Here is a 144,179-nt window from a genome sequence, read left to right on the forward strand (position 1 = left end):
GACGCTGGTGCATCGCTGACCGTTGTCGTTCGTCACGGTGTGCAGGCTCTGCGAGCCGATCACCGACTTGTGTATGTCTTCCTTACCGATCTGAGCGTTCGATCTTGACGATCTTGATGTCTCTACGCAAGCAGCTATCGTAGAGTTTCTCCAGCTGTGCGTAGAATGCTTCTTTCTCTACATCGCGTCTTCGTGAGGGCAGTGCACATTGAGGATGTAGTAGTTGTAGAACCGGACTTTTATCCACAACAAACACAACCTGACGCTAATCGCCTGTCACTTTATCACACGACTCTGCATTCTTTCCAGCACTTCAAAACCGGTACCCAGCTCATTGGTTATTCTTCCGCTCTGATAGTACTGTGCCCTGTGGCCACAAATCCTCCCTACCTTCTCTTCTTTTCTTCAGTTCCATGTACCGAGCTTCCAATCGTCGTCCTTATTTCGTCGCCTTGATCTATCTTTCTATCTTTATTTCGTCAATCAATGTAGACTACAATTCTAATGTATACGTTAATCTTAAGCTATTGAGTTCTAGCACGTAATGCGCTTTTTAATGCGTTTCGGGGCATGGTAACGTCTATAATCTCGCAGTGTTCGTTGTAGGCGTTCATGATGCTGTTAATTGGTCCATGTTTGATGTACAGTGACCGGTAATTATTAATAGTAAAAATATTGCGCGTTCTTAAAGGACGAGAAGGAGCATAAAAGTTAAGAGTTTCCAGCAGATTTGGTGAATTGACACGTTGTGAGATTATATCGTTTACAAAGGTATTCATGGTTGTTTCTCGTCGTTTCTTCAAAGTTTCGATATTAATAAGCATGCAGCGAGATTCGTAAGTAGGGAGAGGAAATAATGCCCAATTGAGTTTTCTTAATGCAAAAACAAGAAATTGTTTTGGAACTGATTCAATACGATTGATATGAACTTCTTGATATGGAGACCAAACTATACTGCAATACTCTAGTATTGATCGAAGAGAGTTTTTATTGTGTAAGGGTCCTTGAAATGATAACTGAAACGTTTAATAAAACCAAGCATGCTGTTGGCTTTGTTGATCATTGTGTTATAATGATTCACGAAAGTGAGTTTCGAATCGAGAATGGACTGGTTTTCAATCTCCATATACAATTTCATATCGTCGGCATAGATTAAAATTTTGATCTGGTTAAGTAAAAAGGTTACATCATTAACGAACAAAATAAATAGTAAGGGTCCTAAATGTGACCCTTGCGGAACTCCAGATATTACCTTCACTGGATCAGAGAGATGGCCTTTGAAACGGACGAATTTTGTTCTGTTCGTCAATTAAGATTCAATCCATTTCACGAGTTGGTTGTCTAGTCCAATGCGTTTTAGTTTGAAAATCAGTAATGTTATATCGACTCTATCGAAAGTTTTACTATAATCGGTATATAATGTTTCAACGTAGTTACCTCTATCCATTCCAGCAAGTGTGAAATTAAAGAATTCTTATAGATTAGTAGCTGTGGACCTTTCTTTGAAAAACCATGTTGGTTGATTGTAATACTATTTTTCACCTGTTCGAAAATTCGTTTATTAACGATTGATTCAAATAGTTTAGGAATACAAGAGATGCTTGCTGTGCCGCGATAATCGTTACCGATTGTTCCGGTCCGTATTCAAATCTTGATTGTTCGTAGTATTTAAATTTTTCGGCAGGGCTGCAGATGCCTAGTCTCGCGACGGGGATTCCGTCTTGGGTGTAGCTGGCGAGACACCGCATATCATAATTCAGCTGTCCGCTCCAGATCACATTCTGTTTGAGCCGCCATTAACATAGAGCACAGATGCTTAAGCAAGCTGCCCTTCTAGGAGAAAACAAGATTTTCTGCATTTAAATCGACATACTCAACTTTGAACAGCTATAGCTCTTCTCATGGACATCCTAGCTCTTTAGTGTCTTCGGCAAAGTTGTCAGGCATCTTCGTAGTATTTGGCATTGCATATAGAGAAGCATCTTCGTTATAGCAAGGTTTGGAGAGATAAACTGTTTAGCTTGTCTGCAACCCTGTGTATCGTTGCATCGGTTAGCTATTTCTAGCGTTTCCAATGATTCAAGTTCGCGCTTGATGGCTGATTTGGAGGTGCCCAGAAATGGCTCAGATCCAATGAATTGCTGTACTGATCTTTGCGAGGCAGTCAGCGTTTTCATTGCCCTGAATGCCACAGTGCCCAGGTACTCAGTACAGTAGAGCTTGATTCTGCCGGGATAGCTCTCGTAGTGCTGCGCTGCACTTCCAAACTTATGTGGACGCGCATTTGGCGGTCCTTAGTGCCAATAGTGCAGCTTGGCTTTCCGAGAATACGCCGATTTCCGCGTGCCTGTAATTACGTTTAAGACATAGTATGCATGTAAATGAAGATGATAAACTTTTAGCTCAAAACAAGAAAATATACTATATAGTCAATTTGAGCCGCCCAATTCAGATTACTATCCAGAATAAACCACGAGTGTTTCACTTCTTTACAGAGGTTCAGTAAGAACCCATTCAGTGAGGAAGGAGACAGGGCGTGTTTCCGCCGTTTGGTGAAGGGAACAATAACTGTTTTAGCGGGATTATTGTTCAGCCCCTCCTGAGTGCACCAACTCAGTGTGGTGTCTAGTGCCGTCTGAAGGCGGCTCGACTATGTTGCGTCACATTTTCCGCGAATTATAAGGATAATATCATCGGCATAGCCAACGATCTCATGGCCAAGCTGGGTTAGCTTGTTCAATAGCGCATCAACCACCAGGGACCAAAGTAAATGGCAGAGGACTCTTCTTTGTGGGCAGCCTTTCGCGCTGTGACCGTGATCGAAGCATCTCCCAATGTTGCTGTGATTTCTCTGTTCGAGAGCATATTTTGAATCCAGCTCATTGTAGTGTCGCAACTCTTTTATTTAGAAGAGCTGTATTGATTGAAGCATAGGATGTATTTTTGAAAGCGCTTTCAATATCAAGAAATGCGCATAGCGTCGTCTCTTGATACTTCAGCGACTTTTCGATAAGAGTAACTATGCCATGAAGAGCAGTTTCCGTCGATTTACCAGATTGCGTTGAGTAGGTGGTGATGCCTGAACTGACCGTTCTTCGCAGCAGAAGCTTTCTTTATTGCGTTTGTTGTAGACCTGCCCACCTGGCGCATGCGAGCTGTACCAAACATATAGTTTAATAAAAAGCGTTGCTCGGTGATACGGGTGGTAGATTGTTCGTCGATCTCCAGAAACAGTTGGACGAGTTTCCCTGCTGCCTTGTGGTTCCTTACGTGCCACTCCAGTGCCGAGATGCCGTCGTTCTGATTTGGATCGTTGTATCTTCTCGTTTTAAGTGTACACGGTGTTAGAAAGATAACCTGGATAGCTTTCGGCAGGTTGGTGCTCCATCCCAGGGAGTTAGGTTAGTTCTGGGATGGTTTTCTCCTGCCGCACAACTGTTTCGTTAACAGCGGAGGCCAAGTAAAGGTAACCGTGTTTGAAGTGGCATCTCCTGAGTTTGGGCCTGAGTAGGAGAGGATCTAGTGCCGCAATTTGATCCAGGATCAAATCGTGCACTGTTCTAAGTTGCTCCTTGGATAGAAGTCCCACCGCGAGTCTCGGAGCCGAGGGACCATTCCCATTGCGGACCCGAGACTTTTTGTTCGCCGGACGATCGGCGCTGGTATTAGGTGACAGAGCGTCATCCGATCGTTGCCGCTTAACAACAGCTTGACCTGGTAGGTCAGGCCGGCCGGAGGGTCGAAGGGCGAACGTTCTGGCTTCATCCCTAGAGTGGGAAGCAAACAGTCAAGAAGGTGCGCCTGTCTCCTTTGAGGAATCGAGGATCATAGAAAGGGCTGATGGGCAATCTTGAAGCGACTCGCTGTCAAGGTTAAACCCTGCCTCCATGTCCAGATTTAAAAGTGTTCGTTCGACCACTTTATCCGTCTACTTCTGACTATTGTTATTTTCGAAATGTTTTGTTTTGTTTAAGGTTTGCGGTAATAAAAAATGAACAAAAATTGCCGATTTTCCATGGTTTTACTTTTAATCTCACTGGCGAAACTACTCATGCATATCAATCATAGTAACCCATGAGTTAGCAAAAAAATTTGACATATCTATCAGTCAAACTCTAACTGAGATGAGCATGAGCATGAGCATGATTGACCGCCCGCGGTTGCTACTCCGTTATTGCCAGATCAGCAGTAATTACACAGAGAACCAATAGATGATGCTTGGGACCAACATGCATCCTCAATGTGTAAAAACTGGTGACCTCAATATGTTTATCAGGCAATACCAGCGCCGGCCGCATCCGAATGCAGGTCAAAGAAGGAGTTTGTATAGGAAAATGTTGACGTGATACTCGCTTTATGGAAGCCGAGAACACCTCTGCACTTCCACGAGAAATCACTGGGATGTTGGAGAAAGGGCAAGGTATACAGCAGGGTTCGTTTTGGTGAACGATGCGCTGATTTCGAGCGTCGGGTTCTTTACAACAAGTGTCGCGCCATTGAGTTCATTACATCCGCCACGATATTCATAATGCGATTCGAACTTATTCAGTTTGAAAATGTAACACAGCAACAATAAATCGTACGCAAGGATACTGGATCTTTGACCGAATCGAGACAACTTCAAATGATCGGATATCTCCTCGTAAGGTGATCCTCTTTATACCGAAAGCTATTGCGCGTTGTTGATCTATCTGAAGATAGGCCTCTTGAAATGTATAAACGCGGAGTCTCTCTAGGTTCGGTCAACCGGATATTTTCTATATAACAGATCGACTAACGACGTCTCTCGTATTCACTTCGTCTGCTCTAAAAAAAAAAAAAACGATCCCGCGAAAAACACACCTGAAAAACGGAATATAAAAATGATGCGCGCTTATTACGGAAACGAACCATGAGTATCTTTCTTGCCAAACACCGCGATCCTCTGCGTACGACGCGCGTGAAGTAGCTTTTACCACTTGTAGCAACCAACTATTTGTCAATCTCGAGTACACGTTGGCCGCGTTTTTTTGGAAGGTATACATCGCGTTTTCGTTAGTCACGATATTTATCGACCGAACGAAATCTTCGGTGAGACATGAACAAGCATCTGGGTAAACTCCGCGAAATCACTTAATTTCGAAAACGTTCATATGAGCAAAACTCTCCCGAACCGGAAACGCGGTTTACACCGAAGCATTACGCACGACCGCTATTTTCCTTCTACCGACGCAGACGCTCGGGGATACGACATTTCGATGTGAATGTTACCTATTTAATAGAAAAATTGGCAAAGTTTCATGCATACAAAGCCTTAATAATTTAAAAACGAAGTTATCCATATTGACCAATATATAGTCTCAAGTTTATTAACAAAATGCCGAACCAGTCATAATTGGAACGTATTATATAAAACATCTGCCCAAAAGCTATAAAAATCGAAAAAGTGAAGCATAAGATTTTGGCTATCATTACTGCACCATAGTCCGACAATGACATTGGTAAATAGTGTGCAGTTTATAGAAAACCCTGCTTTTTAAATTTCAGTTCCAGGTCTATTTTCGTACAAGAATAAAGATCTTTCGTGATCTTTCCCATATTTTCCATTACATTATAGAAAAGTTATTGGTACCCATCTTTAACATCGACAACCGCCTCCCATCGATAACACCGCTAAAGTTCTAGTGTCAACGACAACCATTGATATGTCGCAGGTGACACAAAGCATGTGAACCACCTCCCGCACCTGAAAATCATCATATAGGAAAATTATCAACTGCTTCACCAACATACTATTCTCATAGGTGATTTTAAGGAAACGAAGCAAAAATACTATTTGAATTGTATATATAAAAACCCATACGAAGCGGTATAATGTAGAATTAAAACGATGAATCCGCGCGCAGTTATTTTTCCATAAAAAAGGTTACTTATCTTGCGTAGCATACGAGCTATTTTCTCCATTCCTTCCACTCAAATCCTGAAGCCCTACTAGTTTTTTTTTTATTGTCAACGTTTTTGTTGATATACGGCGTACAAAATGCGGGCACCGAGTCACAAAATGTGCTAGGCCGACCAAGAATTCCAATATTTGTCTATTACTAATCCAGAATATCCTCGAGAAAGCAAACGCGGTTCTTTGAAAGGCATATATCGCGTAGTCATTCGATTAAACACGATATTTATCGACTGAACGAAATCTACTTCGATTCGCGATGTATTAATATAGTTTGCGCGAGCTGATTCCGGCTAAACGGTGATGATGAGACAGATATTATCAAATATCTGGGTTCATTTTGCGAAATCTTATAAGTATAAGTAACAATACAACATTTTTAGTCTATTTAAAACATGCCGAAATAAACATTAGTAATTCAAAGTGACTGAGCTTTGAAAATTTAGAATAATTATGTAAAATTTGTTTAGGAGCTAAAAATTTATTCAAAATCTAGAGAAGTCATAAAAATTGAATGCATATCAGAATTATGTTATCAGATTATTATTCCACTTGCGTGCTACACTTTCTCAAGCGATTCAAGTTATGTTCTGGTGCAGTTCGAAATCAGAGACGTATGATTCCAGTAGGAAAATGTTACACCGGAGTAACGTATTCGACATTAAATGTCGCACGAACCCACCAGCAAAGGAATCGTGAGGCATACCCTGTATTAGGCAGCCTATACACCAGAGAGACGCAGAGACACCCACCGTTAAGGCAACTGTCAACATCAAAACGGATAACGGCAATGCAAAATTATACAACTCGCTTGTTTTGATGTTGACAGCCTCCCCAACGGTGAGTGCCCCGTCATCTCTCTAATATACAGGTTCACTACCCTGTATAACACACGCTCACGAACACGAACAATCTAGTTGCAGTACAAGTGAGTTATAAAAAATACCATTGAGAATAGACGTATTTGCGCTAAAGCGACCCACTATCGCAGCTGACCCATAATTGTGGAGGCACTGTAATTCGAATACTTATCTTGACGAAATCCTAAGATTTTTCGTATGTGCAGGTCACCATTCTAGTCGCAACGAACTGTTTCATTGCGCACCATCAAATCCAACAACGTATGCGCAGACTTTTTCCGCTGCCTTTACAGAACCAAACATAAGCAGACCCCTTCCATGGTTCTCTCCGCGTTCTGCCTCTTAGCAGATGGTGCTGTCTGTCGGATTATACAATGCACTAGAGAGGAAGAAAAAAAATCTCCCTTAAAAATCACGAACACAACACTGAACTTCAAGGCAGCCATTTTCGAAGCAGAAAAGAATTATAAACCGCTAAACACTTGTGAATTGCACATTTACTTTAAATACACTGGGCATAAATTCTCAGCCACAATTACAACTGGATTTCACATTTTTTTAGGTAATATATACTCCGAAAAGCGCGACATTTCCGGACGTAACATGTAAACCACCGACACCCGACGAGCGTCCGACCGGCTCTTCCAAAAAAACACTCATAAATTTCGAAACTAAACTCACTTTTACTTTTCTTACTACTTTACTCACTAACATTTATAGGTACAACAATGTTAAACAAATTTTTACTCGAAATATAATGCGAGTCTATCAGTCAAACTCTAACTGAGATGGTGAAAAAAGTTAAGCTACTCCATTCAGAAGTGTGTGCGTTCAAAGAACGGTACCCCACCGCGTCAAAAACGGACATCGTGCAGCACTCTGTGGACGCCGGGTATGCCCGTTCTGGCATCTACAACATCTTGACACTATTGAACAATGATCAGAGCATCGAAAAAAAGCCCGGTTCCGGATGGCCAACGACCCTAAGCGACAAGAAGCTTCAAAGGATGTTGAAGAGGAAGACCGAGGAAAAAGTGGCTAAATCGCTGCGTGCACTTGGCCAGGAAGTTGGAGCATGCGATGAAACATTGAAAAACAATCTGGAGAACATGAACATACATGCCAGGAAGCGGCAGTCCCGTCCACTGGTCTCGGAGCTGCAGGCAATGACGCAGCGACAGCGGTTGAGTAAGATGGTCAAGTCGATTTCCCCGGCGAATCGTGACGTGGCAGTGGTGATGGACGACGAGACCTATCTCACCCTGAATGGCAACGACTGGCAGGGTACATCATATTTCACTTCTCCCACGAATGAAGTGAGCTCCGAGGTGAAATTTATTTCACACACCAAGTTCCCCAAAAAGGTGCTGCTATGGCTGACAATCAGCGCGAAGGGGATGTCAAAGCCGCTTTTCTTTTGTTCCGGGCTGGCCGTGAACGGGGAACTTTCTAGTACGAAGTGCCTGCCAGAAGTGGCGTCGTTCATCAAGAAATACCATAAGGGCGAAGACACGGAGTTCTAGCCAGATTTGGCGTCGGCCCACTACTCGAAGCGATCGTTGGAGGAGATTGAGTGGCTGAATATCGATATGGTACCGAGGTCGGCGAATCCGCTCAACGTCCCCCAGCTGCGTCCCATCGACAATTTCTGGGCAAACTTGAAGCGCAAGATTTATTCCAACAATTTTGTCGCGAAAACGGAGGAGGAATTAATAAAAAAACGAAGAAAGAACTTAAAAACATGCCTACAAGCGTGTTTTCGTCCGCCATGGCGAATGTTCCGGTTAACTGCTGGAAGGCCGCTCGCAAGGGCGTAGAATTTTTTTTGCAAATAAGATAATAGGGGAACTGCTCCATTATTCATCTCAGCCCGTATATTTATCTCATTCAACATGTAAACACAATTGAAAACAGGAAAAAAACGCATATGTTTTTAAAACCAATCTGCTAATCCAGGGAATGGATTGTTCTTAGTTCACTTTAGATTCCTCATAAAGTAGAATCCTCAAAAACTCACTGAAAAGCATTAAATTTGATATTATAGTCGGGCATCTGCACTCGAAAACTCATTTAATTCAATCACCTACCTTACAAAACATAATCCGCGCATCGTTCTATACTACTACAACGGGACTCTTTCTGCAGCCAACAAAAGTTTTTCATTACTAGCGGACCACTTTTCATTTTAATCATTGAACAAAATCACTCACTACACTAAGAACACTTCAATCTTTGAAATGTTCACCTCAAATTTCCTAAAACAAGCTTAAATTAGCAGAAATATATGAAATGAATTTCTACAATGCCTAAATTTCAACTGTATGTATTCTCATCTGTTTTCACTGCGTTGAAGAATATCAAGAGTTGCCAAATCAGTTTCTGTCAATATAGAAAAATCATCCTGAAAATGTTGAATTATTCCGACATAATTGACATAAATCTACACCACTGTAGTGGTTACCTAAGTTACCTATTTTGAACGTAAACAACTGCAGCGGATATCTAGGTAACTACTACGATGGGCTGCGGCTACATCCATTCATGATAATGTGATTCATTAATTATTAACAGTGTGATGAATATGGGGGCATCGTGAGATGAATAATTGAGCAGTGATTGGAGTTTTGAGATGGGTATGGAAGCGTTGTGAAAAATGGCTTGTTTTACAAAATTCAGGATAAATCTAGCTAATTTTACTAAATATACAATGCTAAACGATTCCATAAGAGTACGTAAGCATATTTAGCTTATTTGTTAAATGATTTCGTGAAAATTGGGTGTTTAATCCGTGCGTTCTTCGTGAATATCGGCTTAATGAGATGAATAATGGAGCAGTTCCCATATTAATACCATTAATGGGAAATTCATCCAACTCAATTATCTGTCTTAGTTTTTTTTTTTTCATCACCATTTGACAAAAGTCCATTTTTTTACCGCAAACGTTATATTGTCCATGTGAATCCTACGAGAAGCAAGGGAATATAGGTCCGAGCTTGACGCAGTAAGGGCAGAAGTACACTGGAGGGGGTGCTCCACTGGCTCCATTCAGAGCTAGGACATTTATTATACCTCCCCTGCCATTCATCCGTCGGCACGGGTCGCGTGACACCTTGGATTAGGTGTTTTCGTGCGTCCTTTTCACGTAATAGCTATAGATAATAGCTATTACAACCATACTCCTTTACAGGGGATTTGGACCATCTGCTTTGGTTTTCAATAGTTCATGTTCATTCGTACGAGCACTAAATCGATTCATCACAGACGGAGTTTACTCGCTGCTGATACTTATGAAGCATTATATTCTCCCGTTTCTACCGTTTCTCCCTTCAATTAAAGATTATTTATAATGCTCGTACAGCTCGTGATCTGTACAGACCAAGTTAACATGACGATTTGATCATATTCATCTCATTTTCAACTTTGATTAAAATACAGTTTTCTCGCCTTTGTTATTTATGTTGGGTGAAAAATGATGATATCTTGTATGATTCTTTGGATATTATTCTTCTGTAAATTATTCAAACAATACACAAGAGGATAACAGATTTTTGTAAGACAATCTTTAATTCGCTTGTTAGCCTAGTCATTTATTGTTTATTACTCGAGATCAAAGGTTCATGCCGTCATGCCAGGTTTAATGTGGTTTCCATCCATTCCAATATGCTACCAACATGACCCTTTACCCTGTATTGTTGTAAAGACACATCATTCTGCATTAATGATATATTTCGATTTGAATTAACATTAACGAACAATTATTCCTTCAACTTTCATATTGAGATCCAACAGGGTTAAACTTCCTTTGATGTACTTGTGTTGCTTCAGAAGCTCAAACGGTGATAATTTGGAAATGATACAATACACATCTACGATATTATTCTCACGATTCTTTTGTCTGATAAATAAAACACTAACAATGTGAAAGATGTATATTTATTTCTGTATTCTTTTCCTTTCCCTTTTCATTCGATGCATTTATCAATGCGATGCTCGATAGCTTTGATAGTGAGCAGCGTCAAGCACCTAGAAAAGCAATCAATCTGCATCATTTTTTCAAGTGTAGAGACAAAAAATAACAAGTCAGGGGTTCTGTATTTGGTGAAAAGAATGCGTAAAGAAGCAATTCGAGCTTTTAATTTTGTCGTCTTTTTTTAGGATAATCAAAAAAGGTTATCACACGAGCATTCCTAAAAACCGACGTCAAATTCAAATGTTTTTTTTTTTTGTCTCGAGTGCGAAAAGTTTGACCTCTCTTGACTCCCCTTCTTTCGTTCCTTGGTGATTCTTCGGATTAGAGCAATCTCAAATTTTTATAACTTTATAATTTGTGATAAAGCTAAAATTTCACGTAACACCAGTTTTCATCAGTTTTCACATTCCAGTCAATAGCAAACCAATTGTTATGCTGCGATTGACAACCTATTCAAAGTAAACAAAAAGCTTACCACATCCAACTAGAACGAATATATCTATCATCGCCAGTATCGATCAGATAAGGATAACACTGGTGAAACTTTATTTTCTACATTCCTCTCACGAGAGGAATGGTTCCCCATCGATATGCTCGAGAGACAGGCAAAAACGCAGTCCAGTAGTACGAGTTCTGTGCTCGCATTCCGTGCCATGATTATGCAACCCAGCCAGCAGAAGTCCCATTCCAGCAGAGCAAACTAGATCTCCAACAAAGAATGAAGGCGAAATGATTCGTTCTGTTTGTCATTTTTTGTTACCATTCCCTTCACTATTGCATGGCGGTGTAGAGAGTGCCGATGTAATAAATTGAAGCGTTTGCCAGCACATGTAACGGCGAATGGTTTTTATGTTCCGTGTGCCGATGTAGATTCCCGCATAACTACGTGGTGTACAAATCATGATGCGTACTTTCGGATTATCACTTCAATTCGCATCAATGTGGGCTTGGGTTATCGATGTGGCTTTCTTGATTTCCGAAGATTGATTATCGCTCAACAATGGATGACATTCTAGATAAGCTCTTATTATCGAACGCTAATGCTACTTTTGATGAAGAAATTCGAACTGCTCATAGAATATTATATAACTTCTGATTAGTTTGGAAGAAGTTTAATTGACAGTTTTAAATTGGTTACAAAAACTGCTGAAAAAGTATAGGACACAACCGTTACTCAGGCACGCAAAAACCTACGTTGAAAGCAGAAGTGCTTACAGGATAAATTTCAAGCTTCAGCATCATAAAACCTCCTTCAGGCATTGCATTGTTTCTGCATCGGAACGGACCAAAGGTGTCATGAAAGATAATTTCACTTGAGAAAGTACCACACAAGTTTCAATTTGTCAGCACACTTATTGGGCAAAGAGGATGGCACTAAATTGCTCCCACTGGACGGGTGACAAGTTTTAATAGCATATGAATTTCGGTCCTGAAACAACACACCCGAAAGATCTTCAGCATTCAACATCACTTACAGCTGGAAGAAAATCTGCGCTCTCCCGAGCTCGAGTTCACTTTGTCAGCAGCCTCCGCTTCAGTGAGTTTGCTTGGGTTACTATTTCAAGCGTCTTCGTTGCAGAACTAAGGGAAACCGGATTGTATAGCTGCAAGACGTCTCTCAGCTCCTTTCGCCCTGCTGAATAAACTATGCTCCGAAATTAAGTCAGGAACACACAAGTTTCTTTACCTCTTTCTTCGGTCTACTACAAGGATCGGTATGTAATAACAATGTGAGGAAAGTTTGCTTTCTCACCCGCCTCACCCACCTTCCACCTTCAGCAATATACTGCAGCAACAGGTAAACTTTCAAAAACTCTATCGCAATGTAAGGCAGCAGCAGTTCGCTTAAAAGAAAGTGGTTTTCGACTGCTGCTGCAGCAGTGGTTCTGCACGAAACAAGCCAAGCAAACTTAATTACGAACTTTAAAAATGTTTCGCCCCCTAACCCCACTTGTCACCCTCCATCCTAACTTTTGCAACCGATTGGCCCCCCACAGAACTGACATTTATTATTCATTTTCACTCGAATTGCAAATTCATCGTCAGTTTAAAATGAAAAGCTCGGTGCGATTAAATGAGCAAACAATTTACCGTACGCATGTTGGAAAATTGATATCGCTGATGATTATTCCACATTGCGTCCGCTTGTTTGACCCGGCCAATAAACGGCTGGATCGGCAAATGTGCCACAAATTATTGTGATTACCTCCTCGTGTCATCCTACGTTCTGCCTGCTTCGCTTCGCAACAAGACGGTCAGAAAACATATATTTCATTCCTAGTGAGTAGCGGTTTAGGGGTCGCTCCTAAATCACGTGGTCAGTAAAAAAGGGACAGTTTGTCCCTACAGAGGGGATTAGTGGGTGCTTAAAGGTTGAATAACGTGGTTTTGTTATTTTTAAGCTCTTATGGTATGTTTTCGATTAGCTAATAAAATCTAATTTATGAAGCGATATTAGGTTTGTCAATCGGTAAGATTTATCAATCTTCGAAATGTTTTGATGGTTTAACATACCGTGGATTATTAAAAAAAATTGACAATTAAAATCTGGGTACTTCTGAAATACAAATTTTGTTAGGTGCGTAACTAAGTTCTCGCTGATTTGTTTTATAAATGAATATGTAATTTTATTTTAGAAAATTGTTATTTTCAAATTATTCAAAGTATTGCTACAGCTTTGTTCCATCGTTCTTGCTCCAATACCGTTACGATAAAAGTGTTCTACTTTTGGGACTATCGTAAAATCAAGCCATTCTTCAATGTCTTCATAAGAGCTAATACGCACGACTTTGTGCAACCGAGGTTGGCAAATGGCTGGACACGTGCAACATGAGACCCTAATGTGGTCACCTCTGTCCAGCAACTACTATCCTAACCTCCACGTGGTGCCGACCGGAATACGAGTAACCTTAGCGGAGATCGGGTAACCAACCCCGGTGGAAACAATGGTCATATGCTGACTGGGAAGGGGGTCGTACGAGGCTGTATCCCCATAGGGGCGGCGTACAACAGCGTCTGACCCGGAGCGGGCGGCTGAATTATGGAATGCTGTATTCCGCCAGCTACACCTAACATGGCAGCCCCATCAGCAGGATGTAGGTATCGCGACCCTGGTGAGGTAGCATACCGAAACCTTTCATCAACCACGAACAATGAATTTAGAAATACGGAACGAATCAATCAGCAAACACCTAGGCTACGAACACGGAAAAAGATTAAGGTAAACGATTGGATATTGGGTACTTGGAACGTCCGATCTCTCAATGAACCAGTGCGGGCTGGCTTGCTTGCTCGAGAACTACAGCGGCAGGGAGTCGAAATCGCAGCGATTCAGGAGGTTCGGTGGCCAAACTCCGGAGAAAGGGAATTCCGCGCAGGAGACCCTATTGCACGCACTTCTTTCAAGTACCACATCTACTACAGTGGCGGCAAAGCAGCGGAACGGGGCGTCGGTTTCATAGTGCTGGGAAATCAGAAAACAAGAGTCATCCGGTGGAGGCCCGTAGATGACCGTATATGCGTGTTGAGGATTAAGGGCAAATTCTTCAACTACAGTTTAATCAACACCTACGCACCGACAAACGACAAATCCGATGAAGTCAAAGATGAGTTCTATGACAAGCTTGAGGGAATCTATGACGTGTGCCCAAAACACGACGAAAAAGTCGTCATCGGAGACGCAAACGCACAGGTTGGGAGGGAGGAATTCTTCCGTCCGGTCATTGGAAGGCATCCCTAGTAACAATTGTAGTTTTATCAAAGTTTTATAGCGCATAATACAGCCGAAATAGCGCTATAAAACTTTGATAAAACCAGTTTTGTTACTTGGGATAGCCTCCACTCGTCAACCAATGAAAACGGCCTGAGGCTGATAAACTTTGCCGCGGCCAGAGGAATGGCCATATGTAGCTCCTATTTTCCACGTTTGAATATTCGAAAACACACCTGGAAGCATCCAAATGAAGAAGCTTGCTCCCAGATCGATCACGTACTGATTGACGGTCGGCACTTTTCGGATGTTACTGATGTTAGGTCTTTTCGGGGACCAAACATTGACTCTGACCATTATCTCGTCGTTTGTAAGATCCGCGCACGGTTGTCGAACGTGCTGAAATCTCGTACAGAGAGGACGACGCGTTTCAACATTCAGCGGTTGAAAGCTGATGGCGTGGCAGCAGAATACGACAGAGAGCTGGATCAACGGATCGCAGAACAGCAGGAGGAAGGAGTCGAAGACATAAATGGGCTGTGGAGCAGTATTCACGGCGCCATCGAAACGACTACGAGAGAGGTGGTAGGTACGACGCGTGGAAGACAGCGTAACGGCTGGTTCGATGCTGAGTGCCAGAGAGCGACAGATGGGAAGAACCGTGCCAGGAGCCGCATGCTCACTGCGGCTACGCGTCAGAACAGAGAGAGGTACAGGGTGGCAAGAGCTGCCGAAAATAGAACTCATCGTCGGAAGAAGCGCGAGTACGAGGAGCAGGTGCTCGCCAGCGCAGAGGACAGCTATGCTGAAAACGACGTGCGGAGATTCTATAGAACTGTCAACGGAGTCAGAAGCAGGAATTTCCCTTTGCCGGTCATGTGTAATAAAAAAGGACGGCAACCTGCTTACTGATAAACCGACGGTTGCAGCCAGGTGGAAGGAGCATTTTCAGGCGCTATTGAACGGTGAGGAGCCGGATCAGCAGAGCAGGAACAGGATAACGATTATGAGTGACGAACAAGCTGTGGAGCCACCAACACTGGAGGAGGTGAAAAAGGCGATTAGTGAGCTGAAAAACGGCAAGGCCGCTGGGAAGGACGGTATCCCGGCCGAACTTCTAAAAGCGGGATGCGAGCGGCTGTACTATGCGATCCACCAGATAATACTAAGAATCTGGGCGGACGAACAAATGCCGACCGACTGGTTGGAAGGTCTCTTATGCCCTATCTATAAGAAGGGCCATCGATTGGATTGTGGCAACTATCGAGGGTTAACGTTGCTCAACTTCGCATATAAAGTGCTCTCCCGTATCCTGTTCTTCAGATTGAGACCTCTAACGGAATCCTTTGTTGTCGAATACCAGGCTGGTTTTCGACAAGGGCGTTCCACGACGGATCAAATTTTCACCCTGCGACAGATCCTCGATAAGTTCCGGGAGTACAACTTATCGACTCACCATCTGTTTGTGGACTTCAGGGCGGCCTACGACTCATTGAAAAGAAATGAGCTGTGGCAGATCATGCTGGAACACGGTTTCCCTACGAAACTAATAAAGCTGAGTCGTATGACACTGGAGGGATCCAAATCGTGCGTGCGGATAGCTGGCGAGACATCAGCCGCGTTCGTAACGTTGGATGGACTGAAGCAGGGGGATGCGCTCTCCAACCTACTGTTTAACATCGCTCTTGAGGGTGCAGTACGAAAAGCAAACGTCGAAAGAAACGGTACGATCATCACGAAATCTCACATGCTTCTTGGTTTTGCGGACGACGTCGATATCATCGGTATCAACCGTAAGGCCGTGGAGGAGGCATTCGTACCTTTTTAGAGATAGGCAGCGAGATTGGGACTTGTCATTAACTCTGCCAAAACGAAGTACATGGTAGCTGGCAGAGAGCGTGAGAGTCCCCGTGGTGTTGGTGCTGAGGTGGAGATAGATGGGGAACGATTTGAAGTGGTTGACGAAATCGTTTATCTTGGTACGCTTGTGACATGTGACAACGATATGAGCCGTGAAGTGAAACGACGAGTTGCAGCTGCGAACAGGGCTTTCTACGGACTGCGTAACCAGCTAAGGTCTCGTAGATTGCAAACTCGCACAAAACTAGCGCTGTATAGGACGCTGATACTCCCGGTGGCACTTTACGGACATGAAGCATGGACACTGAAGGAAGCTGATCGACGAGTGTTCAGAGTCGTTTGATTGTAAAGTTCTGCGGTCGATACTTGGCGGTAAATTGGAAGATGGAGTGCGGCGCAGGCGCATGAATCACGAGTTGTACCAGGTATACAAACATGCTGATATAGTGAAGGTAATACAGCGGGACAGGCTTCAGTGGGCTGGACACGTAGCCAGGATGCCTGACGAGAGAGCCGCCAAAACTATCTTCAGCAGAGAACCAGGAAGAGGCAGTCGACTCCGTGGTAGGCCTCGCACGCGGTGGATGTGCGCGGTGGAAGAAGATGCACGATCTGTTGGTGTACGGGGAGACTAGAGAACGGCTGCCCAAGACAGAAGAAGCTGGACATCTCTAATTCGCTCGGCCCTAGACCGGTGAATGGTCCTTTAGCCAAAAAAGTAAAGTAAAGTATGTGCAACCGAACGGAACGAGTAATAATCGTACGGCGTAATATCTCAAGAATGTGGCTGCGGAGGTAGGACATTCTAAAGGGTGATTTTTTTGCTATTTGGTTTTTCGTGTATTCAGATTTGACAGTTCACGCGGGAATTCTGACAGCTGTCGAAGTCTAATGTACTCCAGAGATACCAAATGTGCAGATTTGTCTGCAAAACGCAGATTTTTGGAGTCCGTGTGCAGATTTTTAGTGATTTGCAGATATTTGCAGTTTTTCCACGGTTCCTGCAGATTTTTGTCACAGTCTCCTTATATTTGCGCAGATTTTCTTAAAATGTGAGCAGATTTTTACAGACTTTTGCCTGCGCGAGCGAAATTTTTTCGGATCACGGGTAGATTTTTTTCAGATTTCGAGCACTTTTTCCGGTTTTTCGAGCAGTTGCAGACATTTTTCAAAAACATCTGGCATCTCTGATGTACTCAGTTTGGTTTGCCATTTCACCATGAACAGACTTACGCCTGAACAACGCTTACAAATAATCGAACTTTCATAGGCAAAAAATGAGACGCTGCTGTTTTCTCCGAATGACATGAGAAAAATAACACTCCCCGCTAATAACGATTATTTGACACAAAATCAGACATTTTCTACACAACTAAAAGTGTATGGTACCACAACAACATGATTAATGAGTCAAAGTGGCCAAGTTCCGCATTGTTTAGAGACGACTTCAACAACAGCAGGGGACACTTCGGCCTGGAGTTGACTGGTGAGTAAAATTCAAAACTGGTTATTTAACCCTAGAAAGATAGTCTGCATCAGTTTGACTACTCGTTTTTAGTGACATTGCCCTTTTTTCAAATGCTGCGAACCCGTTCTCGTGAATTCTGCTATTTGTTATGTATCGACTTGTTGATCATTTATTATTAAATTTTAAACAAAAATTTGCAATTTAAATGGTTTAAAATTCATGCATCAACTTAAGGTGGAAGTGTGTTGAAGCCACAAATGATAATAGTTAACGCGTAACATGTGAAAACATATCTTCATGTTTGTCATGGTGATAATAACATAAGACAGTGTTTTCATAAGTAACGCATTAACTATTTCCGAATCATGTGCCAATGAAAATTCGCAGTCAACCACGTGGTGGCTTCCGTGGGGCTTCTACACACTACAACCTTAACGCTAGAATAAGACTATTTTTCCAGGGTTAAAGTATGTCTCAAATTGGTTCATTACGGTTTAGATATGTCAAAATCGACCAGCACTTACTGATGGCCTCAACTATTGACGAATAGCGAGAACTTTGCTGCGCAGCTAATAATAATAAAATACAATAGGAAGTCTTTACGAATTAATTAGTAGAGTTGCTAATGTATGTAATTTTACGAAAATGCGAGAAATGAATGACATTTCCTCACCTAAAAGGAAGATTTTTTTTCTAAATATAAGTCTCACTTTCTCTCTTTGTTCATTTCTCGCATCATCGTAAAATTACATGCATTGCCCTTCTTACTAAGTCTCCCAGATGGTCGATGGGAGGTACGATGCTGGCCTAACAAGCCAGTCGTCGTAGGTTCGAGTCTCGGCTCGGGGGAGACTGTTAGTGTCAGTAGGATCGTAGCGCTGGCCCCGCAATTGTCATGTACACTTAAACAGTTGGCTGCGAAGTCTGTGTATAACAAACAGAAGGTCAAGTTCCGAATCGGAATGTAGCACCAAGACTTTGTTTTTTTTGCTCTTCTTACTAAACTTAAAATAAGAAGTATTAAGACAAGTAGAGATCTTAGTTGACTACCTTCCACGGCTGAAATTACCAAATTTTTAATGTAGGATATGCAAAAATAATAAGAAAAGTGTCAAAAAAATGTCTGTCTGTCCTGTCTGTCTGTCCTGTCTGTCTGTCCTGTCTGTCTGTCCTGTCTGTCTGTCCTGTCTGTCTGTCCTGTCTGTCTGTCCTGTCTGTCTGTCCTGTCTGTCTGTCCTATCTGTCTGTCCTGTCTGTCTGTCCTGTCTGTCTGTCTCCTATGGAAGTGAGGACATCCATACAAATAAAACATAAATTTCTACGCTTGCTAGCATGTGGTAGACTGGAACTTGTTGTGCAAATTTTTTGCCGAGGCTTAGAAGTGCCAAGGTTTCAGGTGGTATCGTGGCAGTTGTAGTTTCTACATGACTACAGAACTAAAAAAAATTGAATTAACTTTTGCACGTGGTTATTTTTAAAAGCAATAAACATGGTAGTTTGAGACCTCTCCTAGCCCTAAAAGGGAGGGTTCCCACAAAACGAAACATAAATATCTGCATAACTCGAGAACTAATTGGGCAAATGAAACCAAATTTGACACGTGGGAAAATGGGTGCAAAATGTATTTTTGTGGTTGTTATATACTCCTCCCTCTTTCACAAGAGAGGGCTCTCATACACACAAAACACAGTTATCTGCATAACTCGAGAACTAATCAAGCAAATGAAACCAAGTTTTGCGTGTGACAGGCTAACGCGAGCAACAAATATTTTTCTGGTTGATTGATACTATTCCTTTCCTAGAAGGGAGAGCTCCCACACTAATGCTACACAAAGTTTTGCATAACTCTGGAACAAATCAATCAAATGGTACCAAATTTAGCACGTTGTGGTGTTTGTAATCTAAAAACGTTTTTTTGACGTGGGACTACGTCTTCGTTTTCTATACTGGGATGCATTCTGTAAAATAGCAAACGCAGCTGGCAAATGTTACGTCAGATTTCAAACGATAATAACAGCATAACCACATGATGGATAACAATAACCAATATATTGTTGGATAGATAAAATGTGTAACAATTTTATAATACGCTAGTCATCATTATTATTTCACTGATCAACGGTGAAAATTGATAAAAAGTTACTAGGAAATTTACGCAAACAATTGACCAATCACACGCGAGCATTCCTAGCACAGACGATGTGAATGGACACAAACCATTCCTTGTGATATTCTCTGTATCAATATCAAAAAAAAAATTTACAGAGTTTCCCCGTCCCAACAGGTCAATTTATGTTTGCTTCCATGAACTTTGACTAATTTGAAGTCTCGAAGGTGAAGATCTTTCGAAAAGTTTTGAAACAAACCTTTTACTTGAACAGTTCCTAAACCTGCTGTCAGAGCATAATAAAAACTGATGTCTTGAAAGAAAACATGCTGGTAAAAGCAACAATACCTTACAGTATAATATACATATTATGTGGAGCAGAGTGCCGCTGGTCTCTCGTCGTCTATCATTGCAGTGGTACACGTCTTCTATTTCCGTGAAATCAAGGAAAAACTGCAAAGCTGCTGCATTGATTCTGATTGAAAGTTTATATCATGAATATGGTTACCTTAAAAAACATAAACTACTCAACAAGGATTGAGCATTTTCACAACGGTCATAAGATTTTTTCTGCATTTTATCTTCGATATTCACTAAATGATCGAGATCGAAAGAGTATATTTCTGAAAATACAAATTAATATAAGCTAAAGAGCCAGCGAATGCTTCTGAATATTTTATCGATGCACTAGGATCTATTCAGAATCTTTTTCCACATTTCAACATTGTTAGATGATCTATTTTTGTTTTCAACTTAACAAATAATATTCTTACGTATATTAGCTGTTTTCGTAATACAGTGAATGTAATTGTTGGCAAATGACAAAAACTTGTCAAACAAAAAACAGAAATTAATCATTTCGAACTTTAACTTCCTTGTAATTGTTGATTGATATGATTTTTCGCTGGAACTTGTTGATAATTTTGTTCAACTTATCTTCTTATGTTTCCCTATCAGTGAAACTATGTAACGGCTTCGAAATTATTTTCATAATAAGATTTATATAATAAATTAAATTTGATGAGAGTTTAATAAGATAAAATCATGTATTATGATAACGTAAATATTGTTGGATTTGGTTTATGAGGAAATAGAGTTAATTCTGATTCATACGCATTGCGAGAAATTGTTGGTGCTTCTTCAATAACAACGACACGCTTGGGCCTTGTTAAAGAAATGTTGTTCGCACAAAGAAACACTACACAATATCGTTAAGTGTAATCGAAGTTCTTTCGAGTATTGTTCAATATATTTCTAAAAAAAAAAATTATGGGGAGTCTGCATATGAAAAAATACTAAGTCACAGAACAAACGAACTGTCGCTGTCTGCAGATTCTGTAACATTTGTAACTAAAAATCCTTCTAATTACAGTGTTTAGTTCCACGTCACCAGTCCATACAACCCTAGGGCTGTATACCTCGTAGTATTATGATATGAAACCCCTCCCTGCTCTGGAAGACATGAGGGGGATTAAAAATTTCTGCATAACTCGAAGACTAATCAAAAAAATGGAACCAAATTCAACATGTAAAGGTTTTTGTGAGCAATATTTTTTTTATGGTCATTTAACACCCCTCCCTCCTCTGGAGGAGAGGGTTCTCATAAAAATAAAACACAAATTTTTGCATAACTCGAGAACTAATCGAGTAAGTAGAACAACATTGGACATGTGGAGGCTTAGAAGGGGGAAAGGTTGATACCACACGAATGAAACACATATTTCATCCATTTTTTTCGGAAAACAACCGAAAATGACCGACCAGATACCCACAGGTCATAATTGATGCCACATGCCATTTTGGAATTCAAGATATAAACTTCTGGTTTTGGAAAAGTGACCCGGAACTGAATTTGCCGGGTCAGTTAGTGTAGTATAAATGAAATAAATCTTTAAATAGAAACATCTAGGTAGTTCCACAGCGGAAACTTTTACTTTTTAACGTGATACTACGTCTTTCTTCAGTAGCGTGGCATGTTGTGCAAAGTGTGCCGAAAATGTGCCTCCTTAAAATGTATATTATGTTACTACCCCTGAGAGGATTTTGAACGCCAATGTCTTGGTCGAAAGGTGAAGGTTGCCTCAAACTTGTTGTATAATAATTGGCACATCTTTTCAAAAGTTGAGATGAAAACAATCATTTGGTTTATTTTGGCAGCATTAACTTTCGGTTTCATAACTGGCATATCTTTTCAACTGCAAACCAGTGTGGTGTTGCGACTTGGAAGCAAGACAATTAAGTTGTTCTCATGTCGGATGGAAGAGTGCAACAGTCGCGTGTTGCATATTGCCGATGTGCGACAGGAGGAAAATCTTTTTCGTGCTCACGTTAACTGTGGTAAATATTTATAAAATAAGACTTTTCTTAAAATTATCCCCCAAATGTTAAAAAAAAAATAATATGGAAAAGAAATTTGTAATCGAGTAATTATTACATTTTACACGAAAAATTAGAAATAGTGACCCAGTTAGTCAATGTAACTTTCGTAAGAAAATAAATGTCAAAAGATTTGTTTAAAAAATGTGTGACTTTTAAAAAAACTTATATGTTATTATAGTCATTAGTCGCTATAGTCTGCATTCTTTCATACGCGACCGATTTTGAAACAGTTTCATCATCGAAAGAGATGGCTCTCACAGTTGGGTTGGAAACCATTAGACTCAAATAAATACCCAATGCAATTTTAATTTAGTATTCATTTTGCAAGTTTGATGTTCAAAATCAAATTCTTCAAATGTAATTCAAAGGATATAATATTTATACACTGAAACTGCTTAGGGTGAGAATTTCGTTATTAAGGATCAGACTTTTAATATCCGTTTTTGATTAGGACAAGCTTATTTTTCTTGATTTTTGGAGGCCCTCAAAATGTGGAAACTCGGGGCTGGGATGGATCTGCTGTCTTCGTTTCATATTTAGCATCGACTCACGTTATTGCGGGTCCTTAACTGCAGCACCAAAGCCCGAGCTGCATTCTTCTCGTTTAAAATTTAACAATTCTCGTCAAAACAGCCGCTACGTCGATATTTCTCCACCAACCCAATAGCTCTTTCCGCCGAGATGTTAACGGTTTCTTGAAATTTACGCCAAGAGTGAGGTGAAAGGGCTTCGATGAGATCTCCCTCATCCGGCAACACTCCCTCAAGACTTTGAACGTACTCAGTGATGACTTCGGGGAGTTTGAGTTAACTTTTAAAGTATTAAATTAATACTGCGATGATCGCGTCGCACCCTATCACGGATTGACAACATTGTCCAGGCTACGTCAGCCAGCTGTGTCTATGTTCCAGCCGGTAGTCTAATGTAATAATTAAATCTCGTGAAGGAGTGACTACGGAATTTGTGATAACCGAGTGGGTCGCTGCTTCCAGGTTATCAACTCACCATATAATAAATGAATTGCCGATTGAGAGTAAAAATTAACTGTACGAGTCCTGATGTTTAAATACAAAATTGGCTCAGATTGCGACACACAAGTCCAGAAACTTCTGCGTTTAGAAGTTATTATTTCGAACTAAATTTCTATTTTTAACAATGGCTTTTTCCCGTTAACACGCAAGTTCATTAAGCAGACAGTATATGAAGTAGAGAGAACGAAAATTAAGCGAGCTGGAAATATGATACAGATTTGAAAAAATATACCGCATCCCGACGAGACTTGAACACACAATCTCCCTGTCTCCGGCATGGTGTTTTGACCAATTAAACTACGGGGGACTGTGGTACCAGGGTTGATATTTGTTGACACTCTTGAGTGAAAGTGAAAAAAAGCATCCATAAACGTTATTTTTTTACAATCCTTTCAGAGTTCTCCCTTCCCGCTTTTTGCATGGAAGTGAACTGTCAAAACACCTCATTATATTTCATGCGATGAAAGCAAGACAACAAAATCAGTTTATCAGTTAACGAAGATTGTCAAGGCATCGGTCAGTGTCAGTGAAAAAGTGTTTCGGTAAGGTTCATTTTGGTTAAGTGGACTGTTTGTTTTTCTTTTTCGCTTTGAAGTGAAGATCATTTGGTTGGATTTGTCGTCAAATTTTATTCCGTAACCGTGAACGATGAGCGCGATCTATTTCATCTGAGTATAACAGCACGTTACTAGGACGAAAATCTAGTGTATCTGAAAGAGTGCTGCGATCATTGGAAGTGAAAATTGAAAATGATTGGCTGTAATTTTCAAAGAATTTTGCTGGGGAAAATGACTTTTATCAGTACTGGGTGGTACTGTTCCACAATCTATATCGTATCACATTCCGCTGCCGACTTATTCTATTGCTCATCCCTAACTACACACACTGCTGTGCAAACGTTATTTATAGACTGAAAGGAATGTCTCATCACACACAGAAGAGTCAGCTGAAGCTGATAACTCTTATAGACCTGTGTGATCGAGACCAAAGTCAGTCTGCGTCGTGCTTGCAAGTGCGACACAACTATAAATAACGTTTGCACAGCAGTGTGTGTAGTTAGGGATGAGCAATAGAATAAATCGGCAGCGGAATGTGATACGATATAGATTGTGGAACAGTACCACCGTCCCCCGTAGATTAATTGGTCAAAACTAGTGTTCGACATCGGAACGAAAATGTTGGGTCCGCGTTCCGGTCCGGTCCGGTCCGGTAAAAAATCGGAACTAGCTCGTTCCGGTCCGATTTGGGTCCGGTCCGATTGGCTTCGTTCCGGTTCCGGTCCGGAGTCCGGTCCGAAGTCAGGGAACAAAAGTTGCTAGTTTTTTCGAGAGCGTTACTTTAGTGAAAAAATTATTAAAAAGATTTTTATGCATGTTGAAAAATGTTTGACTAAATCAATACAATACAAACTAAGTTTTGCGATTTGTTTTTCTATTTTTTTATTATATTTTTTTTCTATTTGAAAAATTTGGAGTGTAGTAACAAAAAAGCTGGTTCTACAATTTTCCTAGTTTTAGAACATTTATTTAAGCCAATATTTTCGTAAAAGTAGCAGCCGGATTCTTTTCCTACTTAGTCTGTTTCTGCTGGATGTGACGAGGACCCGCCCCGAAGAAAATTTGTTTTCGAGTGGAACACTCGATGCAGAAACACACGGGACGTCTCTTGCCATTAACGACAGGTTCGGAAATCTTTCAGAATTGTCCTGAATGATGAAAAGAAAATAAACAACACCATAAATGGAACAAAAATTATGTATATTGTAACTCACTTTCCACCAATCTAGCCGATGACATTCAATTAATATGGTGGCCAGGAGATTTCCAATTTCAAATTCCCGGTTTTTTCCAGGTTTTTCCGGATAGAAAGTTCAACCATGTTTATATATTGACAAAATAATTTTGAGAAAGAATCTTGTTTTCATTGTCATTATTTCATTTCAAAACTTGGAAAAGGGTTACCTTCGTCGGCCCACATGTATTTGCTGTTGATTTTTAAACTTTTCATGGCTGAGATTTTCATTATTTCACTCAGCTAAAATCAGGATATAATTTAGAATCAATTTGTGCTTCATGTTTCAGAATATTTTCACATAAATTTTTATTTTTTTGAACCGTTCTTTGGAACAATTTTCTGTCATTTTAGACTTACGTAAATTAATTACTGGTTTAATTAAACTGTTTAACTAAAGCAATATTTGTAACTTTCTGCACTCTCTGGTGGAGGTTTTCTGCGTTTTGTAGAACTTTCTGCTTTTTCAAACCTTTAATATATATTTTTTCAAATTTGGAATTCAATTCAAAGTTGTTTTGGCTGCTGTTGAGCTTCGGAAACGACAAATCTTTGAAATCATTTTCTATCATTTCAAGCCTTGTGAAATTTCATTAATTGTTTTTGAGCTTTGTAACGGATTTGGCCTTATTCAAAGTGTTTATTTAAAATAAAATATAAAGATTCATTTTCCACTAATTCTAAATTGAATTTCAAATAAGATTGTGGATTTTTTTGAATTCAATTTGGAATCTTTTCTTGGGTTTCTTTTTCTGATTTCTCGTCAGACTAAAATTTAGCAATTTTTTTAGCTAAATTCCCAATTCTGAGTTCATTTTCTCTTTTAAAACCTCCCATCAACTAAAAATGACTATGAACAAGTTATCAGGATCATTCTGTGCCGAACACGCATCAGTATCGGACGTGTTTGGTGATCGCTCCGATAGAATATAAAACAAAAGACGTGTGAACAAGTGTTGGCATTGTATGCCTGGTCGAGTGAAATAAATCCGGGTTCAAGGTCGCGCCTTTGTGCAACTGTTTCGCATCGTGACTGCCAGCTGGTGCGTAAGCCGATTTGGCTGCTGGCTGAATTGTGCTACAGCAGTGGACGAGACACAAAAGAGGAAAAAGAAGAAGCCATCAGTTGACAGTTGAGTTGTATCGTTGTGTGGAGTGATCTCACACCTGGCTCGCTGCTGGTGGCTGTTTGGTGCTGCTGTATTGGTGCTGCTGGCTGTAACGGCTGCAACTTCGAACGATTGGACAACCAACCTTACTGGAAGGGAGAAGTAAAAAGGTACGTGCTCTTGTCGGCACTAGTGCGCTAGACTTAGCGGGATGGATGTAGATCCCTCGCCTCCCGCGCCACCATCCCCGAACCCCTCTGACCCTGACCCTTCTGTTACCCCCTCCCATGTTCATTCTTCAGTCCCCCCTCGCCCCAGGCTTTACCCAGACGGAGCCCAGGGCAGCTATGCTGTCTATTTTCGGCCAAAGGCGGGACCGAAATCGAAACAGTTGAACCTCTTGCAGATTTCTAAAGACCTGACGAAGGAGTACAAGGGCGTGACCGAAATTTCCAAGGTCCGGCCTAACAAGCTCCGTGTCGTGGTCAGTAACCCGAAAGAGGCCAACGATATAGCCTGCTCTGAGCTCTCCACACGCGAGTATCGCGTTTACATACCCGCACGAGACGTGGAGATCGACGGTTTCATAACCGATTCGAGTCTCACCGTCGAGTGTATATTGAAAAGTGCCAAAGGGTGCTTTAAGAACAAAACCTGTCCCGATGTAAAGGTGCTCGACTGCCAGCAATTGCGGTCAGCATCGATCATCGGTGGCAAAACAGTATACACTCCGTCAGACTCGTTTCGAGTTACGTTCGCCGGGTCAGCGCTACAAAGCCACGTCTCGATCCACCGGGTTCGTCTCCCTGTGCGATTATATGTGCCTCGCGTCATGAACTGCCTGAATTGTACGCAGTTAGGCCACACCGCTGCCTACTGCTGCAATAAGGCACGTTGTGGCAAGTGTGAGGAGAATCATGCGGATGATTCCTGCAGTAAAAATGCTGAAAAATGCATTCACTGTGGGGAGAGTCAGCATGAGCTCTCGACATGTGCGGTGTACATGCAGCGCAGGGATAAAATAAAGAGGTCTCTCAAAGAGCGTTCGAAGCGTTCTTACGCTGAGATGCTGAAGAAGACCGTTACCTTTTCTCCCATTACATCAAACCCTTTTGACCTGTTGTCGTCTCATGAAACCGATTCTGACCATTCACCAGCGGGAACATCTTACGCCAATCCTGGGGAGTCTAGAAAGAGGAAAAATATTTCCTCTCCTAAACTTCCCAGAAAAGGTCCTAAGATTTCTCAAAGTGAAATGAAAGTTACAAACAAACCAAACAGTGCTGCGGAAAAACCGAAGCAAACTCCTCCTGGGCTTGCAAATTTAAAGTCCCAGAAGGAGTTCCCAGCACTGCCAGGAACATCTAAAACCCCAGTTGTTCCTTTTGCCCAGTTCCTTTTATCCAGTTGATGAAACAAACTCTGGATTAGTGAAATTTTCTGACATTGTGGACTGGATTTTTGAAACTTTCAATGTACCCGATCCAATTAAAATTTTTCTTACAGCATTTCTCCCAACAGTTAGATCATTTTTGAAGCAGTTGATTGCCCAATGGCCCCTCCTTGCAGCGATTGTATCCTTCGATGCCTAATTCAACTGCGTATATGAAGGATTCTATCTCTGTCTTACAGTGGAATTGTAGAAGTATTTTACCTAAAATTGATTCGTTTAAAGTTTTGATAAATAAAAACAAATGCGATGCATTTTCCCTTTGTGAAACTTGGCTCACTTCAAATATTGATCTCAACTTCCATGATTTTAATATTATTCGCCTTGATCGAGACACCCCATATGGAGGAGTACTTTTAGGGATTATAAAGTGCTATTCTTTCTATCGTATTAACCTCCCCTCGATTCCAGGCATCGAAGTTGTCGCATGTCAAATGACAATACAAGGTAAAGAGCTTTGTATTGCCTCAATATAGATTCCTCCCAGAGCACAGGTTGGGCAACGGCTGCTTTTTGATTTAATAGAACTTCTTCCCTCGCCACGTTTGATTTTGGAAGACTTCAACTCTCATGGCGTGGCTTGGGGTTCCCCTTACAATGATAACCGCTCCTCTTTAATCTATAACCCTTGCGATGACTTCGACATGACTATTTTAAACAACGGCGAAATGACACGTATCCCGAAACCTCCAGCGCGCCCAAGCCCATTGGATCTATCCTTATGTTCGACGTCGCTACGGTTGGATTGCACATGGAAGGTAATCCTTGATCCTCACGGTAGCGACCATTTGCCCATTCTTATTTCAATTAATAACGGGTCAACTCGCATGCGACCAGTTGACATTCCGTATGACCTCACACGGAATGTCGATTGGAAGTTATACGAGGAAATGATTTCAAAAGCGGTCGATTCGATTCAACATCACCCAACACTTGAAGAATACTACCTCCTCGCGGGCTTGATTCTCGACGCCGCGTTGCAAGCCCAAACAAGGAAATATCCCGGCGTAACGATCAAAGAACGGCCTCCCACTCCGTGGTGGGACCAAGAGTGCTCCGATGTCTACACGCAAAGATCCGACGCGTTTTTGGCCTACCAGAAGAGAGGTATACCTGGCGACTATTTACGGTATTCGGAGCTTGATACCAAGCTTAAAAGCTTGGCTAAAGCAAAGAAACGCGGATATTGGCGTCGGTTCGTGAACGAGACGTCGAGGGAGACATCGATGAGCACTCTTTGGAACACAGCCCGAAGAATGCGGAATCGCGTAACGGTCAACGAAAGCGAGGAGTCTTCAAGTCGGTGAATATTTGATTTTGCCAGGAAAGTATGTCCGGACTCTGTTCCTGAGCAAAACATTGTTCGCGATGCGTCTCCGGGCCACGACGCGATAGAATCACATTTTACGATGGCAGAATTTTCAGTTGCCCTCATGTCCTGTAACAATAACGCGCCTGGGTTAGATAGAATCAAGTTCAACTTGTTGAAGAATCTACCCGGCAATGCCAAGAGGCGCTTGTTGAACTTGTTCAATAAGTTCCTGGAGCAAAACATTGTACCGCAGGATTGGAGGCAAGTGAAGGTGATCGCCATCCAAAAACCAGGGAAACCAGCTTCTGATCACAACTCTTATAGGCCGATTGCAATGCTATCCTGTATCCGGAAATTGATGGAAAAAATGATACTCCGTTGTTTAGACCATTGGGTCGAATCAAATGGCCTACTATCGGATACTCAATTTGGCTTCCGCCGTGCCAAAGGGACGAATGATTGTCTTGCGTTGCTTTCTACAGATATTCAGCTGGCGTATGCTTGCAAAGAACAAATGGCGTCTGCGTTCTTGGACATTAAGGGGGCTTTTGATTCCGTTTCTATTGACATTCTTTCGGGTAAACTTCACCGACAAGGATTTTCTCCAATTTTGAACAATTTTTGCACAATTTGTTGTCCGAAAAGCACATGCATTTTACGCACGGCGATTTGGCAACTTTTCGCATTAGCTACATGGGTCTTCCCCAGGGCTCATGTTTAAGCCCCCTTCTTTACAACTTTTATGTAAATGACATCGACGAATGTCTGGCAAATTCATGCACGATAAGACAACTTGCAGACGACAGTGTAATCTCTGTTACAGGAGCCAAAGCTGCCGATTTGCAAGGACCATTGCAAGATACCTTGGATAATTTGTCTGCTTGGGCTTTACAGCTAGGTATCGAATTCTCTCCGGAGAAGACTGAGATAGTAGTTTTTTCTAGGAAGCATGAACCTGCTCAGCTTCAAACACAATTAATGGGTAAAACGATTTCTCAGGTTTTGGTACACAAATATCTTGGTGTCTGGTTCGACTCTAAAGGCACCTGGGGTTGTCACGTGAGGTATCTGATGAAAAAAATGTCAACAAAGAGTGAATTTTCTTCGTACAATAACCGGACAATGGTGGGGAGCCCATCCAGGAGACCTCATAAGGCTTTACCAAACAACGATATTGTCTGTTATTGAATACGGGTGTTTCTGCTTCCGCTCCGCAGCAAACACACATTTGATCAAACTGGAGCGAATACAATATCGTTGTTTGCGTATCGCCTTAGGTTGCATGCAGTCGACCCATACGATGAGTTTGGAGGTCTTAGCTGGAGTACTACCATTGAAAAACCGCTTCTGGAGCCTGTCTTCTCGTATTCTTATCAAATGTGAGGTCTTGAACCGTCCCGTGATTGAAAATTTTGAAAAGTTGATCGAACTTAATTCTCAAACCCGTTTTATGACATTGTATTTCCATCACATGTCCCAAAATATTAACCCTTCTTTGAATATTCCAAATCGTGTCGACTTATCAAATACTTCTGATTCTACTGTGTTTTTCGATACATCCATGATAGAAGAAACTCGTGGAATCCCGGATCATTTACGCGTGTAGCAGATCCCCAAAATTTTTTCCAATAAATATCGGAACATCTACTGCAACAATATGTTCTACACTGACGGATCACTTCTTGATGGGTCCACTGGCTTCGGTATTTTCAATAACAATTTAACCGTCTCCCATAAGCTCGATAATCCTGCTTCTGTTTACGTCGCAGAATTGGCTGCAATTAAGTACACCCTAGGGATTATCGAAAAAATGCCCAAGGACCATTATTTCATCTTTACGGACAGTCTCAGTTCCATTGAGGCTCTCAGATCGATCAAAGATGTTAAGCACTCTCCGTATTTCCTGGGGAAAATACGGGAACATCTGAGTGCTTTATCCGAAAAATCGTTTCAGATTACCTTAGCGTGGGTCCCTTCTCACTACTCGATACCGGGCAATGAGAAAGCGGACTCTTTGGCTAAGGTGGGCGCAACAAACGGTGATATTTATAAAAGACCAATTGCCTTTAATGAATTTTTCGCATTTGTACGTCAGAATACGATCATCAGTTGGCAAAATTCTTGGACCAGAGGGGAATTTTTTTATTATTTTTTTCTTGTTTCCTGATAACTTGTTCATAGTCATTTTTAGTTGACGAGAGGAAACATTCTAGTTATTTTTCAGTGTTTTTAAAATAATTGGAACATTTTTTTTTTGACCCCGAATCGAGATAGTTTTTCGCCTTGCCTAAATCTGCAATTATAGCCGTTTCTGGCAATTTTAAATTTGTTCAAGAATAAATATAAATATAAAGAATAAATTTTTGCATTTTCAACCTAATTATTACCCATTTTCTAGTGTTCACACACTTTTCTAGATTCAGTTTTGAAATTGATTTTAAATTGACATTATTAGTTTCATTTCTATTTTAAGCAGTAAATGTGGAGCTGACGATTGAAAAATGTGCTAACTGGGGTCCCACCTGCTGGACTATATTTTTCGTAAATTTCTAAATAACTATTTCCCCTGTTAGTACATTTTTCATTCGTCAGCTCCACATTTACTGCCTAAAATAGAAATGAACCTAATAATGTCAATTTAAAATCAATTTTAAAACTGAATCTAGAAAAGTGTGTGAACACTAGAAAATGGGTAATAATTAGGTTGAAAATGCAAAAATTTATTCTTTATATTTATATTTATTCTTGAACAAATTTAAAATTGCCAGAAACGGCTATCATTGCAGATTCAAGCAAGGCGAATGATTTCCGCAATGGCCCTTGTAGTTTTGCCTTTTTTATTTGAAAAATATGTCTTTCTGATATTAGAGGAGTATGCAAGCAGTTTGAGAAAAAACAAAGACTGGCTCTATATTTTATGCCACTAGAATACTATTTAATAAATTTTTAATTGAATTTTAAATTATTTCCGTTGCATCTGGTTTTTGAAACGTTGAAATTCTTTAAAATCAATTTCTGAAATTTCTGGCCTCAAGACATTTTCTCAAGCGGACTTAAGCTTTACCGATTACCGGTGGAGAAAAATCAGTTTTTACCTCAAACAATGAACTTTGAACTCTTATCACTAATCAACTATACGCATAATTAACATAAACTGTATTGCATATTAAGCATCAATCTATTCTCTAACGATGCTGAATAGTTTCGTCGTGTAAATTTTGAAGTATAATTGTTGAACACAAATCATGCGATAGAAGAACCCAGAGATTTTTTGGTTGATTGTGAGTGAATAACGTCACCACACAATCATCAACACCTATGGCGTTGGGATTCGACCCCAGATCCAGCGTGGTTGGTGGAGGCATTACTTGTTTCAGATTTAAAATTTTTTTATCATAGTTTAGTTTTTGCCTATTTAAAGTTAACATATAAAATTTTATTGGAATCATTCTTGACTTTTCTGGCCTTCAAAATATTTTTAAGTAATTTGAAGTTTTTACCTTCCCTGGGCTTTGCAGGTTCTTGTTGACGATTTGTAAGCTAAGATTCAAATCTTGTTTCTTTTTAAAGAATATTTTTACATCAATTGTGAAGAATTCGGTACATAACTTTGAAACAAACTCAGCCATAAATGACATTAGACGTTGATCCTGTAAAGTGGTGGTTGTCTTGATGTTTGATCGCCACTTACTGTTGAAGCCCTAATCAGTGCGAATGAGTATGGAGACAAATTAGAGAAAAACAATCGCAGCCAACTGTTAGTGTACAGAACAATTGCGGGGCTAGCGCTAGGATCCTATTGACTCTAACGGCCGTCTCTCTTAGCCGAGATTCTAACGTATGACGACTGGCTTGTTACTCCAGCACCTTACCCCGAGACCAACTAAATGGTTCCTTGAGCCTTCCAGTGTTTGTGAGATGGCAGAAAATGTATAGTGCGTTGAACTAATACAACAGATCCCAAGCATGTGTAAATGAAAAATAATGTTAAAAATGGACATGATAAATTTCCCGGTTCATTTTCGAACTCCCGGTTTTTTCCCGGTTTTCAAGGTTTTCCCGGTTCGCTGACCACCCTGAATTAAGCACAAACTGAGAACAAGTAGTGTGAGTCTATCAGTTGTTCACCAGTTTCGAAGTGATAGCAGGAGCAAAATTGAAATAGCAAAAAATTTAACAATCAATGTCTTTCTAATTTTATAAGAACCATGTGATCAGTTAAAGTATATATTACAGGTTAAAAAGGCGAGCAAGGCCATATGGGTTGACTTTTTATAAAAGCAGCGAAGAAAATCAAAAAGGATGAAAAACTTGCTGCGTTCTATGACCTAAATTGAATAATTTTTTTTTCACCGAAAATGTCCGGGGTCCGGAAAGCATTACCCGGTCCGTTCCGAAGTCCGGATGGCTTCGTTCCGGTCCGGTCCGGGAAAAAATTGGACTTTGAAGGTTCCGGTCCGATCGGACTTCGGACCGGACCGGACCGGACTTTTACCGGACCCTACCCGGTCCGATGTCGAACACTAGTCAAAACACCATGCCGGAGACAGGAAGATTGCGGGTTCAAGTCCCGTCGGGTGCGGTATATTTTTCCAAATCTGTATCATATTTCCAGTTCGCTTAATTTTTGTTCTCTCTACTTCATATACTGTCTGCTTAATGAACTAGAAGTTATTATTATCTGAATATGCTTTCCGATATTATTCTGTTTTACAATTTACATTGAAGCGTTGGAACCTAACCAAAAAGTGACCACGTGGTTTAGGAACGACCCCTTTGCTAGTATGTAATGCGAACGCCCCGATTTAAACCCATCACATTGAGTTATAGGTAATCTGCCTATATCTCGATTCCATCAATCCGAAATATTGTTGATATTTTGTTTTTACGGAAACTAATCGATTCGGGTAAATATTTGATGACGGCAACATTTTTTGAGCGGTTTCGGTTTGCATAAAACATGGTTGTATATTCACTGGGACACTCCGGAATGCGTCCTATTCTGGTACGCAAAATTCAAATATCATTCCGCGGCCGTTGTGTATTTCGGCTCAAACATGTGTTTTTCAACGTTCAATTCTAAAACAATTGTGGTTGATTTTTTAGCGTGAATTTTATGGAACTAGGCTTACGGTAATACCTTAAACGGTAAGTTTTCGCTCTTCCCGTGGAACAGAGACCATTCACCGGGAGGCTATTCGACACGGGATGGACGTTGGCTTCTCTGATAAATTGCGTCCGGATGGTACAGGGAGTAGTTAATTAAATTTTCACGCCCCCTCGTTTGCGCTCAGTGGAAACAGAGTTACTGAATGCTGTCACAGCCGGACAACCTCTGAAACAGCTCTGGTCCCAAGCAAACGGTCGGTGGATTAAAAAATAATAAACCATCGTGTTTCGCTTCCAAGAAATAACACCGTCAACCGGCGTTGGATTTGCAGGAAACGCCTGCATCGGAGCCACCGGGCAGCTCAAGTAGCCGCTATCTGACGGTACTGCCGAGCGCGCATTATGACGATTTTGGAGTCTTGGAAAAGAAAAACGTCTTGTCTTCTGTGTCTTCGCGTGGCATCCGCTATTAGACTAACAGCAGCATACAAATATTGACCGAGCGAGAGAGATAGATAGGACGAGCGTCTCGGGTCGCTTTTATCATTTTCCAGTAGACTGTTCCTCGGTTGGTGTTCTAGAAGCGGAAATTGCAAACATACAATGAGTCTATAGACCGTTTGAAGAAATACTAACAAACTCCCAGAAGAGCTTCATAATTTAAACAATTGTTGCTTTATCATCAACCCGCTTGCAATTGTAATTATTCATCGTGATAATTTTTATTGTGTCTGCTTATGTTCTGTATCAACATGAGGAAAAAAAGTTTAGGGAGGGCAAGACCGTCCTTGCTCATGCACGAAATGTTGTGATTAGGAATATATAACAAAAAGTTCCGAAAAATACGAATCTTCGAAGATACCTGCACCAACAAGTCTATTGAGTGACAGATAGGTAAAGCTTTTTATTTAAAAAAAAAAACATTGGTTTTGTAACATATAGTTTTAACTTGAAAGACGCGGAAAAACTACAATTTCACAAAAAATGCTGTAGAAAATAAAAGTTTTAACATCAAAATTATTCATGGTCAACCTATTTGTGAATTTTCGAAAATTGTTGTTGTTTTCACCAATTATAGAAAGTTCCCAGAGTTGATGGAATTGGTTACTAACTGTCTTCAGTACACAAACGAAGACCTCAAAATGAAGATCCGATGGAGCGTATAGCAAGGGTTTGTTTATGAAAATTGGACAATTTCATTCGTTTGAATTTTCCATTCTAAAGAGTTCTGCTCAGAATGGGAATCCAAGTCTGATACCTGGACAGCGGTGTTCGGTTTGCTTACTCCGGCACTTTTTTGGGCTACCATGGGTTAGGAGAATGCCGTATGCAAATCAGTAGCCTCTTTCTCGCTGCGATAAACGGAAGGAAAACATCCGAAGCTATGCTGCAGTTCACCAAGCCTTGCATTGTGTCTGTGTTCTCTCTCTATGCCACCGGGTAGCCCATCGTGAAACAACACACCGCTTCTTCTGGGCGGAGCAGAATTTTGCAATCTTGCTGAAAGATCCTGGTTCCGGTGTCTGATAAATTTAATAAAGATATTAGAAATAAATTGAATTCAACGCCGGTAGACTCCAAAGCGGAGCACAGTCTTAAATGGTCAGACAAATTAGATCCGACTGCATGAGAGTTACATTTTTCGGCTACATGAAAACGTACACGTCTGCTCACTCTGTATGGAGAGATTCATCCAATCAGTAAAAGTAGCTATTTCGAGTCACTGCAAAGCCATAACATTTTAGAATGGCTCTGGCAGCAACAGCGAGAGACGAGAGACGAGGAGAAATTCGATGCTCGTTAATGTGATTGGCTTATTGCTGCTTACAAGCGGATGCGAGTGGCACAAATGTGAAAAGAGTGCATTTTCCAATAACTGGGGCGAATGAAAGCCGATGGGATGACACTTTGCTGCGAGTGATTAAAGATAAAATCTTTCGCTTGACAAATGAAACACCAAAAGTGTAGAATGATATACATTTATTGCTAAACATAGCCTCATAGTCTCTCCCAGTGATGATCGATGGCTTCGATACCATGATTATAGTGAGTAGCGTTGAGCTTCTCGAAAAAGCCATCAACTGCAGACTCCACTTCATCATTGTTGGCCAATCTTTCACCACCCAACGATTCGTTCAAGTTTGGAAGGAGAAAATAATTCTAGGGGGTTAAATCTGGTGAATAGGGTGTTAGAATGCAGCTCGAACTGTAATGCATTGGTTTGAAAAAGCAGTGTTACGAAACGATAGAAAAGTAAAACCATTTCACCTCCTTTCTGCTTGAGAATGAGTACAAGATAATTGCTACGCTTCACCAATCTTTTGAACACACACTTTCGAGATAGGGTTGGGTAGATAGGGTATGTGATGTCGTGGGTTTAAAAGAAACACGATGTTTACTCTTACGTAGTATAACAAGTAATGACAATCTTTATTCATGACAGGAACCCTTACCCTTGTTCATACGTATCTTCTCCCTGAAGCTGAGTTCATGTAACCCTGTTTCTACTAGTACTCTACAACTCCTCCCTTTCTTCAGAGCTATTGATTCTGTTAACAAAGTCATTTAGACGAATCGGTTTTTTTGATTTCACGACGAGGTCGAACTTCTCTTGATGCTTTTTCTGCACTGTCTTGTGGTGCGGTTCTGAATAGAGCTTCGATGTCACTAACTACTGTATCACCTGTCTCTAATAACTTCAAATGTGCCACATTTCTATGGATAATTCAATCTGACTCCTTAGACAATATCTTCACATCTGAACCTTTTTGTTCCAACACTGTGAATTCTTCTGGATTGAAATTCGACGCAAGTTTGTTATCCTTGATCGTTCGTTTTACTACAACCGTATCCCCAACCGCAAGTTGCCTGAATTTCACATGGCGACGCCGATCGGAGTATTCAGCACTTTTGAGTTTTTGTTGCTTGTCTCTATCCCTCACTTCCTCCGAAATTCTGTTGTAGTTACCTAAGAATTATAAAACAAAGCGTAATGGGTTTTCTTTTTTTTTAACTAAAACAACAATTTGTGCATATACATAGAATCTGGGTTACCTGAGAATGTAGGAAGCTAATCTTTCATGACTCTACCAAACATGAGGACAGACGGGGCCACCCCGGTTGTACTGTGCGGCGTTGAATTGTACATCAACACGCACATCTGCAGATCCCAAATCCAATCCGTATCTTCCGCTTGACTAATCTTCAGATATTTACCGATCATCCCAATTACTCTCTCGACCTCCCCGTTTGCCTGCGGCCAGTTCGGCGTCGTCTTTCTCATCTCAATATCACATAACTCACAATAGTTTAGGAATTCCTCGCTTAAGAACTGCGGTCCGTTATCGGTCTTCAGAGTTTCAGCCAAACCGACAGAAGGTCTCGTGAAAAGCTTTTACGGTCAAGATTGCGGTAATCTGCTTCATGATGATGACTTCAACGAACCGGCTAAAGTAGTCCACAATTACCAACAAATTATGTCCGGAAGGCAAAGGTCCAATGAAATCTGCAGCTAAGTCAGCCCAAGGTTTCTCAGGCATTTTTGTCGATCTGATTGGGTCTGGAAGTTCCAGAGCTGACACTATTGTACATGATTTACAGAGTTTTATCTTCCTCTCAGCCTGTTTGTCGATTCCTGGCCACCGAACCTTCTGACGCAATCTTCTTTTCATTGTTACGATTCCGGGATGTGACTCATGAGCGAGTTCTAGAATCTTATATCGAAGGGTGGTCGGAATAACTAAACGGTCTCCGCGCATAATCACGTTTCCTTTGCGATACAATTCTGATTCGAATGCTTTAAAAGGTTTAACGCTTTCTGACCAGTTTTCTTCATCTAATGCTACCAACAGATCTTGCAGGATGCCATCCTTTGCTGTTTCTTCCTCAACTTCGTGAACTGTGATCGCCCTCGGGACTGTTGACGACATCAAACTTCTTAAAAACACTTCGCTATCTTCATCAAAAGGTTCCGGCCTTGTAATCGATAAGCGTGACAGCACATCTGCTATGTTTGTTGCTCCTGGCTGATAGATTATGTCGAATTGATAAGCTTGAACGCGTAAAACCCACCTTTCAATCCTGGGGCACGGCTTGGAGCGATGGCTGAAAAGGACATCCAAGGGCTTGCAATCCGTTATAAGTTTGAATTTCGTTCCCAACAAGTAAAGACGAAACTTTTCGACGGCCCACACTAAAGCGAGGCTTCCCTTTCGGTCTGGAAATATTTCTTTTCCAAATCTGTGAGGGACTGACTTGCGAAAGCAATGATTCTATTTTCTTTCCTTTGGTTTTCCTGAAGTAAAACGGCTCCTAGTCCGGTTGGACTTGCATCCGTAACCAAAAACTCGTACCTTTTGGATCAAAATATCCAAGATATCCTATCGTAGACATTTCTGACTTAATAGCTTCAAAGCGGCTTGTTGTTCCTCTTTCCAAGTCAAAGAAACCCCATCTCTTAAAAGACTTCTCATCGGATCCGTATGTTATCAACCCTAAAAAACTCCGTAATTCAACGACATTCGAAGGAGAGCGAAATTGTTAAATTGCTTGGATTCTATTGTCAGTTGGCCGGATACCGTTGCTTGAAAGCTCATGCCCCAGAAATTCTAATTTCCTGATGCTAAATTGGCATTTTTGTGAGTTAAGCAGTATTTCATAACTTTTGCACCTTTCCAGTAGTGCATGAAGACGTCTGTCATGCTCTTCTTGTGACCTCCCAGAAACAACCACATCATCAAGGTATACTACAACTCCATCTAAACCAGCCACAACAGTCTCCATCACTTTTTGGACCTTTTCTGGAGCAGAGCTGATACCGAACAGCAGTCTTTTATATCTATCAAAAAAATTATGATAATAAGCAAATTGTTAGGTTTCCAACCTTTATATGTTTATTTTTTTACTTATTTATTTATTTATTTATTTTTAAATGGAACAAAACAAAAACTTCTTATAATTAGATTACCTTAAAAGACCGAATTTCGTAACGAAAGTCGTTATCTCACGTGATTTCTCAGAAAGCTCAATCTGGTGGTAGGCTTCTTTTTATCAAGAAAAGAATTGCTCCACGGATACTTCCCAAAAGTTCGTCGATGACAGGTAATGGACGTTTCTCTCGCAGAACCGCACAGTTTGCTCTACGCATATCCACACAGAGCCGGATTTCTCCCGAGTCTTTCAGGATTGGTACCAACGGTGATACCCACGGGGATGGGTGTGATACTTTCTCGATGACATCCTGCGCGAGCAGAAACTCTAACTTTTCCTCGATCAAACTCTCAAGGGCGATTGGTGGACGACGATAGGGCTGCTGAACTGGTTGAATTATAGAATCGATGGGGATTTTTAGCAAAACTCCTTTCATTTTTGGAAACTGTCGCGATGCTTCTACTGACGCCACCTTATCGAACCCAACTCTCAAAGCTCGCAGTTCCGAAGCTGTTTCTTCGCCGAGCAAACACTGTCTGTCACCTTCAACGATGTAGAATTTAGCCATAATTTTGTTCTGTGCTGCCTGAATCTCAGCCGTGAACATTCCGATGACTTTCAAGGCATCTTTGCTGGCGTACGCCCTTAAGACTTTATCCCCTTGATTCGAAAAACGCTGTACTTGAACTTGAGCTTGTTGCATTCATTCCCAAACCGGTGAGGAAATGACATTCGCGTCTGCACCGGAATCAATGGTCATGGGTACCTCGACTCCTCCGACCAGAAAGTGGAAAACGTTTCGACCCATTGCGAAACATATATTCGCATCATCTTGGTAATCAACCGACTCTCTAGACACTGCTTTTATACGTTTTGATGTTCTTTCATACCAATCAGATCTCTCTGGCGGTAGTCTTTTACGGTTTGATGGCAAGATTGGATTCTTGCTTCCACTGAATCTGGAACAGCATTTCGAAAAATGCCCCACAGCCTGACATATATGATAGCAACTCATGATGACACCGCGATTCATGGCTAGAGTTCGATTCGTAAAATTTGGTTTGGGTTTGTTAAATTTACGTTTAATAGTATTTACGGTGATATCGCCTCTGTTACCTAGAGTACTTTTGGCCATTGCCATGGATTTTTCCTTCGAATCAGCCATCGTTGTTCCCAGAGAAATAATCTCTTTCAAAGATCGTGTATCTCGCTTAAGAATCTCCAATCGTAACGTATCAGAATGATATTTCTCCGTAATTTGGTCTACGATCGTTTCATCGAAATTTTCCGGGTTAAAATGGCAGCGTTTGGCTTGTGCACGCAATCTCAACGCAAAATCAGTGATTCTTTCTGCAACATTCTGTGTCATTTGTCTAAATATATACCGTTCATAAGCAATAAGACGTTTCGGCTCGAAGTGCGCATCGAAAACAGCAACCGCCACATCGTAATAGGGAGGCTTTTTTAGAATAAGAGGTACGCGTTTTGCTTCTGGCAAATTTTCGTAAAGGTCCTGAATATCTGGGCCACCAAGATACAATAGCTTTGCACACATCTCTGATTGGTTAGTAATGCCACTTGCTCCAAAATAGCATTCGAGCTCTCTTTTCCATCTGGTCCGTTCCGGCCTTACCGGTCGAAACGACTCCATCAAACTAATAAAATGAAGGAGAAAGAAAACTTGATAGAGCAAAAGGTCGACCACTTTTGCTCTTCCAGAAATGCCATGGAGTATGTGGATAGTCGGTAACCCAGAAATCAATCATAAAAACTTTTTCGTCAGTTTAAATTCGGAGATTTAGAGAAACTGTGCCAAACTTGATCCAAATCGCAAGACTTTGAATTAAAATCCCCAAAAAAAGCCAAATAAATTACATTTAAATTCGCTGTATATGCAATCGGGACAACTAAAGTTGCTTTCATACTAGTTTTTCATCTGCTATACGGTTTGTCTTCAAAGAAACTAAACTAGCGAATGGCCTACTCTAGGCACCTCCAACTTTGATAAGTTTCAGCATCTAGTCCGGAATTAAAAAAACCCATTTCAGCATTTACTTTTGTTTGTATTCAGTATTTGACAGTATAAATACTCATCAGTTCCATCATTTCGAGCACAAATTTGTTTGGAAAAAACAGTCTATATCCACCAACCTTCCCAAAGACTAGTCCAGCATCGTCAATTCTGAAAACAGACACTATGGCTATGGTCTATTATTTAACTATAGAATTTAATTTGATCACAGCGCTCATAAATGAAATCACTGTTCCCTTAAGTACATCACAAACTTCTTGTTTCTTGGCACCTTGGCTAAATTCACAGGTGAACAAAAGGAAAACAGAATGAAAATAGAATATTCAAGTGGACAAATGTAATAAAAAAAACTAATGCATCGTGCTCAATTTTTCGAGGTTATACCCTCTTACTTTTCATCCACATACTGGCTTTATATTTACTCGCCGGTGGCGCAGCCTCTGATTCCTAAGAACCAACACTAACCTGCTTTTTTCACTTCGTACTTAAACAAAAATCTTCCGCTGCTGACTAGATTTTTTTTATACCTCCACTACCTGGAGCAAAAACTGGTGTGTACTATGCCACCGGCCGGGGCACTGAGGACTCCGCCACCCGAAAAACAATCCTACCTAGTCGCCAATTGTGATGTCGTGGGTTGAAAAGCAACACGATGTTTACTCTTACGTAGTATAACCATTAATAACAATCTTTATTCATGACAGGAACCCTTACAGCTGATCATGTTCATACGTATCTTCTCCCTGAACCTCAGCTCATGTAACCCTGTATCTACTAGTACTCTACAGGGTACTTGGCCGTTCTCGCCAATTCCGGTCACATCAAAGAAAAACCCAAATTAGTCCACCTGGCGGTGAGACCCAGCCTTTCTCATTCAAACTGTTCATTTGCTAAAATAGATTCACACGAACAATTTCAATTTTCAGAAAAAATACACCTTGATAACATTTGCAGGATTTATTTTTCATCCTGAATAACAAGCTTTTGATAACCAACAGTGAAACCATACCTAACATTTAAAACATAACATTCACACACATATGAACATACATTAACACATACAAAAAACATGAAATAAATAACTTTTGAACCACATGTCTAATATCTATGAAATTCAAAAGTTAAGAGTTTTTTTGGTAGCCCGTTCATTTGATACCAATTTTGTTGAAATCGGTTGTGTAGTTTTTGAGATAATGATGTTTAGTGATTTTCACATTTTTAAACATAACCTCTAAACTAAAAATCCGATTACAATAAAATTTAATAGGGTCTCATGGGGCATCTAGACCTTTCATTTGCAATTTATTTCATGAAAATCAGTCCAGCCATCTCTGAGAAAATCGAGTGAGTTTGGGAGAGCGTTACACACACACACACATACAGACACACACATACACACACACATATACACACACATACACACACATACATACACACATGCACACACATGCACACACATGCACACATATGCACACACACACACATACACACATACACACACACATACATACACACATGCACACATGCACACACATGCACGCACACACACACACACACACACACACACACACACACACACACACACACATACACACATACAGAAAATGCTCAGCTCGTCGAACTGAATCGAGTGATATACCACATTCGGCCCTTTTGAGCACTTTTATACCTTTAGTTTTTTCAGTGATTGCAATACCTTTCTAGGAATTGAATAGATCTCTGATTTCATTTCTCACAACCACATAATGTGTTTATTTGGTACGTTGTTCATAAGCAACTCAACGTATTGAGTTCACCCAGGCAAAGATCTTACATAAGTCATGTTTTTCAATCAGATTGTCTAAACATCGATCAAAATTTTCACTTTTTCTATTTGTAGCAGTCCGGTGAATAAAAGACTTGGTCTTACCTCACTAAAATTTCCAACCCGGAGACTAACAGTTATCACCAGGTTTTGATGGTTATGCTGTATACCTGTTTTGTAGCTCCATCATCAAGTCACCACCTTTATATAAGTCGACAGTCCGGTTCGTTTTCTAGCTCGGTTCACAGTTGTAGACGATACTCCCAGCTTGCTTGCGTCATCTCGAACGGAAAGGTTGAGATTCCGCTTGAAACTTCTGGCCACTCTTTTCGTAGTTTTTACGGTCTTTTGATACCGATTTTCCCCAGATCTAGCCTTCCAGACAGTCGACAAACGTTCTCCAAACACTTTCATTACGTTGGTGATGGTTGATTTGGCCAACTTTAAACCAATTTGTCAACTTGGCTTACGAGTAGTTCGGATTATCGCGAAGCGCGAGCAAAATTTCGATGCGTTGCTTCACATGCTTTTACACAATTTTCACAATTGAAGAACGAATGTCAAAATCAGACATAAGGCAAGATACTATACACACACATCTTTAAAATTAGGGGTGCTCAGGGTTTTTTTTTTGAACCACGATAAAAATAATACACTGGGTTTTTTTACGCGGTTGATTGTACCACGTTTGAAGGGTTAGATTAGATTTACTTACAATAAACTTTTTTGATACCGCGCACAAATAATCTTCCAAGTCGCATAAAAATAATTCGCGTTATTGTAAAAAAATTGTGGTTAAACAACGCATAAAAATAACCCGCGTAAAAAAAACACAAATGGCAAATGGAATTTGATAAATTTTTGACCGTCGCATCCTTAACCTTCGTTTGCCGATACTCGAATTTTGATTTCAAGAAACATTGATAGATTTGCTCCTAATGGTTTCACGAAGTGCTTATAGGCCAAGTTTACTTTTGAATAATTTCTTAACAAAACATTTCATGATGGGATCCAAAGCAAAATCTTCAAACCAAACATTTGAGCAGGATGAATCCAAGGACATCTTTCTGGTTGAAACTTACTAAATAAGGATCATGTACATCCTTATTTTGTTTCATTTAGTTGAGGTTTCGCTCTTATAAGGTTGAATGAATGAACTGCTACAGATCTCATTTCCATGAGCACTGTTTTGAGAAACCTAAGTAATAAAAATGACTGAAATTAGAATATTGTAAAGCTTAGTATGGTTTATACTACTTACATTTTACAAAGTATTTGCGATATTTTGACGATTTGAGCGGTTCATCTCCATCAAACAATTCTTCAAGTATAGATCTATTCAGACTGTAACCCATTTGCATGCCTGCCTCCGATTTTTCGCTGAAGCTTAGGTTTTCCAACATGTCTGTTTCCGTTTTATCTGCTATTTTACCTTATTTATGCTTCAATGTTTCAGTTGTATGCAGGTCAATTTGTTACAAAAATACTTAACATACGCATGCTTACTTCTACAAATGGTAAAGTACGTTTTCTTTTGTTGGGTTCATAAAGACATTCAAATGTCCACTGATAAAATGATTTCTTCGTTCGTATCTTGATCAAATGCGGTTCTGAAGATGGAGAAGATGCCTGTAAACAAATCGAGAAGATTCTCATTTGCTTCCTGAAATCATCAAATTAATCCACCTAGCGGTCGAACTCAGCCTTTCTCATTCAAACTTGTTATTTGTAAAAATAGATTTACCTGAATGCCAAAATCTAATGAAGGTATATTCACTCTTTGGGTTCTTAAATATTGATGTCGTAATTGGAGTATAAAATATGAAATTTGACGTAATGTTAGTGCTTAAGAAATAGCGAAACAATAGAAATGACTCTTAATTTCGAACAATTAACAATTAATCATGAGCGATACCGGGGACGTTCAAATAGTACGATACCACATTTAAATGATGCTGAGGCCATAAATATTGAATCAGGTATAGTTTTAAATAGTCTTTGAATTTCTTTTCTTTCCAAAACTTTTGAACCACATATCAAATTGATATGAAGTTTGTTATTTGTAAATTTGAGAGCTGACTCGTTTGTATGACACTAGTTATGTTCAAATAAGTCGTGTAATACTTGAGATAATATACTTTCGTTGTTTTATTAAACAATCTAATACATAACGGTTGTTTAAGTTCGATTATAATCAAATAAATGAGAACGTATAGGGCAGTCAAACTTTGAAATCACGTGTTCAATCATAATTCATCAGTTAATTCCTCACTAGCCCGTTCATCTGATATCAATATTATTCAGATCGGTTGTGTAATTTCTAAGATAATGAAGTTTCGTGATTTTCACATTTTAATACATTACAGACGAAGTTACAGTCGGATTACAGCAAAATTCAATAGGGTGTTATGAGGCAGCAAATATCATAAAATAACAATATAGTTCACTCTCGAATTTCCCATATATTCCCGTGAAGACAGACAGGGAACACCCCCTCTTGTGGTGAAAAAGGTGACTAAACTCAATGCACAGTGGTACAGTAAGGCAATTTAGGCGGACATAAGCTTTTCGTTGCGATTTTGGTTTGCGGTTTAAAGCCATAGTTTTTGTAATAAGTTGTTTCTTATACATAGTCCTCTATTTATGTGCGAATGAAAATTAGGGTGGTCCTAAAATCAACGAAATAAAAACAAACTAACTTGTTTTCATTTGCATAAATAATTTTAAACATTCTTTGGCAAACTTGTAGACCAACTTATTCTTAGTAACTTTGTAAAAAAACTTTTTTGTAGACATGAAATTTGGTTTCCAAAAACAGTCTTTTCGCTTTATTTATTCAATTCAAATTTAAAAACAAAGTTTTCTTCGATAACTTAAATCAAAAGTACGCCAATTTTGACGAAAAAACATTGTCGATATATTGTACAGATGAAGAGTTTTCACTATTTCTATTTTAAAAATAGGCCCTTTTGATATATTGATGTCTTCGTTTAGGGCAAACATAAATAATATTTTTTGGTATCATTTGAAAGAACAAATATTGTATAAATATTGTGAAGGAATACCAAAAGTTGCTTAAAATTAGTTGATTTACAACTGTGCCGATGAATGTATACATTTATTTATGCAAATAAAAAGTTAGTGTTTTTCATTTAGTCGATTTCAGGACCACCCTAATTTTCATTTGCACACAAAAGATAGACTAAATGAGAAACAAGTTCTTAGAAAAAAAAATTTACTCTAAAACCACAAAATCGCATCGAAAAACTCATGTCCGCCTACATTGCCTTACTGTACCACTGTGCATTGTTGTTGTATTTCTGTGAGCGTGTGACATTCTCACACACGAAACTGAATTCACTCAATTTTAGATTTAGTGGACTCAATTTCATACCTTCACAGAAAAAAATATGTTGCAGATTTCGTGCGTATATTGTTTGTATGAAATACTAACGCCATTCTGGGAGTTAATTATTGATAATATAATAGATGTAGCTTATCGAGGCACGAAGAAGAAATATTCAAATAATCAGGCCACGACGTGTAAATGGTAAACTTATCCCAAGTTGCTATATACGTGGTTCCCTGTGTAACTTCACTAGCTCAGATCCATCACGGGAAGCAACTACGAAATGTGCGGCCGTCAAGCTCAAGCTCAATAATCAAGCCACGAAGTGTACAATTAAATGAATATCTCAATTACTCAATCTGGAAAAGATAGAAGGAGAAACCGCACAATGGTTGTCAATAGTCGTATATGGTTGTTGTGCAACTTTTAGCTTAGATAACACTTGAATGTTCTATCAATTTAACAATTTAAGTTTTTATACATATAATGTTGTAATTGGTTTAAAAGCTTTATTATATTAAATATAAAAGATATTCAACAAAACAAACGTAATTAGTGATAACAACTGTTATGCAAAAACTATTATTCAATGTTAAGTTTTCTTCGTTTTGAAAGTATTTTTTTGTTTTTTTATCCCTCCGAATTTTTTGCTCTCGAGTTCTAATCTGCACTTGCAGCTTTGCTTTAACCAGCATATTTATGTATTTACTATCTGACCCGGCAAACTTCGTCCCGCCTATTTTTGTGTTTAATTTAATAATTTGCAACATTCCAAATTCATTGATTTCTTGCGATTTGTTTATATCGTTTGAAATCATTGGTTTTATCGGAATGACAACATCCTCGACTTTTGCCTTTAGTACATCACCTCTATTCCGAAAACACTCATATTGGGTGGTATTCAGTTATTTTCGTTGTTTTCCAGAAACTGAAAGTGGTCATCTTCGAATTAAAGATGGTGTCCAGGGTCAATGCTTGGCTTCTATACATTATTTCGATTACGGAAATATTCATATGCAGTTGTATTCGGCTGTTTCTCAGAAGTTGCCATCTTACAATTCAAAATGGTGTCTTAGGCCAATTTTTAGCTCCATGCATCATTCTGGTTAAAGAAACACTCATATTGGGTGGTATTTGGTCCCTTTCGGCTATTTTACAGAAACCGGAAGTCACCACCCTGGGTTTTAAAATGGCATTTGGAGACAATTTCTGGCCCTTGGGCGTCATTCTGGTTCAAGAAACACCAATAATAGGTGTTATTTAGTCATTTTCGGCTGTTTTACAGAAACCGGAAGCCACCAGCTTAGAATTCAAAATGGTGTCTGTGGTCGATTCTAGCTCCTGTGTATCATTCTGGTATCGGAGCATCTCATATTGGATGGAAATCGGCCGGTTGAAGAAATACCCATACAACAATATCGCACGCTTAGCCTTGGGGCTAATAGCGGTCTCGATCAACTAAATTATAGTTGAGAGAATTCGTTATCGATATTGTTTTTGGCACATTTTGCATGTGTAGGATAAGTACAAAGATACACCGTGCCCCAGTGCTGAGTCGAGAAAATTTCCAGCTCGAAAAGATCCTCGACTCGATCGGGAATCGAACCCGTTATCACAACCGTTTGGGAGAGCTAGCCGACCGATATCGCTAACCACAGAGCCACGGGACCACAGAAAATACCAAGAAATACCCATATTGGGTGGTATTTGGTCATTTTCGGCAGTTTCCCATTCACCGGAAGTCGCATTTTACAATTGGGTTGTTTAGCTATATCAGTTTTTTATATCATCTGGAAGATTTGCATTTTCTTAGTAAAACGTGATTTAAAAAATTTTTCTATCGTTGTCCTTCGCTTTTTGAATCAAGATTTAAAACTACTCGAAATCTGCTCGAAATCGCTACAATGACAGTTCGCCCATATACCAACTGTCATTGTAGCGATTTGGAGCGAATTTTAATTCTTCATTTAAAAATCGAAAGACAATGATAGAAGGTTTTAAAAAAACACGTTTTGCTCAGAAAATTACACTCTTCCATATGATATATAAAAATCGGAAATCCGTGAATAGCTAAACAACCCAATTCATGATGTTACCTGAGGTCAATTTGTAGCTTCAGTGCATCATAACAATCCCGGAAATACCCATAATGAGTGTTCTTTGGTCTTCTGCCACTGTTGTTTAGGAACCGGAAGTCGCCATATTGGATTTCAAAATGGCATTTGGAAACAATTTCTGGTCTCTGAGCATCATTCTGGTTAAAGAGACACCCATATTTGATTGTTTTTGGGTCATATTCGGCAGTTTTCCAGTCACCAAAAGTCGCCATTTTACTAATCAAAATGTTGTCTGAGGTCGATTTGTGGTTTCAGTGCATAATCACGATTTCGGAAATCCCCATATTGGGTGGTATTTGGTCATATCTCGCTGTTTCTCAGAAACCGGAAGTCGCCATCTTGGATTTAAAAATGGTATTCAGAGACAATTTCAGGCCTCTGAGCGTCATTCTGGTTAACAAAACACCCATATTAGGTGGTATTTGGTCATTTTCGGCAGTTTTCCAGTCACCGGAAGTCGCCATTTTACAACTCAAAATATTGTCGGAGGTCGACAAACGTACAAACCGTGGAACACCACCCATGGATTGCCTCATACATAGGCGAACTTTATTATTATAAAATGGCCGAGTCCACTTCACAATAAAATGTGCATTTTTTTCAGTGTACCCATTAGGGTAATATTACTGTCAAAAGTTACTCTTTTTCGCATGTCGTGTAGAACAAAATCGGAAGTGGCGCACCTAGCGGTCGCAAAGGTGACTAACGCTTCTGTCATCTCAATTTGTCTTCATAATTTCACGTAAGTGAACTATATTGGTATTACATATATTTGGAGCTAGACCTTTCATTTCACACTAATTTTGTAGAAATCGGATCAACCATCTCTGAGAAAAGTGAGTGAGTTTATGTAGTCTCTGAATATGTTTCTTTTCATAGCTGGATTTCAAATTTTTAAACATAACAGGCAAAGTAATAATCCGTTTGCAAAAAAATATCAATAGGGTCTTACGAGGCAACAAGACCTTCCATATGACACTGATTTTATGAAAATCGGTCCAGCCATCTCTGAGAAACATAAGTGAGATAAAATAGTCTCCAGAACACGTTTCTTTCTATTACTTCTGAACAACAAGTTCAGTTTAACATTGTATTATTATAACTGTAGTCTACATTTGCTTGACGAAAATCTACTATATAAAAATGGAATTCCGTAACGCCTGATCTTATTGATATTATTCCCTTCGTCTTTGAGGTGTACAGGAACTACGTAAAACATGCACAATTATGACTTTTCAAGCTGGATTTGCCTCTAAATCAAAATTTAAAGCGATCACATATGATTCTTTTTTGATTAAAATGTTTGTCAATCTTCAAAAAAGACTTTTGAGGAAAATTTATTATTATCTGATCACTAAAGCTTGAGATATTATTCACGAAACTACGTAAAACATGAAAAAACTATGACTTTTTGTGCTAAATTTGCCTCTAAAACAAAATTTAAAGCGATGACATGTGATTCTTTGTCTATTTAAATGTTTGTCAATGTTCAGAAAAGACATTTGAACAAAAATTATTAGTATCTGATCACTAAAACTTGAGATATTATTCACAAAACTATGTAAATTTGAAGCGATGACATATGATTCTTTTTTAATTAAAATTTTTGTTTATGTTCATTAGAGACATTTGAGGAAAAACTATTAGTATCTGATTATTAAAACATGAGATATTCATTCACAAAACTACGTAAAACATGCAAAACTATGACTTTTTGTGCTAAATTTGCCTCTTAATCAAAATTCAAAGCGATGACATATGATTCTTTTTACATTAGAATGTTTGTTAATGTTCAGGAAAGACATTTAAGGAAAAATATTTAGTATCCGATCACGGAAACTTAAGATATTATACTTAATTCATCTAAAAATCAAAATTCAAAGCGATTCTTTTTTCACTAAAATGTTCGTTTATGTATAAGAAAGACATTTGAGAAAAAATAACAGGTATCTGATTACTAAAACTCGAGATATTATTCACAAAACTACGTGAAACATGCAAAATAAGGACTTTTTAAGCTGAATTTGCCTCTAAATCAAAACCCGAAGCTGTGATCTGTGATTTTTTCTATAATAAAATGTTCGTTGATGTTTAAGAAAGATATTTGAGGGAAAATTAATAGGTATCTGATTATTTAAAATTGAATATTCTTCACAAAACCACATGAAAAATGCAAAACCATGATATTTTAAGCTCAATTTGTCTCACAGCTATGATATATGATTTTGTTCATTAAAATGTTTGTTTATGTTCAGGAATGACTTTTGAGTAAAATAACACCATGTAAAACATGCAAAATCATATATTTTTGGGCTCAATTGGCCTCTAAATCAAAATTCAAATTTATGATATGTAATTGTTTTTCATTCAAATGTTTGTTCAGGAACAACATTTGAGAAATAGTAATAGGTATCATATTGCTAAAAGTTGAGATGTTACTTTAAAAACTACGAATGTTTAAAGATATTTTATATCGAATATTTTCTTGCAGAAAAATCCATGTTTTGATTATGTGCGAGTCGAGTAGAAGAAAAATTACATTTCTGATGTTTTCGTAGTTTTGTGAATGGTAACACATTACGGGATTCGATTTACTTTTTTACTTTTACCTAAACTAGATCTTGGGACATTTGGCTGGAGGAAAGGCCGCATTTCATTAATTTGAACATCGATTAGGAGGCGACTTATGCATTATTTTTTTAAAATTTCTACGTAGTTTTGTGGATTGAAGAATTAACCTCTTCTCAGACGTGTTTCTTAGGACACCAACAAACATTTTCGTTATAAAAATTCACATGTCATCTTTTTAGATATCATTACTTCGAGGAGAACTAAGCATGAACGGTCATGCTCAATTCTTATTACTTCGATTTCTTTCTTTCAAAAATCACATAAAAGAGGTTTTACTGTAAACGATTATCGAATATCCGGACATCACCCGAATTTGGTATATTCAGAACTGGGGTGACCCCACACAATATTTTCCAAAATGGCGAATTCAGGAAAATAACCTGAAGTGGTATTTGGCCAACCATTTCAATACTTCCGAAAGTGGAGCTCTGTACGTCTGTACGTTAATATCCGAAATAGCGACTTCCAGTTTCTGTTAAACAGGCCAAAATCACAAAATGCAATCCAATATGAGTATTTCCGTTCTTTTGCGTTCTTTGAATGTTGACGAATAAGATGTGAAATATTTTTAAAGTGAGTTGTGTTAATAAAGCAATGAAATATACAAAATGATTCCTAATTTTGAAACCGTTGATCCCGAGCATCGCCGGGAACGTTCAACTAGTAAATAAATAAATAAATAAATCTTCACAAAATTCAAAAGTGAAGGTTTTTTTAGGTAGCCCGTTCATTTGAAATTAATTTTGTTCAAATCGGTTGCGTAGTTTCTGAGATATTGATGTTTCGTGATTTTTACATTTTGATACATAACCTCTAAACTAAAAATCTGATTACAATAAAATTCAATAGGGTCTTATGGGGCAACTAGACCTTTCATTTGCAATTAATTTCATTGAAATCGGTCCAGCCATCTCTGAGAAAATCGAGTGAGATTGGGAGAGCGTTACACACACACATACAGAAAATGCTCAGCTCGTCGAACTGAGTCGAGTGATATACGACATTCGGCCCTTTTGAGCACTTTTATACCTTTAGTTTTTTCAGTGATTGCTATACCTTTCTAGGAGAAAGGCAAAAACATAATTTGAGCAGATCTTATGCTCAATAGCTCGTTTTGAAATCAATGTTACACAAAGAAGAGATATAAAAAAAACATTGATATGCATGAAAAACTGCATTTCCACACAATTTGCATTCATATTTTCTTATCTATAACAAGTGAAGTGAGCTCTTCAAAATGACCATCATTAATTAAATGAAGTTATGAGCACCAGTTGACGATAAGCTCCACTTGTTAAGGTAATCAATTATTACAATGTTTTTTTTTCTATAACCACTCACACGTTTCACAGTTTCAAAGCCATAGGGTGTCCAAATTTATATTTTTTGTCAATGTTTCACAGATATTTAGTTGCAGTAAATCCGAGTGACTAAGTGATTCTTACTGGGATCAACACGTTGCTCACAATTCTCAGTATGAATTTCAATATGTGCCTAGCAGGAAAAAACCAGACGATTTATAGATTGTTGATAGCTAAATTGCCTCCAGATATGGATAGTAAGTGCGAATACAATACTGAAAAATTCCAATGGTAAGAGATGGCGCTTTTTCAGTTGTAGTAAAACGAAAATTTGTTTTGCTCATTTACTAAGAAAACCTTTTACACATGTTATTCTAACTTTCTAGTGCTTCATTTCACTGAACGCAATCAATTTTTATTAAAAAACATGTTTTTCCTGTATAACTCCGTTGTGTCTTACTACCATTCGTCCTAGAGCTTGTGATGTTAATTTTGACAACAGCTCAAAATTTGGGCGAGAGCCGTGTGATCGACAGTAGAGATCCTCAGAGGGAGAGATAAGCGATGAAAAAACCGCTGATTTGGCAACTAGGTTTCACATATCAGAGGTGCCAGATCTCTTCTCAAAGCGCAATGTTGACTAACTTTTTAATTCGTCTCGTATAACTGATGGTGACGGTGGAGGAATAATAAAGTGCATCACAAAAACCGTGAAGGTGTTAAATTTTATGTTTATGTTTAATTTTATATACTTTCATCATTACTCTGTAGACCAAACAAAGGGTTTGTAAACCACCATTTAAAAATCACTGTGATGAAGCAACTTTGGAGCATTCTCAATTTATGTTTTAGCAATAGAACATGAAAAACGTGAAAAAAATAAATATATTCTTTATTGAACCTTACTGCAATACCTTTCAATGTGTTGCCTTTCTTGTTCGTTTGGCTCGAATTTTGACATGTTCGTTTTGCTCACAACATTCTCTCCGCATATCTCTACCTCTGAGTATTGCTAGTCGACAGCGGATGCGCACAATACTCATTAGGGTTGATCAAGGTTGCAAAAAGTTAGGTTATCTCATACAAATCCTCATACAAATTTAAAATGAAATACGGTAAGTGACACCTAGTAATAGACTTCCGAGAAGTTTAGGATTTTGGAGGACTCAAATGGAATCAATGAAATTTTGTTCTACATTTCCATATGACGACGAACTGCTTTAATATTGACCCAGCAAGCAATTCTGTTGATTTACAGTTTATGAGGCTACTAATAAGCGGGTTTCGACATAACTATAGCTTAAGAAGCCGGTATTCAACAAAATTGTTCGCTGGGACTCCTCCTGATTTGATTGGAAAAATTGATTGTTGGCAATACACAAACAGTTGCGCTCACTGGTTTGATTTATTAGCAGAAATTAGCGTCGGTGTCACATAAGCACTCTCGAACAAGTAGCAGGAGTTACTTTTGACCGGGAAATGTAGACTCTATTGCATACACTTCCTCCAAGTATCAAATCTACTACAGTGGAAAAGCAGCGGTACCGGGCGTCGGCTTCGTAGTGCTGGAAAATCAGAAAACAATAGTCATCTAGTGGAGGCCCGTAGATGACTGTATATGCGTGTTGAGGATTGAGGGCAATTTCTTCAACTACAGTTTTCTCCACACATACGCACTGACAAACGACAAATACTATGATACGACAAATACTATGAACGAACCGATGACGAGTACCCAGAACACAACGAAAAAGTCGTCATCGAAGATGCAAACACAGAGATTAGGAGGAAGGAATTCGTCCGTCCGGTTATTGGAAGTCATAGCCTTTAGCTATCTCCAGAGAGATAGCAAACTGGTTGGCGTTGCCTGGGCAATGTTGTCATCCGCAGTGGTGGGCACCATTCCGCTAATTCGCTAAAACGCTTATTAGCGACGCTAAAACTCAGTTAGCAATTAAGCGATTTCGCTAATTTTTGAGCTGGTTAGCGAAACTGTTAGCGTCGCTAAAATATTGGCCTTCGAAACGCTAATCGCTAATTCGCTAAATTTTGTAGAGAAGCGACAATAGAAATATTTAGAAAAACTGTGAAATGCTGATGGCGTACGTAAATTGCTTCGAAAGATGAACATACTTTAATGCGAAAGTTACTTTTGTCAGTTTTTTACCCTAGAATGGAGTTCCAGTTATCGTACAAGCCACAGGAGCATTTTGAAGAACAAGCACAAGGTCTAGATTGAATTTTCGGCATACCAAGAACTTTGGTAAATTGCAATGCGCTCGAAATTATGACAACTTTAGTTCTACTTCTTCGATTCAGATAATAATTGAATTTTTATGAAAACATTCCTAAGAGTATCTATTTTCAATGCAAGCTAAATAACTTTTGTTATTCTTGTTTTTACAAAATCAAATATTAATACCGTTTCGTGAACCTCTTACTGTAAATAGCTTTGAAAAGTAATTGTTTTCGTTTGTTTGACCAGAAAAGATCAAAGTGGTCCAAATCTTACAAAACACGAGCAATAAATATAGCGATATGACTATTTACATATTAAAAAGTTAGCGATTAACGATTAGCGAAAGTTCCGCTAATGTGGGTTTAGCGTTTAGCGATTATCGAGCTAAATTTTCCGGTGAGCGACTTAGCGATTAGGGTCACTAAATTTTCGATTAGCGGTGCCCACCACTGGTCATCCGACAATAGCTAAGTGAGAAGGTGCGACGCGATCGTTGGCGCGGTAACCATATCTCGGCGGTAGAGGAAATGCTTCGCCAACCTGAGCGTCTGTTCACCAAGATGGTGTGGCTCAAAACAGCGTCTGATCTCCATGTTAGGAGCGGCTGATCAACGTCCTGGTGTCAGCATGGGACTCTAAACAGAGCTGACACGATGGTCCTCCGGCGAGACAGCGGGTTGAAGAAGGCCCAACAATCCGCCCCACAAAACACCAAACGTTTCAAATATCCAAGAAGTTAATACGGATTGGAACAATCGGCACAGACCTAGGCAACGAAATAAGGACTACGATTGGAAACTCGGTACATGGAACTGCAGATAGTTAGGCTTTCACGGCTGCGTCAGGATCATATATGATGAACTAAATCCACGCAACTTTGAAATCGTAGCACTGCAGCAACTTTGCTGGTCGGGACAGAAGGTGTGGAAAAGCGGACATCGAGAGGCTACCTTTTATCAGAGCTGTGGAACCACCAACGAGCTTGGGACGGGCTTTATAGGGCTGGGTAGGATGCGCCAACGCGTGATCGGGTGGCAGCCGATCAGTGCAAGGATGTGTAAGTTGAGAATTAAGGGCCGGTTCTTCAACTACACGAATGAAGAGCCGACGATGAGAAAGAAGAGTTCTATGCGCAGCTGGAGCAGGTGTATGATAGCTGCCCGTAACGGGACGTTAAGATCGTCAGCGGTGAAATGAACGCTCAGATAGGACGGGAGGCAATGTACAGACAGGTGATCGAGCCGAATAGCCCGCACGCCGCATCAAATGATAACGGCCAACGATGTGTTAACTTTGCAGCCTCTCGCGGTATGGTAGTCAGAAGTACCTTCTTCCCTCACAAAGACAGCCACCTGGAGATCACCTGACTCACAAGTGGAGAACCAAATCGACCACGTTCTAATCGATGGTAAATTCTTCTCAGACGTCATCAACGTTCGCACCTACCGCAGTATGAATATTGATTCGGACCATTACCTTGTTGCAGTATGCATGCGCTCAAAACTTTCGACGGTGCGAAACACGCGTCAAAGTTGCTCACTGCGATCAAACATCGGGCAACTACGGGACGCCGAGGTTGCCCGGGAGTACGCGCAGCAGCTGAAAGCAGCATTACCAGCGGAAAAGCAGCTTGGCGGAGCTACTCTTGAAGATGGCTGGATGGACATTCGATCCGCCGTAGGTAGTACTGCTGTAGCGGCGCTTGGTACTACGGCTCCGAACAGGAGAAACGACTGGTTTGACGACAAGGCAAACAGTTAGTGGAGGAGAAGAATGCTGCTGCAAGCGACCCAAGAAACACACAAAACATGGTAGAAAATACGTAACAACAAAAATAGTCATACAAGTGTAGTACAAGCGCAATTGAAAACTTGTGTTATTATATTGTGTTTGAAGTTGTTTTTCATCAGTAATACAACCGCCTTTCGAAAACAAGCTCGTTTTTTCTGGTTTCGTAGATGTTTTTAATAACATGAGTTCAAGAATGACAATCACTATCGCTTGGTCTTTTCGTAAGACATTACACCATCTAATAACAACACTACGTACCCGTAAAATGCTTTTCCTTAGTACAATAGTCGTAGCATTCAACACCCAACTTAAAATTACTTGATTAAATTATTATTTAAATTATACGAACGATTTCTATATTTATTCGAAGCGGGTCAAAACGCGCCATCAAAAGATAAACAAAACGCTTGCAGTGTAACCAATATCACTTCAGATTTTTGTTATTGTATATCTAACAACGTTTTCTAGTTTTGTTAGATTTTATATCCAGATAACGTTGAAACTATGCGAAAACAAATTCAATATTCAAGCGAAAGAAACAACTCTTTTTGAAAGGATGAATATTATTTTTTGTTATCATTATATAATCAACTAGCTTCGTCTCGCCTATTTAAGTGTTCAATTTAATAATTTTAAACATTTCAAATTCATTGATTTCATGCGATTTGTTTATATCATTTGAATTGATTGCTTTTATCGGAATGACAACATCCTCGACTTTTGGCTTTTGTACATCACCTCTATTCCGGAAATATATTGAATACATTTCAGTTATTTTCGTTGTTTTTTAGAAACTGAAAGTGGTCATCTTCGAATTAAAAATGGTGTTCAGGGTCAATGCTTGGCTTCTATACATCATTTCGATTACGGGAATATATATATGTAGTAGTATTCGGTTATTTTCGGCTGTTTCTCAGAAGTTGCCATTTACAATTCAAACTGGTGTCTGAGGTCAATTTTTAGCTCCTTGCATCATTCTGGATCCGGTGATACACATATTGGGTGGTATTTGGTTATTTGCCGCTGTTTTTTAGAAACCGGAAGTCGCCATCTTGAATTTCAAAATGGCATCAGGGGACAATTTTTGGCCTCTGAGCGTCATTCTGGTTAAAGAAACACGCATATTGATTGATATTTGGTAATTTTCGGCTGTTTTCCAGACACCGGAAGTCGCCATTTTACAATTCGAAATGTTGTCTGAGGTCGATAGGTCAATGTGTGGCTTCAGTGCATTATAACAATTCCGGAAATACCCATATTGGGTGGTATTTGGTCATATGCCGCTCATTTTCGGAAACCGGAAGTCGCCATCTTGGATTTTGAAAAGGCATTTGGAGACAATTTCTGGCCTCCGTGCGTCGTTCTGGTTGAAGAAACACCCTTATTGGGTGTTATCGGGTCGTTTTCGGCAGTTTTCCAGACACCGGAAGTCGCCATCTTACAATTCGAAATGTTGTCTGAGGTCGACTTGTGGCAGTGCATCATAACATTTCCGGAAATACCCATATTGGGTGGTATTTGGTCATTTGCCGCTGTTTTTCAGAAACCGGAAGTTGCCATCTTAGATATTGAAATGGTATTTGGAGATATGCCAGAAGAAGGAAGGGTGTCGAAACATTATGGACATGTTTGTTACACCTAGAAACATTCACTTGGCAAATTTGGTTATATTTGCTTGATTGGTTCTCGAGCTGTGCGAAATTTGAGTTTCATTTGTATGGGACCCCTCCCTTATAGAAGAGGGAGGGGTGTCAAACCATTATGGATATATTTGTTACCCCTAAAAACATCCACAAAAAATTTGGTTCTATTTGCTTGATTAGTTTTTGAGATGTGGAGGAATTTGTGTTTCATTTGTATGGAACCCCTCCCTTCCAGAAGAGGGAGGGGTGTCGAACCAATATGGAAATATTTATTACTCCTAAAACCATCCACATGCCAAATTTGGTTCCATTCGCTTGGTTAGTTTTTGAGATGTGCAGAAATTTGTATTTCGTTTATATGGGACCCCTCCCTTCCAGAAGAGAGAGGGGTCTCAAACCATCATAGGAACCTTTCTCGGCCTCGAACCTCCTACATACAAATTTTCACGTCGATCGGTTCGGTAGTTTCCGAGCCTATATGGATCAGACAGACAGACCGGACTGCATTTTTATAGGTATAGATAGATTAAAACTGCCACTGATAAAAGAAATTGCCGATCTAGTTGCACTGCCCAGACACAACAATTTTGCGCATGCGGTGGTTAACAGTTGTCATAGCAACAGGATTGCGCAATGCCGTATTAGTACTCGAGATGTATTTTGCCACTTAATTATATCAAGTTGGCTTGTTTTCATGCAGTTATCGGTACTTGTTCTACTAGCCTTCATGTTTTGCGCTTTTCTTGTGAAATTGATATCATGGAATAGGTTACGTCAACTCTTCTGTACCAACGTGTGTTACTTGGGGAGAATGCTGCTGCGAGCGAGAATGCTGCAACACCAAACGGGGGCGAGCGACCGACGCGCACGAAACAGGCAAAACTCGGTCTTACGGAAGAAAAAGCACCAGCAGGAAGATCGAGATCACGAGGCGATGGAGGAACTGTACCGTGCGAATGCCACACGAAAGTTCTACGAGAAGCTGAACAGGGGCCGTTCACATACCACGTGGACAGCTTTGGGGAGGGGGTCTGTGTGATGTCCATGGTCCATACAGAATTTTTAGAATTTATATGGGCAGTTGCCCACGGGAGGGGGGGGGGATGTGGTTTAAAATCGTTAAAAAACTGTCCACGTGCTATGTGGATGGCCCCCAGTTCCCGCAAAGGCTATGTGCCACAAGCCGACATGTGCAGGGACCTGAATGGCAACCTTCTCACGAACAAGTGTGATGTGATTGACGGGTGGAAGCAGTGCTTCGATGAGCACCTTAATGGCGATGTAGCAGAGGACGACGAAGGAGTGGTAGTAGATCTCGGTGTACGCGCAGATGACGACAGAATTTCTGCCCCTGACCTCCAGAAGGTTAGAGAGGAGATCGGCCGACTGAAAAACAACAAAGCCGCTGGAGGTGACCACCTCCACAGCGAGCTGTTAAAACACGGTGGTAAATCACTGGCTAAGGCGCTACACTGGGTTATTGCCAAAACTTGGGAGAAGGAGGTAGTACCATAGGAGTGGATGGAGGGTACAGTGTGCCCCATCTACAAAAAAGGAGACAAGTTGGATTGTTGCAACTACCATGCAATCACGTTGCTGAGCGCCGCCTACAAGGTACTCTCTCAAATTCTGTGCCGTCGACTATCACCGTTTGCAAGGGAATTCGTGGGGCAATACCAAGCGGGATTTATGGTTGCCCGCGCCACCACGGACCAAATATTCGCGGTACGGCAGGTCCTACAGAAGTGCCGTGAGTATAACGTACCCACACATCATTTATTCATCGATTTTCAATCGGCATACGACAACATCGTTAAAGATCAGCTATGGCAGTTTATGCACGATTACGGTTTTCCGGACAAACTGACACGGTTGGTCAAGTCTACGATGGATCGGGTGATGTGCGTGGTTCGAGTGTCGGGGACACTCTCGAGTCCCTTCGAATCTCGAAGAGGGTTACGGCAAGGTGATGGATTATCGTGCTTGCTATTCAACATCGCTTTGGAGGATGTGATACGTAGGGCTGGTATTGACGAGATTGGCACGATTTTAAGAAGGTTTGTTTAGCTCTTTGGCTTCGCTGATGACATTGATAATGCAGCACGAACCCTTGAGAAGATGACGGAGACGTACATCAGACTGAAGGCTGAAGCCGGAAGAATTGGACTGGCCATAAACGCACCGAAGGCCAAGTACATGAGAGGAAGAGGTTCCAGAGAAGACAGAAGATGCTGCGTACCATCTGTGGTGGAGTGCAGATGGAAGATGGATCATGGTGGAGGCGGATGAACCGCGAGTTGCATCAGCTGCTGGGAGAACCACTCATCGTACAAACGGCGAAAATCGGAAGACGCACGCCGTTAGGATGTCGGACGACAACCCGGTGAAAATGGTTCTTGATAACGACCCGACTGGAACGAGGCTACGAGGCTAGCAGCGAGCAAGGTGGCTCGATCAAGTGTAAGACAACCTGCGGGGCCTCCGCAGACGACATGGCTGGCGAGCTGCAGCCATGGACCGAAATGAATAAAGACGACTTCTTCGAACAGCAAAGGACACTTCAGCTGGAGCTGGAGCTGACTGGTAAGGTAAGCCTTTACTCGTCAACCAATAAAACGCCCTGGGGTTGATAAACCTTGCCACGGCCAGAGGAATGGCAATAAGTAGCCTTATCAGGGTCCAAGCTTTGTCTCTCACCATTATCTCGTCGTTTGTAAGATCCGCTCACAGTTGTCGAACGTTCATAAATCTCGCGCAGAAATGACGATTCCTTTCAACAAACAGCGTTAGAAAGCAGATGACGTCGTAGAAGAATACGTCAGAGAACTGGATCGACGGATCATAGAACAGCAGCAGTAACGCAGACTAACTACGGCTACACTACATAACAGAGAGGGATACAGAGAGCCTAGATCTGCCAAATATTTTTACCGTCAAAAGAAACACGAGCACGAGAAGCAGGCACTCGCCAGCGCAGAAGACAATCTTGCTAAAAACGACGTGCGGAGCTTCTTTAGAACAATTAACAGAGTCAGAAGCAGAAACTTCCCTGTACCAGTGATGTGTAATGACAAGAACGGCAAGGCTGAGAACTGCGAGCGATGAATAAACTGTGGGATCACCAACACAGAAAGGGGTTCATCAGTCGTGTTCGTAAGATGGACTAAAGCAGACTTACTGTTCAACATTGCCTTGAAGGTACACTATGAAGAGAAACCCTGCATAGGCTTGTGATTTGTGACAATGATATGATCCGTGAAGTGAAACGATGAGTTGCAACTGTGAATAGGGCCTTGCACGGACTACGTAACCAGTAGTTTGCAAACTCGCACAAAAGTACCGTTGAATAGGAATATAGCGTTGGTGGTAAATTGGATGATGGAGTATGGCTTAGACACATGAATCAGTTGTACTAGGTATACAAACATGCGGATTCATTTTAGAAGATAATACAGCGGGGCAGCCTTCAGTAGGATGGACATGTAGCCAGAATGCCTAGCCATCTTCAGCAGAGAACCTGGAAAAAGCCGTCGATTCCATGGTAGGTGTGGCACTCGGTGGAAGAAGATACACAATCTGCTGTGTACGAGGTAACTGGAGAACGGCTGCCCAAGACAGACGAAGTTGGACACCTCTAATTCGTTCGGCCAAAAACCGGTGATCTGTCTGTCGGCCAACAAAGTAAAGTAAGGTTTCGTGGAAATTCTGTTTTATAAAGTACAGTAAAATTTCAAAGATCTCTAAAGCGATAATAGTAGTTTATAAGAGATTGCTGAATATTTTTTCTCTACACTAACATATTTATAACTTCATTTCTAATATTGGTAGAAAAGTTTTTGACGTTTGAAATCCTACGTTCCGTTGTGATGTTTGCTCGAATCTAAGAGTCCAGATTGATAAAGTTCTTCATCACAAACGAAGATTTTCAAAACTCAATCAACAGATACACATAATATAATCGCTTCCAGCAATCGGTTGCACTGTCGAGCATTTAAATTGAAAGTGTCACCTGTTAAGAGTAAGACGCAAGAAAAAAACAGGAGGGTTGTGTGCAAAGCCACGACCGCAAGGTTGAAGTAGAATACTTTTACAAGAAAGATAACCGGGCTGCTTGCGTGTCAGTCATTTTTTCTAGTAAATAAACGTTGACTAACCAGATTAATCGAATTTTACGCTTCAACAAGGATTGACCATTTTCAATAATATAGTAAGTTGCTTGTCATGGTTGGGGCTTGACAATTTTTAAATTTTGAGATGAAAATTTTTCGGATGTCGTGCTCATGACTGAAGGAAAAGATAATTCAGTACGTTCTGAGACACGGAAATAAAGTAAAATTTATAATTTTTACAAATTTAAAAATGTAAATTAACTCGAGAGAAAACATTAACGCTTTAATCAGGTTTTTATTTCATCCTGAAAAGGACAATTTGTTGTTCAATTTGATTCAATTACATCTTTGCGTTATCACTGACAGTGCGAACAAAGTATTCGTTGAGATAAAGTAAAGAGTGAAATGCTGATATAACACTCAAAACTAGACGGCTCACGTGTTGTCAAAATGAGTCAACTTTTCATTGAATGCATTTACTAGTGCTCACTATCGCACGGAGACTGCATTTCACTAAAGTGCCTCACTGCATCAGCCGCTATCGATGCTGAGATCCGCTGCAACTAGTGCGCTCTCCATAGCCATGCCACAGTTGTGCCGCTAAATGCTGCCATAGGTATACACTGTCCCTGCATCAGCTGGCCCAGTTGCTATCGTTTCTGGAATCCGCTGCAACTAATGCGCTATCCCTTGCTTCGCCACAGCTGTGGCCGCGTTCCGCCATCGCTGGTATCCACTGCACTGCTAGTGCTGCTGCTGAAGGAGGACGACTCCTGTTGTCGCTGTTTAGAACTATTATGAGCGGCTCCGGCTGAAACAGGCTCTTATATAGACCAAATAGCATGTTTTCAATAGCAAGATTTATGATTCTGTCGACCGTGCTTGGGAAGCAATCATATAACGACCAATCAGAGGTCGAATTTTTCGTTTTGACAAGGCTTGACTATTTTCAATAGTACAATAGTGTGAATAATAAAATTACAATTATCTTCTTTTAGGAAGAATCTTAGAAGATATTCCAATCTATTGCTGCAAGAACGAAGGAAATCCATCGAATACTAACCGATTTATTAGCATTTGAAATTGGACATATATTTCACTTTTTTCGGTTTTAGATTTTCATTTCACATCCCTATGTAGCCGAACTTCCTGAGAGAAGTATTCTACTTCAAAAAACTCCCTGTTCACTGCACAATCAATTTCCTATGCATGAGAGCAGCGCACAGCTATAAACAAATGATTTGCATCCGAAACACCCGTATCTGAAAGTGCATCATTGTGTCGATTCAAGCAGTTTCTCGAAGCCGACTGATGAATTGTGCTACACACAGAACATCGCCTGTCTTGCTTACTCACTCGCTTTTAAGCAGAAAACAAATGCCTCTGGAACCCGCTTTCGACCAAGTGCAAGCGTGTCAGTTCCCTGGGCCCTGGGCTCCGGGGGGATACGAGAAAACCTATGAAAGAGCTGTACATGGCAGGTTCGGTGTCGGAACATTCCTAGTTCGGAGAAAAGCATGCCAAAGAAGTTGCACAGAATGCAAAAGTTGTTCTGTTTTGTTCGCTTTTGATTTCACAGCAGCTGCTGGAACATCAGGCGACCTTTGTTTATTGGTGAAACCAGACGTATGCAACGTAATGATAACGTGCATAAACTTTATCAATTGTAATTTTAGTTTGTTGGGCTTCATTTTTTCAATGCACGCTGAATGTAAACTATGTTTTATTCTTTTAATTGCACCGTGCACCGGTTAATGTGTTACTATTTGCATCGCACAGCTTGGACAAGATAAGCAGGACTGGATAAGTACCCGAAGCAATGATTCAGGAGCCCACAATAACGAAATGAATATACCGACAAATACACGTCCATTTTATGTATATAAACTGCGGCTAATTTACCCTTGAAACAAACAAAAAACCGCTTCACGTTAATTTTACTCGGCCATCAACGCACTGTGGGCCTGTAAAATCTTGTCTGGCAGACGCTGCGATAGTTTAAATAGACTATTCAATTTTAGTATCCGACTTCACATAAGAAAACTGCAGTTTGAGGCGATTTTGAAATTTTTAATTATCCAAATAGACGCAGAAAAACGATGACGAGTGAAGTTGGACAGGAAAAAAAACAGAGAACTTTATCATACCTAACCCTCACGTCGATTGGTAGCATTCGACTGAGGCTGCTGTAGTGGCGGTGCAGTCAAGCGGAGAAAGTAGCAAAATAATTCTACTAAATGTAATTAAAAAGTTACGCTGAGCAGAAGCTGCAAACAATCTAGCCCTGCTTAGGCGAGGGGTGCGACGACGCTTAGAGACGGACTGATTTCGTTCCGTTTGAGACGATGGCATAGCTTTCTCTCTTCAGCACAAGCTCTTCCGGCTAGTACACAGAACTTTTATTCCGAAGTAGATTCTCCATGACGTCGCTTCGAAGTTTTTTGAGGAAATCTGCTTTGTTTTCCGATGGCCGGACCGGTTGTGACCCGCAGCTAGTGCTAAACACCCGTTGCCACTGCGCCGAAGAGCTCAAAACAGCGCCATTCCTTGTGTAAAGAGAAAACAGAATAAACCAGCAAACTTTTATGTAATTTTAATATCCAAGGCATAGCAGTTGAACAAAAAAAAAAAACAGGGTGCCAAATGGCTTAATGGCCTTCTCCATATTTTTTTGAATACATTCAGGGCTATTGTTTTGCGTTAGAAACCAATTGGATATCGTTTCCCAAATCAGATTTCCATTACACCATTTTATGGAGTTTTTTATAGCAAACATAATATTTAATATTTGGTTATCAGCTGTGAACATCTTCCTCCCCTACTAAACCATACTCACACACGTAGCCCCATTATATCGTAAACACTGGGCTGATCCCCCCACAGTTCTGTAAGGAAAGTTTAATGATCTTGTTAGCAAAATCAACATTCGTACGCTGCACCCGGAATTACTACCTATTTTGAAGCCGGTATACTTTCGGAACACGTTTCTCTGTACAGCCGCTCTGTGAATGCTTCGTTTGCAGAGGGTGAAGATTGTTAATTTCCAACCAGGCGCTGCGATACCGGAAAACACTGTCTCTGTCCATGATAGAGGACAAGCGGAAGGGCGAACAAGGACAACTGGCAAGCAGTCACGAACCGTGTTGCAGCCGTGCTTTGAAAATCTTGTCCGCAAAAGGGAAAAGTAACTCCTTCCGTGACTTACACCGAGTCAAGATGGGTTCCAAGTTCGCTCGAATCAAAAGGCTCAGATTGGGCAATTGGAGAGTTAAACTAGTTTTTCTGCTACTTTTCGACAGACGATTTCTGACGGGTCCAGCAGAAGCAATGTCGGACTTTGTGGAAAGTTTCGCTGGATCCTGGCTCGGAAAGTAAAAAGCTCCTTTATGTTGCTTCTGTTAGACAACTAGCGGTTGCCGCCATTGATTATTCGTCTGCTGTTGGTGAAGAGAGAGGACTAAAAAGTTTGTATGAAAAGCAAGTTCAACGTTGCGCTTGGTTGGTCAGAGAGGTGAAGGACGTCATCAGGTGATTCAGTGTCGAACACTTACTTGTGCTGATGAATGTTTGATCAACAAAATAGCCTGCCACAACTCAAATTGAATTCACTTGCCTGATTAGGTTTGCAGTGCATTACGGGAATGAAGTTGATGTTCGTTAAAAAAAACAAGAACCTGTCTACTTTATTGGTTTTGATTGAATATATTTAAAAATTCAATGAAAACAAAAGTCAAAACACTCCAATTGTAATCCAAATGAACTGAAGAAATATGTTTCGGAGTATAGCTGCTGTCATCCTCGAGTATTTTCATCATAAATAACTAATCACAACTATTTTCATCTATCTATCTTCTTCTTAACATATAAAAATGCAGTTCTATCTGTCTGTCTGTCTGATCCTTATAGACGTGAAAATTGCTGTACCGATCGGCATGAAAGTTTGTATTCAAATGTTTTTTGGAGCTGGAAAAGGTAATTAGAATATTTCGAGACTTTTTTTTTTTTTGAACTGATGCCTTCCTCACGAATGAAACACACATTTCTGCACAACTCGAGAACTAATCAAACAAATGAAATCAAATTTGGTATATGGAGGTTTTTGGGAACAAGAAATAATTATATGTTGGTTTGACACCCCTCCCAATACTGGAAGGGAGCAGAGATTCCATACGAATGAAACACTCAACGTTTTTTTTCCGTTGTCGATAACCCCGCATAAAACTTTAGCTTTGATCTTACGAAACACATTTTTAGGTTTTTTCAGATCATAAAACTTCTTAAAATGGTCCAAAAGCGGAGACAAACTCGACTTAAGCTTCCTGGGATTTATCAATAATGCTGCCTGAAAAACGAAATGGTCAACGTTACTGGAAACTGGAGTTTAGGATCAGTTTGGAATAATCGAGGTCAAATGTTTTCTTTATCTGTTTAATCGGCTCGACATGAAAGTTGCAGCAATTACATCTTCCAATTCATCAAAACTAATTATCTCTTTTTCAGATAATTTTCAAACATCTTGGTGTTTACCGATACAATCAATGTTTCATTGCAGGTATTACTCAAAAGGAGTGAGTACGTATTTTGTTAGATATAAATGTAAATTCTGGTGCGATACCGGAAAATTGAAACATTCTCTTTATTTTATTTATTGACAGTAAAATATGATTTAGAAAACAGAGAATGGGCTTTGTCATGGCATCGTTCGAATGGTTGAGAGTTCTAGAAGAAGTAGCATTTTTGTCATAGTCATACTAAGTAACAAAAAAACAATTTCACCTCTCATTTCACCTCGTATCCCGTCAAAACCCTTTATGCAATGGCTTCTACGACATTCACCGTGTGGCAAAAGGATGAAGCATTTCAAGGGGATCAATTCGACGATTTCTTGAATTACTACGAACTATGATGAACCAGGCCTATGAAAAGACGCCATTTTTATATGACCGAAAAAAAACGAGCAGAATGGTGGTGGGTTCAAAATGGAAAAGGAGCCACAAAAATGTCACATACAACCCACTGCAAAAGCATAGGGGCGTCTAAGGCCTGTGATGAACGGTTTGAGCTGAATGATAAGTAGTCGTTTATGTCTACAAGTGAGAGTTCTATATTCGACGGAATTTTCTCTCGGGCATAACTAACTGATAAATACTAAATTGTGACAATTGTGACAATCATTTTCTAACAATTTCATAACGGAGTTTTCTGATCCCATTATAACCGATGCGTCATTTGATCCAAAACCCCTCAGTCTATTCACGTAATCGATTTTATCTCTTGCAAATGCTTTAAAGATACTATTCTAACTGTAAGTTTTTCGATGGTCAGCTGCCTGCAACTCAATCCTTTTATAAAACACATAAGTAACTTAAAATGGGTACTACAATAGTATATAATAATTTAGCATAGAATAGATTCAACGATGTTCTGTAAATACCTGAAATTCTGTCGCATCATCGCTCATAATCCTAATAACCATGACTAAAGTTTTGTTGTTCATGAATCATAATGCCAATGATTTCATCAATAAGAAGACTTAAATCTGTTTTGTCCATTTTGCTCACTATCTGTTCGTAATGTTCCCGAGTTAGGGCTCTTTTACAATAGCTGTGCAATGTCCGAAAATCTAAGAATCTAAAGACTGAAGATGGTCATAGTCAACTAAAATATAGAAAATCTACTCACCATTCTGCGTCGTTGCAACGTCCAACGAAACTCCCAAACCATAATTGAAAGTACCAGCAACGTTAAAATTTTTAGCAGCAGATTCGGTATGGGGAACAATCGTTTCTCGTTATTTTCTATAGCATTCTGTAACTCTACAATAAAATACAATTAGATTTTACAATAAGACATTTTTTTGGTATTTCACTTACCATCTTATACTTCATTAAAATAATCAAATTATATAAAATAAATTTTTCCACACACATTCTGACGAAATTGGATGGTACGTAACATCAACAAATGTGCAAAAACACAACAAAGATTAGACACTATGAATTAACGAATTGAATAAAAACGTTACTTTAATTTGCTTAGCAGCCAGAAGCTATCAATCAAGTACCATAAATACGTGGAATTCGCACTAATTTGGGGTTTTTTTTTTTTTCTAAGAAATGAAAATTAGTTTCTTTTGTCTTCACTCAAACATCATTGTTGCCTCTCTCCATCACCGCATGCACGCATATTTTCCAAAGTAAATAGAGTAGAAGGTCGCTTTTGTCGACAAGTCTACATTGAAAATTACGGTTAGGAACCATTCAAATATTACATAACGCGGAATTTGGCAATTTTCAATACCCACCCACCCCCACGTAACGCAATTTTACATGTTTGCCACACGCAATGTAACACTTCGCTGAATACCCCCCCACCCCTGAGCGCGTTATGTATTATTTGAATGAGCCCTTACACGATAAAATCTTTGTGTTTAAAATAATAGTGAAAATTTGTTATTTGTTATTTTCGTTATTGTGATGTTGTGAAGAAATTGAAGTTAACATGCTTAATGTGTCACAAAGTCTTTAGAAGCCTTTGTGGACAGTTTTAATAAGAGAGTAACAAATGTTTACTATTCCAAGATGATTATTTTCTGGGGAGCTCCCCCAACCACACAAAACTTATCTACTTAGAATGTAAATGTCCTCCATCAAGTCACTCGGATTCTAGTTAAGCGAAAACTGTTGTGAAGGTTCATAAGTGGAAGTGTTTTTGACTATATGATACATCATCACTCCGTAACAGCTAGACCTTTCTCCCGGAAGCACCTCTGACGGAGCGAATAGAGCCGCTCCCATCATCCAAATGCACTAACCCGCCCATCGGGACTGATGCCAGTAAGGTCCCGATTATGGCAACTGGCAGCGTAGTGAACGGATATGAGCTGGATTTCGTAATGGTACCGCGTCCTCGGGCTGTCACCTGCATCGAGCTCCCTTAGTAAAGTCGTGTAACAACGGCTTGAAATGGCGAGGTGGTACCCGGTGCAGGGGTCTCCGTCCCATAAAACCTGGCAGGCCTTCCAGTACGTTCCGAGTCTATTGCCTGGTGGGAATCAGGCAGGAGTAGGATCAAATGGTTGTATCTGACTTGTGCCGGTCGGTGGAGTCATAGACTGCTTACCCTAGCCATGACCTCACTGCTTCGGCATAGCCCACCATGGGACCACATAGGTGACTACTCCACCATGGACAAGGATAGCGGCTGGAAGGGGGACCCAATTAACTAAGATGAATCCTTCAAAAACGAAAGAGACGGGTGTGGAAGGGCTACCAAATCCCTTCGCACGAGGTGGCATCCAACGGTCTCCGCAGAAGAAGGTGGAGACGGATGCGGCGAAGTCTGGAGGTGGAAAAACGGCGAATCCGTCGGTGTCCACACCAGACATTTCGGTAGACGGTCCCTTGCTAGTCAAGGCGGTCGAAAGGTCTATGGACACGCGGCCAAGAGTGGCGGCGCTGTCTGAACAACTCAACGCTATAATCTAGTTCGCGGCGAACAGGCGAAACATCGCTGGCGACCTGAAACAGAACCTCCTCCTGCTTCGGAGCACCAGTGATGAAGCCAGAAAGGAGCACAAAGAACTCGTAGCTCGGGTGAAGGCGGCCGAGAAAGCGGCCAGGACCGGGAAGGCGACTGCATCTAAAGAGGTTCAGACAGACGCCCCCTCGTTCGCGTCGGTCTGCTCAACGGGGCAGGTCGCTAAGCGAACGAGGCAGTCCCCGGGGGAAACGGCCCCCGGGAACACCAAGAAACGATTGGTCGTGCTACTCCCACGGGAGAACACGCCAACCGGTTCAAGGTCCACCGTGAAAAAGGCACAGGCTACGGGCAACCCTTGGACTACCGTAGAGGGTAGGAAAAGTTAGGAAGGTGCGACGCGCCAAGATGGCGGAGCGCCCAGAGGACCAAAAAAGGTCAAAAAGACGCGGAGTAGGAGTGATGCCCTCGTACTCAAGACGGATGGGTCGCAGTACTCATCGCTGTGCGCCGATCAAATCATCGGCGGCGGCGGCGTAGAAAACATTTAGCCTCGGCGGCGGCCGGCGCGCCAGCGTGACGCCGTTGGCTTTCAACGGCGGCGGTGGCGCTGTATCGAATATTCACAATTCAGGATAATTTACACTCATTGGCTGTGATTCGTGGTATCTATCGAATGCATAATTATTGTCGGCGCTTGAAAAATTTTCTCGGTGGCGCGCCGACTCAAAATCGTCGGCGGCGACGGCGTGCGCAAAAGTGTCGGCGGCGGCGCACAGGACTAGTACAGTGTATATTTTTCTATGATGCATTTTTAATTCCCTACAACTCATCCACACAGTTTTTCTATACAACCAACGATTTCTGGGCTACAATGCTTCGAATAAAACCAATGCCAAAAGGCATTTTTCAATCTGAGTTTCATTCAAATCAAAAATGGTCGATTAAATTTTCGCGTATTTTCAGGTCATTTGAAATGATTTTGCTCAATAACAAAAATGATTTGACTAGTTTTCTAACCACTAAAACGACAACCATAAATTACGTAACGCAAAAACCCGATTTTTGAACCCCTACCCCTCCCATATGTAACGAAACGTAACGTCAACATCTACCCCCTATAAAAAATACGTAACTCTGCAAAGGGATTTCCTTGATAAAAATGCTCGTTTTTGGAGAGTCACTCCAGAGATTTCTCGTTACATAACGCTGAACTTACCTCCCCCCAACACTGTGTAATAAATCGTAACGTTCAAGGATATCCACCCTCCCCCCCTATGAGCGTTACAGAATTTATAGATACCGCCTAAGCATATATAATAACAACCGTTGGTAAAAACAACCAGTTTTGATAGAGACGAAGAATTTGTTAAGCTTGTTTCAGAGCAACTTAATTTCAGAATGTGTTACTGTAGCTCATTCAGATTTAATTTTGGTATCCAAAGCACATGAGAAAATACATACTACATACAAATATGCTATTTGTATCTCCTGGTGAATTTTGTAATTTGTTAGTAATGCTCTTCTGATCGAATAAACAATGACATAAAAATGCGACTACGAATTGGATACACTTTAGCCACCCACAAACATGTATTTTAAACAAAGAAAAACAGCGACTATGCAGACACTGCAACGACGCCCTCACAGCACATTTTCGCGAATTGTCCCGAACTAGAACGAATAAGACGGAAGATGGGGCACCAGACAATTTGAAAGAATGCCTAGCGGACGCTGAGGACGGAGCTAGAAGAGTCATAGAATTGTTAAACGAAGCAAAATTATTAAACGATGTTTAAAACCTATTGACATTGACCAAATAAACGAAGGCCCTGAATGACTAATGTAAAAAGGTAAAAAAAACACCAAAGTGATTTTTAACCGGAGGTTTACAAATTTGATGATGATCAACAGAATAATGATCAATGCTGGTGAAATTGTATTAAATTTTTGTGGACTTTCATTGTCATCACCGATTATAAAATATTAGTCAACATGGCGCTATGAGAAGAGATCTGGCTGATATGGGAAACCCAGTTGCCAAATTGGCAGATTTCTCTTGACCCATCCAATTTCTCTGGTCTCCACATTTAATCTATATTATCTCTGCCATTGTAAAGTTTCTTGTAATAGATTTGATGTCATCTGCGAAACCTATGTTGCTCTGCTGTATGAACTATGTTGCTATGTTGAATGAACTATGTTGGACAATGTGCAGGATAGTTAATCTTCTTGTCTCAAACCTCTGCGCACTTCAAAGGTATTCGAGAGCTTCCCCAATATGTACAATATGTACCGCTATCGTTTGTAGACTCTTCAAAGCTTGCTTTCCTTCAGCCTCCTTCCGTAACTCCGCTATGGAAGTGCTCACCGAATAACTACTTCCACCTGTCGTCCACTTCGCACTAGCTTGTAACTAGGGGTGACATTGTGCAGCTAGCCCGGTGTGTAGCCTTTACGGGATTCGTTCATCTTCTCATGAAACTTGCGCCTATAATTAGCCTGGAACAGTTTCTTAAGTTCTTCTCCATCACTGTCCTCCTGCTGGTGCTTGTTTGTTTGTCATGGTCAACTCATTTCGAACTCGCCGATATTTGGCCACTCCTATGATCATGCTTAGGTATATTTAGGTATATTTAGAGCTTACTTTTTCTCTTTCCGGTACCTGCTAACCAGTCATTTTGTCGGCTCGAGGTAACCTCACCTAGTGCCACGATTGAGTCATCTATGATTTTTCGAGCTTAGGTCAAACAAATGTTATATGTACATTGAAAATGAAAACGTAAATGCCTGATATGTACGAATCACTTTTAACACTGAACACCTCGCATAATCATAACTGGAGAATTTTGACGAAGTTCATTAAATTCGTGTTTCCGCTGCGAAGATTAAGTTTATTCTTTTAGAGGTTATTTTGATATTAAATCGTTCTCCCTAAGTAGGTAAATGATTTAAAGCCGAAGAAAATAAAACGTCCGGAAGTCACGAGCAACTTTGTCAAAGAAAATCACAAATATTTTCAGCCTTAATTCATCCGCCAGCCGAAAGCAACACTATGCTCGGACATCATGACGAGGTGCTAGATTTCACTTATTGCTGTTATTTTCCGGTTTAGTTCCCTCACTCCGAAAACGGAACGATTTCTGCTTGCCAAAACTGATACCCGTTTTTTGACCCATCAAGCGAAGCAATTAGTGCGACAGAAATATTTCTTGCATGTCCTCCAGTTAACATCGCTTTCGGCTGGTTCTTGCTTTCGTGCGTGCAGTTATAAATTTCAACGACGCAGTTAAAAACGGAACGACAAACATTATTTATAATTTTATTTGACGGTTGCGCCTCCGAATGGAGTGTACATTCAAGGCCACGTACCACTGTTGGCCGACTGGCGGTAGGTCGTGGTTGTGCGGGAATATGTACACCAAGAGCGTTTAAGAAGTTGACTCAACATTTACGAAAAGAAAAGTTCGCCCGTTTTGCTAAACGGTAACGACTCTGTGTGCCGGCTGTGCCACCAAATTGGCTGTTATTTTATTTACGAATTTGGCAAACAATTGCGAAACGTGTCCGGTTGGTACCGATGAGTCCGTCGACGACAACGGTCGCGTTGTGTCACTGGATGATGATGTCTAACCGTAATGGTGCCCAGTGGCATGTTGCCACAGTTTAAATGCTTTATTCCATACAAATTACAACAGAAATGAAGATTAACGGACAAAAAGGTGGTCGGCTGTTAAAGTAAATTTTACTTTAATATTTGCTGTATTGATTTTAAGTAAATGTTTCCAAGGGGTCAAATCACCGCATCAAAGTGTAGAGATAAAAAAATACTTAATTGTGAATTCCAGGCTAGAATTCATTCGTCAAACCCCGTCTTGATCTTAACGGAAACGTGCTCCAGGAACAACCCCTAGGCAGACAAGCATTTCTGCGGGTTCTCCGTCCCGGTCGAATACTGACAGCCGCCAGCTGTTGACGGGTTCCGAAATTTTGCGGTTACCGCTATGACAGCGTAGCGACAGAACCAAATCCTCAACTGAAAGGACAGAAATTAATGCCGTGGAAAATTGGAAGGCTTAGTGTGCTTTGAAGCATCGTAAAGCGCGCTTGGTTGGCTTCATGAAACCAAAAAATGTTGTGTGCATTATATCGGGCAAAAAACATTCAACGGTTGATGAGTGCATCTTTTACTGCATAAACGATAAAAATACAGAAGGTTTTTTATTTCGCTAATCATTAAATGCATATTTTGGAAATCCCTAATAAGATTATTTATCTACCGTTTCAAAGTATCCGATAAGAAGTCAGTCTTGATAGGACATTATTCAGATGATGTTGTTTGGTTCCGGCATCCAACACCAGGGTGGCAGTGAGTGATCGTAAAACTTTAGGGATCATTCAAATAATACATAACGCTCTAGGGGGTGGGGGGGTATTCAGCGGAGCGTTATATTGCATGTGGCAACCATGTAAAATTGCGTTACATGGGGGTGGGTGGGTATTGAAAATTGCCAAATTCCGCGTTATGTAATATTTGAATGGTTCCTTACGAGAACTGCATGCTCGAGTAAGTTGGGAACAGTTTGATGAGCATGATAACATAAAAACGAATGTGCGATTATCATCAAAAATACATTCTTCCGTTACTTACATTTATCGAAAGTCGACAGGGGAGGGAAACGAGTCGCATCGTTTGTTCACATTGTTTTAGTTTGGTTCTTTATGTGCTGAAAACTGACAGGCAGGCAGTCATCGCATTAGTAGCTTGTTCGGCGATTTTAGTCAGGATTTAGCTATCAGCATTAGTTTGTCGGACGACAAACGATTAATACAATTCTTACCATCAATCTAATCTCTGTGCGGACCTGTTGTTGAGGATCTGGTTCCGAACCCGCTGAACCTAGCGAAATTTATGGTGCTCTGTTAGACTCGAGAGGTCTGTTAGATTGCCGAACACATTCATCTACTCGGCTGGCAGATTGATCCTTCAGAGAGCTGTTTCCGTCAAAAGATTCAACGTTGATGGCCGGTGGGGTGAAAAATTTATCGTATCGAAACGCTCGGCAAAGCATGAGTACACATCATATGGTCGCGTGCCTCCGAAAGAGTGGCACAGAAAATTTATGCTTTTATCACATGGTGATATATTTGTTTGATGATATAGATTGATAGTCAAAATCTTCTGATTTCTGTAGATGGTCATGCATACGATATTTTATTAAGTTTGAAAATAGAAACTGCCCGATGCAGCAACGACGAAATACAAACTGTAGTACTGTCACTTCGGTTCGAAAATATTTTGAGGGTAACAAACTGGTCGAAAATATGGTCTTCTCTTCACTCCTCAAGGTTTTCTCAGTATTTTTATACTCTATCTATGCAGTTTGAAAATTGGAATACTTGTAAAAAAATGAATGATAAGTTTTATGAGTCAATAAGTCCATTGTAAATCATACTATGAATACTTCTAGAGGTTCTGTTAATTACTGCAAGTAGTTTTTTGTTGTTTCGTATACTTCCCGAATCATAGTTTCAAGCTCTGTGTTTCAACGTTCTCCACCTTTCTTTCGAAACGTGGTGAGTGTCGCTTCGGTTTTAAGAGGTATCAAGCAATCAGATGAATAACGAAAAAACAATAGAGAGTGCGGTAAGACTTTCTTTATTCATCATTGAGTTAAAGGTGTTTGAGCCATCAAACATCATGCGCAGTAACGCTGGTGTACAATCCATAAGTATTGAAGCTGGTAATCCCTAATAGTATAAAACGCAAGAGCACCTTCTGCAGCCCAAATCCTTCAGGCGACTGAATTTGATTTTTGCTCCTTATAGATTAGTATGAATTTGGAAGTGATACCATTGTTCAAATGTTGTTGCGATTTTTCGGTGTTTAAATTTGCTTTTCCAAATCAGATTCACTTATAATAGGTTACTTAGAATTTGGAGACGAAACACAAATTGATTCCGTGGCCGGTTGAACAAAACTCAGAACGAAATCAGGTGGAATGTAACTGTCACTCTATACACGGTCGAAAAAGATTAGTCGCAGAAAGACGTCCAAGCTGAGTTCCAAACTTGCGTAAAGTTTTTTGTAGTAGCAATCCGTAACCAGATAGCGCTACCAGTACCGCCAGCCTCGTACACCAGCGAAAAAAAAAAGAGAGCACTGTATCGACACACAACACAGATTCTACTTCGACAAAACATACATAATAGACAGAGCAAAACACACAATTTCACTCTCATTCTTAGAAATGCCACTCCATACATAGTAAACAGTCGAGTTGATGTTGACCATCTCAACACAGCGTACGCGGGAATTTTACACAAACTAAAAAATAGACCCGAAGGAAGTATAATAGTTGACAACACTGAAACAGACAACAGAAATTGCGCCTAAGCACGACGTCAATATATACATATTCACCCACCTTCAAGTGTACAAATGTAAGCAAACGTTTTTGATATTTCCAATTAGATTTACCTTAATTAGTGTATAATTCATTAAGCTATTTGAAATTAACCGAAAGTTTGAAAATTTTTAACCATAGTTATAGTGATGATACTCATCTGACGTAGAACAATGCAATTATTGTAAGTAGAATATTTATATCAAAAATGTAAATTATAATAAATAACACCTCTCAACAGTTTCCCCTTAATATGGCACCAACAAGTGCTGAAACGTTGGGACGAATTGAAACAAATTCTTAAGTTTAAAAACTACTAAGCCGAAACCCTATTATTGGTACCCCCCACAGTCGACCTAAATAAACCAATAAAATGAATTGCCAATAATAATGTGTCCAAAGATTAAAATTCCTGGAAAATTTCTGCAGAAACGTTGTTAAATTGCTTACAAATCCTGTAGAATCTTGTAAACACTTTCTGAATTGTCTTAAAACTTTGGGATACCCGTGTGTTGAATTACACTTTCCAAAATGTCCAAATCCGTCATTGGAAAACATGTGTTTACGTTCTCATCGGTTTCAAAGTAGGTACGATGCTAAGGAGTCAGTAATGTCCTTCTCGTCTATGGTACCAAGACAACTACTGGTGGATCATTTGGAGGTGTTTGAATCCTGCTTTTCGAAATAAGTTTTGTCTCCGGTGTGACGTCCCTGCACCTTGCTCTTGAAATAATATTTATAGCATTTAGTACTGCAAGTGGCATTCTGTAACATCATTAGTCTAAAAGCAGGTTGAATAAGAGTTTAAAATCATACTATATTACGCGATTGTTGTCCATATCTCCAAGCCTTTCCTTCACCAGGGCTGCGGTAGTAGTGTTTAAAACATTTTACTATCACTTGAATCGACTTGGGATGCACCGAACCGTTTTTCACGTACTTCTAAATCTTCCGCCCTTCTTTAACAAATTTTACGTTCAAGACCAAAGCCACTTTTAAAAAATAACGCACGTCATGTAGGCTTTCGAGTTTGCTTTATTAGTAACAGGGAGTGACAGCACATTCTTGAAACATCGGGGTTTCTTGTACTTCCCAATAACCAGCAGTGGATACTTCTCTCTACCATTCATGTTTGCAGCGCACATGATGGATAATGGTGATATAAGATCAGAGTGCTAATTGAATGTTTAGCCCCCAGGACTTCCTGGAAAGAGCCTTTGGTCGGTGCAGTCACATTTTTGATAAAGTAATCTAGATAAGCAGTCCAGTTTAGCTTTTTATCCAAAATAATTCCAAGGTATTTGGTTTCATTGCTTAAACTTGGTTTCATTGCTTAAACTTGGTTTCGCTTGCTGCGATGTCCACTTCATGTGGAGTTCGAACATTTTCAAAGCAGGATATTCTCGAATTGACCAAATGTTCCTTGAAAGAATTCCAGTTGAGGAATAGCCTCGATGTCAAATTTTATGTTTCCATACTCTTAAACACTGTATTTATCAGAGACATGCAAGTTTTCGCCCTTCTACGTCATCTAGGAACTACATAGAGTGAAATCGATGATCTCTTGCCTTATACCATTTGTGACAGTTGGTTCGTTTCCTACATTGCATACATCAACGTTGTCAGAAGTAAGGTATTCAAACAGATATTCACCTCTTCGATTAGCACAAGCGCTGCGACTTCGGATTGCGGATATCTCGGCCAGGTTTTCTAGGAAATAGGCGTAGGTAACGACCATTTCTAGTTTGCTATCAGTTGTTGGGACTGCTACCGATATAGTAAATAAATCCCAGAGGATGAAATCTGTGATAGGAACCAAAATAATATTTCTGTTCAACAGAATTTGCCTGTTGACGGCGATGGATCAACTTACCGTTAGCGTCTACGACACCAAGAATCTTCTTGCAAAGCTAAATGCCACCACGGGTCGGCGCGTAGTGATCGCCAAGGGCACGCAATATGAATGTGACCACTGACAGCACCCAACAGTCGCGGACCATCAACGGAAAACTGCCTGGTGAGGATGGGACACCAAGGTTGCATATTCAATTTTGGGGGGCTTTTTTGCCACGTGCTGATAGCTCGCTTCACAAGTACAATTTTGATAGACAATGTATGACAAATTTGTAGTCCTTAAGTAGTACTACAAGTTTGTCGAATATTTCAATGCTCTAACTCTAATGCCTGAAGCTTGAGAGCCCATATTCAGTGCAATATTCAGTTAATATTCGCGGTGAATATTATAATATTCATCGCGAATGTGGACTGATTATCCTAATGAATATGGGCTCTCACACTTCAGGCATAAGAGCTAAAGCATTGATTTCTTTGACAAACTTGTAGCTTCACTTAAGGACTGTAAGCTTGTCGTACATCTTGTTTCAAAATTGTACTTGTGGAGCGAGCCACCGACACGCGACCAATTGAATGGAATTGACACCCCAAAATTGAATATGCAACCTTGTCGGACACTTTCGAAAAGGTACCACGTCCATAGGCTGACGCTTGCATCAAGCTCCCTTAGTAAACTAGTGTGATAACGACTGAAAACGGCGAGGTGGTACCCGGTGCAGGGCTTTCTGTCAGTAAAACCTGGCAGGCCTTCCAGTACGTTCCTACCCCATTGCCTGCTGGGAGATCAGATCAGGTGGTTGTTCCTAACTGCTTCAGCAGTTCAGCAGAGAAGAGCACGAGGAACTACTAGCTCGAGCAGATACTCAGGATCAGGAGGGCGACTGCATTCAAAGAGGTGCAGACTAACGCCCCCTCGTTTGTAGTGATCTGCTCGACGAGGCAGGTTGCTGAGCGAACAAGGTTTCTCCGGAGGAAGCAGCTTCCGGGGACTCAGAGATATGGCTGGTTGTGCTTTAAATTTCGTAATTATTCTTTGCTGATTTCGAATTTATAGCTGATCTACTAAGGATCATAGATAGTTGGCTAACCAGGCGCAATTACATCTTGCGTATGAGTTTACCGTTTGAATATTTGCTCTTTCTTCAAGCCTCTCATTCGCGGTGACGCAATCCAAATCTCAAGCACGAATCAGCGACTTACTTGTTTGTTCTTCTTCGTAAAACCTTAGCGCAGGTCAATAAAGTTGGAAAACGAAATGTGTAAAAGCACGACACTAATGGGGAAAAGAGATGATATCTCGAGTTTTAAGTTGCCGTCGAAGTTCGTTGTTAAATTTTCGGTTGCAAACCAATTTCTCGTAATCTGAGAGGCAAACCAATCTCGCTTCGATCATTTATAATCGAACGGCGAAAGAAGTCACACACTCTGATTTAGTGTTGTTCGCGATTCGTTCGAGGTTTGTATTTGGCGTGAGGATGTCTTCAGATTAGCTAGTTGTATTAAGTGTTGTATAGTTTTGGTACAGTAAGGAGTAGCCTGAATTTAGTGGAGACTTTGCCAGGAAATGTTATGAAAATAAAAGATAACTTTGAGTGTATTTGGCTATATCGATTTATCGTAACCGCGTCGAACAGCGGTTCGACAGCGGTTTTGACGTTTTATTTCGAAGCACTTGGTGAAGCTATAAGCCACACCGCCAGCAAAGTACATCATCCCTCCTACCCCACACTCTGTAGGCGAATTTGAAAGTATGGCGTTTCAGGTCTGCTACACGGTTCAAGGTGGAAAAATCGTGGAGGTTGCGGGAAACTTTTGGGCTACCGTAGCAGATACGAAGCGCCATGAAAGTGCGACGCGCCAAGATGGTGAAGCGGCCAAAAGACCAAAGAATTTTAAAAAGGTGCGGAGTAGGGGGGACGCCATCATACTCAAAACGGATGGGTCAAATTACTCAAAAGTCCTGAAGAAACTGAGAGGCAAAATTCAGCTCAAGGAACTGGGAGCAGATGTGCAGAGCAATTGCCAATCTCGCTCTGGCGAGTTGAAACTTGAGCTCCCAAGGGACGCCAAGAACAAAGGAGCTACCCACGAGACGGCGTACAATTTTGGGCACTCACCTCAGAGGAGACTCTCTAGCTTGAAAATCTCGGCGAAAGCGCTGAGGGGTACTACGTTGCACAAGCGAAGTGGAAGTGACCACTGAGTCAATCCGCCTCCGAAAAGACCCAGTGGGAACCCCCCTACTTTCCGACTGCCGTCGGCAAATGCTAATCTCGCAACGAAGGAAGGAAAATTCAAGTTTGGCTGGTCAGTATGTCCCCTGGGTGTAATATGCCCGGACGATTCCCAGTGTAGTGTGCCCGCAACCGGACGATTCCTTCAGGGGCTTTAAGCGAGGATGTAAGTCCTGAACCTGCAAGAGATCCGATAGGAGCCAGTTATGCAAGCGTGCAGGCCATTAGGCGAAGGATTGCGGGGAGTCACCCTAGTGCCTGGCCTGGTCCCAGGTAACCAACCGGCTACGAAACCACGGGCATAAGGGTGACGCAACTCAACCTGAGCTGTTGCTACGCGAATCTGCAGCTGCTATACCACGATAGCAGGCCTACGCAGTGCATGCCTCCGTGCAAGACGGAGGAAACAACGCGCGCGTTCTGAAGAGCAAAGAGAGGAACGCGGTGCCGCATTCAGATCCGCTAAGGCAACGCTTAAGAGCGCAATCAGAGCCAGTAAACGAGCCTGTTTCGAACGACTATGCGCCAGTGCCAATTCGAACCCGTGGAGTGACGCCTACAGGATCGTTATGACCAAGACTGGAGGTGCGCTAGCCCCGGCTGAACAATCACCAGCGATGCTAGAAACGATCATTCAGGGCCCCTTCCCAAGCCACGAACCAAATTCCTGGCCTCCGGCTGACGAGTCACCACCAACCGTGAGTGACGGCAGCCGTGCAGAGGCAGACGATGCGGTAAGAGTGACAGAAGATGAATTGATCGAAATCGCGAACTCCCTAAAGATAGGTGTAGGGTCGTGCCCCTTGGCTAACACCTGACCTGAATCGGGAGAAGAACTTTGAGTAAGGGAGAAAGGGCAATTCGAGTACGGACGTGACAATAGCAAGTCATGGTAGCTGCGTGATTCGACGGAAAATAAAGTCAGTTGTGTGAAATAGATTTTGTATGTCATTGAAACATTAAAGAAGGCCAACCTTACAACCTGGCGACGAGGATTACAAGGTACGTTTTAAATTGTTTGGCGTTGTAATGCTGAGAATAAAAAGGGTAGATCACGAATAGCTAAAATGGCGGTCGAAAATAATTTAATTTCGCTTGCAGAGAGCGCACATGAGAGAATCTTGCGGCTCTCACAGTTATTTTCTTTTATTCTTTGTTTCCAAGTTGATACAAGGGAAATGTATCGAGGTGTGAGTATTTGTTTATTAGTTGGTGTTATTATATAATGATTCCCGCGTACTAGTGTGCTCTCCCAAAATTCTCGCTGGCGTTTTTTTTTATCTTTTCGTACTTTGTATATATATTGCTATCGGTCTGTTCGCGGACCAGTGTTTGATAGTAACCTTGAACTTGGTTCTACTTTTGAATGCATGAACTGACCCTGCGTCAAAGAAGAGCAACCTGTATTTGCATAGATTTGTATGTGTATTTGGTGCTATTGGCGTTCAATATGATTTGTTTTGTGAGTTGATCAGTATCGTGTTATTATCGCAGTAGTCACAGAGGAGGATATTGAAATAGTGTCCTGGCAATGAAACACTGTGGAGCGGCGTACGAATTGATGCCAGTAGCGCATACAGAAAAAAAAGTAGGTACCAGTAGCGTATGAATTGATGCCAGTAGCGCATAGAGAAGAAAAAAAAAGTAACAGTAGCGTACTAAAGATGACAGAAACATGTATCAGTAGCGTACAATAGTTATATGGATGTTGATTTCAGAGAGATTCATTAGTCACATGAAGAACGTACCAGTAGCGTACTAGGGATGTTGGAAACAAGTACCAGTAGCGTACAATAGTTATACGGATGTTGAGTTTGAAGAGATACGACAGTCATATGAAGAATGTACCAGTAGCGTACCAAGGATGTCGCAAACATATACTAATAATATAGAATAGTTAAAAATTATAGTATATAAGAAACGTACTAGTACTATATGAATGAAGTGTGCTAGATTATATTGGAATATTTATTTTTATTTGAGGTATAAAGAGCACCAAAGAACTCAATTACAAGCATTTTTGCTTTTTGTTATGAAGAGTCGATTAGTAATTGGTTCATTCGTCTTTCGTTCAAAAAAAAAATTAAGATTTGTATTGAAGCGATTAAAGGCCTACGTTTTGTGTGTTGACTCAAATTTCTTAGTTCTGAAATTTAATACCTGAATCCAAGCTTATGTTTTTATTAAAATAAATACAAATAACTATAAATGTCTGTTGACTTGAGTGTTTTATTTACAGATGGAAGAAGCACGTCAAATACCATGTTTCAGATGGGAGTCCATTGAGAAGCAGAAGTTGTCTCAGGATTGGGAGATTTGGAAATGTTCATTGGAGTGTTATTTCGAAGCATATGCTATTACTGACCAGAGAATGATGAAGGCAAAACTGTTGCATCTCGGTGGAGTTGAGCTTCAGCGAGTATTTCGAAGTTTGCCTGGTCATGACAAGGTGCCGTTGGTTGCTGTTAATCCACGAGTGTATGATATGGCAATAGAACTTTTAGATGGAGATTTTCAGGCAGGCCGGCAATACGTGATCGAAAGAAGAAAGTTACGACAGATCAAGCTACTAGAGTGTGAAAAGTTTTCACATTTTGTTATGGGACTACGTCAGCAAGCTAAGAGCTGTGGATTCGAAAAACATAGTAGAGAAGTTAGTGAAATTTTACAGGAAATATATCTAATAGACGTTGTAATAGAAAACTGTCGTTCAGATGAGTTGAAAAGAAACATTTTGAAGAAGGATCGCTTATTAACGGAAATAGAGGAGATAGCCGCAAGCATTGAAAACACGGAACTCCAAATGATGAACTTGAAAAAAACTGCATCTTTTCTGCAAGATCGTGCCGAGTATGAAGTTGGAAATGTGCGAAATATAAACAGATCTCAGCCGCCTGTTGCGTATGAAAGAAGGGATGTTAAGAGAGCACCACTCAAGAGAAAACGAGACGAATCATTCACGTTTGGCAATCCAATGAATCGAAATGACCAATCCTGTTTTGTCTGTGGTCAGCAAGGTCATTTTTCTTAATCAGCTAATTGCCCAGCCCGAGGTCGAGGCCGATGCCGACAGCTGGGGCATTTTGAAACAACATGTCGTAAACGAAATTATCACACAAAATCGATTGCTAAGTCTAAAAGTGTCTACAACGTAACCAAAGAGGAGACTGCTTTGTGCAGCTCTACGACCGAGAATAAACAGGACGAAAACGTGTACTATGCATTCTACAGTGGAAATCAAACAAACGTCCTGCAGGGAATCATTGGTGGCATACCTGTAAAACTTTTGGTTGATTCCGGCGCAGATGCGAATTTGATAAAACCAGATACATGGGAATTGATGAAAAACCAAAAGGTTCGTGTAAAGAGTTCCGAAAAAGGCTCGTCTAAAGTCTTAAAAGGCTACGGTAGCGACATGCCACTTAACATTATTGGTTCATTCCGTGCTGAAATAATCATAGGGCGAAAGAAAACAGAAGCGCAATTTTTTGTTGTACAAGGTGGAAAACGAGATATTTTAGGTGATAATACAGCAAAGCAGCTTGGTGTTCTGAAAGTGGGTCTACAAATGAATGAAGTCAGTATGAAAAATAAACCATTTAGTAAAATTAGTGGAGTGAAGGCCGAGATCCGTACGAAAGAATATATTAAACCAGTATTTCAACCGTAGCGCCGTGTACCAATTCCCTTAGAGAAAGCTGTAAACAAAAAGTTGGACGAACTCTTGAGCCGTGATATTATAGAAGTGAAACATAGACCATCTACATGGGTATCACCGCTCGTAGTGGTTGGTAAAGCGTCTGGAGAGCCACGAATCTGTTTAGATCTCAGACGAGTGAATGAAGCAATTGTGCGTGATCGTTTTCCCATGCCTGTCGTGGAGGAATATCTAGCCCGGCTTTGTCACGGGAAAATTTGGAGCAAGTTGGATATAAAAGAAGCATTTCACCAAGTCGAACTAGCTGAGGAGTCAAGGGATATTACTGTGTTCATTACCAACCTTAAAAGGCTACCTTTCGGATTAGTAAGCGCACCCGAGATTTTCCAGCGAATCATGGAAGAGCTGCTGGCAGGTTGTGAAGATACGTACTGGTATCTTGACGATATTATCGTGAAAGGTGAAACACGGGAGATTCATGACAAGAATTTGCAAAAGGTATCCCATTTATTTCCGCCTAATTTTTTCCGAAATTTTATATATAAAAAATATTCTTGCTTCTATTCTTTCAAATAAATGCAAATAAGGGTATATGTGTATTTAATGACGTCAATCATATTATTCATAGGTTTTAGATAGACTTAATGCCAGAGGAGTCGAACTAAACTGGGAAAAATGTGTCCTTGGTGTTTCAAAATTAGAGTTCTTAGGGCATCACATATCAGAAGGAATCAAACCATCTCAGACAAATGTATCTGCTGTTCTATCGTTTCGTCCACCAACATCAGAATCGGAAATAAGAAGTTTCCTTGGCTTAGCGAGTTACCTGAATAAATTCATTCCTAACTTGGCTACAATTGCACAACCGCTTCGAGACTTGACAAAGAAAAAAGTAAGATTCAGCTGGGGAGTGGCTCAAAGTAATTCGTTTGAAGAGATTAAGAGAACATTGGCGAAAACGTCAACGTTAGGATTTTTCAACCCCTCAGATAGAACAGCAGTAGTAGCTGATGCAAGTCCGACTGGATTAGGTGCAGCATTAGTTCAAACGGATTTACAAGGAGAGTTCAGGATTATTTCGTACGCTTCGAAGTCGCTTACGGACACAGAGCGCAGATATTGCCAAACTGAGAAAGAAGCGTTGGCTTTAGTCTGGAGTGTAGAAAGATTTCGGATGTATTTGTACGGCAGAGAGATTGATTTGGTGACGGATTGTAAGGTGCTACAATTTTTGTTTACTTCCCGTTCAAAACCTTGTGCGCACATCGAAAGATGGGTGCTACGCTTGCAGTCTTTTGACTATAATATTATGCATATCCCTGGAGACCAAAACATTGCCGACATTCTTTCAAGATTGTCATGTTCTAAAGCTATTGAAGAAGTTTCCATTCGAGAAGTAGCTGCGTATGCCGCCTCTATTTCTGCTCTGAAGAGGGAAGAAATCGAAGAAGCGAGTTTACATGATGAGGAACCAAGCGAAGTTGTGCGAAAAATTCAAAACGACGATCACCGAAGCTTACCACTGGCGTTCAGAGTATTGGCAAACGAACTTTGTGTAATAAATGGAGTATTGATGAGAGTAGACCGCATTATCATACCACGAAAACTCCGTGAAAGAGTGTTAAACCTTGCTCATGAGGGTCACCCGGGTATGAGAATAAGAAAAGCCACCTTAGGACAAATGTATGGTGGCCGGACATGGACAAACAAGTTGAAAAGTTTGTTAAGCAATGCAAAGGATGTGCACTAGTAGCAATCCCAAATGCTCCTGAGCCAATGGTTAGAAAGGAGCTACCGAGTCAACCGTGGATAGATATTGCAGCAGATTTTCTTGGCCCGTTACCAAATGTACAATATCTTTTGGTAGTGATTGACTAATATAGTCGATATATGGAGGTTGTGGAAATGAGCTCCATTACTGCAACTGAAACAGTATCCGAATTGGCAATAATTTTCAGCCGATATGGTCTTTCTGTTACCCTGCGCGTTGACAACGGCCCACAATTTAGTGAGAAATGCGAAGAGTTTCGATGTTTTTGTGAATCTAATGTAATAGAGATTGTTAATACCATTCCATTGTGGCCAGCGATGAACGGCGAGGTAGAGCGGCAAAATCGGTCCCTTCTTAAGAGACTTAGAATTGCACAAGAGCTGGGAAAAGTTTGGAGGGATGGCAGTATTTGTTAACATATCATTCCACACACCATTCCACAACTGGCAAATCGCCTGGAGAGCTTATATTTGGCAGAATAAATTCGCAACAAACTACCTCGAGTGCCCCTAACAACGGCGGAAGATGGAGAAATTCGTGACAGAGACGTGGTGATGAAGGAAAAGGGGAAAGTATACACAGATAAAAAAAGAAAAGCTCGAGATAGTGGTATTGAGGTTGGTGATAGCGTTTTGCTTAAGAGATCGAAGAAGGAAAAAAAATTAGACGGAACTTTCGCTCCTGAGGAATATGCAGTCGTGAAGGAACATGGTAGTGATACAACAGTTAGATCACAGGTCACTGGTAAAGAACTCCGAAAAAACGTGGCTCATCTCAAAAAGTTGGAGCACTCAGATAAAAAGGATAACGATGTCCAAGGCAGTACGAAAAGGGCTAGGGTGGAACCCGCACGTTATAAAGATTTTATCCCACATTAAGTTTGTAATGTCCTAGGGGGGTTGTAGGGTCGTGCCCCTTGGCTAACACCTGACCTGAATCGGGAGAAGAACTTTGAGTAAGGGAGAAAGGGCAATTCGAGTACGGACGTGACAATAGCAAGTCATGGTAGCTGCGTGATTCGACGGAAAATAAAGTCAATTGCGTGGGATAGATTTTGTATGTCATTGAAACATTAAAGAAGGCCAACCTTACAATAGGCAAGGCACCGGGACCAGATGAAATCCTGAACTTGGCCATCAAGACGGCCATTAAAGATTAAAGGTCTGCCTGCTGGACACGGCGGGCAAGGTGCTTGAGAGGGTAATCCTCAATAGACTGGTGAAATACACAGAAAATGAGAACGGTCTATCAAGCAACCAGTTCGGTTTTCGAAAAGGTAGGTCCACGGTGGATGCAATTCTCCGTCACCAAAACGGCTGTGGTAGCAATCCAACGTAAAAGGAGAGGCATTCGTTATTGCGCGATCGTCACGCTCGACGTGAAGAACGCGTGCCAGCTGGGAATCCATAGCCTTAGCGCTACAGAGCCTCAGAGTGCCGACGCCGTTGTACAAGATTCTGGGTAACTACTTTCAGAATCGAGTGCTAGTGTACAACACAAACGAGGGTCAGGAAAGCGTCCCAGTTACCGCAGGTGTACCGCAAGGTTCCATCCTGGGTCCGGTATTGTGGAACGCCATGTATGACGACGTGTTAAAACTAAAACTCCCTCCAGGGGTGGTGATTGTGGGCTTCGCCGACGATATAACTCTTAAGGTCTATGGCGAGTCAATAAGACAGGTGGAGTTAAAGGCCGCGCTATCCATACGCGTAGTGGAAGACAGGATGCACTCCAGGAAACTGGAGCTAGCGCACCATAAAACAGAAGTTATTGTTGTAAATAACAGAAAGTCGGATCAGGAGGAATCGATCAGTGCTGGTGCATGCACTGTCGCCTCTAAACGCTCCTTGAAGCTTCTGGGGGTTATGATCGACGACAAGCTCACGTTCGAGAGCCACGTCGATTATACCTGCAAGAAAGCTTCCATGGCTGTAGCGGCGCTATCTCGCATGATGGCAAACAGCTCAGCGGTCCGTAGCAGCAGGTGCAAAGTCCTTACTAGCATGACCACGCCCATACTCTGGTATGGAGGGCCAGTGTGGTCCAAGGTTTTGGGTACCTCGTACCATCGTGGCAAACTCGAGAGTACGTACAGGCTAATGTGCCTAAAGGTCGCGTGCGCATACCGAACAGTGTCGTACGAGGCGGTTTGTGCCTTGGCTGGCATGATGCCTATCAGCATCATCGTCAAAGAAAATGCAACCTTCCATCTGGCACAGATCCTGTCAGGCCATGGCTGCGTTAGTCAGTACCTGCATAGGTTCGGGTACGCCGAGTCCTCTATGTGCCCCGCATGTACGGGTGCGAAAGAAAACGCGGAGCATGTGTTCTTCACATGTCCGCGTTTCGAGCGGATAAGGTACGAAAAGCTGGCAATAAGCGGGACGGGCACCACGCCAGAGAATATTGTGCTTTGGATGGGCGAGAATAGGGAAATCTGGGATTCGGTCATAAAGGCCGCATCACAGATCGTTAGTACTTTCAGGGCACCAATCGACGGGAAACCATCGACGTGCCCCAGTTAGTTAGCAGTTAGCTAACTGGCCAGTATAGGCTACTCTGCTACCCGTATTGGTAAGTGCGAAAAAAGCACGACTGGCCCTGAAGTAATGCCTAACGGCGGTCCCGGGGAGACCAAGGGCTTTAGCTGTCCAGTTTAAGGTTGCTCAGCATGGGTAAAAGCAGCTATACCAACCAGCCACTGAGTTCTAAGAGCATCTCTTCCGGAAATAGTAATTGGGTAGCGGATAGGTCCTATATGGTGGTCATATGGACGCCGACCAGCTTTCCGGTTCAGGAGGTTATGTCAACCTCAAAAAAAAGATACGTGGTTGCCACCGTGAACGAAGTGTTCTACTGCAATTGTTTTACTCCACCACGTTGGTTTACCGAAAGGTTCACTCAGAAGTCGACCTGTTGTATATGGAGCTCATACATGATGCAGGAAAGGTGCGGAGTCGATAATCGACGTGACGTGTTCCAGCCTAAAACTGATCACGAACTGAATGGTAGACGATGTCTACACTAACAGCGACCACCAGTCTGTTTTATATATTGTAAACAACAAGGTAAGACAGCAAGTTACGGGTAGAGCCAACACTTTGATCATCCTCGGGTAAATGATATCGGATTTCGTTGCCGAGGTATTCGAAGAGGCATTGAGAAGGGAGCTCGAAAGGGACAGTTAGCTTCGCCCGACTGCTGACCAGTTTGTTGCCATACTATCGCGGGTGTGTGACGTTTCCATGCTCAGGATTCGCCAACCTAGGAATAGGAAGTCACTGGTTTACTGGTGAACTGTGCGTGCCTCCGTGCAAGACAGAGGATGCAGCGTGAGCGAACAGACGAACAGAGGATAGAGCGCCTCGCAGCAGGGCGGTGAAGGCAAGCATGAGGGACTACAGGATTGCAATGGTGAAGACCCAAGACGTGTTGGCGCCTGCAGGATGTTCCCCGATGCTGAAGTGTATCATCGAGGAACTCTTTTCATGCCACGACCAAGTCTTCAATGGTTGAGTCTCACGTATGACGTTCCATTATCTCAGGAATAGACCAGGGATAGTAGGCCAAGCTGCCGATCATCCAATCTGTGAGTGACCATGTCGTGGTTGAAGAGGAGGTGAGTGTTACGAACGAAAAACTCATCGTAATCGCCAACTCTTCACAGATGAACAAGGTACCGGGACGGGATTAAAACCATACCTGGAGACTGGATGACGGAGACTAGATCAAAGTCAACCCCACTCCCTGAGCTATATTCTCAGGTGTCTGTTAGCAGATTACCCCGCCACATTGCGAAAAAAACATCCAGTCTCGTTTCACGCTAACCTGAGGAACTGAGGAACTTTAAAATCTGGAAACCATGTATTACCAACAATTATACAATGATACTTGGATTCCGTCCCGTTTCACCTAAACTCTCAAATGACTTTATCGTGTACCTAATAATATTTATAAATGCAAATCATTTGATGTCAGTAGAAAGTTGTCAAAGAAGTGAGGCTGTTTATATTATAAGATTCAATATGAGATTTGAAGAGAACGGAATACAGTCCTGTTGAATGCATTCAGATTGCTTTACTTATTACGAAAGTAGGTTTCACCCTCAGTTTTTTCGACTTCTGATTCTGATCCGCAATCGTAACAGCGAGAACAACGAAAACCATAATAGTATTCCATGAGCGACGTCCGTTCGGTTCTGAGATGGAGGTTTCCGTTTCCGTTGCCAGCGGACAGAAGTGAAACTGTAATTAAAGCTCCACCATGATGTGTAATCGTGATCCCGCGTCTACGCACAGTTCAAATCCGACAGCCATCCTGTGTCCGACAGCGGAAGGGCGGGCTAACAAGTGTTTCCGTCGTTGTTCTTTTTTCTTTCGTCCATACCCCTGCTAGGCCTGCTATCATAACATGTCAGAAGGAGCAAAACAACGTACGAAACGGCCGCATACTGGCGATGTTCCGAAACGAAGCCGAAGAGGATTTCTGCAGTCAGTTTTCCGTGGAAGGTACTTTTTCGGTTCTTGCCACCCGTTGTTTGGTCATTAATATTCATGAATGAATGGGCAGCCTGGAACTTATTGGTTAAACGACGTCGCCCGGCCCGTACGGAGCGAAAACCAAGGCCAACTCGGAGGCATCGAAGTCATTGATTGTTTATGCTAATCGTTGCCCGTGTTGTGTCGGAAGAATGAGTGCATCGAGGTGGCAAATGAAAGTGACATGTCGATTGGGTGTCGGATTGCCGTCACTAATCCGGGTGTAGTTGGCTAACTGTCAAGGCTTAGGCAGTTAGGTGCTGTAGTTCCCAGTAGGTTTGAACTGTTGTGTGTATGCTGTTGCTGTTCATATGAAAAGTGTGATGGAAGCCTCCGGAGAGCTGGAAGATAGAATGATACTTTCGAATTTCATTGACTTTGTTACTTGTCAGTTCCAACAACCGTAAGCGGTGTTAGGAAATTTGTTCACCTCATATTGTATTTTTTCACATGGAGACGTCACCTGCAGTGTAATTTTAATTGTTGCAGTGATGTTGTTTATATGAAAATAAAACGCAAATCTTAATACGATGCGAAGCCAACAAAAAATACTAATATTTCTTCTCACTTCAAGGCTAACCGTTCCTTTCTCCAAATTGCGCATAACTCAGCTTTCTCGTTAGTTTCTATCATTCCAACAAATCATCCCGAGTGGCTTTTGGCCGAACCTAGATTAGCCGCTGAGGGCCGGTTTATTCCACGGTATGCCTCGAAAAAAGGCACGAGCAGCGCAGCTCACGAAAGAACAGAGAGCACAGTCAGCATTCATAATAAATATGCCGGTGCTAATCTGTTTGCTTCCGAGTATATGCTGTCGGAAATTCCATAGAGATCGCGCCCCTGGGGGGGAGGAAGGAAAGTAACAGCAACAGCGGGAAAAAAATTTCCTCCAACAGGCGAGCATTTATAATTAAACAGTAATTTCACCATATTTATGATGATCTCGGTTGAACAGCAACGGAAGCAGTAAGGGTAGTGTGTTTGCCGAGGCGATACTTGAGTTTCCTGCTGGTTTGTTGTTTGACACATTAACGAGCAGAAGAGGATGTGTCGGAAAAGCGTTGGGACTGAGGGAAAGGAACGGGGCAGAATCCTTTTAAGCTCTCTGTGTTGCTTACTTAATTCTTTTGTGGACCGAGCGCTTCGGTAACAGATAAAACTTCTTCATTTTCTAGCGCAGATAAGTTTTCACTCGAGAGAATAGAATAATGTTGCTTTTTTTCGTCGAAGACGCCCTTTTAGAATCATTCAAGTACGTGGAGCTCACATCTGATGAGGTAGAATTATTTATACTGAAAAAGAGAGCACACCCACATACGCACACACATTCTACGACGTTCTCATATGAACGGAGTATTTCGGGTTTATGTGTGTGAAGAATTCCTCTAAATTCATGTTAACTTATCCTCTCGAAGGGATTACTTCTTTATGCCCTAACTTTCGTGAGCTGTAGAAGCACCGCGATAAAACAGTGAAAAGATACACGCTATCACAAGAGAAAAGCTTCAAAAAGGAAGTAACTTTTTATCTCCGTGCCACTTCCGACCAATGGATTTGCCAAATAGGGCACAACTTTCTGGTGAGTGTTGATGGATTGGGGATTTCCTCCGAAGCGCTACTGCACAGGGCCAGGCGTTCGGAAGCAATCGACAGCACCACTTCGACACTGAGACTGGTGCGGTGTTGTAGAACGTTTATGAATAATTTATACCGAGCTTCCAAGCAGCCGCGCTCACCCCTTCCACCCTAGAGAAAGTAAAAATTAAGCTGCGAATGGAAAAGTTTCTGCCACACCACTTCGGGACCCTGGCAAGCACTAATGAGGGTTTGGATCAAACAGTCGGCCCGGCCGGCAAGCTTCGTGGATGGTAATTTGTCAAAATGAAACCTCGTACATGGCATGCAATTACGCTCTATCGGTCGGGCAATCCTTAGCAGCAGCCATCTCGAGTGTGTCTCAGAACCGTGATTGGATCTTGGAGGTGGAGTAGATCAGTTGCAACCAGTTATTACCGCAATTGATTTGGGAAATTAATTTGTTCAGTTGGAAGCTTATACGTACAAGTTGTACTGAGTCAGGTTTTGGTTACACGTACGATTTGGTGATTACCATGTTCTGAAGTTTATCAGCGAATTTAAATTTGTGAATTTGTGAGTGTAACAACCACTTTCAACTAATATGCAGTATAATATTCGCACTATTCGTATGGTCAAATATTACCGTATCAATATTATACGGACGATAGTAAGTCGCTACCATACTAACTTTCTTAAACTTGATTATGTGACGTGACTCGGATGCGAAAAGGATAAACAAGGCAATCATTTTCGATGGAAGCAGAAATAAGTTTTACTCTTAAACGTTGGAGTGCTCCACGGCGAGATTCTGGAGTTTATATATCCTGAGATGACGATGGAACTGAAGTAGTACACTCAAAATATTTTTCACGTTATTGTTATGTAAAATTTCCTGTACTTATTCATTTTCTGTCATTTTGCATGATTTATGTGACAAACATAACATCTACGTGAAAATCACATGCATACTATGTTTTATTACGTAGCATCTACGTCAAATTGGCAACGTCAAACAGAATGAAGTATCGCGTGAACTCTCCGTGCGAAAATACACAGAAATCAAAATGGCGAAGTTGTTGTCTGATGTTGTCTTTGAACATGAAAGGAATTCCTCGATGACTTCCCAACAAGTGAGCTTCAGAAAAATCATAAGAATCATCGAGATTTCACACAGATTCAGTTCAAATTGCGGGGAATTTCCTGAACATAAACAGTTGCAGCTAACAGTGATTATCGCCAGCGAATGTCGCAATATCATTTTGCCATTTTGTGTGTCGTTTAATTCATTTACGAATTGGCGATTTTGCATGGCCGTGCGACTTATCAAGCAACATATTTAATTTTCTTTTTTAATTCCTAGTCTCTCAAGAATTTGGGAAACCACAATTGAAAATAATACGTTGTGTAAAACGTGAAACCTATCAGACAACTAAATGCTTTTCACTTTACCGGTAGATAAATTTTACGTGAAACTCACATTAAATGCATATGTCTACTGAATAAGAGTCACAGGATAAATCATCTCACCAGTTCATGATGAACTCAAATGACAATCACGTAAAATCTACATGAAAATGACAATGGAAAATATTCACATAACTCACATAATTCTAACGTGAAAAATATTTTGAGTATAAGTTTCTTATTATTTTGGGTAATATCAATCCCTTTAACATTTTCGTCAATGAATATGGCTACAAAATTGAAATCTCATAAAACAGGTAGTTATCCATAAATGCTAAAACACTTTTCATTTCATCCACAATCCGGAAAAACACTAAATCTTTATCAAACCTTGTATGTTCCTTTCCACACCAACCAGCTTCATATTTGGTGCGTTCATGTATTTTCACTGCTTAGAGACTTCAGTAAACTTCCTTCACGACATCCTCACCGTTCACATTCAAATGTTGCTGTGTAAACTTTGCTTTAGCCTCTGACAAGCAAGCAGTACAAAGTAGCAGTGTAACGTTAATATATTTTCATGTATATTATATCGCCTTCAGACATATGTATGTTTTGCTGCTGCAAAATATGACATGAAATACACCGTACTGCATCAAATTTCGAACGCTGAAGCTATGATGTAACTTCTTGCACTAAAAAATCAACGAAAAATGAATTTTCTCGTTGATCCTGAGGGCTTAGCATCTTGGCTATTTTGTTGTTGTTGCATCAAAGTGCTATTTATGAAGGTTCAAACACGTTGTTAATGAATTTATAATGTTTTGAAAATTTAAAATGCGGCTTTGATTCAAATTCTGAACAATGTTACTGGTCGTAAATCAAACTGCGAACACACATATTTGTGTTAATATATTGTGTGGTAGAAGTCGACTGCAGGGGGTACCAATGATTGGGTTTCGACTTAGCAGTCTCTAAACCCAAGATTCAAAACGAATTTATTCTTATTCGTCCAAACGTTTCAGCAATTGTTGGTGCCTTGTTGGGCATCGAATGGTGAGTTGACAACCTGGAAGGAGCGTCAAACATAGCTTCGGCCCTCACAAGTTATTATCTCACACCTCCATGAGTCATATGATTACACTAGACTGCCGGTTGAAACATGAATACAACTGGTTGGTGTTGCCTGGGCAATGTTGTCATCCGACAATAGCTAAGTGAGAAGGTGCGACGCAATCATTGGCGCGTAAACCATATTCCGGCGGTAGAGCAATTGCTTCGCCAACCCGAGCGTCTGTTCACCAAGATGGTGCGGCTCAAAACAGCGTCTGATCTCCATGATAGGAGCGGCTGATCAACGTCCTGGTGGCAGCGTGGGACTCTAAACAGAGCTGACAAGATGGTCCCCCGGCGAGACAGGAGGTTGGGGAAGGCCCAATGAGCCGCCCCGGAAAACAACATGTTACAAACAACGTAAGAGATAATACGGATCGGAACAATCGGCATGGACCTAGGCAACGAAATAAGGACTACGATTGGAAACTTTAGACATGGAACTGCAAATCGCTCTGCTTTCCAGGATGCGACAGGATAATATATGACGAGCTACATCCACGCAACTTCGAAGTCGTAGCGCTGCAGGAACTTTGTTGGACAGGACATAAAGTATGGAAAAGCGGGCACCGGGCGGCTACTTTCTACCAGAGTTGTGGTAGGGTAACGGGGGTATTTTGGCCCACCCGGTAACATTATACGCATTTTATCAGATATTTCCAATGAATATTAGAAAACTATGCATGTAACATTGAATAACACACCAAAGAATCATACTACACTATAATTTTCGGCAAGAAACTGGCTCTAGGTAGTGTTATTTTGGAATAAGTTCATACATATTCAAAGTCATGGCAGAGTCAACCCAAAGTCAAGAGAAGTGGTAACATACATGTCAACGTCCAGAAGCTATTGTAACAAATATGTATGCTTTTGAAACAATTCGTTGTTGTAGTAACATCAATAAAATGTCATAGAAACAGTTTGTATACTCTAACATGTTGGAAAAAGTTGAAAAAGTGGATGAACGCATGGCCGAATTTCCTCTTTCTGAAGTGAACATATTTTGGCCATGCCAAATTTCTACATCTCTTTGTTTACCGTTCGGCCGTTGCACCTGAACAAAGAAGCAGCTTGTGACAATTTACAGGTAATTACTTCTCAATTTATCACATTTAACGATATGAAATTGGATGAAATGCCTGTCAAACCGCTATAAGCCAAATCATTTCATTTTTAAATGCCTTAAATTTACAAAAAATTACAGCAGAAGGCTGTTCTCCTTAAACCCACTATTTTTGCTCTAAAAATACCGGTGATGATCTTAAATATAATTAGTCAGAACTATTTCCATACACGTTTCTAAATATAAAGGTGGGCCAAAGTAAAAATTGGGTGGACCAAAATCTGTTTTTAGTACTTCGTAGAAATTCTGATATTTCTAGGATATTTTTCAATATATTGCATTGTTGACCGGTGTATATTAAAATAGACACTTAGCTTTGAAAACGGTATTATAGAGTCGGTAATTATTTTGAAAATTTGTGTTTGTTTTTAATGAACTGTGCGAACACTTCCCAAAGCTGGCCAAAATACCCCCGTTACCCTACCACCAGCGTGCTGGGAACCGGCTTCATAGTACTGGGTAAGATGCGCCAACGCGTGATAGGGTGGCAGCCGATCAACGCAAAGATGTGCAAGTTGAGGATAAAGGGCCGGTTCTTCAACAACAGCATCATCAACGTGAACTGCCCACATGAAGGAAGACCCGACAACGTGAAGGAAGCGTTCTACGCGCAGCTGGAGCAAGGCTACAATAGCTGCCCACGACGCCGGGACGTGAAGATCGTTATTTGAGACTTGAATGCTAAGGTAGGACGGGAGGCAATGTACAGACCGGTAATCGGACCAGATAGCCTGCATGCCGTGTCTAATGATAACGGCCATCGGTGCGTAAACTTTGCGGCCTCCCGTGGGATGGTAGTCCGAAGTACCTTCTTCCCCCGCAAAGGTATCCAGAAATACAGATCGACTTGAACTGTCCTACAGTACGGTCGCATTTTACCAACAGCTCGAGGCTAAGTCTTAGACTACCGAGAGATATTGAAATTTGGTTTTTCGCTTTCAACAGGCAATCTTCTTGAAAGACTACCTGTTGAAACGCAAAGTAATAAATTTGTTTTTAACGTTAACGAGTGTTTAGTGAGTAAATTTGGTTTGAGATATTTCTAATTAAATTCTATAGTGAAGTGAAAGTGTAGTGAAGTTTTCCAGTTAGGCCTGGAAAAAATGAAAAAAACTCGCTGCTTCAAGGAAACGCGAGGCATCTCCCCCAAGTGACACTGAAATTTCAACTAACAGGTATGATACTCTTTCTTCCGTTGGGGATCAAGAAATTCAAACTTCTCATACAGAGCTCAAAGCCGTTATGAAGGAGGTTAAAGTTCCACCTATTGTGGTATATGTAGCAAATTTTAAAGCATTTCGATCAGAGCTTTCATCGTTTCTGTCGAATGTAAAAGTTAATTTTCAAATTGGCCGCCAAGGCGAAATTCGTATTTTGGCCGAAGCTCTTGATGGCCATAAACATCTTTTACAGTATAAATTTTATTCTTTTGATGCCAAAAACGAGAGACCGTTTAAGGCTGTTTTGAAAGGTCTTTCAAATGACCAAACTATTGAGGAAACTAAAGAATGTTTGTCAGAATCACTTGGTTTTGCTCCCAACCAAGTAATTTTGATGAAACGAAAGGCGAATGCCAAAATTAATCAAACTGGAATACACCAGGAAAATTACTTAGTACATTTTGATCGTACCAAGGTAAATAATTTGAAGTGTTTGGAAAAAGCACGTGTTTTATTTAACGTGCGAATAAAATGGGAAAATTTCAAGAGACATGGAGAAATCCATAAACTTACTCAATGTCGGAATTGTCAAGCCTATGGTCATGGAACTCGAAACTGCCATATGGCAGCAAAACGTATGATTTGTGGTGACACTAGTCACACGAAAGATATCTGCCCCGTGAAAGAGACCACTAATAGCTTCAAATGTGTAAATTGTGGGGGAAATCACAAATCTAATTTCATTAATTGTCCTGTAAGGTCAAAAATTATTGCTTCCAGACAACGTAGGAATTCTAAGCAACGTGTTGTCAATGTGGGTATACAAAAGACTTTCAATACTGTTCAGGCATCACCAGCACTTTCACTAGCAGGTGTGTCTGTAGGTAATAATTTAAATTCAGATAACTAATTTCAGACAAAAAATCCTGTTCAGGCAACACCAGGCTGTTCATATGCCAGTGTCCTTACAGGTAATATTTCAAATTCAAACAGTAACAAACCATTCGTGTTTGGTGCTGAAAAGTCAGCCAGTTTTGATTTAGGTAGTCCAACTCCAGAAAAGATTGAATACCTACAACAATCCATGCTGCAGCTAATGTCCGTTTTGTTGAACTGTAACTCGATGTACGAGGCTGTTCAAGAAGGTATAAAATTTACAACTAATATTATTATGAAATTGAAATTCAGCAATGATTTTAAATAATGCTGTAAATTTTCTAAATTGGAATGCTCGCTCTTTAAAAGCGAAAGAGGATGAATTTTTCAATTTTTTAACAGTCCACGATGTGCATATTGCAGTTGTGACTGAAACGCTTTTAAAGCCAAATATTAAACTAAAAAAGAACCCAAATTTTATAGTTCATAGGTTTGATAGAATTGATGTTGCCGATGGTGGAGTTGCAATAGTTATCCACCGTCGAATAAAACATCGTGTTTTACCCCATCTTGAAACCAAAGTTATCGAAAGTTTGGGAATTGAAATTGAAACAAGTAATGGCATTTTATTAATAGCCGCAGTGTATTTGCCTTTTCAATGCACTGGTGAGCGAAAAAATTATTTCAAGGGAGATTTGCAAAAACTCACAAGAAATAAATCTAAATTTTTAATCATCGGTGATTTTAATGCGAAACATCGATCTTGGAATAATACTCAAAGCAATTCCAATGGAAAAATATTGTTTAATGATTGCTCGGCTGGATTTTATTCAGTTTTATTTCCAAATGGTCCTACATGTTATTCTTCTATTAGGAATCCATCTACAATTGATTTGGTACTAACAAATCAAAGCCATTCATGCAGTGATTTATTAACTCATGCTGACTTTGATTCTGATCATCTTCTTATAACATTCTCTATTTCCCATGAAACTATTTTAAATCCCACTAGATCTGTGTTAAATTATCACAAGACTAATTGGGATAGATATCGTTCTACGATCGAAGAAAATTTGAATGATGATATTATTTTACAAAATAGTGCTGACATTGATAGAGCATTAGATAATTTTAGCAGCTTAATACTCAATGCCCGGAATTTATCAGTTCCTAAGGCAAGAGTGAAATTTAATGCACCAATTATTGACAGTGAACTTCAACTTCTTATACGTTTGAAGAACATACGGAGACGTCAATACCAAAGATCTCGTGATCCTGCTTTGAAAATTATTTTTCAAGAATTACAAAAGGAAATTAAACATAGATTCACTCTCTTGCGAAATGAGAATTTCATGAGAGAAATTGAACAACTAAAACCTTATTCAAAACCTTTCTGGAAACTTTCGAAAGTTCTTAAGAAACCTTCGAAGCCCATTCCAGTCCTCAAAGATGGTGATTGCATTTTTCTAACGAATGAACAAAAATCTCAAAAACTTGCTCAGCAGTTTGAGAGCGTTCATAACTCCAATTTGGACGTAGTAAGTCCTATTGAAAATGAAGTAAACCAAAAGTGTGATCAGATCACCACCCAAGAATTTCTTTCTGAACAGGTATTGGAAACAAACTTGAATGAGATGCGAACTATTCTCAAAAAATTCAATAACATGAAAGCACCAGGAGATGATGGGATTATCTATATCCTTATCAAAAGACTTCCCGAAAACTCTTTAAATTTCTTGGTAAAAATTTTTAACAAATGCTTTGCACTAGCACATTTTCCTACGAAATGGAAAAATGCCAAAGTCACTCCCATTTTAAAACCCGAAAAGAATCCAACTGAGGCATCAAGTTATCGACCAATTAGTTTACTTTCCTCTATTAGCAAATTTTTTGAAAGAATAATTCTTAATAGAATGATAACACATATTAATGAGAACTAAATTTTTGCAAATGAGCAGTTTGGTTTTCGCCATTGGCATTCCACTACTCATCAGTTACTTAGAGTAACAAATATGATTCGAACTAATAAATCTGAAGGCTATTCGACTGGAGCTGCTCTACTAGATATAGAAAAATCATTCGACAGTGTTTGGCATAAAGGTTTAATAGCTAAAATGTCAAATTTCAGTTTTCCGCTTTACCTTACAAAAATGATACAAAGTTATTTAACTGACCGCACTCTTCATGTTAACTATCTAAATGGTAAATCTAATAGATTGCCTGTTAGAGCTGGTGTGCCTCAGGGGAGTATCTTGGGCCCAATCTTATATAACATTTTTACTTCTGATCTTCCTGATTTACCACCAGGTTGTGAGAAATCACTAATTTGTGACGACACAAGCATTTCCGCAAAAGGAAAAAACCTTCGTGTTATATGCAGTCGGCTTCAAAAAAGTTAAGATATATTTTCTTCATACTTGCAGAAATTGGAGATTTCCCCTAATGCTTCTAAAACACAGTTAATTATTTTTCCTCATAAGCCAAGAGTTTCTTTTCTCAAACCCACCCATAACCACGTTATTAAGATGAACGGTGTGGTCTTAAATTGGTCTGATCAAGTTAAATACTTAGGGCTAATTTATGATAAGAATCTTACTTTCAAGGAGCACATTGAAAATATCCAGTCAAAGTGCAATAAGTATATCAAATGTTTATACCCTGTTATCAACAGGAATTCTAGACTTTGTCTCAAGAATAAACTGTTAATTTACAAACAATTTTTTAGGCCAGCAATGTTATATGCAGTTCCCATCTGGACAAGTTGTTGTACAACCAGGAAGCAGACACTTCAAAGGATTCAGAATAAACTTTTGAAAATGATTTTGAAGCGTCCTTCCTGGTTTAGCACGAACGAGCTACATAGGCTCACTAATGTAGAAACATTAGAAAATATGTCAAGCCAAATTATCAACAAATTCCGACAAGAATCGTTGCAATCCTCAATTGCAACGATTAGCTCACTTTATAGCCAGTAAGATAGTTTTAAGTTTTGTTTTATTCCTATTTTTTCCTTGACAAGTAACTTAATTAATTTTCCTACAATTACATTAACTCGAGCGGGGGCCTAGTGTGGTTGGTAACGTCTCCGCCAACCACGCTCGACGCCTGGGTTCGAATCCCACCGCCGACATAGGTGTCGATGGTTGTGAGGTGGCGTGATCCACTCACAACCAACCCAACTGGTCTAGATTCAATCCTAGCCGACACCGGAAGATTTTCTGAGGCGAAAAATCTCTGGGATCACGCCTTCCATCGCATGAGGAAGTAAAGCCGTTGGCGCCGGTTCGTCGATAAACGGGTCGTGAGTTAGGGTCCTGGGTGTGGAGTCGCCTCCCTGGGCGTCGGTGATTGGCCACAACAGTGGCGGAACTAGACCGACGGAAAATAAGCGAAAATAAAAAAAAAATTACATTAACTTAACTGCGAAAGCTAGTAACATTCAATAATACAAAAAAGCTTACAAATACATATATATATATATATATATATATATATATATATATATATATATATATATATATATATATATATATATATATGTATTTGTATATATATACATATATATATATATATATATATATATATATATATATATATATATATATATAGATATATATATATATATATATATATATATATATATATATATATATATATATATATATATATATATATATATATATATATATATATATATATATATATATATATATATATATATATATATATATATATATATATATATATATAATAGTGTTGAAATGTCAACATTTGTGGCAGAACACACAATACTAATTCTGAATAGATATTAGTACATAAATAAATAAATAAAAAAAGGTATCCACAAATTTACCTGGAGATCACCCGACCAACAGACAGAGAACCAAATCGACCACATTTTAATCGACGGCAGGTTTTTCTCCGACATCATCAACGTTCGCACCTACCGCAGTGCGAATATAGATTCGGACCACTACCTAGTAGCTGTGTGCATGCGCTCAAAACTATCGACGGTGTATAACACACGCCGAAGTCGAACGCCACTACCAAATATTGAGCAACTGCGGGACGCCGAGGCTGCACAGGAATACGCGCAGCAGTTGGAGGCAGTGCTACCTACGGAAGAGCAGCTTGGCGCAGCTACCCTTGAAGATGGCTGGAGAAGCATCCGATCCGCCATAGGTAGCACTGCAGTAGCGCTACTAGGTACAAAGGCCCAGAATCATAGGAATGACTGGTTTGACGGCGAATGCAAACGGTTAGTCGAGGAGAAGAATGCAGCACGGGCGAGAATTCTGCAACACCGTACGAGAGCGAACGTGGAACGATACCGACAGGCACGGAACAGCCAAAACTCAGTCCTCCGGAGGAAGAAGCGCCAGCAAGAGGACCGAGATCGCGAAGCAATGGAAGAGCTGTACCAAGTTAACGACACTCGCAAGTTCTACGAGAAGCTGAACAGCTCCCGCAAAGGCTTTGTGCCGCAAGCCGATATGTGCAGGAGCTTGGACAGCAACCTCCTTACAGACGAGTGTGAGGTGATTGAAAGGTGGAGGCAGCACTTCGACGAGCATCTAAACGGCGATGCAGTAGAGCGCGAGGACGGTATGGCAACTGATCTTGGTGCACGAGCAGAAGACATCAGATATCAAGCCCCCGATCTTCTGGAGGTGGAGGAGGAGATTGGTTGGCTGAAAAACAATAAAAGAGTGGACCAACTTCTCAGCGAGCCATTGAAATACGGCGGAGAAACACTGGCTAGAGCCGTGCACTGGGTCATTGTCAAGGTTTGGGAGGAAGAACGAGTACCGGAGGAGTGGATGGAGGGTATTGTGTGTCCTATATACAAAAAGGGCGACAAACTGGAGTGGAGTACCGGGCAATCACTCTGTTTAACGCCGCCTACAAGGTCCTCTCCAAAATACTTTGCCGTCGACTATCACCATTTGCGAAGCAGTTCATGGCGCACTACCAGACGGGATTTATGGTTGCCCGTGCCACCACGAATGCCGCGAACATAAGCCCACACATCATTTATTCATCGATTTTAAATCGGCGTACAACACAATCGATCGGAACAAGCTATGGCAAATTATGCACGACTACGGATTTCCGGACAAACTGACGCGGTTGGTCAAAGCGACGATGGATCGAGTGGTGTGTGTAGTTCGAGTTTCGTCGAACGAGTTGCATCGAAGACGAAGTACATGAAAAGAAGGAGTTCACGAGAGGACAGTGCCAACCTCCCACCTCGAGTTCAAATTGGTGGTAATGAAATCGAGGTGGTTAATGAGTTCGTGTATCTGGGCTCACTGGTAACTGCCGACAACGATACCAGCAGAGAATTTCAACGGCGCATTATGGTAGGAAATCGTGCATACTTTGGTCTCCAGAGGACGCTCCGATCGAGTAGAATTCGTCGTCGCACCAAGTTAACCATCTACAAGACGCTGATCAGACCGGTAGTCCTCTACGGGCATGAGACATGGACTATGCTTGTGGAGGACCAACGCGTCCTTGCGGTTTCGAGCAGAAGGTGTTGCGTACCATCTTCGATGGACTGCTGATGGACAACGGAATGTGCATGAGCTGTTTGGGGAGCCATCTATCGTCCACACCGCTAAGATAGGCAGGTTGCGGTGGGCAGCCATGTTGTAAGGATGTCAGACGACAGCCCGGTAAAGATGGTTCTTGAAATCAATCCGTCAGGTACGAGACGGAGAGGTGCACAGTGGGCAAGGTGGATCGATCAGGTGGAAGACAACCTACGGACCGAGTGGAATGAAGACGACTCTTACGTACAGCAAAGGCCACACCACGGCTTGGGACTGTTTGGTAAGGTAAGGTAATGGTGCCTTCATCAGAGGAAACTGTTGAGAGGTGTTATTTATTATTGTTTTACATTTTTAGTTTTTAAATAGTTTATTTGACACGGCACGATACAATTTATGTTTAACTGAGCCAAGTACATTTTTTTTAAATTCTAAATTAGCAGGGAAAAGAGGGAGGCTTTTTCTATATTCTCGCGGCCGACTACGAGCTAGTGGGGATTTAAGGTGAGAGGAGGGGTGTTACAATTTTGTTTTTAACTATACAGAATGTATTCATTTGTACGTGGCTAACCTGTGATGTTCTATTTGAGCAGTTTTGGTCTGAGGTGTCTGCGTAAACATAGAGATGCCGAGTCTTCGTTTTAGTGTCTCCAGCCGGGTGTATTATTCTCTTTCAGTTTGTGACAGAAATTGTATTCTAGCAAATAGATAAAAGAAATCAAATTTTAATGCCAGCATTTTTTATAAACCCGTATAGCTGTGTCATGTACTGTAGATCACCGCTTCCCAGAATGTCTCTAACGGGTACGTTCGGTTGTTTTCCTCGGGCCCGAAGGGAATCTATAAGCTCAGACCTAACACCACAGTATTCGGTACACGACCAAACAACAGGCTCGATGTCATGGTAGCCATCGCCACAAACGCAGTGATTACTGTCTACAAGCCCCATACGAAAGAGATGCGTGTTTAACGTATAGTGATTGGACATAAGTCTGGACATCACGCGAATGAAGTCCCGACCTACATCCAACCTTTTGAACCATGCTTCCGTCGAAACCTTAGGAAAAATGGAATGTAGCCACCGTCCCAGTTCATCTGAGTTCCATGATGATTGCCAACTGTTGAGTGTTCTCTGACGCAAAATGCTATAAAATTCATCATAAGCAATTGGTCTTACATAAATATCGCCATCAATAGCACCCACCTTAGCTAAAGCGTCAGCCTTTTCATTGCCCGGAATGGAACAATGAGAAGGGACCCACGCTAAGGTAACCCGGTAATTTTTATCTGTTAAAGCACTTAAAAACCGCCGTATTTTCCCCAGGAAATACGGGGTGTGCTTCACAGGCTTCATCGATCGCAGAGCCTCAGTGGCACTGAGACTGTCTGTGAAGATGAAGTAGTGGTCTATGGGTAGGGTTTCGATGACCCCAAGAGAGTACTGAATGGCAGCAAGCTCTGCGACGTACACGGAAGCAGGAGCATCGAGTTTGTAGGAGGCGGTAAAATTTTCGTGGAAAACACCGAAGCCAGTGGACTCATCTAGATTAGATCCGTCAGTGTAAAACCTTTTATCATAACTAACATGTTTAAACTTATTGTAAAAAATTTTAGGGATCTTTTGGGGTCGCAATTGATCCGGCATACCAGAAATGTCTTGTTTCATGGTGGTGTCGAAGAATATAGCATTATTAGAAGTATCTAAAAGTGCGACATTGGAGGAATCGTATGAAGAATGATTAATATCTTGAGCCATATAGTCAAAATATAAAGTCATAAATCTGGATTGAGATTGAAGGTCGACCAACCTCTCGAAATTTTAAATTACTAATGGGTTCATAACTGTGCATCGAATTAGCAACCGGTAAGAGAGATTCCAAAAACGATGTTTCAACGGAAGAATACCCGCTAGCACTTCAAGACACATCGTATGGGTCGACTGCATGCAACCTAAGGCAATACGCAAACAACGATACTGTATTCGTTCCAGTCAGTTTGATCAAATGTGTGTTTGCTGCGGATCGGAAGCAGAAACACCCGTACTCAATTACAGACAATATCGTTGTTTGGTAAAGCCTTAGAAGGTCTCCAGGTTCCGGTTATCGTACGAAGAAAATTAATCCTCTGTTGGCATTTTTGTGTCAGATACCTAATATGACAAGCCCAGGTGCATTTAGAGTCGAACCAGACCCCGAGATATTTAGCGACTAAAACCTGAGAGGTCATTTTACCCGTTAGTAGGAGCTGCAGCTGAGCTGGATTATGCTTCCTAGAAAAAACGACCAGCTCAGTTTTCTCCGGAGAGAATTCGATACCCAGCTTAAGAGCCCATTCAGACAAATTGTCTAAGGTATCTTGCAATGGTCCTTGCAGATCGCTAGCCTCGCTACCAGTAATGGATACAACGCTATCGTCTGCAAGTTGCCTTAGCGTGCATGAATTTGCGAGACATTCATCGATGTCATTGACGTAAAAATTATATAAGAGAGGACTTAAACATGAACCCTGGGGAAGACCCATGTAACTAATTCGGGAAGTTGTCGAATCGCCATGTGAGAAATACATATGCTTTTCTGACAACAAATTGAGCAAAAAGTTATTCAAATTTGGTGAAAGTCCCTGCGAATGAAGTTTCGCGCTTAAAACTTCTACAGAGACAGAGTCAAAAGCCCCCTTAATATCCATGAACGCAGAAGCCATTTGCTCTTTTCGAGCAAAGGCTAGTTGAATTTCAGTAGAGAGCAGCGCTAGGCAATCGTTCGTCCCTTTGCCCCGGCGAAAGCCCAATTGAGTATCTGAAAGTAACCCGTTTGTTTCGACCCATTTGTCTAACCGTAAGACCGTTTCTCCATTAATCTCCGGAGGTAAGAGAGCATCGCAATCGGCCTATATGAATTGTGATCAGAGGCAGGTTTCCCGGGTTTCCGAATAGCAATGACTTTTACCTCCCTCCAGTTATGCGGAACAATATTTAGCTCAAGAAACTTGTTGAACAAATTCAACAAGCGTCTTTTTGCAGAGTCGGGTAGATTCTTCAACAGGTTGAATTTTATTCTAACTAACCCTGGAGCCTTATTGTTGCACGACAGGAGAGCCATTGAAAATTCCAACATCGAAAATGGAGGCTCTTCCGTAGTTACTAAAAACGCGTCGCGAAAGGTTTTCTGTTCCGGTACAGAGTCCGGACAGACCTTTTTGGCAAAATCGAGTATCCAGCGATCTGAATACTCCTCACTTTCATTCGAAACGTAACGGTTCCGCATGCGCCTGGCGGTATCCCAAAGAGTGCTCATCGCTGTTTCCCTCGACAACGCGTTTACGAACCGCCGCCAGTACCCGCGTTTTTTCGCCTTTACTAAGCTCTTCATCTGCCTGCCCTCTACATCTGCCTGCCCTCGTACTTTCGAAGCAGGTTGACAGTGCCGTACTCCCGGTAGTCCTTATACGCCGCGGACCTTCGCGCGTACAGCTCAGAGCACTCTTTGTCCCACCATTTGTTGGGAGGGCGCTGTCTAATCGTTACCCCGGGTATCGGTTTCATCTGAGCTTGAGTCGCGGCGTCGATTATCAAGCCAGCTAAGAACGCGTATTCTTCCTCCGGAGGAAGTTCCTCGTGAGTCTCGATTGATTGCATCATAGAACGATAGAACGCATCACAATTGTATGTGCTTATCAAATTTGAAAATAAATTGAATTTGGGGATGATACTTCTGCAGTTCCACTGTAACACAGTGACAAAATTCCTAACCTCTTTCGACGTATTAGTCATCGAAAGATACAATAGCTGAAATGAGGGGCCAAGTTGCTGTGAGTTGCTTCAAATAGGTTTTCACTGTAGAGAGAAGGGCAAGAAGAATGTTTTTAAGGGGATCTGGTATGTTGAATGTTTTAAATATCCAGTCCACAATATCAGAGAATTTTCTGAACCCTGTTTCTTTTATGTCTTCTGATCGAGAAATGGGTGCACGAGGGGTTTTTGGTGCCCCAGGAAGCGGTGGGTATTCCTGGTTCGATTTGAAATTAAAACCGGGGGGTACTTGCTTCGGTTTTTCTTCACCGCTTCCTTTTTGTGTTGTCTTATTGGTCATTCCGCTAGGGGTTATCTTACGACCTTTGCGAGAAAGATTAGGAGAGTTGAGCATGCTCCTCTTCCTAGATCCCTCTGGCAAGGCATAAGAACACCCTTCGACGGGATCGTCAGATGTACCCTCATCGGTTGGCAAAAAGGAAAAGATGTTTCCTGTCGAGAGTGGCTCAGCCCTCTTAAGCATTTCTGCAAAAGAGCGCTTTGATCGTTCCTTAAGGGAACGCTTAATTTTTTCCTCGCGCTGTTTGTACGCGGGACACGCCGAAAGGCCATGCCGAGTTCCCTCTCAGTAAAGACACTTTTCAGTATCCTCGCTGCAAGCGTTCTCAGCATGATTGCCTCCGCACTTGCTGCAGCGTGCCTTGTTGCAGCAGTAGGTGGCTGTATGACCTAACTGCTTGCAGTTTTGGCAATGCATGACCCGCGGTACAAACAGGCGTACAGGCAGACGAACCCTGTCCAAAGAGATGTAGTTCGGCAGTGCGGATCCGGCGAATGTTACACGGAAGGAATCCGAAGGGAGGAATTTCTCCTTCCCTTCTTCGATGGATACTGAATGTAATTGCTTGACATCCAGTATCTTTACATCTTGAATCAGGGGGTTCTTGAAGCAGCCAACCCCGTGACGCAAAATGTCATCGATCGTGAGGCTTCCTTCGGTAACCACACCGTCGATCTCCACGTCCTTGGCAGGGATGTACACGCGGTACTCCCTTGTAAAGAGCTCGTAGCTAGCAATTTCGTTTGCTTGCTTCAAGCTACTCACGACAACTCGCAGTTTGTTCGGCCTCACCTTCGTAATCTCGGTTACGGCCGAAAACTGTTTTGCCAGGTCCTTGCCTATTTGTATAATGTTAGGAGGCTTCTTTATGGGCCTAAAGTAAACTACGAACGGACCTTTCGAAGCATCTGGGTAAGCTTTCACCCGTGTTGCCGGTACCCTTGGTACGGGGCTAGGTAGCGGGGAAGGTAGAGGGGAATTGATGGGGGAGATCTCAATCTCTTCCCCATTTGTTTCCACATCCAGGAATAGTTGCACCTGCATGTCGTCCATTTTGCGGGAGCGTTACGCTCTACCGCACACAAACGATAAATATTCGAATGTGAGGGGGTGGGGGGATCAAGTAATTGATATTAAAATTTAAAAACAATATTTCAAACTACAAAGGATCAAAATTAAAAAAAAAGCAGTAATACTAATACTAATTACAATAGTAATAATAATAATAATAATAATAATAATAATAATAATAATAATAATAATAATAATAATAATAATAATAATAATAATAATAATAATAATAATAATAATAATAATAATAATAATAATAATAATAATAATAATAATAATAATAATAATAATAATAATAATAATAATAATAATAATAATAATAATAATAATAATAATAATAATAATAATAATAATAATAATAATAATAATAATAATAATAATAATAATAATAATAATAATAATAATAATAATAATAATAATAATAATAATAATAATAATAATAATAATAATAATAATAATAATAATAATAATAATAATAATAATAATAATAATAATAATAATAATAATAATAATAATAATAATAATAATAATAATAATAATAATAATAATAATAATAATAATAATAATAATAATAATAATAATAATAATAATAATAATAATAATAATAATAATAATAATAATAATAATAATAATAATAATAATAATAATAATAATAATAATAATAATAATAATAATAATAATAATAATTATAATAATAATAATAATAATAATAATAATAATAATAATAATAATAATAATAATAATAATAATAATAATAATAATAATAATAATAATAATAATAATAATAATAATAATAATAATAATAATAATAATAATAATAATAATAATATTAATAACAATAACAATAATAATAATAATAATAATAATAATAATAATAATAATAATAATAATAATAATAATAATAATAATAATAATAATAATAATAAAAATAATAATAATAATAATAATAATAATAATAATAATAATAATAATAATAATAATAATAATAATAATAATAATAATAATAATAATAATAACTATAAAAATAACAATAATAATAATAATATTAATAATAATGATAAAAATTCTAAAGTGAATACTTCACCGAACGTCTAAGTCACGACCTCACGGCTGATAGTTGGATTAATCGAGTGTCTCCGCAGAACAAACAATGACGATCCAGCTTCGTGTTGTGACACAGTGGCCGTATCTTACACTCGACCTTGTAGATGCCACTTGTAGTTGACTTCCACTCGCTCGATCGTATGATGGTCCGTGCTGCTAGCGGGGTAACAGCGGTGCGGGAGAATTATTCTTGCTGATATATCAGCTGCGTATCAGATCACTGGCGGGGTAGCCTGCCCCTACCAGTGTGCAGAAGATGTTCTACCGATATATTGCAGGCTATTGTTATCGCACACAAGAACTAATCGAAAAAAAAACACCCGTACGATAACTCGTGTATTGTTATTTTGCGAATCAAACGGAGATAAACAATTTGCGTCTAATCAAGACGAAAGCAAAACAACGAATGATTGTTTTACATTTATAATATAGATATTCCACTTAAAATAATTGTATTGTTTTACATCAGATGAGTTTCCTCACTACAACTATGGTTCACAATTTTCAAAATTTAGATCGGTCAATTTTTAAGAGAAGGTTAGTTCGGACACTTTTTCTACCTTGATGAATTCATCCTGGCTGTTACTTGGACATCGGAGTATCATATAAGAGTGTTAGTAGTTTGCGTTGATGCGATTTCGATTGATTTATTTGAATTTTTCAAAATTGCTTTTTTGTCCGAATGTGCCCCGTGTGTGGGGTAGTTTCGGACAGTCCTGGGGCATTTTCAGACAGTGTTAAAAAATTTTCTAGAATAATGAAAATTTTGTGTTTTTCAACTATTTCTTCCATACAAACAGAGGCTGAGATCAGATGCTTCGCAAACCTCGAAACTCATCCTTTCATTTCAAATTTAATTCATAAAATAAAAACCGAGCAAACTGGCTATGAGGGGGAAAGGATACAAGAGCTATGCCATTTTCTCAGCAATATTTGATAGGTTCAAAGTGCAATGGCATTCGTGATTGTCAAACAACAACAAATTGGTTCACTAACGCTGCTTTCTGGAACCTTATTCAAGTGTTTCAGCACATTGAGAAACAACTTTCCAATCGCCTTGGCATACGGTACGTCAATCCGTAATTCATATGGGAACTTTCGATCAAATATTTCTCTAGAAATGTTTCTTCCACGTTCGTAAATACTTGTTGATCTGAGTTTTTGGACGAGAAGCGCTCTGATTTTTCCGTTTTTTAGTTTCTTTGATTTTTCAGACCAAGGTACTTCTTTTAATTCCGCAGGTATCAGAAGGGTGTCCCAAAGACATTGTTCCGTTAGAAACTCTTCCCAGCTCATCTTCGTTGATGCTTGCTCTATCGGTTTTCGTAGTTCCGATCCATTTTTAGGACTGAGTATCGGTCTAAATCGATATTTGTGAATAAACAACAATCAAACACAAATTTGGTAAGTTTCCGAATGTGCCCGAATACAAATCCTAATTTTATCTAATAAATAAGATCTTTTTTTTCCGTTGTTATCACGTCTTTTCATTGCATATTAATTACAAACTAAGGTGGTGTACTTAAATTTCTAAATCGTTCACAAAGAAATTAGAGAAATACCTACAACTTCAAGGTCATTCGGTTGGAAACATGAATGAAAAATAGCACTATGTTGTTTTCGTAAGTAAGGAACAACCAAGAGCTGTCAAACTATATGGTAGCTGTTGGTGGAAGGGCTGCCAACTTACTTATATTTTTCGTTTGGTTGAGAATTGCACCATTTGTTTTTTTTAAGCACTCTCCTAAACTGCCGCCGTCAGAAACTGCTCCCCTTTCCCCTCATTACATTCATGAAAGTGAATCTAGTTGGGAAATTCAAAAATCTATGCTTACATCTTGATGGTACACTTGGTAGTGAGTGAATTAGTTTATACTGTCGGAGTGCTTTGGCGGAGTATTAGGTTTTGTATTTCAGTGTCGTCAACTGTTATACTCCTTCGTGTCTATTTTTTAGTTTGTGTAGGATCCCCGCGTGTGTTGAGATGAACAACATCGACACGACGGTTCACTATGTGTGTGGTACAGTTCTGTCTATTATGTATTCTGTCCAGGGTTGATATTTGTTGACACTCTTGAGTGAAAGTGAAAAAAAGCATCCATAAACGTTATTTTTTTACAATCCTTTCAGAGTTCTCCCTTCCCGCTTTTTGCATGGAAGTGAACTGTCAAAACACCTCATTATATTTCATGCGATGAAAGCAAGACAACAAAATCAGTTTATCAGTTAACGAAGATTGTCAAGTCATCGGTCAGTGTCAGTGAAAAAGTGTTTCGGTAAGGTTCATTTTGGTTAAGTGGACTGTTTGTTTTTCTTTTTCGCTTTGAAGTGAAGATCATTTGGTTGGATTTGTCGTCAAATTTTATTCCGTAACCGTGAACGATGAGCGCGATCTATTTCATCTGAGTATAACAGCACGTTACTAGGACGAAAATCTAGTGTATCTGAAAGAGTGCTGCGATCATTGAAAGTGAAAATTGAAAATGATTGGCTGTAATTTTCGAAGAATTTTGCTGGGGAAAATGACTTTTATCAGCACTGGTTGTGTGTCGATTTAGCGCTCTATTAAGGTGAGAAGGGACGTTGTCGCGATCAACTCGAATTTTGCAATCTAAGTTTTACTTGATTTATGAAGACTACGTACATGAAACTTTGATCAATTGTTTTCACAACTGTTGCATGCCTGAAGTAGCAATTTGAATGGTGTTCATTTAGTGGAAGCCGAATTTTTTACGCTCAAACTACAAAAGTAAAAAGAGCTCTAACCTCAAAATTGTATAGGAAAAGACCACAATCCCGTTTCACCTTAAAGCAGTTTTCTTTCAGCTCGTAAAATTGAGTGTTGGCTTGTGTGTCTAAATCTAGAATCTGGTTGAGTTTGTTAACATGAGATGCATGTCCGTAGAGTCTGGTTTTTAACTTGTTAGTCGTCATTCCGATGTAGTTAGTGTTGCAACCACTGCGCGGAATTTTGTAAATTATATTGCTTTTTTCATTTTTATTTAGAGGATATCTCGAGATAAATGATGCGGATGCGGATGAGAACTCCGATGTCAATTTGCATGCGGTTGTTCCGCATTTACGGATGCGGAAGCAGATATCCGTAACATCCCTAGATTAGAGATTGTGTTGCTCGGTTGGACATTGATGGGCGGGTCATTTATGTTCGTTAAGATTGACACCTGTTGATCGCTGCTTTTAGTAGGAAATGTTCAAGTTAGTAACATTTCTTATTCAATGTTAACGATATGACAAGATGAATAAAGTTAAAGACAACGTTGATCTGTTCACCAAAATGGTGCGGCTCAAAACAGCGTCTGTTCTCCATGTCAGGGGCGGCTGATCAACGTCCTGGTGTCAACGTGGGACTCTAAACAGTTCTTACACGATGGTCATCCGGAGAGACAGGGGGTTGGCGCAGGCCTTACAAGCCAGCCGTAAAAATCATCATTACAGGAAGCAAACAATGTAAATTCGGACCGGAACAATCGGCATAGACCCAGCAACGAAAACGGACTAACGATTGGAAACTCGGATTTTTCTTTTCGACTTATTGAGGGTCCGCAAGTTCGACATTGTAGCGCTGCAGGAGGTATGCTGGAAGGGACTATCGGTAAATACGTACAAAAATGATTCTACCATCAACCAGAGTTGCGGCAACACACACGAGCTGCGCACATTGTGATGGGTGAAATGCAGAAGCGCGTGATTGGATGGTGGCCAATCGACAACAACATGTGCAAGCTGAAGATTAGAGGCCGTTTCTTCAACGTGAGCATAATTAACGTGCACAGCCCTCACCTCGGAAGTAACGACGACAATAAGGTCGCCTTTTACGCGCAGCTGGAGCGTGCATACGATAGCTGCCCAAAACATGACTTCAAAATCGTTATCGGAGATCTTAACGCCCAGGTAGGCCAGGAGGAGGAATTTAGACTGGTAATTGAGAAGTTCAGCGCTCACCAGCTAACGAACGAAAATGGCCTTCGACTGATTGACTTCGCCGCCTCCAAGAACATATCGGTGCACCTGGAGATCACCACAACAGACCGAATCACAACTCGATCACGTTTTGATTGATGGAAGGCACTTCTCGGATATTATCGACATCCGAACCTACCGTGGCGCAAACGTCGAATCTGACCACTATCTTCTGATGGTCAAAATGCGTCAAAGACTTTCGATTGTCAACAACATCCGCTACCGTCGCCCGCCATGGTATGACCTGGAACGACTCAAATTTCCCGAAGTCGTTACTGAATACGTGCAAAGCCTTGAAGCAGCACTGCTGGAAGAAGGTTAACTGGAGTAATGTGAAAGCAGCCATTAACAGCGCAGCGGAAGGTGCCATACCCAAGCAGCAAAATTTTTTTCGATTATGAACTTTGTGCATCACAGCAACAAATTCTTATGCGAAACTAAGTTGCAGCTAGATCTCAATTTCTTATACAATGACAAAAAAGCGCAGGAGGTGGAGTCAATTGCAACATTTTCGTTGTTTCATCACAAGATTCAAGAATGAAACAGCAATGTGTACGAACGTACGCGTGGAATTTGATAACAACATGGTAAATGCTGCTTGGTCAAATTTCAGCATCGAGGATGTATTGTAGCAGAAACTAGGGTGAAATAGCAACTACATGGCGTTGTAATAAGATTGTAAAATGGCAAATGGTCATAATGGAAAAAGATTGTCTGTATAGCGATTTATCTTTGATTATTTCTAGAAATTTGATGAGGATTCAGCTCCAGTTATCAATTTCTATCCAATTTTCTCGTTTTTACTAGTTACGTCATTTGCTGTAGAAACACTTGCTAGTTTATGGCTCAGTTTTTAATTTTACTTCCATTATCATGCTCATCATGCTCATGCTAATTCTCAGTTTTTAATTTTGCTTCTTTAATTCATCAGCACCTCAGCGTGTTAAATAAATTCAAAGCAATTTATTTCATTTCGTTCGTAGAGACCCACACTGTTTGGACGACTTCCAATTCAAGTATTCTAAAGTTACAACGCAGTAAATAACCTCATCTTAATAAACAAATATAAGGCAAACGATCGAACAAAAGTTGCTGTTACATAGGTTGAGAACATGACAGCAACTTTTAGAAGTATTGTTGCGTGTTTGTTTTGTGTATCTCGCATCTCGGAATTTCATTAGTGCAACAAATGATCACAATTTATTTTTTAATTATTTTTCAATTGTTGCTTGGGTGGGGTTCGTCAAGAGGAATCGACGTAACGGATGATTCGACGAGGAGTGTCAGACTATTCTAGACGAGAAGTATGCAGCGCGGGCATTGATGTTGCAGTGAGGGACCCGTCAAAACGTGATGCAATATAAACTGGAGTGAAGACAGCAGACCTATCTATTCCGGGACAAAAAGCGCCACCTGGAAGAACTGCAGTGTGAGGAAATGGAGCAGCGGTGTCGTTCTCAAGAAGCACGTAAGTTTTACAAGAAAATGAACGCATCCCGCGCCGGCTTTGTATCGCGAGCCGAAATGTGTAGGGATAAGGATGGAGGAATCTCGACGGATGAACGTGAGATGATCGACAAGTGGAGCAAGCACTTCAATTAACACCTGAATGGCGCAGAAGCAGAATACCAAGACGGCAGGAGGAACGATTCGCCAGCACAGCGGATGAGGGAGACATTCCGACCCTACGATAGGTGAAGCTTAGGATGCCATCACGCAGCTCAAGAACAACAAATCAGCTGGAAAAAATGGCATCGCAGCGAAGCTTATCAACCTGGGCTCGGACAGGTTGGCTTTCTGTCTGCACCAGCTGATAGTGAAGATCTGGGATACAGAACAGCTACCGGAGGAGTGGAAGAAAGGAGTAATATGCCCAATATACGAGGGCGACAAGTTGGAATGTAAGAACTATCGAGCGATCACGATTCTCAACGCAGCCTACAAAGTGATCTTCCAGATCGTCTTTCGCCGTATCAGGCCGCTAGCAGGGAGGTTTGCTAACAAGACTGATCAAGGCCGCGATGGATGGTGTACAGTGCTGTGTGAAGATTTCGGGTGCGTTATCAAGGCCGTTTGAAACACGCAAGGGACTTCGACAAGGTGATGGTCTTTCCTGCCTCCTGTTCAACATTGCGCTTGAAGGTGTGATGAAACGTGCGGCCTTTAACATGCGGGGCACGATCTTCAATAAATACAGCCAGTTCATCTGCTTCGCTGACGACGTGGACCTTGTCGGAAGGACGTTCCAGGCGGTTGCTGAACAGTACACCAAACTGAAACCACGGTGCTCCCACAGACCGTTATTATAAAAAAGAATGCACCAAAGAATCTGAGTACGCCATTCGATTCGTTATGACGTCCAAAATCTCTGGTCAAAATTTCAAAATCATCGTACAAGGAGGGGTGTTCCAAAAAAAAAACTCTATTTTGTCGTGTGACGTGACATCGCAGTATTCTGCAATTGTTTTTCTTTCAAAATTCTCCACAACTTTGCTCAAGGAAGCAACTCGGTATATTGAGAATTAGAAAAAATATTTTTTTTTATCTAACTGTTAGGTGGATTGATCGAAAAACCAAAATCGCCAAAGATAAGGCCTTGTTCTATGAAACAATTTTGCTGAAGACATTGAGTACATAAAATCAATTTTTCATAGTCAAATCTAGAACGATCACGATTTTTCGAATTTAGACCACTGTGCACAGTGGGATTTTCAAATAAATCTTTCCACCAATTGTAAATGTCTTGAAATATAATACTTGGAATGTGTAGAAACTATTTTGGAAGTTGTTTCATAAAATTATGGCTGAAAAACGTGCTTTACATTGAGTATTTCGTCGTTTTAATATCACTTTTTTGTACTTTACGACCTTCAGAAGGGCATTACTCAAAAATTTACCGTACGATGATTTTGAAACCAGAGATTCTGGACGTCATAACGAATCGAATGGCGTACTCAGATTCTTTGGTGCATTTTTTTTATAATAACGGTCTGTGGGAGCACCGTGGAAACGTGAAGCAGAAAAGGTTGGAGTTAAAGTGAATACGTCAAAGACTAAGTATCAGCTAGCAGCATGAACCGAGCATGATAGGGCTCACATAGGCAGTAGCGGAATAATTGACGGAGACGAGTTCGAGGTGGTTGACGAATTTGTATACCTTGGTAACGTCAGACAACAACTACAGCAGAGAAATCCGCAGACGTATTGTAGCTGGAAGTCGTGCCTACTCCGGATTTTTAAGTCTGGTAAACTTCGCCCCCGTACCAAGTGCACGATGTACAAAACACTTGTAAGACCAGTACAAGCGTCTTGTAGGAGGATAGCGTATAGAGGCGAAGGATGAACCACGAGCTGGCGCAGCTCTACGACGACCCCAGTATCCAGAAAATCGTGAAAGCTGGAAGGGTAGGGGAGAATTGTACAAAACGCACCAGTTAAGCATTTACGCAATTTACAGTGCTTCTAATGTTTTTTAAGCACCGTTGAACGTGTAGGATGCTCGAAGGATCTTTATAATTTATGTTTAGGACTAAATTTCATTCTAAAATACTCGATATCAATGTTATTTTTGATAAAAAGTACCATTGCTTCAAAACCTACCATTGGGCAAAATGCCCAAAATCGTTGCCAATACGCACCACAACAAAAGGGTAGAACGAATCAAAACAAATGGGTAAAATGCACCCAATCATAAACAACAACCTTCAAATAAACATTAAGTCTGTTTATGTAAACAATTTTAGGACAAATCGAAGCAAACAGCATTTTTTATGCTAATAGAGACAAAGCAATCCACGCAACCACAGAACTTCAACCATATTTTCCTGAACATCATTATTCCCTAATAAAGATAGTTGGATCAAAATCCAATTCATAATTAATTTTCTCTGGTGACGAGTCAATTTAAAGTGTAAGAATTCATTGGCAATCAAAGATAATGAATCATTATTCGTTATTGAGTTGTACCAAGAGTTAATCCATGTGAGAGTAAAGGCCCGACTACTCAACGCCTTCCTGACGAAAATTGTCAGTACCTTCTTAAAACCTTCCAATGTGCCTTCTAGCTACTGCCTACTTCCACTCGTCTACTCAGAAAGGCACAATCGCACTTTCTTGAGCTCCGCTGTGTGCACATTTTCTTGTTGGCGTGCTTCCTAAATTATGTTTATTCATGTTTATTGGAGGAAAAATTAAAACAACAAACAATATCGCACGCATGCGAGCGGGGGCCTAGTGTGGTTGGTAACGTCTCCGCCAACCACGCTCGACGCCTGGGTTCGAATCCCACCGCCGACATAGGTGTCGATGGTTGTGAGGTGGCGTGATCCACTCACAACCAACCCAACTGGTCTAGATTCAATCCTAGCCGACACCGGGAGATTTTCTGAGGAAGTAAAGCCGTTGGCGCCGGTCCGTTAATAAACGGGTCGTGAGTTAGGGTCCTGGGTGTGGAGTCGCCTCCCTGGGCGTCGGTGATTGGCCACAACAGTGGCGGAACTAGACCGACGGAAAATAAGCGAGAATAAAAAAAAAATATCGCGAGCTTAGCCTGGGGGCTAATAGCGTTCTCGATCAACTAGATTAGTTGAGAGAATTCGTTATCAATATTGCTTTCGGCACATTTTGCATGTGTAAGATAAGTACAACGATACACCGTGCCCCAGTGCTGAGTCGAGAAAATTTCCAGCTCGAAAAGATCCTAGACTCGATCGGTAATCGAACCCGACGTCACAACCATGTGGGAGGGCTAGCCGACCGACATCGCTAACCACAGAGCCACGGGGACCATTCCAAAATTATACAACATACTTCTTAAAACACCAGCAGGCGGAAAATGATACAACACGGCGTTGCTATCACCTTCGCCAATTGAAAGCAGCGCAAGGCCGTGTGAAAGCACGTCGCGTTTGAACGGAAGGCAATCAAGTGCGCAGTAGAAGACGGCGGGCAACCATCCAGGCAAGCAAAGCATCCCAACGGAAGCCACGATTACGCTTTCTATGGAGAAGGTGTCATCACGCCGTGTGTCTACTCGGACCTTAAGTGTCTGAATTGAACTTATAGTTTCATCTATTTTTTTTTTTTCAATTTTAGCAAGATGTCTATGATTACGATCAAATTTCAAAACTAAACAAGTATCGAGAGTTATGTCGTATCAAAATCAATTTATTCCATGAAAAAAAAAAAACAATATTTTATTTCTTAGCGAAGTAACATTTCATATTTCAGTAACATGTACTGTGTTTCAAGGTAACCTGACAGAACCAAGAATAGCAACGGAGGCATCTATTCCATCCATTGCCATTTCCAGATGAACTGAACAAATCTCCACAAGTGAAACAAAAAATATCATTAACAGCATCAGCTGTTTGTTTTACCAGAAAGTGCTCAAACTACAAACTACGGGTATTGGAGTTGCTCCAGCCGATGGGATGGCACATAAACAAGGAGTTCTCGGGGGCTCCAATTTAGAAGTATTTGTTCATTCTGGCTCGAGCAAACACAAAACACAGATGAAATTCCCGCTATCTGATGCTTTTGTTTTCAGCGAACACTCTGACGGATTTGTTTTGAACCAAAAATACAAATTTGATTATGATTTATTTTTCATTTTTTTTTGTATTAAACATACTGTGCTAAAGCCAGTTTCTTTTATATTACAAATTTTCTCCTAGGAATAATTATATTCCGTATACATCTTTCGTAGGAGCTGATTGAACGAGTCGACCGCTTTTTTATTAAACCCTTTAATGCGAGCTAGCGATGTATTTTCCGCCTTTCGTAGGCTGAGACCCGAATTCTCGGCCTTTTGGTATGTTCTTCTTCGGATGTCTATGTGTTAGTCCAAATCCACAATTTGACATATGAACGATGTGAATCACAAAATCCTTTTCCTGGTTTTCGGTAAATACGGTTTTAAACCGGTCCATCTGACAGAGTTCCAGTCTCCCAATTTCGTTTTGTTTGTCCAAATAGCGGGGCAACGTTCTTCTAGGTATAGCATGCAGCTTAGCTGAAGCAGGGATTGATGCACCCAATTTGACTGCATTAATATCCGCTCTTAAGCTTGTTTTTGTCCACGACTGCCACGTAGTCTTCCGCACGTATCTCATTCTCAATTTTAATTAACTTCTTCTCAAACGAAAATAAATATATCACTGAGAAAAACAAAACCAGCAGCTAGATGAAAGGAATGGGCAATACTCGTATCGATACTGATGGTCTCGATACTTTCGTTTGCAGCATCGATATTCGTTACGAGAGACTACCCAACAAACAATTTTGTTGATTTGCAGCTTAGTAAGCGCCTATTTAGTGAATTTCGGTGAACTATAGCCTAACAAGCCAATTTATTTATTTGTTGGGATGCCGTCAACCACCTCATATATTTAATCTAGGAAATAGAAAATTTCATTTCCATGAAAAATATTTCGGTTGTATACGATATTAGTTGATATACATTGATCACATTGACATCACATCGACGGAAATGTGATGTCAAGAAGTTTTGATATAGATAGAGAGGTGCCAAAAATGTAACGATATTTATCGTAATATTGAATATTGGAAATATTTCAATTTATACCATCAGTGTCCTGCCCCTAGTATTAAATACTATTTTGCTGCATTTACTCAGTTTTCATGCTATTGTTTTGTACATTATTTACATCTTGAAATGAATATGCACATGAATGCGCATTATTCCGTGTTGAGTTCGTTTTGGCTTTGAATGTTGGTCACGCAATATTGAACATGTCGAATCTCACATCGCGTGGCATTGCACCAGGAACAAGAGCTGCTTTGTTATTTTTTACTAAAATTTGAAAATAGTGCAAACCGAGTACCAATAGAACTACAAGTATCGAAACTCCATCAGTCGATACTTGGAATCGCTCATCCCTACCAGAGCAAGCTTTTTGGTTTCTGACATTTGCGTTTCTCGATTGTTTTTGTGTCTCGACTATATGACGAAGAGGGCGGAGGCATGAAAATTGAATATATTATATAGTGTATTTTATATTGGTTTATGTCATATTAGGGACCGGTTCATTAATTTGAGTTTCAGTTTTTGATAATCTTGTAATACAATAATTGTATCGTATTCTGACATGGAAATTTACGCGCAATATTGTTTCAAATATCAGATGTGTAGAATTATGAATGCGCCTTTTTGAGTAAGTTGTCAAGCAATCGTTACAGCGCATCATAGTGCATTCTACCCCATTTTTAATTTTGACTAGTTTTAGGTAAATTTTATAAAAAATTAGTGGAATAGATTGAAACATTTATAGTTTTATAAACTCCATAATTGTTAGAGTTAGAGGAACCTCAGTTTCATTATATATTGCAGGTCAGTTAGTGGTAAAAGCTTAAATAAAAATCATGAATAATTACAGGTTAGGCAGTGCCCCACACGTTTCTACAATTTTTCCAGTATTTTAGTCATTATGGTGTACTTTTTTGTATGAGAACTTTAGGAGAGCGGGGTTTATATGAAATAAACGAATAAATTCACCTTCTAAAGCCACATTTGTAAGTATGTTAGGGTTTCAATAGCATGGGCCATTTTACCCAACTGGTGCGTTTTGTACAGTTCTCCCCTACAATGGGCGGGACATGTTGTAAGAATGCCGGACAACAAGAATTGCAAGAATTGTGTTCGTCTCGAATCCGGCCGGTACAAGACGCATAACAAGCTAGGTGGTTAGATCATGTGGAGCAAGATCTTGGAAGTATGGGACTCTCAAGAATCTGGAGACAAGCTGCTATGGACCGAGGACGTTAGCGTAACATTGTGACGCCGGTGAAATCCTGGGGGATGTTTCATCAGGAAAGTAAAGTAATTTACTGAAAATTTGGAATTTTTTGCTGACAAAAAAAGGTCGATAAACTTAAAGAAAAGAAACATTTGAGAGAGATCCGTTACCGGCCTCCCTACGAAGCTTTTATATGATGCCGGAACAAGAGTGTTGTACGGCCTTCACGTCGGATTTTCAAATGCATATCTTGATTCTAGCAATGAACTGTTTGCAGTTCGTTGATCTCCAGTCCAATTTTGCACCGAAGGAACTTAAAATCACAAATAAATCTTCGATTAGACGACACTGAGGTTGATTTATTGGGGTAAAAATGAAATCGAATGGTTGTCCAGGAACGTTTGTGTTTTTTTTTTGACAAAATGTGAAGATATTTTATTTGGTCAAAACACCTACGGTATGATGTTTTGGAAGAAATGGTGTTTTTGAAGAAATGAAATCATTACTTTTTTTTTCAAAACAAAACAAAAAATTTTAGTTTGGAGAGGAGACAGAGTTTTCACATCTCATTTCTCTCTGAATGTGTTTGTTGTGGAGTAGGAGAGCCTCAAAAAAAAAATCAAATTTTTGGTTGTCTCCCGTTAGTAAGGGCGAAGCGGTGCGAAAAACCTTTTTTCTCACGTGAGGAATGATATGGACAATGGAAAAATACATCAATAGGCATAATTTCGCCTAGTGGCCTTTCTCCTCAGGGTTATAGGCAAACAGCAATGATGTATTATCATTATGTGTCAACTCTTGGGTTTTAGTAAGTTAATCAAATGCGTGACGAAGAATCAGTTGAATTACTCACGCACAACTTTAATTCCGTGTAATAACGAAATACTTAAAATCAAAGTACTGATAAACAGGATAACAGGATACAAAATATAACTCCTAGCTATTAATCGTACGATTTCGAGACATTCTCACATATCAAGTGAAGATTCAATACATCAAGCCTGAAACAAATCAGAATCCCAGGCTCAACCACGTTTCCTATAATGGCAGCGCATAGTTATGGTTTATAACACAAATAAACCAGATAGATCTATCAATAAATGTCATTCGGTTGCAATGACCCCCCAATGACATTCACGGATATATCGTTCATGTTATGCTTGACAGTGGAAAGATCGAACTCGCAAGACGACAATCGAAAACCTCCTATAGCTCTGACATCCGGCTCCGCTTCCACTTTCGCCATCGCGTCGAATCACTTCGCGAGGCCGGATGATTTATACCGAAGCTTTACCTCTCTGCATTCTGTGCTGCATCGGGCCGTTCCGGATTGGACCTACTTGAATCTGGTTCCATTAATCTTCCAATTAGGGAGTAGAAATACGAGAGCAATTTAGTGCCCGACTATGGGAACGGGATTTATATGTAGGTACGTTTCATGAGCGGTTGCTACCGCTGTAACATTCAGGCTGGGCTGTATGCTAAGCTCTGGATTCCGGCAGTAGTTTCTGCTGTATTTTTTTCTGTTTTTTTCCTTCGCCGAAGACATTTTAGAAGACAGAGTGGCCTTCGTCTGCTCTCGGGCCTCTGAACACTTGCGTATGCGTGCAATTCTATAGAGAAATGTATGTAAATGTGAGGATGAGTAAAACCCACAAAGATTTTATAGGAAAGATAAATTACTCAAGATTAAACTTTCCCCATGGAGCAAAGCAAGCAGCTCCGCTTTCGGTTTTTGTCTGCATGCATGCTCGAATTTATCACGACGGTGATGGCCGACATCCAAGCAGCCACAGACGAGCAAGAATTTCTTTGTATCCTTCCGACATTCCGGAATAAATTAGTAGGCTTTGGGCGGGCTACGATATTACACACAGTAGCCTGCTACCACCGGCGCCACCGCCACCGACGCCGCGGTCTACAGTGTGATGAATTTCCCTGGGCGAAATAAAAAATTCGGAAAATTTCAATAAGTTACCCACTTGCATTGATTATCATCGGGTAAAATTGCTGACATATCGGAGCCGGGCGCAATATCAAATATTTCAAATTTTCTGAACGTCTCCGGTAATGGAACGCTTGTGTAAATCGGCATCGGATTTTTGGTCAGAATGTTTCACTGGCCAAACGCGGGGTATAATTTATGATAACCGAGTTTAGTATTTATTTCTGATTCTGAATGTTTTCGAGCTGCTGGAGAGTAAATTACATTCTTGAAATGATTTACTGATTTTCTTTACCACATACAGCAAACATTGTTTATTGTATGCAGGGATACGGTGCAAACTAGTTCGGTCTAATTTTCACACACACACACATACAAACACACATTTAAAATAACCGCGGATACTCGGAAATATGAATGTTTCCTAAATACCACTGCAACCGCGACCCACTAGCAAATATATTACGCTACACTAGGTGCAATTACCGAATCGCTGTTTGCTCTCCGGAATCGCAATGGGCAATGGAGCAGGTCCGTGTGTGTGTGTGTGTGTGTAGGGAGGGGGCGGTGCAGCGCAGGCAACCCAAATGACTTGCGATCCGTTTCTTCCAACCGCTTTTGCAGTGCATTTTCCGCGGAAAATTCTCCACTTACATTTCGGAATATCGCAGCTGGCGTGAAAATGTTCAGTAATATTTCAATATTAAATTTCGTGCCAGTAGAGCAATTTTCTCTTTTCACCCGTCTAGATCACACTTATTTGACGTTACGCGGAGCAGGGGGTTGTCAGTGGTGTAGAGAGGCATGGAACCAGGGAGGGAGGACTTCCGCAATGTTCGTTTGCTGCGATTGCAAAGTCTAAATGAATCCTTGATAGCGGTTTCAAACGGGCACAGGGACGGCAGGGGGGAAAATTAGTATACAGATATTAACCATGACATACGCCGAGGACGCACGTTTATTGCGAAATTAATGAACGTTGCAATTGCTTTTGCAACCGCGAAAAGTTGACTCGTTCTGCTTTCGTATTTCGGATAGTGTGTCAAAACATGGGGAAAGATTTTCGTACCTCACACTGGAGATAAATGGCGGATGTAGCACAACTCGCCTACTGTTCGAGGAAAGCTACGTGCCACCGAAATGCCAACACGGCCTACGGACTAGCTAACTGTATTACGCAGAGCAACTATATTTTGCAAGCTGTAATTATTAACGATTTGCGTGCAGTTCATGGGCCACTCGGATCGAAATGCATCCGCCGAAACGGAGGTAGGAAAACATTTGCTCACTTGCTTCTAGCGCGCACTGTTAACGTTCATTGCACAGGTATACCTAAGTATACCCTCTCAGGATTACATCCGAGCAGCCCGGGCTGTCGGTTGGAACCATATAGAATGCAGTTTAAATTAATGAACGAAACTTGTTTTGCTTAAATTAAGCGAAACTGAAATGGCGCACCATCGGATGCTTTTTATAATCCAAAGGACTGGACGATTGCAGCCAAATCGTGCTTCGCTTCTCCCAATTGATGATCATAATGTTCGATGAAATTAGCCTCCCACCACTAAATTGGGGTACTTTTTCTTTCTAGTGGTACATACATTCTTTAACTCACTGCAGCAATTGGCAGAAGTATTAATTGGTTTCGAGCTGAGTGAGTGCGGTTTTTTCGGTTATTCGTTCGTTACAGGAAAGTTGCCATGGGTTGAAAATCATTTGCTTTTTTCTCAAACCAGTCGGGCGTTGTAGCTAATACTGGTTTACAAAGTCGGGAACAATGTTGCCTTAGACTTCGTACCGAAAAAGTAATGAATCGAAACCAAGTTCCAACTTTTTCAAGCGATAAAATCTATCAATTCATCAGTACACAGTTCTAAGTAAAGCGTACACACTTCTTCACGCACCACCAGCTATCCATCAACTATTGAACATCATTTTATGTGCAACTAAAGTAAAATTAGATGCATTTTCAAACTGCTGTTGCCAACGTTCCATGCTCTCTTTAGTTTGCACATAATAGACAATTTTAAAAACTGACAGGTGCCACGGATCCTGCTGATAATGATGTTGCTTTTACGTGCGTTGTGTCCACGGTTCCGAAACCACGGTTCCGAAATATCTTGTAAAATGGTCTATATATTCCAGTCAGAGGTTGGTAAACCCATTGTGGTCATTCACCTCTGTCCAGCAACCTCCACGAGGTGCGACCGGGTTACAAGTAACCTTAGCGGAGATCGGTGCGTCACCAGCTTTATCTAAGACAGCAGCCCCTTTGCGAGACTAGGTATCGAAGCCCTAGCAAGGCAGCATACCAAAGGGAAAATACTACGAGCAATCCAGGTATGTGGAGGTTGCAGTCATACAGGAGGTGAGGTGGCCGAAAACGGAAGAACGCGAAGCTCCGGGCAGTACAGTCCTATGGCGGGCACTTCATTTAAGTACCACATCTACTACAGTAGCGGAACTTCTTCCGCTCCGTAATTGGTAGAGGAAGCCTCCACTCTACTAAGAACGACAACAGCCTCAGGCTTGTCAATTTCGCTGCAGCCAGAGGTATGGCTATCTGTAGCACTTATTTTGCACGCCGGAATATTCGTAAGCACACCTGGAGGCACCCGAAAGCAGAGGTCTGCTCTCAGATCGATTATGTTCTGATTTAAGGTCGACACTTTTCAGGCGTTACAGGTCGTTTAGAGGACCAAATGTTGACTCGGATCATTATCTCGTGGAATCCAAGATTGTAACGTGTTAAAATCCAAGACGACAAGGAGGATACAATTGAACATCCAGCGCCTATCAACTGAAGAAGTGGCTACAGAGTACCTGTGGAAGGTTGATGAGCGGATTGAGGATCAAGTTGGAGGTATCCTGAATAAATAGTGGAGGCATATCCACAGTGTAATCAGCACCACAGCGGGAGAAGTGTTGGGTACATCTGCTACAGCCACGTCCAATGAGTGGTTTAACGCTGAGTGCCAGCGAGCGACGAATGAAAAGAACCTCGCCAGACTTCACACGTTAGCCACGGCTGTGACTCGTCAGAGCGTAGGAAGATACCGGAAAGCTAGAGCTGCTGAAAATAGTTGAAGAGGTTGTTCATAAGACACGATACACGATAATTTAAAATTTTTAACTTTTAATGTAATTTTTTGGAGTTTTATGGAGACTTATCAACGTATGTCATAGCAATTAGGTTCAAAAATATACTGGCAAAACTTAAAATTTCAGTTGCACACACTTTAGTAAAAAAAATATTTTTTTCATAATGTTTGAAAAAATAATGGCTAATATTTGTTTTTTTTATCAACCCAAATTTTTTTCTGAAATTTATTACAACATGGTTGTAATGGGTTAAACTGAATAAAAAAATGAATTATTATCCCAAAAATGATTCCCAGTGTTTGTTTTATGAAAACACGGCCATGAAACACCACACGCAAACTTCTCTCACCAAACACAAATATCACTGCCAGAGGTAAACAAATGGTTCGAGCTTGCATTTGGGCATTTACTCGTCAGTTACAGCTGGAGTAGAAGCTGTGTACGGAATATGTCGGCATACAGCATAAACAAATGGAGGTTCTCATGGTCGAGCTTTGCAACATCGCAGTCAGGTTTTTCATACACAAAATTCCATTGAGTTAACCGTCAATCTCACAACTACTCCCACGCGTAAACCCGCAATCTCACACATATTGTTATGCTCTTGAATCATGCGGCTCATATGTCTTTTATGGCCTGACTTATTCTAGTTTATACCTTTAAGTCGGTCTGATTGCTTATGTATGAGGAGGAAATAAAGTTTTTTGTGTGCTTAACAGTTCTGAAGTTTTATTCAAGTGTTTTACGAAGAAGCCAGCAATGTCTTATGAGGAAGTTAATGAGATCGATTTAGTGAGGTTGTTCATACAACCTAGAACAGAAAAGGCTATAAATGATTGCATTGAATTGGTCAAGCACCGTTTTAAAAACAGCTCTTTACAAACAAGGCCATAGAAAACTGTATCAACACTTGGTGGCTCTACAATCGAGATTTGCTAAATCGTTTCGACTTCAGTTGTTTTGTTTGAATTGAATAGCTTTACAACTTTGCTGAAGAAACCATATCTCTTGGTTGTTCCTATCAAAAGTTAGAATCGTGCGCCATCTCTGCGGACAAATCGCGAACTAACTCTCAAAGCCATAAGAAGCGTTTTACTATTATGTGCATCTTTGCTGAAAACAGTAATCGTTTATCTCGTTCCACTAACGAGTTATTTATGTTTATTCGAAAACACATGACATTTGCCTCTGTTTACGTGATTTATAGACAGCCCCTTGTCAGTACAAAACTTTTCTTATATGTCATAATCATCTGAAGTGGAAAACCAACAATTTGGCACAAAAAAATGAATTTTGGCCGGAAATTTCAATTTTTCGACCATTGTGCAACGTTACGAACGCGGCTGATGCCTCGCCAGCTATCCGCACGCATGATTTAGATCCCTTCAGCGTCATACGACTCAGCTTAATAGTGCAGATCCTTAGTGTTATCTGGTGGATCGCATAGCACAGCCGCTCGTTTCCCGTTTTTAGAAGTTCGGCCGGGATACCGTCCTTCCCAGCGTCCTTGCCGTTTTTCAGCTCACTAATCGCCTTTTTCACCTCCTGCTGTGTTGGTGGCTCCACAGCTTGTTCGTCACTCATAATCGTCATCCTGTTTCTGCTCTGCTCATCTGACTACTCAAAAAAAAATAGTCATTCCACTTGCCTGCAACCGTCAGTTTGTCAGTAAGCAGGTTGCCGTCCACATGACCGGCACAGGAAAATTTCTGCTACTGACTCTGTTGACTGTTCTACAGAAGCTTCGCACGTCGTTTCGAGCATAGCTGTCCTCTGCGCTGGCGAACACCTGCTCCTCGTACTCACGCTTCTTCCGACGGTGGGCTCTATTTTCGGCAGCTCTTGCCTCCCTGTACCTCTCTCTCTGTTCTGACGCGTAGCCGCAGTGAGCATGCGGCTCCTGGCACGGTTCTTCTCATCTGTCGGACCAGCCGTTACGCTTTCTTCCACGCGTCATACCTACCACCTCTCTCGCAGTCGTTTCAATGACACCGTGAATACTGCTCTACAGCCCATTTATGTCTTCCAATCCTTCCTCCTGCTGTTCTGCGATCCGTTGATCCAGCTCTCTGGCGTATTCTGCTGTCACGCCATCAGCTTTCAACCGCTGAATGTTGAAACGCGTCGTCCTCTCCGTGCGAGATTTCAGCCGGCCGTCAATCAGTACGTGATCGGTCTTCTCCATTTGGATGCCTCCAAGTGTGTTTCCGAATATTCAAACGTGGAAAAGAGGAGCTACCTATGGCCATTCCTCTGGCCGTGACATAGTTTATCAACTTCAGGCCGTTTTCATTGGTTGACGAGTCGAGGCTATGCCTTCCAATGACCGGAAGAAAAAAATTCTTCCTCCCAACCTGTGCGTTTGCGTCTTCGTTGACGACTTTTACGTCGTGTTTTGGGCACACGTCATGGATTCGCTCAAGCTTGTCATAGAACTCATCTTTGATTTCATCGGATTTGTCGTTTGTCAGTGCGTAGGTGTTGATTAAGCTCTAGTTAAAGAATTTGCCCTTAATCCTCAACAAGCATAAACGATCATCTAGGGGCCGCCACCGGATGACTCTTGTTTTCTGATTTACCAAAACTACGAAACCGACGCCCCGTTCCGCTGCTTTGTCGCCACTGTAGTAGATGTGGTACCTGGAAAAAACTGGGTTCAATAGGGTTTACTGCGCGGAATTCCCTTTCTCCGAAATTTGGTCACTGAACCTACTGAGTCGCTGCGATTTCGACTCCCAGCCGCTGGATTTCTCGAGTAAGCAAGCCTGCCCGCGCCGGTTTATTGAGAGATCGGACGTTCCAAGTACCAATCATTTACCTTAATCTTTTCTCGTGTTCATAGCCTACGTCCCGAGTAGGAGAAAATATCATTATAAGATCACAACCAGATATTGGAAATACACCTCATTTTGATCTTAATATGGTTTACATAGTTAGTAAAATAACAAAAAATAATTCCAAAATATTGTTTCTCGAAGACTATATGAATAACAAAGCTCGATATTTCAATAACAAACAAATAATTTGCATTAAAAATCACGAAAATGGCCGATTAAGATATTTTCAAGTTATTGAACACTGAATGCATAACTGAATACATTATATATAAATAATCAATAACGAACAATTTTCACTCAAAACTTACTTTTAATGGGATATTTGAAAATCAACTCAAATATCTTATTGAAGGCATAGCGAGATATGATATCGAAATTTTATGATATTTTCATATGCATGTTTGAAACGTGAATATCTTTTGAATAAAACGATAAGTCCTCATAGCTAAATATGTTATTAATGAGTTATCATTTTGTTATGCTCTTTGCGCTCTTTGCCACAACGCGATTCTAGTTCTATCGATTGCGAGAGAGCGACGACGCGCGCGTTCCAACTTAACCCCAGAGACGTACAAATGTTCACGAAAGTTATTTCAGTTCTAAACCTGAGCGAAAGGTATATGTATCGCGGCTGTTGTTCCAGAAGCGTATAAATGTTCTCTACCTCATCGTGGGAAAGCAACGGATTCGGACCAGGTGAAGGAGTGGAACTCACGACCATCTGCTTATCAATGCGGACTCTGCAACCATGTGGCTACCAGCTCTGTTTATACGAAATCAAAAATAATAGAACACATTCAAGTAACTACTCGTTGTTATCCACGTTCATACGAAAGTACATTCGTGAATTGTACAAATTATGAGTAAGTTGCAATTCTATTCGATAACTTGCAATACGAATGTTCTATAAAATCAACAAAAGTGCTGTACAATCTACGAAATCCATGTCTACGAAATGTTCGTGAGTTGAATAACGAAAAAATATTTTCAGTGAAGAAAGGTTTCGGTATGCTACCTTACCAGGGTCGCGATACCTACATCCTGCTGATGGGTCTGCCATTAGGAGTAGCTGGTGGGATACAGCATTCTATGATTCAGCCGCCCGCTCCGGATCAGACGCTGTTGTACGCTTACCCTAATATGGGGACACAGTCGCGTACGACCCCCTTCCCAGTCAGCATACGACCATAGTTTCCACCGGGGGTTGGTTATCCGATCTCCGCTAAGGTTACTCGTATTTCGGTTGGCACCTCGTGAAGATTGGGATATGTGTGGTGTCCAATCATTTGCCAACCATCCGTCTAAGAAATGAGGCGTGAATTCGATTTCAAGCACGTGACAACCCATGCGGTCAATTGAGATCACAACCTAAGCTTAAAACCTGCATTTACTATCTGCAGTGTTTATGTTGAATCTTGGAATATAAAACTAGATTTGACAACTTTTATGATATTTCAATTTTGAAAGAAGATTCATCATTTGGGAATCGAATACAAAATAAATACACTAACATTTGCAGTGAGTTTTATGGTTAAAAATTCATTTTATTCGTGACTTGCCACGATTGACTTACCAGTGATAAATAAACTTCGAGTTAAACCGTAAGAATCTGAAATATCGCATTTATTGTGTTGATTCCATCCCAATGGAGACGCAAGGTAGATTGTAAATAATGGTTTAGCAGTTATATTACCAGTGTTTCGAGAGAGATAGAAACTTGTACTTTAGGTTTAAAAAAAGTTTTTCAAAACATAATTTAAAAAACACATACATTCCATTACACATTATTCGTTATCTAAAATGCATGAATGTAATAATAAAGTTATACAATCAGTAAAAGAGCATATATTTTCATAGTAACTGCTCTTGAGCGGTGACAGTCTTGAGAATATTTTACTGCTTAATATCAGCATGCTTCTCAGGAACTTTATGGCTATGCTCGATTGTTATTACCTTCTAGCATTGAAGGCATTTATATATTTTTCCACATCCAATTTGGTTTAAATATCCGTTATTCGTAGCCTGTGGTTCAAACCACACGACAAATCTAACAGTTCACGTTATTGCCGCTTTTTTCGTTATTTTGCTTTTGCTATGATTGTGAACCGAAATCTTTGGAAACTCTTCTTTACATCTAGCGATAACTGCCACCGCAGATTGCTTTTGGATAAATTTCGTATTGTTCGTCATAATCAAGGGTGACGATAAAACACCTTCTCTCGCTCTTTTTTTCCTGAACAACAAACAATATTATTTTTCCGCTGAAATTATCATCAAATGGAATACTTCCTAAGAACAAATTATTGTGATTAGTACTTTTGGGCTGGAAATGACACGCTTGAATTACCCCACGTTGTTTTACCTAAATCGAATACAAATGGATTCAATATTTTGTTGACATTCCCTTCACATTCGAACAGATGTGTTTTCATACAGATGTAATTGAACCGGAAAGCCGGTACCGACTTCCCATCGGCAGCAGAGGAATTAGCTAATACGGGTGATATCACGACACGATGACTGGTGTACGAGCGTAGCTTTTAGGCTACAGTGTTGTGCTTTCATAGCCCAACACTCCGACATTATTGACTTAGCCGGAATTTTCCGCTGCCTGGTCACCTCTCTACCTTCTCAAATAGAGAACAGAACATTTACAGGAGAACGCCCACACATTTCCGAATTCGACTGAACTCTACACGTCGTAGGGACAATTGTTTTCTGACATGTGTGGGGTGTGATACAGAAATGTTACCTCACGCGTTTGTTCGGTAGAACTTGAACAAATAGAATTCCAGCAGGCTTTATTTCTATGAATTCACTGTAAACCCACATCCGTGCGGACGTTTTGCGGGTGTCTGTTGTTTGTTTTTATGCATTTTTTTAAAGATTTCTACGAAAATATTACAGCTACAGATAGAAATACTAAAATAAAATTCAGGTTTTTTTTTCTTTTTCGTGCGTTACTGTTCTATTTACTCAAACAACTGCCATTTCACTGCACTGCAAGCCTTAATTCGACTGTATCAATACAAGTCTAGTTTCATGGTAAGAAGCAATACACAGCTAAAAGCGTTTCGCCATCAGATAAGAATCTTTCTAATCCAACGCTGTCGTTACCGGCTACTGCAATCAAGCAAAAAGTTTTTCGGTTTTCTGAAGAAATGTTTCTGTGAGTATTTGCCTGCTTTTTTGTATAGGTTCTAGAAGGATGAAAAAAGCCAAAGCAACGCTTCTTCCATTATATACAGCGCCACCTGACGATACTTTGAGTGACAGTTTTGAAGAATAGTTTCAACAAGTTTGCTGCGGGCGTTTAAGATTTTTCTCTCCTTGCCACAGAACAAAATATAATTCGTTGCATCTATTTGACTGTTTACCAAGTTCCGGCATAAAACAATTGAATTTAAAACGATTGAAAACTGCAACCATCAATAAAAAATAAGAAACTGTTTGAGAACATCATGTTTTAATCGGCGAATCAAGTTTGAGTTATTTCCTTCCCGCAGTAAAAAGTTACAATTTCACGTGTATACAATTTTAATATCGCGCTCATTCGCTAGCATTGTTCGGTTGGTTCTCATCCATAATTCACAGCCGCAGGCTGATTCCGGCTGAATGGGTTAAAATTTCCAGATAGAAGCCCTTGCCATGCTGAAATATTGAACCTGCAAACGGTTCCCGGCACTAATAGTGCATCGAAAATTGTGAATAATTAAGAGTACAACTTTGTTTCCGCGCATTGACGAACAGAACGCACACATAGGCGCTCTACCCTCCATCATCATCACTTTGAACTCAGCCTCAGGCTCGAACAAGTAGGAAAATTCAATATCGGCCCCAATAAGCGCTGCACGTCAGCAACGCTCGCAAATAACCCGGGAAACTGTTCCGTACGGACGCAGATCAGGTTAAACTAGCTTATCACCACGAAGCAGTTGTGCCTACGTAGGTTTCGCGATAGATAAGCAAACTAAATTCAAACGAAATGAGTTTTCTCTGTTTGAGATTCATCACAGCTTTCCGAGTGTATGGCTCAGCTGCAACCCAGTTGTAGTGGTTGGAGTTTTTGTGTTTTCCGACTTAAGTGAAACTACACGTTAGGCACAGTTTAACAGCTGTACGTGTGAAATGACGACTAATCATCTGTTTTGTTAGGCCAGCAGTACCTATATGACGTCTTTAGGTTTAATAAATTGGTCCCTTGCACCTTGTAATCGGATATTACGTTGATGAGCTTGTTATAAACGATAATTTACTAAACTTTTTAGTAATATAAAAACAAGACTTGAACTTCCTGCTAAGGATTTTTTCTAAATGATTGCTTACTAGAGACGTACCATGGTCGCCATATTATAGTACTGTGTTAGTATAGTAAGCGTTACAATATCAACCGAAAGTCGCCATCTTGGACTTCAAAATGCCGTTTGAGGCAATGTTGGGCCACTGGGAATCAAAGCTGCTGATTATCACAATCATTCATGATACATCATCGTCGCTGCTCACTAGTGACTTGGTACTATAGCTGCAGGCTATCGTATCATCAAGTGCGAATAACAGTTCTCAATGAACTGTTTGGGTGTATTCTATTCTTTACTTCTTCTCCTGCTATTATACTCACCAGCAATTCGACTTACAGCAGAACGAAGCGAACGAATCTAACGAGGTGAACGAAGCGTTGAGAAAAACCAATGACGTTTACAAAGGAAATTTGAAAAACACTATTGGTTTTGGTGAGAATAGATGCGTACAAGACCCAAACACACGTCGCTGCATAGGCTGGGCAAGCGAATTCTCTGTTAATCGGATAGGGTGTTCGATACATCTAAGAAGGAATGTATTTTTGACAGATTAAATTTTGCGGAATATAGTTTAAGGAATTAGTTTGAATGTTCGCACGTATTGTTAAGACGTTCGAAAAAGAAAAAAATGACATTCTTTCAATGTATGTTTTTATATTTATGTTTTTCGGAGTCAACTGATTAGGGGCCTTTTACATACCACGTGGACAAATTTTAAACGAAATGGTCAAAATGCGCCAAAAACTTTCGGTTATCAACAAGATCCGCTACCGTTACCCGCCACGATATGATCTGAAGGAACTTAAACTCTCAGATGTCGTCACCGAGCAAAACCTCAAGGTAGCGTTTCCGGATGAGAGAGAGAGAGAGAGCTCTGCTGGAGTAATGTTAAAGTAGCCCTTAACAGTGCAGCGGAAGGTGCTATTGGGTTCGTAGTGAGAAATCGTTGTGACGGCTGGTTCGACGAGGAGTGCAAGAAGATTCAAAACGAGAAAATTGCAACGCGGGCAATGATTCTTCTACAGAGAACCCATCAAAGCATGATACAATTCAAACGTAGTACCAAAATGCAGCAGACCCGTCTTTTCCGCGACAAAAATCACCGCCTGGAAAAGCTGCAGTGTGAATAAATGAAGCAGCTGTAACGTTCTCAAGAAAACACGTTAGTTGTACAAGAAACCAACACAGGTTTTGTGCCACGAGCCAAAATTTGACGAGATAAGGATGAAGGAATCTTAACGGATGAATGTGAGGTGATCGGCAGATGAGAGCAGCACTACAATGAACACCTGAATGGTGCAGAGGCGGGAAGCCAAGACGGCAGGAAGAACGACAACGAATGAGGGAGACATACCGCCCTTCACGACAAGTGAAATCAAGGAAGCTATCAAGCAGCTCAAGAGCAACCACGGTGCTCCCACAGACCGTTATTATAAAAAAATGCACAAAAGGATCTGAGTACACCATTCGATTTACATTATTGATTGTCAAAACAATGAATTTTACAAAGTCGTGGGAGAAGCTTAGTTGAATGAATGAAATTTTAGAGAATTAAGAACTGATTTGACCATTACAGACAAAATTATAGACAAAAAACTGATTTTAAGTAGGAGTGTTCCACAAAAAAAACTCTATTTTGTCGTGTTCGACGTAAAGATAGGACGTCGCAGTAGTCAGAAATTGTTTTTCTTTTAAATTTTCCCACAACTTTGCCATAGAAAGCAATCTGTTATATTGAAAAGTAGAAAAAATATTTTTTTATCCAACTCTTAGGTGGATTAATCGAAAACCAAAAACGCCAAATGTAAAGCAACTATGCAACACCTCTCTTTCGAAAACCTCAAGGGCGCGTTGCCACCTTCCAAAGCGATGCACGATAATCCATCTTCTTGCCATAACCATCAAAGTGTCCCCGAAACTCGAACTACGCGCATCACCTGAACCATCGTCGACTTGCTCAACCGTGTCAGTTTATCCGGAAAAATGTAATCGTGCAGATCATAGCTGATCTCGAACGATTGTTTCGTATGCCGATTTAAAATCGATGAACAAGTGATGTGTGGGCACGTTATACTCACGGCACTTCTGTAGGACCTGCCGTACCGCGAATATTTGGTCCGTGGTGGCCCGGGCACCCATAAATCCCGCTTGGTATTGGCCCACGAATTCCCTCGCAAACGGTGATAGTCGACGGCAGAGAATTTGAGAGAGTACCTTGTAGGCAGCGTTCAGCAACGTGATTGCACGGTAGTTGCAGCAATCCAACTTGTCTCCTTTTATGTACATGGAGCACACTGTACCCTCCATCCACTCCTCCGGTGCTACCTCCTCCTCCCAAATCTTGGCAATAACCCAGTGTAACGACTTAGCCAGTGATTCACCACCGTGTTTTAACAGCTCGCTGGGAAGTAGGACAGCTCCAGCGACTTTATTGTTCTCCAGCCGGCCGATCTCCTCTCTAACCTCCAGGAGATCAGGGGCTGTAACTCTGTCGTCATGGCGCTTCTTGTTCCGTAAGACCGAGTTTTGCCTGTTCCGTGCGCGTCGGTAACGCTCCACGTTCGCTCTCGTTTAGTATTGCAGCATTCTTGCTCGTGCTTCATTCTTCTCTTTTACTTACTGTTTGCACTCGTCGTCAAACCAGTCAATTCTCTTGTTCGGAGCCATAGTACCAAGCGGGCGCAGTAATACTACCTATGGGTGATCGAATGTCTCTCCAGCCATCTTCAAGAGTAGCTGCGCCAAGCTGCTCTTCCGTTGGTAATGCTGCTGCCGCGAAAGCCTAAAGATCTGCAGTTCCATGTACCGAGTTTCCAATCGCAGTCTTTATTTCGTCGCCTAGATCTGTGCCGATTGTTCCGATCTGTATTAGCTTCTTCGATATTTGCAAACGTATTAACTTCTACGATATTTGCAAACGTTTGGTGTTTTGCGGGGTGGCTTGTTGGGCCTTCCCCAACCCCCTGTCTCGCCGGAGGACCATCGTGTCAGCTCTGTTTAGAGTCCCACGCTGACACCAGGACGATGATCAGCCGCTCCTAACATGGAGATCAGACGCTGTTTTGAGCCGCACCATCTTTGTGAACAGACGCTCAGGTTGGCGAAGCATTTCCTCTACCGCCGAGATATGGTTACCGCGCCTACGATCGCGTCGCACCTTCTTACTTAAGTATTGTAGGATGACAACATTGCCCAGGCAACGCCAACCAGTTGTGTCCATGTTTTAACTGGTAGTCTATTGTATCATATGACTCGTGTAGGCGTGAGATAGGAACTTGTGGCCCAAGTAACACACGTTGTTATAGAGCAGTTGAGATAACTCCTCTAATACAACCTGCAGTTATAGATTTCAGTTCACATTACCTTTTCCATGACATCTCTATCACCAGAAAAGCGCAAAAATTAAAGGCTACTAGAACAAGTACTAGTACTTTATGAAGGATTATAAAACTTCATGAAAGCAAGCCAACATGTTAGACCGAAGCTGTAAAATACATCTTGAGTACCAATATGGTAGAAATACGTTGAAAATATGTTATTTCAAAGTTGTAATTGCTAACTAATCGAAACATCGTTGACGCAAGCATAAAACTTCAAAATAAAAATATCGCACAACGACACTGATTTATATCAGGAACAATAATGGAAAAAATAGTGATTTTGGCGTTTCGAATAATCAAATAAGAAACAAAAATAAATCAACCATTTGATGCTTTTAATACAAAGTTTTACGTGCGCGTCAAATCTCATGGTGAAACATTACGTTTTACTTCTGAAAAAATTATGCGCCATTCATTGAATATGGTTTTCTATTTGTCAATCGGTGGAAAATAAATTATGCATTACAGAATGTTCACTGATTTATTTCATTGCGAAGATTCAGTTTACCCCACCCAGGGGGGATTTACTGCTGTCAAAATTCATACATGTGTGCGTTATCGCAGATCAACTCTGGTCCATGAAGTTTGTTGGTCCATGACGTTTGATGGCGATGAAACTTAATCACTTTTAGCCAAATACAAGTTGCTGCCCCAAAAGAATTTCACTACGCAACGCATTATTAATAAAAGTTTTTCGCGATTTCTCGAGTTTTGTTAAAAAAGAACGTTCTAATTCTACTAAATTCAAATTTGATCAAAACGACAAAAACCAAAACAATCGGACGCCTTGTTGCCAAAAATGTTGGTCACGGTTACACGATATTCGACAGATAGATTCCCCCTGACCCCACCACCGCATGGGCTTAGTTCGTAAACAACTATCTGGCATCTTTTTCTAACATGCGTAGTAAACCGCAATGTTCTTTTTTTTCCTTGGGTAGATCTGCACTGACCCAGTGTATTGAAGAAATTCGCGCATTCGTGGGTCAGAATTCACCATAACAAAGAGCATGCGCAAATGCGTTGCTATTACAACATTTACCCAGCGCATGCGCAAATGTACTGTTACGCGCAGTGCAACCAGTTCGATGATCATTTTTGTCAGTGGCACTTTTAATCAATTATAAATTGATGATGAAAAGCAATGTTCAACCTTTCAAAATTAATTGCTTCTGTCGCTTGAATATTAAAATTGTTTCCGCATAGTTTCAACGTTATCTAGACATGAAATAATTCTAAACTAGAAAACGTTGTTAGATATACGGTAACAAAAATTAGAGTGATATTGGTAGCACTGTAAGAGTTTTGTTTACGTTTTCATGGCGCATTTTGACCCATCTCGAATAGGTTTATTAAAATCGTTTAAATAATTTCATTAACAATTCGATCAAGTAGTTTTACGTTGGTTTTCGAATACCAATAATAGGAAAAGTACTTTACAGGTATGTAGTATTGTTATTAGGCGTATAATATTGAACGCGCGCGGCTGCCCCGGCTGGGCATTTCATGCACATCTGGAGGACAACTTTAAGACATGTGTCATTTGTGTCATTTGTGTCATAGTTGTTGTTTGTTCAACTCATGTTATTGAAAAACATCTCCAAAACCAGGAAAAAATGAGTTTGTTTTCGAAATGTGGCTGAATTACTGATGAAAAACATCTCGCAAATGTTGTATTTTAAGTTGCTTTCTGTACTGTTTTGATAACATCATAAACACAAGTTACAGATAAGCAGCAGCAGTTTGTATTCGATAATATATTAAATACGCTTATGCTATGAAATAACATCTCGAGAACAAGAATATAACAACACAAGTTTCAAATTGCGCTTATAGTTTTCTTATATGCTTACTGTCATTGTGAATTATTTTCTAACATATTTTGTGTGTTACTTGGGGAGGGCCGGAGCTAAGCTTGACCAAGTTGTCCAAGTTGTCAACTCACCATTTGAGCATGAAACCCCGCTCCCTTTAAATTCACGTACAGGGTTTCGTCACGAATCTTGTGATAAAAGTATATTTTGGGTCTAAAATGGGCACAGCCTTCTGCTATGTTATGGTCAGGCGACACATTTGGTTTTCTTGACAGAGGATCGCGAACGGTTCTGTCAACATACTATGTAAGAGTACTACGCAAGAAATTCCTTGACAAAGAACCGCCAACAGTTTTATTAACAGATTATTCAACCAGTGGCATAGCACTTTGCACAGCCTTCTGCAGTGCCACAGTCAGGTAAACTTAAACGGATAAACATTATATTGCAAACAAAACAGAAGTCGCCGTGTTATGTCAGGGACGAAACGCCCCTAGAACTCACAACACCTCTGAGGCCGCTGTCTACATTATCGATGGCTGATCGGACGTGGCCTGTCATCGGATGGGATCGATGCCCTCCCCCCCTAAATGTTGACATTTACCTTGATTCTCTTGTAACCTCACTGGAAACACGGTTCGATGATGTTAGTGCACCTGCCTACGCATTGTCCTTGCTGCATACCGCTAACGTAATGCATGTCGTTCGAAGAGTTCACGCGCAAAACCGAAAATTTCGTAATTTTTTATGAAGTTGACCATTTTGTTGGAGAGGTGGAAGTTTTGTATTAACATTGCAGCAGTATGAGAGCAGATCGTACGAATTTGGAAGAGTTGGATCTTATAGACCTGCTAGCTAAAGCCCGTTCTTTCTTCCCTGCGACTGAGAAGGCAGTTAAAATTGAACTTGCTCTACCATGGAAACATGCACGATTGAACGCTCGTTCAGCACATTACGTCGGGTGAAAACCTGGCTGAGGTCAACAATATTTGAATAGCGGTTGAGTGCTCTCTGCTTGCTGAGTGTTCTTCGGCAGATGGTCAACAACAATCGTGAAAAGACACATGAACCGCTTCCGGAACGTTTGATGTTTGATGCCCGAAATTTTTTTTGGAGAATCTTGACTGTGTCTTCAATCTTCTCGTCCTTGAGAAGCTTTGACAGGATGTAGTTGAGATACCGGCTGTGCGAATGGGTGTCCAGCTTTCGGAGAAGTAAACGTACTTTCGCCGTATCATTCAGCTGGCCTCGAAGCTTCTCGAAGAGGTCCTGGTAGTGGTTAAACAACAACGTCCGAACGTCAGTGCGTCTTGAACTGTCCTACAGATCAGACGTTTTTTCGGTTGCTTGTGGACTGGTCTTTGACTGCCTATAGCTTCAAAGTTTGTGTTTTGTCAGTGTGTCTTTTAAAGACTACCTGAAAGTTATTTCCAATCAATCTTTCTCAAGACTACCTACTTTTGAATTTAACATTTGTTTTAACTTTTCTCGTATCACCTGAAATGGCTAGACGGAAAAAGAAACCTCGCATCGCTGCGGGGAGGAAAAGAGAGGCATCTCTTTCTGACACTTCGAGTGTCTGTAGTGACAATCCTTTTGATATTTTGCCTGAGCAAGAAGCTGGTGAAATGGAAGTTACCAATAATGAAACTATACAATATATAAAATCTTTAAAAAAGGAGAAAGTTCCACCTATTGTGGTAACTATTTCTTCTGAATTTAATATATTCAAAAAGGAACTTTCAACGTTTGTTTCTGACGTTAAAGTTACCTATCAAATTGGCCGTAGAGGTGAATGCCGCTTATTAGCCGACTCAGTAAAGGGTCGTGATCGTCTTGTTCAGTATTTAACTGACAAGATGTACAAATTTTTTACATATGACACCAAGAACGCCAAGCCGTTCAAGGTCGTATTGAAAGGTCTCACCAACGATCAAACCGTTGATGAGATCAAACTTACTTTAACAGAATTACTTGGCATAGCCCCTACCCAAGTAATTCTAATGAAACAAAAATCACGAGGCGAAAACAGTCAGAGAACTGGAATTTCCCTTGTTAATTATTTAATTCATTTTAACCGCAATGAGGTTAACAACTTAAAATTTTTTGAAAAAGCACATGCATTGTATAATGTGCGTGTAAAGTGGGAAATTTATAGGAAGTATGGCGGAGGTGAAAAGCATATCACCCAATGCCGTACTTGCCAACGTTATGGCCATGGTTCCAAATTCTGTAACATGGACCAAAAATGTCTCAATTGTGGAGACTCTTCTCACAAAAAGGACACATGTCCTGTGAAAGAGAGTAAAAATTTTCGCTGTGCGAATTGTAACGGCAACCATATGTCAAATTTTTATCAATGCCCAGTCCGTTTAGCAATTGTTAAGGCAAGGCAAGGCCCCCGGGCTGTTCAGGGCAGTCATGCAGAGGTGCCTGGATGACTGTCTCTTTCCGGACAGGTGGAAGCGGCAGAGACTGGTCTTATTGCCGAAGGCTGGGAAACCGCCAGGGGACCCATCGGCATATAGGCCTATCTGCCTGCTGGACACCGCGGGCAAGGTGCTTGAGAGGATCATCCTCAACAGACTGGTGAGGTACACGGAGGGTGTACACGGTCTGGCAAGTAACCAGTTCGGCTTCCGGAAGGGCAGGTCCACGCTGGACGCAATCTCTTCCGTCACCAAGACGGCGGAGGTAGCAATCCAGCGCAAGAGAAGGGGAATACGCTACTGCGTAATCGTCACGCTCGACGTGAAGAATGCGTTCAATAGTGCCAGTTGGGACTCCATAGCGCTCGCGCTCAGGAGCATCCATGTACCGGTGTCGCTGTACAAGATTCTGGAAAATTATTTCCAGAATCGAATACTTGTTTATGACACGGAGGAGGGTCAGAAGTGCGTCCCAATTACCGCAGGAGCTCCGCAAGGTTCTATCCTGGGCCCGGTGTTGTGGAATGTCATGTATGACGGAGTGTTGAAACTAAAGTTCCCTGTAGGGGTTGTGATCGTCGGCTTTGCAGACGACATAACGCTGGAGGTTTACGGCGAGTCTATCGAGGAGGTCGAGTTGACGGCCGCGCACTGTATATGCAAGGTCGAGGACTGGATGCGCTCCAGGAAACTGGAGCTCGCGCATCATAAGACGGAGGTCACGGTTGTGAACAACCGTAAATCGGAGCAACAGGCGGTGGTCAGAGTCGGAGACTGCACCATCACCTCGAAGCGATCCCTGAAGCTCTTGGGGGTTATGGTGGACGACAAGCTCACGTTCGGGAGTCACGTCGACTATGCCTGTAAGAGGGCCTCATCGGCTGTTGCAGCACTATCTCGTATGATGTCCAATAGCTCAGCGGTTTATGGCAACAAGCGAAGACTTCTTGCCAGCGTGGTTTCGTCCATACTTAGGTATGGTGGGCCAGTGTGGTCCAGAGCGCTAGGTACTAACAGTTACCGTGGTAAACTGGAAAGCACCTACAGGCTCATGTGCCTGAGAGTTGCGAGTGCGTATCGTACGGTGTCATACGATGCAATCTGTGTCTTGTCCGGCATGATGTCTATCAGCATCGCCATCAAGGAGGACAGAGAGTGTTTCGACCAACGTGACACAAGGGGCATACGAGGTACCAGAAGGTCATTCTCGATGCTCCGCTGGCAGCGGGAATGGTCCAACTCCACAAAGGGCAGATGGACGCACCGACTCATACCGGAGATATCCGGCTGGGTCGGGAGACGACATGGTGAAGTGAACTTCCACCTGACACAAATCCTGTCAGGCCATGGTTGTTTCAGGCAATATCTGCACAGGTTCGGACACGCGGTGTCCCCCATGTGTCCCGAGTGCGCGTCTTCTTCGTATGCCCCCGTTTCGTAAGAGCGAGGAGCAACATGATGGCTGTGAGCGGGCCTGGCACTACTCCGGACAATCTAGTCCGGAGGATGTGTGACGACCCGGACATCTGGAACGCGGTCTGTGCGGCCGCCTCTCAGATTGTTCTGGAGCTGCAACGTGTGTGGCGGGTCAACCACCAACACGCCAGTGGTAGCTAATTACCAGTCTCCAGGTAGTTAGCTAGGAGGTTATAAGAGTAAAGAGGGTGCATCACGCACAAAAGCCACTTCCCGACGTAATACTTAACCGTCGTTCCGGGAAGACCAGGGCTGGAGACTGGAGGGGTTTTAGTGGGTCGGGACAGGGATCAGTAGGTGCCTGGGCGAGTGTAACTACCCCAGCATCTCTCCCCTAGTCTCATCCCCACACCCTGAGTTCTCTTCTCAGGTGTCTGTTTGCAGATTTCCCCGCCACCTTTAAAAAAAAAAAAAGGCAAGGCAAGGTAAACAAAATTCAATTTCTCAATTAAAACCAACTTCAAAACAAAATTCTCCAAGCGTACCAGTGACGCATAGTTCACCTACTCCTTTGCATACCCGTTTAACTTATGCACAGGTTACAGGTAGTTCGAACATTATACCGCCTAGTGTTGGTAGTTCGAAAATGACCGTTAATATGGGTAAGCAAAACACGCTAGAAAATAATTGTACACCAGCTAATATTGCTGCCGAAAATATTTTTTCTAATGTCAACTGCCTGGGGCCTATTACGGCAGGTAAACTTTCTTTTTTGCAACAGGCAATGTTCGATCTTATGAACGCCATGTTGCAGGCAAAATCAATGTTTGAAGCCATTCAAATAGGCACAAATTTTACTATTAAAATTGTTTCTAGTTTAAAATTTAGCAATGATTTTAAATAAAACAATTAAAATATTAAATTGGAATTCCCGCTCATTGAAGGCCAATGAGAATGAGCTTTTCAATTTTTTAACAGTAAATAATGTGCATATTGCAATTATTACTGAAACATTTTTGAAACCTAACATAAAATTAAAATATGATCCCAATTACGTGGTTCATAGATATGATAGGATTCAGGGTTCCGGCGGTGGAGTTGCAATTGTTATTCATCGCCGAATCAAACATCGTGCTCTTCCCCATCTTGAGACGAAAGTTATTGAAACTTTGGGAGTTGAAGTTCAAACTGAACTAGGGATTTTATTTATTGCCGCAGCATATTTACCATTTCAATGCACACGCGAGCTCAAAAATTATTTTAAAGGTGATTTACAAAAACTCACCAGAAATCGTTCGAAATTTTTCATAATCGGCGATTTTAACGCTAAACATCGTTCATGGAATAATTCTCAAAGTAATTCCGATGGCAAAATTTTATTCAATGATTTTTCTTCAGGATACTATTCTATTTTGTCTCCGAATAGTCCTACATGCTTTTCTTCTGTAAGAAACCCTTCAACAACTGATTTGGTGCTAACAAATCAAAGTCATGTATGTAGTTATTTGATCACACATGCTGACTTTGGTTCTGACCATCTTCCAATAACTTTTTCTTTATCACATGAATCAGTTTTAAGCCCTATGAGCTCTGTTTTTAATTATAACAAGGCTAATTGGGAAAGATACAAAACTCCTATTGGGAGAAATTTCAATAATGAGCTTGATTTGGAAAACGAAGTAAATATTGATTCCGCTCTGGAAGCATTAAAATGTGCAATTGTTGATGCCAGGAATTATTCTGTTCCAAAGGCTCAAGTGAAATTTGATTCACCAATAATTGACGAAAATCTTCAACTTCTAATTCGTTTGAAAAATGTCCGCAGACGTCAATATCAACGTTCTCGTGACCCTGTTTTTAAAACTATTTATAAAGATTTACAGAAAGAGATTAAACATAGATTTACTCTTCTGAGAAATCAAAATTTTGAGACTAAAGTTGAAAAATTGAAACCATATTCAAAACCTTTTTGGAAGCTGTCGAAGATTCTTAAGAAACCTTCAAAGCCTATTCCAGTTTTAAAAGATGGTGAACGTTTTCTTGTATCCAATGAACAAAAGGCTCAAAGACTTGCTCAGCAGTTTGAGAGTGTTCATAACTCAAATTTGAATTTTGTGAGTCCAATTGAAAATGACGTCACACGTCAATTTGATTTAATTTCTTCCCAGAATT

Source organism: Wyeomyia smithii, chromosome 1 (assembly GCF_029784165.1).
Source record: "Wyeomyia smithii strain HCP4-BCI-WySm-NY-G18 chromosome 1, ASM2978416v1, whole genome shotgun sequence".
In the NCBI taxonomy this organism is placed as follows: domain Eukaryota; kingdom Metazoa; phylum Arthropoda; class Insecta; order Diptera; family Culicidae; genus Wyeomyia; species Wyeomyia smithii.